The sequence below is a fragment of the Melanotaenia boesemani genome, chromosome 2 (assembly GCF_017639745.1).
Source record: "Melanotaenia boesemani isolate fMelBoe1 chromosome 2, fMelBoe1.pri, whole genome shotgun sequence".
NCBI classification, from domain to species: domain Eukaryota; kingdom Metazoa; phylum Chordata; class Actinopteri; order Atheriniformes; family Melanotaeniidae; genus Melanotaenia; species Melanotaenia boesemani.
The window spans coordinates 29,422,003-29,566,181 of NC_055683.1; the positions used below are offsets into that span (position 1 = coordinate 29,422,003).

General features: G+C 36.5%; 1 protein-coding gene and 1 long non-coding RNA gene across 2 annotated transcripts; both read left to right on the forward strand.

The window, feature by feature from the left end:
* The first annotated feature begins 14,046 nt into the window (after nucleotides 1-14,046).
* On the forward strand, nucleotides 14,047-100,224 carry hs3st4 (heparan sulfate (glucosamine) 3-O-sulfotransferase 4). Its single transcript, XM_041976324.1, has 2 exons — nucleotides 14,047-15,490; nucleotides 98,230-100,224. Exons 1-2 carry the CDS (start codon nucleotides 14,901-14,903, stop codon nucleotides 98,882-98,884), a joined length of 1,245 nt encoding a protein of 414 aa, XP_041832258.1. The 5' UTR covers nucleotides 14,047-14,900; the 3' UTR covers nucleotides 98,885-100,224.
* Nucleotides 27,700-40,467, forward strand: LOC121633969. The gene is made up of 3 exons (XR_006009156.1): nucleotides 27,700-27,710; nucleotides 35,921-35,927; nucleotides 40,351-40,467. It is a non-coding gene; the product is annotated as an uncharacterized LOC121633969 (long non-coding RNA).
* Nucleotides 100,225-144,179: the final 43,955 nt, after the last annotated feature.

Sequence of the window (144,179 nt, forward strand, 5' to 3'; positions counted from 1 at the left end):
TCCTGCCTATGATAAATCCTTTAAATTACTCCATGCATGCTCCAAGGAAGAAACATGACATTATTTCCCCTGCTTCTTCCAGCATGGAGTACAGGAAAATAATTTATGTGGAATGAACTGCAGAGCAAGCACACAACCAAAGAGTCTCTGCAAGACACAGTTATAAGACAGTATAATGAAGATCTTCTAATGAGGCATCAATTTCCAAAACATGCCTACTTTGAAATCACCATACTGAAGAAAGGCCACACAATTTCAAATGCTAACAGTGCAATTAAGAGTTCAAACTTGTGCTTGTAACTAAATAAATAAAAGCTTTGTTTCTAACACAGTTTGAACAAATGAATTAGAATAAACAGTTCAACCAGAGGCTGATCTGATTCTTCTGGAATAGATCTTTTTAATTAAACAGCCTCATGTGTGCCAGAGTTGAAGGTTTCATCACCCATCAGTCTTTATCCCCATGTAATAAAAAAAAAAAACAAAAAAAAAAAAAAACAGAGCACAGTGGTTAGAAAATGAGCCCTAATTGCAGCATAATTTGAAGCTCCAGACTATCCTTGCTGTACAACACTGGATTACATTGACGAGTATGGCTGTAAGAAGGAGGATGATGAAGAGGGAGTGTTGAGGAAGACAGCATTCATATTTGAAATGAAGCCACCAAAAATGAAACCTGAATTGAACAGTTTCTTTTTTTTAGAGTCTGCAATAAACACGAGCCCTGGAGTTTTTCTGACATCTGATGCAATGTGTGAAACTAAATCCCAGGCCAGCGGAGCAGAGCAATTGTGAAAACCTGCTCTGTGTGTCAGTTATTGGTAAATCAGGTGGAGAATCAGAGACAGCTGCCTCTGCTGTTCTCTCCGTGTATGGAAATGTGCAGCACTCCTCACAGCTGATCTGAGTCGCTGTTGTTCAGGAGACACTGTCATCCTCATTTTTAACAGGTAACGTTTGTTTTCTGGGTCAGTTGCATCCTAATTTTTCCATGGAATTGTAAAGAATAAACGTTAAGCTTCATCAACATTTATGAACTATACACTTATTGATTTTAAAAAAAAATTGAATACATGTGTCATTTGGTATGACAAAGGCTAACGGGCCTCACCAATACTGACTATATTTACTATCAAAGATCATATTTTAGCAGATTCATAATAAATGCACATGGTATATGTGTTTAATCAGATGTGCAGTTGGGACAATTTTAGGAATTTAGGCACAATTATGAAATCACATTTCCATGATGCAGTGGAATTGAAACTGGCCTTATCCTTAAACTGGAAAAATGTCTCTTTATCATAATTTGCCAGAATTTGCAGAATTCTACTACTTCAGGGATGTCCAAAGTCAGTCCTCGAAGGCTGCTGTTCTGCAGGTTATCAATGTTTCCTGCTTCAATAGATCCAACAGCCTATTAAGTTTTACACAATGACACATTAATTTGAGTCAGGTGGTTTTGGAGCAGGGACACATCAAAAACCGGGGGGGGGGGCGTCTTCAGTGTGCCTATGGTCCAGTTTCACACCCTTTCCTCTTCTTAAACCTTTCTGGTGCTCTGTCTATGACTGCCAGCTGCAAGACTAACCAAAAACCTTTTTTTTTTATTTTTGGATTTTTTTCTATGTAAAAAGGAAACAACACAATGGCTTCTTTAAAAAAAAATGTTTGCACATTTAATAATTGCAAGGGTTATTGACCAAGATGTCTGGTCCTTCCTAAAAGTCCTTACTGTGTGGAGGGGGAAAAAGTAGATTTACATATGCATGACCAGCAGAATGCAGATGTATTTCTCTGCCAGCACTATTAAGGTTCTCATCCATTCACTGCACATGGTTTGTGAACAGTATGGCATTCTAATTTTTTTTTCTATTTTTTTTTTTTTTTTTTTTCCAGAGCTATGCTACATACTCACTCGCAAGCCCTGGAGCCAGAGTCTACATGTCTCATCTACTGCAGGAGTCAAGGCCATGAGAATAATTTGTTTTTGAAATCCATCATAAAATCAACTGGAAGTTTCATCTCACACTGACTCATGTCTCAGTGGCTCATTTCATCTCTTAACTCTAAAGAATGACAGAAACTTATGGTTTTATTCCCCGCTGTCTTCAAAGATTTTAAATTGGGGTTAGTTTGCTGAGAATTCACGTGCTTTTACACTGCAGCCTGGATGAGTCAGTGGTCACAGTTTACAGATGGTACGCCTTAACAAAGAGTCAGCTGACAGGTGTATGAGTAGAACAGTCATGTTGTTGCATGGTGTGAATGTCCACCTGTTCCACTGATTTACAAGAAATATGCTTAGTTTTAATAGCTCATTTAACCTGGTTAAGCATTTGTTCATAGTTTTGATTTACTCAGCTTACAGGCCCAAGAATCTTTTATATTTTTCTTCCAAACAATGTGAATATTACATAGCGCACTCACCCATGCACCCACACATGCACCAAAAAAAAAAAAAAAAATGCAAGCACACAACAAACCCACATATGCACATACAAAGTCAGCCTTCTCTTAACACTCCTGCCAACTCTGATTCAAGGGCTTTGTCGCACATAGTGCACATCCTTGTAATTACATAGATTTCCCTCACAAACTCTTCAAATATTTCATATTGGAAGAATTCTTAATACTGGAGGAGGCAATTTTGACATAAAGCCAACTGCATAAAACTGTGGTCTCTTGTTGCTTTTTATAAAGTCTCTAGTCATTTTTACGGATCATTCAGATATTTTAGAAGTACAAGCTGCAAAATGCTACGTTTTGCAAGTATTCATGCTGTGCCAAGTTTTTGATGTGCTCTGCTGTGTATTTGTTTATGTCTTGGAGACAGAATATGTGATTTATAGTTAGACTGGTGGGGGTGGCAGCAAGGGAAGCTGTTATGTTCTTCCTTTGCTGCTTGTCGTGCACCGCTGCTGTTCTTTCCAGCTTGCTGTACGTTCACCCCGATATGCACCCTCAGGCAGTATGCCTTTCATTATTTCTTTTGAAACTTTCATCTGAAGTCTCTGAGGGATTAGCCCTCTTGATTCCTGACACAGTCAATGAAAAACAAGCCTCATATACTGGGAGGCTTACAGCCAGAGAAGCTGCACTCAGCCCTCCCCTTGTATCTCAACATGATGCTGTATAATGGTTTACAAAAGAAGAGGATTCTCCTCTTATTTTAGATGATTTTGGCACATTCAGATTTGCATTGATTGTTGTATTCAGGTTTCTGACTACAGAAATTACATAATCTGCAGTTAATACCACATGTCATCACTGTTTGTGGACATGTTGGGTCACAGAAGATGAAAAGTACAATATTCTGCTGTAAATTGTTTTGGGTTCCCTTGCTGCACATAAACAGCAAGGTTGGCTTTTCAGGCTGTCACAGATCTATTCCAATTAGATACTTGTTCTGACCTTTGTCCTGGAACACGTTTTCACTAAAACAGTTGTGTATGAAATAGAGTTTTTTAATATTCCCATTATTTCTTGTAATAATAACCACGAGGATGCTTAAAGGTAGAGAATTTACCACCTTGAAAAAGTAAATGGTTGTAGCAATACTAGAACACATTTTTTTACCACTTAAACTTTACATTGAGCTCTAACCAGAAGTATAGCTGAGTATCACAGGAAAATTACACTGCCTTCTGTACAGCATATGCAGTTTTACAGTGAACTATCATCTGCGTATAAATGATCTGTTTCTTGACCAGCTACAGATCCTGTTTTTAATAGTTATTTTTGTCTTATTTCTGTCAGTCTGTGTGGACTTTGTGGCAGGTTCTTTTTTATTTATTTATCTATTGTCCATAAAAATATCCTTTATTTAGTGGAGAAATACTGAAGTTCGTTTGTTAAATGCTGCACAACGGGGCCTCGGTGCAGTAACCTGGTCACGTGGACAGATCTTCTAAAATAACAGTCATGACCAGGAAATATTATTTTTTATGTTTGTTGGGGACAGTAAGTGACCTACATGAAACTATTCGCGAAGCTCACAGTGAGATTCAGTGCTTTATTCTTTTATATGAACAAAAATGTTCTGAACACACAAAGTTCACCATGTACTCAGCACCGATGGGGAGACAGACAGTTAACACCTTTAAAAAGTTATTGTAGATTCTAATATAGAAAGGTCAGTTTCCAATTAGACGTTCCAAGTAGAAATTTGTTGTGCACCAGGACTTAAAAGCAAAAATTCATTTATTGTTTAAACATAGAAAGAGGCTTTATTATTATTTACTTGTACCAGTGATGTGGGTCAGGGGAGGCAGGTAAGGCTCAAGCACAGTAAAAAAAAAAAATATTAATCACATAATATAATTTAAATTTTTGTCCCCTGATCAGTGTTAAAAAAAAAAAATTCTATGACTCCAGTCATTTTTAACATTTAATCAAGTAAAATTGTTGAACTCACACATTTCCAGATGAAATACAGGGCAGAAACCTGAGATGAGGCAGTTGTGTGATCACTTAAGCTGGATTTATATTCACACAGCATCTGTGTAAAGTCGATTACGGTGTCACTGCCGTAGCCACTGTGTAGGACCGTGGAGGCTTGAAGCGCACCTCTTCTAGACCTGACATGCACCCCTGCTACGCAGACGGTAAAGTGGAAATAGTCCCTTGTGATTGGTCATTTTGGGATTATGCGTTTCCGGATTTCTGGATCCTCTCGCTGAATTATTGTAGTAACCGCCATTTTCAAAAACAACACCCAATGAATCAAGTTGATGAGAGGCAAATCAAATTATTTCTTTGTTTGCTTCCACAAGCTTATGAAAGCACTGCACCATGTTGGATACCACTGTTGTTTTAAAACAGGAAATACCTTCCAGAACTGAAGTGAACCATCAAAAGTACTCCGTCCTGTTGAGTTTTCCATCCGATTCCACCCCTGCTGCCACCTTCAGATTAAGAAGAGAAATTGCAATATGAAACCAAAATGACCCCTTATGCTCAAGTGTGAGAGCACACTCACCAGTGTTAGCTATGCTGTAACCGACCTTATGCAGACCCTGCATGAGTATAAACCCAGCTTTACACACTTTGTATGTTTTATAGTGCGCTCCCCTTTATGTTTCTCAGCATGTCACCAATATAAAGCCTACAGAAAGATTTATTATACCCAATGACTTTTCACAGTCTGTGTAATGTATTAAATGTAAGTGCGTGCCATAATTATTCTTGCTGATTGGACAATAAACTGTAAAGATAAGTCATAGGTGAGGCAGACAGAACCTTGAAGGGGCAAACATGAGCTGGTGGGTGCTTGATTGCTGCCATGCTTCTGCAGAGACTCGTTGCCAAAAGCTGTTACAAAGTCAGCGAGAAGCAAGAACTTTTTTCTTGTTCTCGAGGCCATGAGAACAAAATGATGTCATTTTGCTCTCATGGACGTGGATAGCTTGCAACTTGTTCTTAACACATCATCTCAGTAGAACTTTCTTCTCATGTGGCTCTGAGAAGTATTGTGTATTTGGTTGGACATTGGAGGTGGGCACAGTTAATGCAGAAAAGAATGAAGCAGAAAGCTATGGCCTCTACATTTCCACTGATGTGAGAATGAATGGATAGTTTTAATGAACAGCTGATCGAGGTGGTGAGATGTAAACGTATACAACACATGTGGGATTTAAAGACACGAACACTGCCATGTGCACAATTTTGCACGGCCCTGACAAGGACAAAGTTTCTTTTTAAATATGAAATAACCCGGTCAGCTATTCTTTGCACATAAAAACACAGACATACCCCTTTAGTAATCCCCATACCATCGCAGACAAAGTTTCCTGTGGAGTATGAAATGACCAGACCTATACAATTTTTTTTTCTTCTTGCGGCCACTAGAATATGAACAAACTTCTTGCTTCTCGCAGGGTATGTAACAAGTTTAAATCTGTTAAGCTAAAGTTACCTGGTCATTTGCGCAACAGCAGTTTGTTTATTTTAAGCTCTGCTTTGTCTAATTGCCTAGATAGAAGATTATATATCTAAACTAAAATAAAAAAAAAATAAAATATACATACTGGTGGAATAAGACAGATTAAGAAAGGCTGTTTTCCGTAGCCATTATTTTTTAGAGACTGAAAAGACAAAAAAAAAGACAAAAAATATGGACTTTTACAACTAAGTAGCACATCATTTTGTGGAACAAGATAGGCACATGGACTTCATATACAAATAAAGGTAAGACCACTAATAGATGTCTGTTTACTTTAAAAAAAATAAAAAAATAAAAAAATAAAAAAATAAAATAATAATAATAATAATAATAATAATTATTATTATTATTATTATTATTATTATTATTATTATTATCGTTATTATTATTGTTGTTGTTGTTGTTGTACTTTAAATCACCAGAATTTCAAGAACTTTAACTGAGGATCAAAATTGAATTTCTGTTCACATCTCTAATTTGTTTAGCATAAATGTGAAAACACATGAGGGGAGCAAATTTGCTCTGTTCATCGTCTCGTGCTGCTATAAAAGAAATGTTCTTTCTAGACTGAATATGTTACTGTGTGTGTTTGTGTTGATGTGTGAGTGAGAAAGAGGAAGGTAAATGAGATATGAAACATTCCCAGTGGTCAATATGCTGCCATTTGAATAGATATTGAGTTCTTACAATTGTATGACTCCATAGGAGTCAGTGCCTCACCAGCAATGAACATCACTGCACGTCACTGACTTGTACATACAGTAGTTACACATGACCATGGGAACAGGAAATTCTTGTTGACCCAAATTCACGAGAACTGTTTTTGTCTTTAGTTATTTGACTCAAAGTAATAATTAGAAGTAACACTACAAGGTAACACTAAAATTAAACTGAGTACCTTGGAAGCAGTAATCATGTCACATGACCATTAGCAAGATCAATGATATCTAATTAAATGTTGCAATCTTGACTCTATATGCTGTAAAAACTATAAGAGTTCCCTCAGGATTCATATGCTGTGTAACGACGCACTCCCTCCTTTGAGCTTACTTTTGTCAGCAGTTTCATTACTTTGCACTTTGCTACTAAGCAGGTGGAGCTAATCTATTTTGTTTGCCCTTCAGTTATGGTTTACTGTCCAGGGGACTGGACACAAGTGTCTCCAATAATCTCTTAATTAGGCAATGATGGACTGTTCATTTAGTATGCAAAGCTGCAAATCTCCACATCCACTCAGCGCAGCCCTTTGCAGTCATACGGAGGCCAACGCTAATGATCTCAGCAAGTGGCAGCAATCCATTGGAGCGCTGCAGCAAGTGCACATTAATCTTATGGGTGATCCAGTTGATGAATGACCCTGGCCCAGAAGCCCTGGCAGATCCCACCTTAATTATGCTGAGGGAGCCACACCTGGGAGGCACCGGGGGACATTGCTAACTCAGGAACAACGACTTGGGAGAAAGTCTGTGGTCCACAGGCAGCTCGTTGCGTGCAGATCCAGCCCAGGCTTCACTGTGTTGCCTTTGGGAATAGAGAGCCTTTCCAGCAAGACCACTGAGGACATTATTGTTAGGACTGGGAAAAGTTTTGGAAAGTGCAAGTGGACACTGTTAGTTTAAAACAATCCACTGATAGATCATTAGAGAAAAGTCACTTTCATGCCACATCCAAAAGAAAGTCTTTCTCTGTGATGATGCTTCCTACTGGCTGTACTCTGACATGTTTAAAGAAAAAAGCACAGCAGGCCGAGTGTTGCATCAGTCTAACATCAACATCCTGAAGATATCACACTGGCACAATGGGAGGATGAGTGAAAGAGAAAGTGCAATCAAAAAGCATGAGTAAACAATTTCAAGGGAATGGAGGAAATCTCTAAATCCTCTAAAAACAGTTTTATTATACATTACAAAGAAAAACACAAGACACCATCTTCTAAACTTCTCTTTTGCAAAATTCTGTATCATTCAGGGAATATTCAGATAGTCTGTGTTTATAAGAGCAAAAATCTGTGACAGAGCAACTGTGCTTTATTCATTATCTAAAAAAACACAGTTGTTTTTGGTCTACACTTTTTTTCTTGTAAATATTATTGTTGTCAAGCAGCTGACCCATATGTGTACAGAACAGATGACATATGGAGACTGGAAAAGTTTAAAATTTGTTTTTGCTCCAGAACAGTATATTAGTCAATTTATCTCGTAGGGGAAAGAAAATCTTACTTTTCTCTTGATAAGATGGAGAAAAAAAATCCTTACATTGAATTTTTTTTAATTACTTTGATGGTGGAAAAAAGGGCTAAACACTTCAGCATTTAGGGGCAGTTTCTACTGTAATTATGTTGGGAATACTGGTCCATATGATGTATAGCCTTTTCATGTTCTCATCTATCTGTCTATCTATCTATCTATCTATCTATCTATCTATCTATCTATCTATCTATCTATCTATCTATCTATCTATCTATCTATCTATCTATCTATCTATCTATCTATCTATCTATCTATCTATCTATCTATCTATCTATCTATCTATCTGTCTATCTATGCTGGCTATTTGCTGTAACACAAAAGAACAACAAACTGATATAAGTACATCCATGTACAATAAAGTTAGGATGCAAAAGGTCAGCTGGAAATGGCACAAAGCCCATAGGAGTTCTCTTAAGGGCCAGCTGAATTTAATATGCATCCATCACTTTTTATCATCTAATTAGTCTACAGTGTGGCAGCCTGGTCAACACTGGAAGGAGGCAGAATTATTGATCAAGTAAAGGAGAGTATCTATCATTTCACCTCAGCATTGACCCTCCAGCCTCTTGAAAACAAGGAAGACAATGTCACTGTGGCAATGAGAGATGTGAATCATGGATGCAATACACAGCATTTTGTTTAACTTAATAAGCATGTTGTTCTGTGGACTGAACTACAGTCAAAAGCACTGCCACTATACTGTATGAAAATTAACTATTACTTTTCAAAAATACTTTTTTTAAATTAAATCAGTGTATAGCTTAAAATCAAAATATCTGTCCCATGAGTAATTCCAGATAACTACTGCATCCATATTTAATGGATAATTATGATCACAGTGAATGGATTACAGTGTCAAAAATGGCAACCTTTTGGAGGTTTATGAAACCTATGAAAAAATCCTTCAGAATTGCAATAAATAAAGGCATTGTCATTATTAAGTTGACATTGCGATTGTGTGTTATTTTAGAACCAAGACACAAAAGACATGAAGCCATGACACAAATACCTGTTGGTGTAGTAAAGTGTGTGCAGAGGTTTTCTAGAGTTTTGCTTCTGGATGAGTTTTTTAATGCAAAATGATACAGTATATTATAAACACCTGGTTATTTATATAGATTTTATTTCTTTTAAATGAAATTATAAATTAAAATGTGAATTCATAGTTTAAATTTTTGCACCTGCAACTTTTATACTTCTTTGAAATTTTGCAGTGCTGTAGTGGATCTGCTTGAATAAAAGAGGAAAATGTTTTTACAATGCAGACACTGAGATTAGGTCATAATTTCATGTTCCAGCAGATGATGACCCAAGCATGCTGCCTTATGCAAGGCACTCCTAATTATACACTGTTGTAACTACTCACTAACTACCTCTGTTTTTAAAAAAAGAAACACTCCCCAAAACTCAGTCATTCCTGTCCATGTGCCTGGAAAATAAACTGCAGTGTAGTTTAAGTATATTTGCATCTGTATGCCAAACTTGATTTGACTGCAGGGGGGGGGTGGGGTGCTTTCATTTGGCAAACTCTGTTGTTGCTGTCAACTAACAGATTCAAATCCCCATCACAGTGTACAGTAAATGGTGTACAGCTGCAGAGTGAGACACATATTTGCACACTTTGTTTCTGTTAATATATCCCAGGATATGTTTATGTTCAAGCCCCCAGGCTGCAGGTCTCTGGATGGATGGAATTCATCTCTATGCTTGGCCCATTTCTTTAGAAAATTTTTGCTTAGTTTGCATTTTCATATACATTAACCAGATTTCTGATTGTTTGGTTTGTTTTTGAAAACCTTGTGTTTTCTACGGTGATGTTACTCATACAAATATAAAACAGTATCCTATATATGGCAGAATGTAAAGGCAATTTGTTTTCATAAAGTGTGGTGTTTCAGTAGAAATTTCTACTTTTCTTAGTAGTTTGGCAGTCTTTGATCCACTGTGTTGTTCTTCATTAACATTTTCAAAAAACATCATTAAACATCTTGTCTAATTTCTTTCACCTCAGGGCCAAAATAAGAAAACTTTAGTTTTCCAATCTTCCTGCAGATAGATTCTACAAAGAGGAAATTCCTTCAAGTAATACTTAGATGCATTTTCCTCATGAATTTTGTTTTAGTCATTAAATGCAGACAACAAGAGAGTAGACTCTGCCAAACCCTTAACAGCCCTATTAAGTTTAGTGCTGCCATGTATTTAAATTATTTTTCTCACTTTATACCATTTTCTTCAAAAATGGAACAAATACACCCTAATGGTATTTACTACATTTACTTTTCCATCATTTCAGAGTCTCAACAATTTATTTTGACTCTTGCAGAAATGGTCTGATATTTCATTTCCATTGTGAATCTGATAAACCTTTTTCCCCTTTAATTTCAGTCACCAGCCCCAGTAACTCTGGGTTCTGGTTCTCTGGTATGACAGAACTAGTCTCGACTAAAATGATGCTGTGCAAGGTAACAGTCTGTATCCCTGTACAGGCCAAAACCTCCCTAAAGTACCTGTTTGTGTAAACTCCCCCAGAAAATCTCAGTCTATGGCAGAGTTCTGAATCAGGTCATTTCTTATTAGAAAATCCAAATCTCAAAGGTGATACTACAGCTCCTGAGCTGTAACTATATTTGGGAAGTGCCACAGGCCTAATCTGTTATATATATATATATATATATATATATATATATATATATATATATATATATATATATATATTAACATTACAAATTGCTGGAGGGGCTAAGCACAGCCATATAAATTCACCACAAACATACCAAGGAGATAGTATTATCTAAGCTAAGCTAATTGTCTCCCCACACCAAAGTAAGTGAGGTATATCTGAAAAACTGTATTCATGTGTTAGCTGGCCAGATGTTATTCCATTAAAACTAAACAATGCATGTATTTGGGAAATGCTGAACCAGATGTATTATGTATGGCACAGCTGCTAACATGCTAAAGTCTCCTCCTCTACAGACTGAACCAGAGACACTAAGAGAGCTAAAACATGCCTAATTCCTTTTTTTTAAAATGTACTATAGATCATTTGTATTAATATACAACCTAGATATGAAGCGAGCGTCAGTGTGAGAAGGATTTTATTAAAGACAGCTTACATGCATGGGTTTGACATGAGTCGAATTTGATCACACCTAACACAACTTAAATCATTTGACCCTCATCTAATGCAAAATGTATGTCACTTCAACAGTTTGTTTCTAACTCGACAATAAAATATTTAGTGGTTTAACTGTGTACAATTCAATACTGTTCTAAATTTTAATTGATAATTATATTTACAAGAAAGAAATACATAATTTATGCTCTATTTAACACTGCAAATATATATATAAATGAAAATAATGACATCAGAAAAAGTGAGCCCGATGTATTATTTGTATTAAGTAGGAACACACAATTCATCTTGAATGAGTTTTACATATAATGAACATTTACATGTAAGGTTCACATGGCCTGTGTGTCTGAGTTAAATAGGGACATTTAAAAGCCTTTTTCATTGTTTATTTTATTAAGGGTCTCATATTCAAAGGTAAGGAGTTTAATACTGACATTACACAAGTAATAGAATCTCTTTAAAACATGACAGTTGTCTGGTCTTGAATTTAACTTCAATAAACATGTTTGTTTTCCTGAGCGACTTCTTATACAAAATGCAAATAGACACAATATCAGTACTGAGCATCCACTGGGACAGACAATGTCTGAGCGATTTATGAATGGCTGAGATAACAGACACAACAAAGGGAAGATAAAATGTTCAATACATTGTCTCTTGTGCTTGGATCGTAATTTATCAGCGCTGAGTAACAGCAGATGTCTTAATACCACTTCACTTACACTGTTAACACTGAGACATTGTGCTTTAACTGTTTAAGGGGCAGTGCGTCTGAGCATGCTCAGAAATCTCTGACTCTTAGACAGGTAGTCTGATGGCGATGAAACTTTACAAACGGGGTAGTTGGTGCTAGAGAGCTCTCTGCTTCCCTGAGTGGTAATTTACGAATACAACAATTTCAACAAGCCCATCGAGCTCTCCTACGCTCTCTTGACTGCCAAATGCTCAGAAACTATTGTACCCCACACACTTGCCCATGCTCTTCTCCCACTCGCCCAATCACCTGCATCATTACATACAGTTCTGGTGTATTTCAAAATGACTGTGACACGAACATGAAACAAAGATCAGAACTGACATTTTTTTTTTTTTTTTTTTTCTTTTTGTCTTGGAAAATTTAGTCTTGAAGGTTTTGGATCACATTTAAACCAAAAATAAATGTTGTAGGCTAGTCTATATAGAATCTATTGATTATACTGTCTTTAATATATGCAGGTATTTCTTTTAAGTGTTATGAAAATGTTTTTTTTTTTTTAGGAAAAAACAGTTTGGGTGAATTTATGTGCAAACATCTGCTCATTAATAAATATGAAGCTTAGAGGCGTTGTGATCATTTTCAGATCATATTCACCCTCCTGCTTGATGCAAGTTAAAATTTACTTATTCACATTTTTTCATCCAATTTTGTATCCCAAACAACTCTTGAAAAAATGAATGAATGAATGAATGAATGAATGGTTGACTGTTTTAATTAGTCTCTCAATCCCCCTGTATTTCCAAACTATTTAGGTTTTTAGAGTTTTGACATTGACAGCAATGAGCTCAAAGTTATAACTCCTTAGACAACTGTGGATTTTAGTCTTCCTTGTTGATCATTATTATGAACTTTTTATTTTAATTTATTTTATGTTTTTTTATATCACATTGCTCTAAATTAAATTAAATTAAATTAAATTAAATTAAATTAAATTAAATTAAACCTTTGGGTTTCAGATACATCCTACAGCTATATATATTAAATTTAAAAAAAAAGAAAAAAACTACCTGGATATTGGAAACTCAGCATTTGTGATATAGCCTATTTTCTCTCTATACCTGAAGCTGCACAAAGACAGATTTTCTGGTTCGCAGAGAGCACATGCCGAATGCTAAAGAGCTACTTTGGTACACTGCTGTCCTTTACCAACACTATAATAAAATGACTTGATATTCCCCCTGGTTTGCATGCCCAGCCACCTACAGGCACTTAGGAATGACAAATTTGGCCAAGTAACATATTCATAGAAATATTTTGCAGAGTCTAACACACTGTGCTTTAAAAATAGCAGCGGCTCTCTGCTGTGAGAGCGCGACACAGCAAATTATTTGTGACCCACCACTTACGGTGACTCTTTTGGAGGTGTGTGAGGTATGCGATTCTTTAATTCCCATGAGACATGATAGTGGCACCCAATTAAAGATCTTCGCACTGTGGCAACAAAGCGCACAAGTTAAGATCCATTAAATATTCTTATCAGTAGAGTCTGGACCTATATATATATATATATATGTATAGAGAGAGAGAGAGAGAGAGAGAGAGAGAGTGTGTGTGTAATAAATTCAGTAACAACTGGGCAGCAACATCGTGCAGAAAGCACGTTTGGTTCTTCATCTCCTTACTTTCATTAGAAATCAGTAGAGAAGTGACATTGCAAAATCACTCTTTTAAACCTACAACAAATTCTTCATTACCCGTTTTCACTCATCTCAGAAAACACCACTTTCTCATCTTTTTTTTATTTATTTCATTTTTATTTTAAGTTAACCAATGCAATTGTCCACAAAAAACCAGCAGGGTGCAGACATGAGCTTTCTCTGAAGACAATCTCTATCAAAAAAAATCTTTCTGAGAGTGACTTTAATAGTGAACTTAACACAGCACGAATTATTTCAAACTGTATACGCTCACACATCCGAGCAGCCTGAATGGGTCGTATCTGTGCGAGCAGTCCGCGGGAAGGAGGAGAAGCTTTTCTCTGCACAAGTATCTCAGTAAGAGGAAATCTGACGTTTATAGCCCTATTTGTGCACGGACATGAGGAAATGTGGGTGTACACACTAGTTATGCTGTGTGGCTCCACAGCGCTTGAGCTCAGATGAGCTCACACAGCCGATGCGCACATTGTAGAATCCTACCAACGTGAGAAGGCGCAAGGACATCGAGCGGCAGCCTGGTAATCAGTGGGAAGTGTGGATGCTTTTGTGCAAGGGCTGTTTACTTTCTGCAACACAAAGTGAAAGAGAGAGAAGAACAAGGGGTTTTGTTCTCCATTCGCCAAACATTGGAAAGACTAAATGGATTTGTAGATTTATTGGATGAATGGAAATCCACTCTTCTTTTTATCTTACACAGGACTGGACTTCGGATTGAGCGGCTCGTGAGAAGAAGCCTACTTTAAACACTGAGGTTCGTTTTCTTTTTTCTTCACCCTCTTCATAAAATGCCAGGATTTCGTCAATCATACACTGTCCACTTCAAGTCAGGCTGCTCATTCCGAAGGACGCCAGACCTTCAGCCTCTCAAATCTGCAAGTTCTGCCCAATAAATTGTGACATTGTCTGTCAGCCTTGGAATAACAAATCGATACTCACGAAAAGGGACGCGATATTCTTCCGGAATTTTAACGATCTATTTCCCCTCTGTCCTTATAAATATGCGATTTGGTTGGATTAGGATGGTTTGGTCCAGCTTGACGTTTTTTAGCTGGAGCAGCGCTGATAGTGACTGATTATTGCTGTTGATTTTGTCCATGCAAGACTCGGGGTGGAAACATGTCTGGCCACTTATTTGAGAGGATCACTGCTGTCAGAGATGGCATTTTGGTCCAGCACTTCGGTTTTCACCTCTAAAGTGCCCCGGAAAATCTTATTCATGTTCACCCTCTCCCTTTCTGTTACCTACTTGTTCTATAGCTTGATGAGCTGCTACAACTCACTGCAGTTCCCTCTGCAAGAAAACTATGTGTATCAAGGGAGGCTGGTGACAGAGGAGACAACTTTTGTGACATTAAGGGAGAAACTTTATTCCACTTCCCAGGGTTTTACAGAATTCACTGAGAGAACAACCTCGGTTCCCACCGTGAAGGAGCATGCTGAGGCCGAACAAAGGACAGTGGAGTGGATTAAGACTCAGGCGTCTCCAACTAAATCTGCGGCAGCGTATCACACCACTGCGCTGGAGAGGGAGCACCAGGAATTCAGTACCACGGACAGCGAAGTCAGAGTGAACTGCACCTCGGATTATGGAGAAAAGAAACTTCCGCAAGCCATTATCATCGGGGTGAAGAAAGGGGGGACCCGAGCCCTGCTGGAGGCTCTCAGAGTACACCCGGACGTCAGAGCCGTTGGAAATGAGCCACATTTCTTTGATAGGAACTACGAGAAGGGGCTGGACTGGTACAGGTAAGTTTCAGTCCAACCATCTATTTTTGAGATCGCATTTAAATTGCAATCGCTATGAACAGAAATCACAAGTACTTTGTGTGTTTTTTAAGCATTTTCAAAAACACAAATTCAGCACGTAATTCACTGCTTTCGAAGAAAAAGAAATAACTTTTGTGATTCAGAATTCAGCTCTCTGTAAACATAGCTGATGTGCAGGTCATCTTAGTTGATGCAAACTTTTCATCCATATTTTGCTCTTACAGTTCTTAAACCAGAATAACAAAGCAGACAAAAAAAAAAAAAAAACACTTTTTATTCCCTATTATTTATACAAGAGAGTCTGCTAGACAACAGTAACATATGCTGAAAATAACAGTAATGAAGACTTCGTTTATGTTACATTTTCAACTTGACAAAATCTTGGTTTGGTCATTTAAAAAGTTAACTTGTACAAGATTGAAGGATTTGAGTTTTGTAATTTAGTTCTTAGTCTTACTATAAAGCGAAATAGTATACAATATTTAAACCTCTGCGTTCATGACCGTAGGTCTACACAGCAGGTCTTCCTACCATGTAAGAATCAGATTGTTCTGTTCAGACAAACAAAACAAAAGTCTCCAGCCAAGAGCTTTAACAGTTCTTTAAACAGGTTAAATGTGTCTAGTGGAAGCACTGACACAGAGAGGAGTAGCAACTGTACAGTTTAGGGGTTCGCAAGGTGTATTTTACCTCTTCGTCCAAGTAATTTAACCTTTATTCTTGAATGACGTTTTTCTCTTCTTTTGCTTTGCTTCAATCTGGTTTCAGTTTCCACATTGAAAAAAAAGTCACTAAGGCATTAGATCATAAGATGTTTGTATCCAGTGATGAAATATTTATTCATTTTTATTCTCAGATTGTTCATTTTTGACACTGACACCAGAAACTGGCTTATCACTGACTTTAGGATTTCTTAGTTCTCATTTTCCTGTGTGCTCACACACTGCCACAAACACACACACACACACACACACACACACACACACACACACACACACACACACACACACACACATGCAATGCACAGTCATGGTTGAAAAGACAGACTATTTCTTTTACATGTACCTTTTCATGTAATGTGTATTGTGCTGTATTAAACAAATGTCAAACTTCATCTGATATACAGAACACAATGCTGTAAATCAGAGTGTGTCCATGTTAACTTTGTTTTATTTTTGTTTTTTTTTAAACCGGTCTCTCTTTTCTGTTGAGCATTCAACCTGTGTTTTACTGAAGCATCCCCTTTACTTGATCAGTAATCCAAAATACTGGATTATTTTTCATGTTTTTCCTCTGCTTTGCAGCTGGTTCTCAAATTTGTGTGAATTGATTACACCACATTTCATGTTTGTGGATGTTGACATTCACTTTGACTCCAGCTTTATTAGCCAGAGAAGAACCTGCTCATTACTAATGTGTTTATAGGAGAAAGAAGAAAAAAAAAAAAAATCAATTTAAAGGCTCATTTACGGTCAGTTGGTCATGGCTCAGTTAGGTGTTGTTTTCACATAATAATGTTAGACCAGGGGAGTTTTCTAATGGAGTCAATGAGCTGATGAGAATGACGGTGACTCAAAGTCCCTTATGTTCGTTTTTAGAACCAAGTCTGTTAGGCCGGTGTTTGGGTTGTGAAACATCTGCTTTTTATCTTGCTGCATAGACATGGGAGCTCTCGGCTGTTCATTTAGCCTGTGCTAATGCAAGCTGTTTCATTATCCGTACAGTTAAAGGCTCATTAGACAAGAGGATGACATGCTTACATAAATAATAATAAATGTGCTTGTGTGTTTTAGGCCCCTGAGCTAAGTATTTTCTAAAAGAAAATTCATTATCCATCTGACATTGTCACTTTGAGAGCGTCCACCCCAGAATGGCGTTTTTCAGAGGGAGAATAAATAGACGAGCAACGCTTTACACCAGTCGAAGTGAGAGATTAAATGGTTCAAATCAGTCGAACAACTTTTCCTTACTAAAACATAAACTAGTTTTGTTAAAGTTTGTTTCTAAAGAATCTATTGCATAACAGTTTTCTCCTCTCTTGGTAATGCTCCGGCTAATGTGTATTTAATAGAAGTGAAATTATGATCACTTAGAGATGTCTGAATGAGACCAATGAGCTCATAAAATGTGATTCATAAACTTAAGCCCATCTTGAGGGATTTGATAGAAAACCAACCGGAATACAATTGAAAGACATCATGAACATGTGGTTTGATTCGGCTTGGTCAGGGACGTTTAAGTGACCTGTAATTGTGATTCAGTTGTATTTGTTTGTGTGAATTCAAGGGATGAAGTACTTCAGCTAGAAATGCAAGATCCAACAACTCAGTGTAGGTTTATTATTTAAATGATGAATAAATGAAAATGAATGGGCTTAATGCTAAATATTTCAAATGGCACTTTTATCAAGAAAATATGTTGCCAAGTGTGTTTTTGCTTTTGTCAGACTGTTGCACTGCCTGCTTTAAACAATAGTTCTACTTAAACTGTCAAACTATTGCATAAAACAGTGGATGATTAGGCTTGGTTGACAGACTTAAGTACTGGTAAGAAAGGTGCAACTATTTATTTAAATCAGTTACTTTTGTATGTGAGCTAAATGGAGTTTTTGTGTCATTAAAAGGCATGAAGTTCAGTGTACATAAATTCACCCCACAGTATATGGTCCATACATAAGATCCAAGTGTGGAAGTGGAAAGAGCTGCTACAGATGATTCAGACTGGTGACTGGTGCTGTGTTTTTATTTATTTATTTATTTATTTATTTTAGCTGTCCTGAATAATTTTTAAATGTGTTTCAAGCTTTTTCGAACATTTTCAGTGTAATGCTGTCACTGCCACTCACGGCGAGCTTTCATTACCCAATCAACTCTTCTAAAGTTGCTGTGACTTTTGAATAAAGAGGATGGTTCATACTGCAGAATTTAAATAATTTTTCTATTAAGTTTGCTTTAATATAGGAAATATTAGATGCATTATAGTCAACAATGCAATTGTGAAGTTTAGCTCTCAACTCCATGCTGTTTATACTTTAGTGGAGAGATAATGTGGCTCATAAATTGTGCTAAAGGATGTAATTGATTATCAGTCATACATGAAGATTTGCGCCTGCTGTGGGTGAAGATTTGCTGCAGGAATTTGCTCTACTTAGACCAGCTTAATGGGGACCTATTAGCGAGGTTAGCTGTTTGGTATTTCTGTCACTTTAGCAAAATGTCAAACAATGGTGTTTACATAAATGTTAATAGGGTTTTTAGGGAGGGCTTGACAGAGAAGGAAACTATGAGCTATTGACAGAAAAAAAAACTATTATCTGCTGACAAACAAGACAGAAAATAATCAGTTTAGTTTCCTATTAAAAAAATCTGAGTCAGTGGCTGTAGTAGATTTTCCACATTGTTAGAAATAACACCATACTGAGAAATGTTAGATTGTACATTTTAGATTAATTCCAGATGAAAAGCACATGCAGCCATGATCAAATGATGCACCAGAAGGCATTAGGTTTTTCATCTATCTAGGCTCAATTCAACTGATGTCTGCATTGGACACTCAGCAAAGTGCGAGCAGTTTTATTAAAATTTTCAAAGGGTGAATACCGAGAGAACACATGGTGAAGCGATCGCGTTGAAAAATATACTATGTGATTAACATTAAAAATCATCAGTGTTGTAGCCTGAGTGCAATTTGTGAACAAAATTATTCAAATCCAAGTGTATATTTATATGCTGATATTTGATTTTCAAAACTTGGTACCATCTGTATTTGTATTGTATTTTATTTTTTATGTGTTGAAATATGAAATAAGATCAGAAAATTCACTCTCAGTTAGGGATCTACATACATTGTTGGGCAAGATTTTCTTGTGACTCTGCTCTGAATCTGTCATATTTCTTCTCAGACTTGGATTCCTTGTAATAAAGAAAACATACAAGACTTTCACTGAATATAAAACCTGCAGAAATGTGTTTTTTAAGTATTTTTTTTTCCATAGATGTATTTGATTTAAATATTTGTATTTCAAAAGAAGAAGAAAATTAATGTCAAACTGGCCTCTCCTCATGTAAGTGAGCGGACCATGCTGACAGTGGTGTGTGATGATGATGTGAAGGTGCAGAGGGCTGTTCAGCTACTTTGAAGTAGTAGGCATAATATAGAGGCCACAGAAAATGAGCCAGATTTAGATTTGAATTCAGCTGTTCTTAATCATAATGAAATCAGTAATGTTAATACACTGACATCTGTGAGAACTACAAACTAAATCAGCTTAATATAAATCACACAAAAATGCATTTACTGCATTAAATACATCTTTCTTTATATTTTCATTTTAGTCCCTCCTTTTAATCTGAGTGTATGAACAATCCAGTTCACAGTTCTACATTCACATCCGTTCCCACAATAACTGCCCAAAGCTGTAAATTATCCTTCACTCATAAAGTTCTGCAGTATAAGACTTAACAGGTTATAAAAATCGATTTATGTACTGAACTTCATCAAATAGCTGGTACTATGAGGGCCTCAATACTGAGGTGTACCATCAGTCAGAGGGAAATACAACACGGTGTGATGGTAGTATAAGTCATGCATATAAAACTACAGAATAACTTGTAAAACCACCACTCTGCTCAGGATTTGACGGCACAGAAAGTTACACAGAAATCTTTTATCAGACTTTATAAAATCTGGATTTATCACCACTGATACAGAAAAAGAGATTTTTGTCATGCATAACATCTGAATATTAATATTATTATATGAATGTTTGTATGAACACATTAGCAGTTCAGCAAAAGTCTATATGTGCTCACTTTTTTTGTGTCTCAGTTTAATCCCGTGTAAAAATAAGTGAACATAAGATAAATTGTCTACTTGCTAAGCAGTGCCAATGTTTTACTGAGGTTTGTAAGCTTTAATATCTCTGTGTTATTAAAATGACACTTTAACCCCTTTCCAATAAAAGGCAAGAGAATATGCCCATAAATCTTTGGAAGACATGTTCTTACCCTTTCAGCACTGTCTGCAGTAGTGTTCATCCTCATGATAATAAGTTACAGCAAACATTGGTTTTCTTCCAGCAAATTCTCAAACTACCATACTTTGGTTGTTTTTCTTGCTCTTTATTCCAATATTTTCTTTCTGAGCAAAGATGGCCTTCATGCAAAGATGTCAAAGAAAGAGTCTTTCCAGTTCCATTTCCGAAGACTTTTTAGCTTTGTGTGAGTTGTAATCAATAGATCTTTCACTGCTACTTCTAACTCAATCAAGGTCATACAATAGGAGGCATTCATTCTTTGCCATACCTTATCAAACATATCATTTCTTTGTGCATCAGTGTGAAAAAAAAATCATATCTCTTTTTGAAATATTAAAATGCCCTCATGGAGGCGATGTCAGTGTATCATGACTAATTTAGCCAATGCAGGACTTTATAGGAACAGTGTGTGGTTCAGCACAGGGTTGAGTGTACCTGTGACCTTCGGTCACATGACAGGACTGGGTGACAGGAGGTGTTAAATAGAGATGTGGATCCATGGTCAAGCCCAGCAGCAAAAAACCTAAATCCAGTGTTTATCCCTTGTTTAGCCTGTCTTTCCTTCTCTCAGCCGCTCCATGGGGCAGCTTAGCCCCTGACTCCCGCCACTGAATGGAAGCCCGCGACTCCACTTAGTGGGGAGATGGGAAAGAGCAAGGTGGGCCAGATCCCTGAGCAGGAAGGATGCCATCCCTTCCAGCTGGGCCTATGTGCTGCTGCAGCACCTCCCTGTCCTGCATCTTCCCAACATGGTAGAATCTGCTTATGCCTGATAAGACGGCGCCAAGACTCACAAGGACGCACCTCTGAGTACTCTGATGCCAGTCCTGCAGTTGTGGAATTAAACTTTTTAATTAGCAGTGAAGCTCTGTGTTGTCAGGAGAATGGACCACATCACTCAGGTCTTTCTCAGTGCGTACCCTCTTTCCTCTTGATTTACCTACCAAACATCACAGAGATTTCAGCTACCACAGAAGCAGTCATGCTTAATTATTGCTTGAGAATCTCCTCAAATTTAGCATAGCACACAAACACTTTATGTTCTATACTGATAAACAAGGTGGCCTGTCTCCCTGCTCTAGGACATAGTATACAATAGAAAACTGAACATTATGTTTGCCACAGTGTACCCTTAAGCTATTCATGCTTGGTTATCAGTATTATGAGATCATGTACTTTTAGTAATAAATAATCAAAGATGTAGGTTGTTGCCAAGTGTGATGATGAGATTCCACTCAGTATCCATGCAATCTAACAACTAAAAAGAAGAGCCTTCAAATATTATACGATCAGTACAACTTGAGTTTGTATATAAGCATAAGACATAAATACACTGTTAAACATGCACCGCATGCTATGTGTTTATGGCATTAAATTTGGTTTCTGTTGATTTAACTAGAAATCAAAGTGGATTGATGTATTAATATAGAAACAAGTAAAATAAATAAATAAATAAATCCATCCATCCATACATACATACATACATACATACATACATACCTACCTACCTACCTACCTACCTACCTACCTACATACATACATACATACATACATACATACATACATACATACATACATACCTACATATCAATCAATCAATCAATCAAACTTCATTTATATAGCACCTTTCATACATACAAATAGCAACTCAAGGTGCTTTACAGATGGTAAAATCCCCCAGAACCCCAACCCAATAGCAGCAAGCCCCCCCCCTTCCCGTCAAACACACACACACATCACAGAGGGTAAAAGCAAGTTAAAAGGACCAAGGAAATGCTGTCGTAGACTCTGGGTTCTAGTGATGTGGGGAAACACTGAGATAAAACACTGTAAAACTAATCTAAGACAATCTAAAAACCATATAATAAAAGTAATATTGCTAAGACCCATAAAATAAAATAACCCGTGAAATAAGAGAATACAAAATGATAACACAAATACATAAATGATAAGTAAATAGAAGCTGAATACAGTCTGTGTGTTGAGAATAAAGAAATGAATAAATACAATAGTAATAATAAAAGTAATGATTAAAATGCTAAACTAAAAAGGTGGGTCTTGAGTCTGTTTTTAAAAATATCCACACTAGGTGCTCCCCTCACGTCCTCAGGCAGGCTGTTCCACATACGAGGGCCGTAGAAATAAAAGGAGGACTCGCCGTGGGTTTTTGTTTTATACATACATACATACATACATACATACATACATACATACATACATACCTACATACATGCATACATACATACCTACATACATACATACATACCTACATACATACATACATACATACATACCTACATACCTACATACATACATACCTACATACATGCATACATACATACCTACATACATACATACCTACATACATACATACATACATACATACATACATACATACCTACATACATACATACATACATACATACATACATACATACCTACATACATACATACATACATACATACATACATACATACATACATACCTACATACATACATACATACATACATACATACATACATACATACATACATACAGATGTGCTTTGGTTAATGAACTGATTGTCATCCCATACTTCTGTACTGAGACATCAACGGTAATCCAGTTAAATAGCCTAGGCGAGCTACAACCATGGATCTTTTAATGAATTCCCTCTTTCAGTTGAAGCAGATGAAGTATAAATTCAAACATTCATCTATCATCTATGTTACTAAGCAGGGAAGTCTGACTCTATAACACTTTTGAAGGGGAGTATTGTCACTTTCTGTGGTTCGTACATCATTTTAACTAATGATGTGTGTGTGCCTAAAATGAGAAAAACCTGATTCTGTGTTGTGTTTAGGAAGCATACATTTACACAATGCAGTGTCTAAAGGTTTTGTTGGTTTATGTATTTCTAGCACAACTTACACTTAAATTACAAGATTATGTCTGTATCATAGTATTAAAGATTTAGATGGAGTAGTTGAAATTGTATGATTATTTCCTCCCTCATTCATGTGTTCATAAATACCATTACCTCATTATAAAGCAAAATACATAATTTAGGTGACAAAATCACCCCTTGCTAAACACATTTGCTGTAAAGTAAGTTGCAAATTTATGCAGCATGTACAAACATCACATTTTGCATTCTTTAAACCTCAGGTGAAAGCGCTAAATTTCAACAAGTGCAGCAACAAAGCTGCAAATTTTCAGTTTAGCTAATTAGAACAACTATTTCAACTACACTACTTTCCACAATTCATATTTTCTGCAGGGAATATCCCAGTATGGAGGATCAACTCAGATTGCTGAATACAGCGCTGAACCTCCTTTCAGGAGGGTTTTCCTTTCACTACTGACTTGTTTTGGCTGAATAGAGGCTCCTTTCATTCCAGGATTACAGATAGGTTAGACCTTATTCCAGCGATCTTTGGAAGAAGTAATAATGCTCTCTCCTTTTTGCATATGGATTAAAAAAGAAAAAAATGATCCTGAGCTGTTAATGGCTAAAGCCAATTTCACCCTGTCTTTGAAATTCATGTATATTCTCCTCCCCTTTTCTCACACACATTTGTCTTTTTCTTTTAACCTGTTGGAACGACACTCCACTGTTTTTTAAGTAGCAATGGGTTATGGTTTAACATCACAACATCAAGTCTCACATTCCCTTATTTTTGTCTACAACAAGAGATAGAATTCAGAGCAGCCTCCTTCACTGCTGCTGCTGGGATAGCAGGAAGGACTCAGGCTTCTGTTTTTGTTCCACAACATGGACAGATTGTCTGAAAATGAAAGACATAGCTTCATCTGTTAAATTATTTATTTTGGACCCAAAATAAAGTATAAGCTGAAGTCATTTTATGCTCACAGGGATTCATTCCTCCGAAAAGATTATTTGCATGCAACAGAATTGGAGTGATGTGCTTCTAGTCTGGAGGAACAATGACTCTGTTCAGCAGAAGGATGGTTTACAGACGTCTTTAAATCTCTGCAAATAAGACTACCTTGGGACAAATACGCATGTCAATCATACTTGTCAGGATTCCAATTTCCCTTCCACATCTCCTGCAGCACTAGTGCTGCTTGTGCTCCTTATTGGCTGGGAGGGATGTGGTCTCATGACACAAGCTGATGCATTTGTTCAGTCAAAGGGAAAACCCTGACAGGAATGGTCATGGAGCCAAGACGCAGGGACCTCTGGGAGTATGTTTCAAATGTGTTTCCTGGAGTTGATAGGTGCTTCTGTAGAATGTTATGCTGATGGATGGTGGAATGAAAATGTTGGTGTCTCCCTCTGGTGCAGGAAGCATTATCATCTGAGTATGATCATTATGCGGTAGATGTATGCAACAATATGCGGCATAGAGCTGTTTCCCTTATGAAGAAAAAGGTTTACCCATTTTGTTAGAGTAAATTTCCATCCTGGGCTCCTAAACATTGTGTCAATTTCTGAGATTTTTTTAGGCTTCTAATTTTTTACTAGTTGTTCTTTTGTCAATAATTTGACGAAAATGAAAAGTCAAGAACATTAATAGAGGTGGTCTTTGGAGCTGAATGCATCTCATTTTCCTCATAACATCTATAGTTCAGCAAAAATCTGACAAACCTAATTCAATTATGGATGTGCAATGTGTTGAGACTCCGGAGGTGTGAGTTAATTCCTCTGTTTACACCCCTGAGTCACTGTCACAAACAAAGGCAAACACATTCGTTGGCTTCCAGCATCTCAGGCGCCTTGATTGTCCCACTGTCTTTGAAGTTCCCCATCGCTTTATGTTGTTTACTCATTCATGCTCTTTCTCCTAAATCACCATGGGGTATTCTGTATAATTTTAGCACAGTGTGAAACATTGTAAGAGCTGAGTATTAGATGTGTAACATGCACTTTACACACATATTACATACAACAGAGATACTGCAGCTCTGGGTTTATTTTGAAAAGGAAATCTTCTGAATACATTTATGATTTCACAATTCTGCAGTGAAACATTGCTGACGTCTCTGCCACCAACACTCTCACTGCGACTGGAAACTTGGAAGTCATTAACACAAGCTGTGGCATTTGCCAAACTCCCCTGAGACTTGGATTAAGCCAATGAAATGCAAAAGGATGCTTTTAGGGATTATGCTAATTGCTAATTGCTGTATCAGAAGGTGATTGTTTTTCTTGAGTAATTTGGATTATTGGCATTAGAGATTTAGAAGAAAGTTGACATGTTCTGCATCTCTAATAGGGTTGTTACCTGTTCTCAACCAAGAAGTCAGTCCTTTCTTTGTGGGGCATTTTACATGTGTGATATATATTGTCTGCGCGCTATATACATAATTGAACAAAATCATACACAATAAGATCAGCTGCGGATTCTAGATGAGATTAGAAGAAAAGCTGTGCTCATCCAACAGCATCACTGATACCCAAGGGTTACTGTGAGTCATTATGACTTTCACTCGTCTATTATGTTTACCAAGAAAGTCTTAAAAAATAAATTTACAGTTAGAATCTAAATATTGCATTTATTGTTGTTTTCAAATGAAGGTAAGAGCTCTGTGTGTGTGAGACCAATAGAGGGCCGTATTTAACCTTTTCACACAGCAGATTCACTTTCTAGAAAACAAAATCCTGAGTCTAATGAGTGTTAACAAAAAGCAGTGTTTTACTTTCGGTTAAACCAACTTTATTTTAAGTGATCAATTTAAGACTCTTTAGAAATCTGTTTAGAGACTACATTATAATCAAATTTAGACTATTTGCCAGTGTTTATCTTCTAGTAGTAAATGTTAATTACTGGTATAGTAGACACTAAAAAAATGCCAGTTGCTGCAAAGTCATTGTTGCATGAAACTAGAAGAAGTCTGACTGTGTCCCGAGTTTCTACTACGGCAGCTTGGTATGCCTGTTATCCACCCAAACCACATCCTACAGTGACACAGATGCCAGAAATGTGCCATTTTATTCATTCAAATACATCATAGCTTGTGAACATATTCCATATGGTGATTATGCCAACACAGTGTAAAGTAATTTAGTTATATAGGAAATAGAAAACATGGAAATTCCAGCTGATGAACTTACTTTTACTAACAAAGATGGTCTTTTTCTAATTGTATTTATTTATTTGAAGAGAGTGCACTGTATTTAAACCTAAAGTAATTCCCTTAATTATAGATACGGTCTTGTGTGGATCTTAGTCTAAGTTTAAGTTCTTTTATATATAAAATATATAATATATATATATATGGCTGCTTTGCACTGTTGCAAAGCAGCCATAGAGTTTAATTATGGATCAATTTGCATATAGCCTAATATATAATAGGCTAAACATGAATCAACAAGGGTGGAATAATTTGATAAAGAACACACAGACAGAAGTTAGTAACAAAAGCAATATGAAGGCAACAATATTTATATCATCATGGGTAAAATTGGTATAATTGACCTATTTACAATGAGGCTGATACAGCTATAAGTTCCAGACAGTGTGGATCATGTCTCTGCTCTTGGTGCAATCCGCATATGCTGTCTATGTCAGTGGTTTTGTTTATATTGTGGCTTCTCAGTACCTGGCGCTCCTCTCCTTGTTTGGAGTCTGCTGCAACTTTGAATTATGCTCCACCTGCTGTGGTCTAACTTGTTCCACCTGCCTTACTGTCCATTTCTCCTTCACCAACACTGTTCCAGGTTCCTCTGCCAGCTGCTGCAGAAACTTTCTTTGAGCTATCTGGGCGTCACTAAAGTGCACTTTTTGAAGATAATGTCGGCGTGTAGTCCTGCAAAGCCCATGTTGTAAAATACAGCAATGAGCCATATCCATGTACCACACTTTACATAATAGGTTACTTCAGTGCTATGTGATCCAGAACCTCCAAACTAAAAATAGAACAGTGCAACATCCTGTGCAGTAAAAAGAAAAATAAATAAACAAATAAAAATAAAAACATCAGCCTTCTAGAACTGTTTAAAGTGGACATTTTACACTTTGCCCAAGTCATATTTGTCATATTTTATAGAATGCATAGGAAAAATATGTAACAACAAGCACATTTCACACTCTTCCGAAAAATGCCCGGCATTAAATGACTAGTTGTTATAAACAACGTCTGCCTTTCACACTTGGAATGTAATATATATATATTCAAGTCTCTAAACCATTTTCTAACATTAAAGTGCAGTTTGCAGGTCAGCAAACTCAGAGACAAAAACACAGCTGTTTAGTGTGAGTTCCAGAGCAGCCAGTAGGCTAAGCTAAAGAAAACATGGGAAAACTGTTTTGATACACACACACACACACACACAACAGACTGACTTGTGCCACAAAGACCAGGAAAGACAATGAATGGGAGATATATAATCCATCAGAGAAAAACAAAAAGAAATTCTGGTGTAATAGAGAACTATGTGGATGTGCTGCTAAGTTAGCAACAATAGTTAATGATGAATGACATTCAGGATTACTCAAGAGAAGTCTACCATTATCTATCAGAATGCAACCAAATGAAATGCTCATTAAATATTGGATTATTAAAAAAGACCAAAAACAAAGCATAATACTCAAAGATCAGTTGGTAGTTTATAACTCACATCAGACTACAAAATTAGACTTACAGTGCATGGTTCCCATGTCTGTAGAGCTGGATCTCTTAGCATTCTGTCACCATTACTCTCTCTCACAGGTGTCCAAGAAAGCTGCTGCCAATGTAAACATAGAAGTGGCTTTCCAGAGTGAACTACAATCAGCTATCAATCCCACACAGTTCTGGCTTCTACATCCCAGTACTCCATCTAATCTCTTGGTATATAATCCTCTCACCTAAAATGAGCCCCACACACCACCATGTGTTTTTGTTACAACTATATCAGTCAACTCCTGTCGCTCCACCTGCACAAAAATGCAGCCAAGTAGAAAAATTTGTGTGATAGGCCACATAAGGGTTTGTGTTCTTCTTAAGGTTGTGCAGCCTGCAAAAAAGGCAATATTCATAGGAATTACTAACACACACACACACACACACACACACACACACACACACACACACACACACACACATATATATATATATATATATATATATATAAACTTTATAAAAAATCATACTAAAGCCTTCATTGCACAGAGCTCTAAAGCAGAAATAATTCTCTTTATGTATTTTCTACATGATACTCTGGTATTAAAAGCCCTTAAACAAATAATAAAAAAAACAAAAAAAAAAAACAAACTAATAAAGAAACAAAAAAAAAACAAAAAACTGTGAATCAGTTGTCCAGACATCAGTTTAAGATATCTATGAGCACAGAAAAGATTTCAGTTTGCTTCAAGGCTCCCATTGAGATCATTAACACTGGAATCTTTGACTACTTCTTGGGCCGTGTTGCAGATAGTATGCAAACTGTACTTGGTTATTCATTCCATGCTTCTCAAGCATGCCTGGGGTGAATCTCCCAATAGCCCCTTTCTAGTCCAATCGACCTCTAGTTTGTTTCATGTCTACAAGACAGGAGGAGGCAGAATCCTAACTATAGATTGATTTTTGAATGAGCATACATTTACTTTTAAACACCTGCAGAACACACTGGGGCTGTGCTGTGCAGCAAACACGATGTCTTAATTGATTTGAGTAATGAACAAGCTTTCTGTCTTTTGACTCAAGGTCATTTTGTCATCACAGACTTAAGCAGTGTCCTTTGGTCTTTATAAAGAACCAACTTACCATGAAAGTGTGTCTTGGCCGAGGTGAGTAGGTAGCTGCTGTAACTAATGGGTTTATTTAATTCCATTTATTAGCTCAGCTGCTGCATCATATGAGACATGCTGGTCACTGTAAGATTGAGGTTTCATAAAAGAAAGCGAGATTAACCTCCTTTTCAAAAGGGCAGAGCATACTCTCATGTCATGCTGAATTTTTGTGCCTAGATAGCTGGATGTATAAATCTGCAGAACTAAATGAATATAGGTTTGTGGTGAAATTGGGCTCCCAAGCTTATTTTGTACAAGCCTTCTAATCAGCGTCACGCTGTTGCTGTGCTCATGGGGCTGGGAATCTGTAATAAATGAGGGCTTTGTCAACATGTCCACTGTTGGAAGCTGGGAGGCAATGTTTGATTTCAGTGTGTCAGCTAAAAAACACTATATTTTCAAAGCAAATGTTTAGCATACACGCTATCTTACCTACCTATTATTTATTTCTATGGGTTAAGTATGACACTTTTTTTGTTGCCCTCAGCATATTAGAATAATTAATTAATCTTTAATACTATTTTATTGGCTACATGTTGGATCATATCTTCCTTTTAACATATTGGCTCCAATTTACATTTCCCAAATTTCTGATGTAAGCTATAGAATACAAATGAAGTAGTGCGTCTTCCTCTGTGTTGTCTCAGCTTAAAGGGAACAGCTTTTATTTATTTTTTTTTTAACATACTTGCTTTGTAGCATGCATGTCTCTCTTTTATTTATTTATATATATATAAAAATAATAAACATACACGTTCTGCACTTTGGGTAAACTCAACAAAGGCTTGAGGGTTTTGAAATTTAATGCACCATGATAATTACTTAAGCAATGGAGTAATGCCAGGGGAAGGATATTTCACACCTTGAGTTTAGTAATGAATGGTGTGATTGTCCTCGGTTGTAATGTGCATATGTTTCTTCTCATTATTTTATGGCCCCCATGTTCTAAAATGTACACACTGGTGTAAAAGCAGCTATTTATTTGAAATACTCTTTGTGAGATTTTAATCTGGATGAAATAAAATGTTTATATTTAGAATACCTGCAACCAGAAGGAAAGTAATTCTCATTTTTATTAAATGCATAAAAATCCCTGACTACCACACTTTCCCGCCAAAACAACTCATGCAGAATTTCTGTCTTCTGGTTAAAGCATTAAAAGAGGAGCTGCTTCATTTCATTATAGTCAATGCACCATTATGTTCATGGAAATCTGTTTTATGTGACTTGGTCAACTTTAAAACAGTCTGTGATGACAAAGAACTTTTTTCCTTCACCTCCCAGCTTGTTGATTGCAGGTTATTTTCAACACCTGCTTGTGAACAACCTACTGATTACTTTTTCCAAATGACTTGTCTGCTTTCACTAAGTTTTCTTAGGTCATTTACGTCATTTAGTTCAAGATTACTGTATGAAAAGTCCACTGTCAGATTTTTTATTCTTTTTTTTTTATCTCTCAGAGGGATGTCTGCAGAGGTATAGTGGCAAATTATTCTGATGTATAATGAGAGTGTTGAAAAGACACTTTGACATGAGAAAGGCTGTGCCTCCTGCTCTTTATAAGTGCTAACCCACAGAGCCAGATATGGCTCTTTACCCCATGAATCCATTGCCTTTTGTTTCCTGACCCCCCTTTTTTTTCTTTGGCTTTTGAAAGCTCAAATTCTAAAGAACACAACAATGTCCACCACATGCTCTGTCAAATTTTTTAAATGTCGACGAGAAATCGTGCAGTGAAAATGAACACAATCATCAAACCTCCTGTTGTTTTGCTACAATTATGAAAGAAGGAAAAATGTCAGTTCCAGGAAGTGAGTGGAGATCTTTAAGCACAAGCTGATGCATTTGTTCAATCAAATCTTTTGTCTTTGTGTGTTTGAATTTAATTGATCAGTGGCTAAGTTCATTTGGCTACATACAAGTTATGCACAATTTTAAAATAAAAGAAGTAAAAAAGGTGTCAGAAACACTCCACACCCACAGGGGCGGTGTGGTTCAGTGGGTAGAGTGGTCGTTCGATTCTCGGCCTTTCAAGTTCATGTCAAGGTGTCCCTGAGCAAGACACCAAACCCCAAATTGCTCCTGATCGGTCGTGGTTAGCGCCTTGCATGGCAGCTTCCTCCATCAGTGTGTGAATGTGTGTGTGAATGGGTGAATGTGATGTAAAATGTAAAGTGTTTTGGATTTGATTTCAGGTACAGTAAAAGTGATGTGCAAATACAGACCATTTACCATTTACACCCATCCCTTTTTTAAAATGCTCCTCTTCTCTGGGAATTTCTGGGCTATCTGGCACACTCCATTCTTTTGACCACCATACGAGTTTTTGATGACATTCAAGTCAGGAGACAGTGAGGTCCACGGTAAAACCCTCAGGTTCCCTCTCCTGAGGTTGTTCAGTGCAGGGACAAAGTTTTGATTTCAGTAGTGGAGGGACAGAAGTATTTTTTTTAAAACTAATCTTTCAGCTCACTGTGTTTTCTAGTAGTTCTTCTATGAGTTCTTCTTCTTTGAGCTCAATGTTCCTTTTTTTTAGTTTGACTGGTTGTAAAGCATGTAGCAAAACATTATCACCCAATTCTGTGGTTAGTCAACTTCCCACTAACTCAGTACCACCGATTTGACCTATGTATGGAATATCATCATTTACATAGCACCACCCAATGGTGGGCAGTTCAAACTGGCATCACAGGTGGGAAGAAACTGATAAAATATCCATTATTCAGTTAAGTAGTCAAGTATTAAATTTTATTTTAAATAAGTGTAATACAGAACCAGTGAAAATGAAAAGTGAACAGCAAGACCACAGAAGGGTCAACCTAATGAACTCAGCCAAAGTTTCCAAACACATGTTGTCTGTGATCTTTGGCAGCGATAAATTCCTGGTGAAGTTTCTTCCTGTCCAAGGCATCAACTCAACTGTATGTGACAAAATGCCACATTGTTATAGTGATTCTATGTTGTGAAGCCAGGTCTTTGACCTCCTCAGTGCACTAAAACTCCTCTGAGCTTCAGCATACATGTCGGAACAATCAACAACAGCCTCACAAGGATCTCCACTGTCTCAACAAGATCAAAACGACCTCTGACTTCAGGCAGCAATAATAATAATAATAATAATAATAATAATAATAATAATAATAATAATAATAATAATAATAATAATAATAATAATAATAATAACACATTTAATTTATCAGCAATTTCAATAAAAGAATACACTTTACAAGATTATTATGAGCTTTTTTAAATGATGAGGAGGATCTTAAAGTGGATATGCTGCTTTATGGAGCCAGTGAAGGTGTTGCAGGATGGGTGTAATGCATTTCTTTGAGTAACTTACACTTTGACTTTTAAAGAAGCCCCGTATGTCCACTTTTCTTTTTTTAGATATCCTGGCTGCGCCTAATCACCAAACACACATACGCACACAAGCAGATGCGCACATGGACACAGATTCAAACGTTAATGAAAATGAAACTTCTGATATTACAATCCTTCCAGCTGATGGGACCCACAACTTACAGCAGCGTATTAGCAAGGATTCCTGACTGCAGAGGCAAGCAAGGCAGAGTGACAGCGGGGACAGCCAATCACACAAGAAACGGCAGCCAATGGAGGAGCTTGTGGGCTGTCCAAACTAAGGAAAATTGGCTTCAGCTTGATCTGGTTCTAGTTCTGGATGTGTCTCTGTTTACATGTCCCCTGTGCCCCCCACAAAATTATGCCAATGGTCCAGTGTATGTTCAGGATCATTATTATGTGAAAGCTATCATCCCCATCAGATTTATTTTTTTCTTTTCTTTTTTTATGTTACCTACAACAATTCTCAGATATAAAATTAAATAAGTTCTTTCATTACAACAGAACTGTGCTCAAAAAAGGCCAACTTTTAGTCCAAAATGATTTATTTAGTTATTCTAAATAATACCTGTAAAATATATATAGTTGTAAAGAAATGCATTTTCCTAAAAATCATTGTCATATATAATCTTGATATTTTTCACAATGCCATTTTACTTATTTTGAAACTTTCTTAAAAAATATATCTTTGGAACTTTGTTGCTTTTCAGCCATTTGTTGCCTCCATGCCAGTTATTCTAAGACCTGTAGCAAGCTTCGACATGAGCTAAATTTTTGCATAGAATGGTAAAATAATCTTATGTATGTTCTGTTGTGAATGAAATATTGGCTCATGTGATTTGAGGGTCTTTTAGTTTTTATTTAGTTCAAATTTAAAGAATATCCCAACTTTTCTGTCGATTTCCGGTTGTACATAAATTATTGGCTGCCTTTAGTTATGTTCCACCTGGTCAAAGTTGCTTTTAACTTTTTAGTGAGTCACCTATAATGAAGTCATCATCATGTTGCACAACAGGCTAATCAGCAAATGGGATGGTAACACAAATCTTTCGTTCGGCTACAAACAACAAACCATACAAATCTTCAACACTGTTGTCAGGAAGACAAAAAAATATGCTGAAGATAAAGCAAAGCTGTTACAGCAAAGAAACAAGGACACCATGGTTTAGTGTTGATTCAGTTCAAATTTAATTTAACCAGGTGAAGTCAGTTTTTTTTTTTTTACTTGCCAACATTTGAAGGTAAGCAGACAGCAGCAGAATGTCTGTTTTCATGTTGGCTTATTTTTGTATGGGCTCAGGCTCTGGGTGTAATTTCATTTTCCTCTAAGCAAGTGTTGTGGTTTGTTTGAGAGTTGGTTCAGTGCCTCGTCTGGCCTCTTTATTACTGCATTCCCTAATGTCTTGATTTAATGCTCTCTCAGAGGTCAGATATTGTTCTGGCAGCCACAGACCACTTTCTTCCACGTAGCCCATTAATAGCAGCAGATAAATCATGGTGCAGTATTAATATCCTCGCTTACATATTGGAGGATTTTAGAACTGTTGCAGAAATCGAATAATTACATTATAATTTTGTGAATCCATCTGCTTACACCTCTGTCCCTAGTCTTAACATGTGGTCCATGACCACACTAATTAACACAATATTCCCTGTGGTATGCTTATGTTTAGGTTTCATTAGAAATCCCTGAGGACCTTAAACTGATCTGTAGCAGAGCAAATATATGTGTATTATCATTTGTTCATTAAATACTTTCTTTATGTAATTTTTAACAAAGGAACGCGGAAAAAAAGTACACATGGAGATGTATTGTTTAAACATAAAAGAGTGAACTCGATGTAGCCCAGCATGGTTTGTCAATAACATGTTTAAAATGAAGCTAAAGTAAAAATGAGTCATTCTCAGCCAGCAGTGCTGTGCTAGAGATTTTCCTTTGCAGCAGCTCGCTTTCTTCACATATCAGGTTTCGTTTATGATCCAATGATACGGATGTGGTCTGACAGAAGAATTATTATTGTTGTCAGCATGTGTTTATCTTGATTTGGTCCTGTATAATCACATTTACCCTGCAAGGACCTTTTGTTTTATTCAGTAGCAAATGTGCCATCAGAAACCCTTGTGCGTCTTCAGATTAAACTTAAAATATTCTCTCCTGTTGCCTGATTAATGAATTTCTTTTTAGCTTAGATGCAAAGCATGTTTGAATCATTGAATTAGAAGCTGTGTATCCGGGTAGGCACAACAATGATGGCTAACATTGATGCTGAAAATAAAATATGGCATTGAAAAGTAAAGCATGAATTAAAAAGAAAAACTGATATAGGACCTTGCACTTTGGAAATCACATCAATACTTGAAAGAGCACTGAAATTGAAAACAGTTGCTTCAGAATAGATACTTTATTTAATGGAGATTTATCATTCTTTAATGCTTGTATTTTGTATTTCAGTGCAACATTTTTTTTTTTTTTTTTCAGTTCAGCTCTGTTTTCTTTCAATGCCGAATATTTTCAGTACCAATGTCCGCTTTCATCCTTCTGGCCACTCATGCATCTCAGACAACAAGAAGAAAAATGCCTTAATGATGAAAGGTGTTTACCATTTCAAAAACTACTAATTTTACTTAGTTATGTTTTTGGTCATGTTTAGGTTATTTATTTATATTTGGAAAGCATGTGTTTTGCAAAAACTTTAACAAAAATATGATGATAAAACTTAAAATAGGCTCCTATAATAGCGAAGAGAAGATGAAGGCTTGCAAAATAGTGAGCTCTACATACGTTGGATATGTAAACCTCTTGGCAATATTTCTGTCAGGGATTATCTTTTAAAGAATTGACTGAGGCTGACTGTATGAATGAATAAAAGATGAAAAATAAAAGAAAAACAGGACACTGGTTCTGTGCTTACACAGTCATCTATATTGTTTATGTACCATTAATCTCTTACAGCACCCCCCCCCCACTTTTCAGATGAAAGCATAAACTGCTTGAGGCTCCTCACATGCAACAGCGGCTCATATTGTCCGAGTTGTAACAGAGGAGAGCAAACGCACATCCACATGATGTTTCAGCTTGAGAGTGAAAAAAAAAGATAATAAAAGATAATAAAACTGAATGAACAAACACAAAGAAAGAAATACAGGACACCGTGATAGAAGACATTTTTCCACACGTAATTATGATGTTGTTGAAATGTATTTTGCCAAGGCAGAATATTAATTTCAGCCTCTTCTAGAAATGAAGCTGCAGTAATCAAAGACTCTGCATTAATTACATAAATGAACAAAGGAATCTTGTTGCTGGTGATAAACACCATCAAAGTTACAGGCTGAAGTTAATGCAAATGGGATCCTTGGAGAATAACTATGAATATGTGTGTATATGCTTGTTGACAAGAGGACTTTTGTAATTTAGGAGCCACATGTGATGATGATGATGATGATCTTGCTGGGGACGGTGATGGTGACTCCATGTATTTCAACAGGAAAGCAGCCATTTTTTCCCATTTTGGGCTTTAGGATCCCTTTAGTCGTTCCATTTATTTTCCTCAACTTGGTATTAAAAATTTAGAAATGCTATGTAGCTGCAAAACATGGCAGCAGGAACTTTGTTTTAATTTGCAAGGCAGCCAATGAAACATCTTGGTGTGGGTGGGCATTCTCTTAGATGTTAGGATGTATGAATTATGCAGTGAGGGACTATTCCAATATTTATCACTGTATGTGATGTTCTTTATTATATTTGGTGATGCATGATGTCATATAGTTTGCTTTCGCAATTGCTCATAGCTGATGATCCAAAGATTTTAATAGCAGAAACAATGTGTTATTATCTATTTCTTTAGCTGTTCAATCACAACAAATGCATTGCAGCTCTGCAGTCAACTTAAGTTGATGTTAAGAATGCAACTGGGAAAATAAGAGTGAACATTCTCATATTTTCACTGCCATGCTCAACTAAATTATGCACTGGAGCATTGTTTATCCATCAAACTAGGCCCTCTTCCAGCAATCCACTCACAAAGAAATTCAGAATTAATTGGCAACACCAAAGTAGAGTCACAGTAAACAGACAACTTTCTTCCCCGTTCCATGATGCAAATAATATCCAGAGCAGGAAAAAGCAGAGCTCACTATGTTTTATGTCTCATCCCATCGGTTGTAATGCCAAAACATAGTTGCTCTGTGGAGTGTTTTACCTCTCCGCCCACACTTCCCCAGGGCTCCAGCAGGAATTTCCAAACTAAAATTAATGCAGCATAGTGAGAAGCGATTGTGGAGGCAAATGCAGGATTGTGAGTGACGGTCTGATAATTGGGATCTGCTGCAACTCACCATCCCAGCTCTGATCTGGGGGCAAAAAGGAATGGTAGTCAGGAAGGAGGACTAAACAGAGCTTACTCAGCAGAAGAACCCATTTGAAGCAGGAACACACACACCTGTGCTCTTATAACAGCTCTTTAGCACATTATTAAATGACTTGCTTAGATATATTGCATGTGTCTTGCATGTTTTTAGAGTTGCTCTCTAATTGTGCTATCAGTGCCCCTTGTGGAGAGTGCTGTTCATGCTTGAGGGGAAGTGAAAGGTGGAGCTGCTAAGTGGTGCACCTTGGTGTGAGCTGTGTTTACCACTGAACCATTCAACACAGTGACACATGCATTCACTTTGACTAATAAATCATTGAATGTCTGATGTGCATGGATGGAAATGCAGCGTCAGTTTTGATACTTGATTAGCATTTCTGTCACTTCGCCTAACGTTTAACAAAACTCCAGTTGTGTAACTCAATTCACACTGCCCATGGGCATGACTATGAAGACCCATTCCTCAAACTGACAGCCCGCTGTGGGAGCGCATCGACTAGTGTGTAATTTTACTGACGATATGAAACAAATAAAATGCACAGCAAGGGGAAAATTACACGGTTTAAAAATTGGAAGAGGGCCCTATAATTGCAGTGTTGTTTTCCTTCTTAGAAATACAAATCTATCATTGCTGCTTCTGCTTTTGTCTCTTTTTTTTTTTACAAAGAAAGAGAAATATGTATTAGCTTTAGTTTTGACCTGTCTATCAGAGAAATGGTAAGGTTTACCAATCTATAAATGAATGCTTTACATCGACAGAGCTGACTTTGAACTCTTACCCTGTCGCTGTAGTTATGTCTGGGATGATTATCAGAAGTAAAAGTTACTAAGATAAATGTGAAATAAATACAGCTCTGGTGTCAATTTGTAAAACATGTAAACAGTAGCACTATAAATGTGTTTATAGCATTAACAACAGCAATAATAATAAAAACAACTTTCCATCTGCATGACTGGCTCCAGTCCCTGACCAACCCTTGAAGATAAATATAATAAGTTAAATACTAAAAAACACATTTTTTTCAATTTAAGATACTTTATTTATTCATCATGTGCAAGTTAATACAAGTTAGTTTGCAAACAAGAGTATACATGGGCGATTCATTCAGACACACAATATTTTGCAGTCTGAAAGCTGTAAACCCACTTAAAAAAACAAAAAAAAAAAAAAAAAAACACAAATGGAGAACAAACAAAATGTTTATCTACTACTGATCATACCCTGAATGTATTTCAAAAGAACAATTTAACAAGGTTTTCTAATGTTCTACAAAAAACTAAATGCACCAGTTAATCTCTGAGTCCAAAAATTAACATTAGAACTTGATTTTTGTTCTTCTCTACCCAGTGTTTTTCCAACAAAAGTCACCAATGCCGGTGGAAGGACACAATGCTGAGATAGCTACGTCACTGAAGGAGACGGGCATATAATTTTAGTGGCTCATCCTTTACCACATAATGCAGGGCTAAGACATTTTATACATTTCCTTAAGATCATGCTGCATCTACCATGCTGCTCGAATATGTATTTATTTCAGTTTATCATATCATTCTTTAGCTAGACAGCTTTATTTCAATAGTAAATTACTGGGTATCTGCTGTCTGAGAGGCTGATACAGTCATGACATGTTAAAAATTTCAATCTCTCATGTTGCCTGTTGTTGCATGTAAATGAACAGTAGCTGCACCTTTTAACCCTGCACGAATGTTATACCGCTGCTTTATTTATATACCATATAGGTCACTGATTAAAGTGTGTTGTTTGCATACCCAGTAAGCTGGAAGTTGGGGTTTATTTATTGAGTAGAATACATTATGTGGTTTATAACTCCCCTTGGAATATTATGTAAACAGTTTGCCTCTGTATAAAAATGGGATTTAGCGTCTTTCCATAGAGAATATTAACCTACACTTGGCTTATTTCCCTCCATCTGTCAAACTCTACCGTTTGAGACTGTGAAGGAGCAAACATGTCTGTGACACTGTGTTTTAAAAGTTTTGAAACATTAACTACTTATTTTAAAGGGCACATCCTCATTAGAATGAAATCCGCTCTTTGCCGACAGAATAACGTACTTAAATACACCTTCATGAATTTATAGCATTTTTCTCATGAATTCCTGCCTTGCAACTTCCATACTGCAGCAGAAGCACAGGGAAATAATTATGCAAATAAATAAAGAAATAAAATCATTTGTCTGATAAAACCCTAACCTCATATCATTGACCCTGTCTTTTAGGGTATGTATGTATATACAGTTGCACTTTAAAGCACTTTGTATTGACTTTAAGTATCAGAACAAATCTAGATGTGACCTTGGAAATAAACTGTAATTTAATTGAAGCAAGTGCTTGGGCCACATTTTCATGCACGCTGTTAATATGGTAATAGGAGAATATGTTAATATCCACCTTCATTCTTGTCCTCATTCATCCTGCTGTAGTGATACCTGTCCATGGTAATGCTCGCTGCATCCCTCCTGATAGAGGCAGACCTGCCAGGTCACTGTTCACAGAGACAGAGGTGTCAATATATTTAACTCTTCTATGGGTGTAAGCAGTGGTGGAGTTAAACTTTTTTGCATGGGGTGGCCAGAGGTGGGTAAAACTATACCAGGTGGTCCATAAAAAAATTAAACCAAATTTTCAGTAGCAAGTGATTTGTTACCCTGCAGGACATCATTCAAAGAGATTCAGGAGTACATTCAGTTTCTGTCTCTAACATATGTTTTCTTTGTGCGTGGGTGTGTTTGTGTGTACATGTGATTAGCTAAGTTAGTTGGACTAAACAGCCAGTAAACAAGAAAAAATTTTCAAACTGATACTGTCTTAAATTCAACATTAGTTTTACTAATGCTGGGCTTTAATAAGTGGTCTGTAATGTATAAAACAGTGACAATACAATGACTGAATCCAAAAATTATGATGTAAGGTAGACGTTGCTTGTAAACATCAGTGGCAGTGAAAGGGTTTAGATTAGGTTTTTTAGTTTGACAGCTGTCCATGCAGCTCCACCACTCTAACTCTCCAACCTCAGAATAATGATTTATTAACTAATAAGTGGGATCCAGCTGCAAGAGTGCTGTCTTCTGCAAGAAGAGTTGTTTTGATGTTTTAATGTAATATCACATCTGTTAAGTTTGTAGGCAGACATTTTTCTCCAAATATTAGAAACACATTATTCCCTGTTACCAGATTTACAGTAAAATATTATCACGTGTTATTGAAACACACACACAGATAGATAGATAGATAGATAGATAGATAGATAGATAGATAGATAGATAGATAGATAGATAGATAGATAGATAGATAGATAGATAGATAGATGTGTGTGTGCTGAGTTTAACAGGCTTAACAGGCTAGTAAATGAAACTGCTTTGTTATTCTTCTGCACTGAAGTTGCATATTGTACTCAGTATGTCTCCATCATTGTTATCTTGATTTAAAATTGAACGAAAACCAGTTTAGGAATGTAAAATGATCATTATGGGAAACACAGTTTTCTTACAACACTATAACTTTTTCACTCAGCTAGCCAGTTAATCAGTTCTTGATGCTGCACAACAGATAAGCAAAACAACCTTAAACCATGGAAAGTAATGAGTCACACTGCTTGCAGCATTACCAGCTAAAACATATTGGTGTTGTTTACACCATGATGGTGGTAAATGATTCTGAATATATATGCAAAATGTGCTGACAATTCCCAGGATTCTCTCTGTCATAGGCTTACTGTCAACATAAGATTAAGCTTAAACTGGTTTGTCTGTAAAACATTTACAGGATATTGTAAATAATTCAGTATGTGGCATGGCATTGAGTAGCAAATAAATATAGAGCTTCATATGTGTGTGTCTCATATTTCACCTAAAACTGTTTAAAGTTAATTAATTTATATGGAATATACAGTTATAAATAGCTTAAGAAAAGTTAAAGTAAAACACATAAAAACTATATTAGACTCTATTAGATATGTACAGATGGTTGAAGTTTTGAATAAAAAAGATGATTAATAATAATAATAACAATAATAATAATAATAATAATAATAATAAATAGAGGTATTTCAGCCTTGCTAAATGTTGGAGTGTTTTTAAAAAATCAGCTGTATATTAGTCCAGATTATACACAATTACGAAAATTTGAAGTGGTGACATTACTTCTTCAGGTGCAATGAGATCATAAATACAGCATTCATGCACATGAACTCAAAGGCATACATTTTAACTAAACATAATTAAGACAAACAATTTGAACAGCTGCACAAAAAAATATGTAAATAAAACTAAAAAAAAGAGAACGAAAACAGTGTTGACAACTGAAACTCATGGAGCCTTTTGGCTACAAAGCCAGTGTTTCGCGAGCATAATTAACATCTAATGATGCACAAAAATAGTGGTACTGCACTTGGTTACAACTTTGCAATTACACACAGTACATATATAACAGTGTGAGGTGATGCTCCAGCAAAAAGAATCTGAATACCACAAAAATAACTTACCCTACTTATTAAAGGAAAACAATTAGATCACAAATCACAAATCCTGAAGGAGAAAGGAATAGAAAGAGAAATCAGATCTTACAGTAAAAACTGTGTAATTATGTGTGTCTACTTGTGGCTGTGTTTATTTATGTTTATAACTGAATCTAACAGCAGATTGTGAAAACCTCACCAGACTGAGACTTGTCTGGGTTTAGTGATTTTCTCTGATTTTCTTCCAGAGTTAGTCAGAGAATACTCTCCGGGGCTTGACCTTTGCTTTAAGGCTTATGGCCTACATTGTTCTGAACAAGGCAAATCTTCTTTGTTTTCTCCTCTGAGGATCTCTAAACCAGAACATAATGGAAACGAAAAGAAAAAGTACTGTTGCGTTAGTATTCAGTCTGCATCAAATATTAATGTAACATATGCATATACATATTTGGAGTTTTGGACTTGGTTATGGATCTATAGGAAAGACAACTTAAATTTGCTAGATGTAGTCACTACGGGCAACCAGTAAAATCAGTCCACCCTGAGAGGAAATCTTGACTTAGCCTTTATTTCTTCTCATCTTTACAACAAAGACACATCACACTACAATAAACAATTCAGTAGTAAGTCTGACAGTTTTATATGTAACTTGCATGTGCTGTAAAAACTTTAAAAATACACAGTCTTCCCTTGAAATTCTTGAATATTTATCACCGAAAGAGGTTAAAATGGTTAAATACAAAAAATGTAACATTTTCTTTATACATAAGACTATGTATAAAGCTTTTTAGGTGAATCCATGGTCTGTGGCAGCATTCCTGTTCTAGGGAAATGTGTTAGATTTTTAACTCAGCAATGAATTTGCCAGAGCTTGAAGAGGACAGCAAGCGTATGGTAGAGCCTGTTAGAATAAATAGGTAAATCAATAAAAATATCACAACTATATGCTACTGAATGAACCCATGATGGCACAAATATACAATTCTTTCCAGCATCAAAACAAACTCACACTCTGTCTTTCTTGCTATGTTAGATGTTTAAAAAAAAATAAATAAATAGTATTGACAGAAAATGCTAAAAGGAGCAAAAGGCCGAACAGGAGCAAATGTTGGAGCATGTCTTACTCATCTGGAAATGCTTTGTCATCTACACCCTGAGAAAAAAAAAACACCTACATGTACCTTGAGGGTTAAAAAGCTTGTCAGTGACCCTGAAAGGTACTGCTGTTGAACCTCAACTTATTTGTACCTTTGCAGTTTTTACCTTTTAGACCAGTATTGCCCCTCTGGTAACCGTCTTGTACCCTAAATTAAAGGTAAACAGTCTCTCTTGAGCTGCATGGCTGCATTTTCTCCTAAGCTACAACCAAGGTGATGATAAAGAATGAGGATAATGTAAAACAAGCTTTAAAAAAATTGTTAAGTATGTGTTAAATCATAGTAAAAGAAAATCAAAATGCACAAATTTACAGAAAAAAAAATTACTCAGCACAGCATGGCTATGCAGCCGTTCATTAAAACCTGTCTACAGTATAAGGCAATTATAAAGTATTCATCTAGGAGTAAATCTTGTTTTAACATTTATGTCCTTTTCTTTTTCCCAACACAGACTCCTGAATTTGCACCCTAGCATTTAGAAGAAACACTACAAATATGTACTATTTACTGCTTGAGAACATAAATGAACTTTTCAGGTCCTTAAATGACTACAAAGAGTTATCTTGAGTTGTGAGCATTAGTGAGTAAAGAAGTCCAGATTGTACTCTGGGGAACAGAAGTACCCCTTAACTTGTAAAGCAGATGTTGAGATGGCCTTCCTGCTGTAGGACTTGTACTGTAAATAATAATAAAGTTAACTGGCTTGCTGGTGTTGTGATGTTGCTTCTCTGGCATGTTTCTGTCAGAAAAAGGTTTATGAAAGTGTAACAATAAGCCATCTCGGCCACTTTAAATAAACATTTAGATGCAATCCAATTAATTCTGTTGTTTCTCTTTCCATTGTGATCGCTTTCACAAGTGCCAACTATTTGCAAAACCTTTCAAAGACTGCAAATTTTGAAAGATACAGTTTCATTTTTTTTCTTCTAATGCTCAGTGTGTCTAATACAGATTACATTATGTCACAAACAACATTTTATACAGCAGTTTTCTACATTTAGCTAATCAGCAGACAATATCCTGTGAAATAAAACTGCTAGTTGCATCTTAGGGAAATTTGCGTAAGACGTCATATTTCTTATTCTTGTCAGTCATCCCACCCTTTGTCCTATCACCTGTGAAAACTCATCCAAATCAACTTTTTAAAATACTGCAGTAACTGCAGTAGCAAAGCCACACTCCAAACCTTTTGTATGCTATGAAGTCAACAAATCTTACTTTGTGCCGCTCTGAGTGGCTACACTTCACCCATTAGGTTTATGAATCAATCTTTATTTGTAACCATCTTTGTGTGGCTGTTGAGAGCTACCGGCTGTACATCTGCCCCACTGTGGCAGGTTTAGTGACACAACTGCATTAACCCATCACTGAGAAAAAACGAGCTGAGTCTGCAAGTCCCTGGTCCCATTTTTACCAACTGATCTCACGCTGGACAAAGCCTCATACTTTGATGTGTTGAGTGAGCTCTGCCAGAATGTCTTAACTGCCTCTGACTTCCCTCCTGAGTCTGCTCTGCTGCTCAGATGTGTGCTTGTTTTATAAAGAACCCAAGAAGAGCTCAAAGGTTTGTCTGCTAGGCAAAATGCTAATTCTCAGGTTGTTCATAGCTTTATCCTTGCTTTGGTGTCATTTTCACACATTTACACCCAGAACAGTTGTTCAGTGAAATTAGTTTGTGTTTCCATTGTGATACATAACGATGATTTTCTTTGTAGGATTTGATAGTTCATGTCCATTTCAGTGAACTGGTTTCCTGATTTCTTTTTCTTTTTTAATTTTCTAACTTTGAAAAACACCCTAAAAATGTGACTTTTATCCAGAAACTGTTAAATGACTTCAGCAATTTTGTGTTTTACCAGCAAAATTAAGCAAAGTCAAACTGATCCAACACATAGGTCCCCTTTCTCCTCATCTTTATTTTATGTCCTTTATCGTTTTTAGAGTATAATTTAATTTATGAATAATAAGGACACCACAACTACAGAGTTGCAAAGCCAATTTGGTTACTGATAACAGCATCAAAGGTCATATATTTGGAGTAATTGTTACTCGGTCAGTGTAATTATATTGTTGAATAGCCAATTAAAATCCTTATTAGAGGTTAAAATATTCTTTTATTTACCTCCTCTCTGTGGACTTTCTTGCTCTTGTAATTTTTACACCCTTGCAGGAGTACACCACTTTGCAGACACACACATCCATGCACACACACACAGCATTACCGCTGCTGCACGTCTGCTCCTGCTGGTTGAATAAGAGATGGTACAGACTTGGAGAAAAGACAATACAAGGTGTTTGCACTCCCCCATACTTGGGATATGGTCTGGGGAAGCTGATAAAATACCAAGGGAGCTTCTACCCAACCAGTTTAATCAGGAAATATAATAAGTGGGTGCACAGTTACAAATAGTGTTCACACATGCCTATACTAAAGAATGAAATTAGCCACACATCCCACAGTCTCAAATCTTTTCTTTCTCAACAATTTCTATATGTTCTTCTCTATCAGCTGCAGAAAGCCTTTTCTATTAACACATCTTTGTGTTATTTAGAGAAATAGCCAACTGATGCCTAAAACTAAAGGAAGATTTATATGAATGTGTCTGCGGCTACACCCACATTAGTACTGGCACTGAAAATACAGTACACAGGTGGACCTGGTGGAAGTGGGTGGGGATGTGTGGATCTTAAAATATATCTCTGACAGAGCAATGGGAAAAGAGTACTGTGCAAATTGGAATGAATCACTGAGTTTGTGTCTCGGAATAAGCTTGTAGAAAAAAATGCATTTAGAACTATTAGAATTTGAACACTTCTGTGTTAATGATCTTTGCAATAAACATTTTTGTTTAATCTTACATATTCTTTATTTAACAAAAACATTTTGATTTTACACTAAATTCCATGCCAAATTAAATTTGGTATGGAGATTTTTTTTCTTTACACATCCAATCTGCAGGATCAAGTGCCCTCAAGGTGATCAATTTGAAAAAATCAAGCTAATGACCTGTTAGCTGTCCCTAATCAAACCCTAAAAGTGCATAACAATGGAAAAGCCTGCTTAAGTTAGTCATTCAATCCTTGTGGTTTCCACAGTCAAAAGGTTTGGGTGATGTTTTCCCAGTTCACATGGGTCCACTTAGCCTAATATATTCATGATCTGAATATACCAACTACATATCTGCCTGGATTAATTTTTATTTAGCAAAACAATTAGCCAGATTAGAAAACTTTAAGATTTAAGGTTATGAGGAGAAATTATGAAGAGACTTGCCCCTACCCCCACCTCTGCTATGAACTGTAGATACAAGCCCATACATGTGAAGCTTTAGCCCAGATGACTCATAGGGTACTTGGCCTATGTATAGAACCACATGCGTGTCTGCACAACCCCACTCATACATGGAGAGTCCACAACTTTTACAAGAACAGTGGATCCATTTATCTGATCTGTTTGATTGTTCAAACATGGTGAGGAGGGAAAGGAAGGTGTCCCATTTTGACTTTGGATATGTAAAACTCATTGTAAAGAATGAAGACTGACGTTAATATGATGATACATCATGAATAATTTTTACAAATGGAAATTTCTGATTTTAATGTACAAATAAGCATAAAAACAACTTTTAGAGGAGTTGTCATGGCTTCCTTATTGAATCATAATTTGGAATATATGAGGGACAGGAGCAAAATAACACAATACTTTAGTGCAATAATCTGTTTAAAGGTGTATTATGTAAAATTGTTAGTTCCAAAATGATTCAAGATAATTACTACACTTTGTGTAGAAACAACAACTGTGATGGGAGATTATATTTTCATTCTATATGAATAAGTCTTTGGTGCTAATCAACCTGAGTCTTGTTAAAGAACTAAACAAGATGAAACCTTAAATACAGTGATGAATGAACCTCCTGGAAATAATGCTTAATCTTACTTCTTATGCCTAATTGAATTAAATGAATACCAATCAGGTAACACTATTCTCATTATTATTAAGGAACATCCCCCAGCTACTTAAAATTGGGACATTTAAGCTGACTATCTTTGTTTTTAACTGTAACACACACCGTTTGCTCTTTTTGCTTCACTTCCACTTCCTCACCAGCAGCTTACTTTGTTCACTCCCCTGACCCGAAGGCCTGGTCCCGTATTCAGCAGCTCATCCCGCAGATTGTTACGCAGCTATAGTGTTTGACAATATCTTCCACATGGATTTTTAAGTCTGTATAAAAAAATACATATGTCTATAAGGAGACTTTATTATTACAAGTTGATGTAAAAGAAACAGGTCATGCTACAATCTTTTCAATGTGCACCTTTAAAATGTTCCATTAGACTTGAAAGTGTGACATTCAATGTTACACCAAGTGTGACAAATAATTTATTCAAAGCTTTTACTTTTGCCGTGTTCACTTCAATGTACTTAAAGGTACACTGTGGTGTTTGGCAGGCTTTAGCCAGAAAACAGCCACACCACAAATGTACTGCCACAGGAGCCCTAGGGGGTTTTCCAAAGATGGCACACTATGCATGGCCTGAGATGCTAAAGAAAGAGATAGAAAGCTACGGCTGATCCTCTCATTTCAGTGCACTCAGCACGTTGGGCCCATAATGCCTTGAGTGCTTGCCTGAGCTACATGACATCACTCAGCGCAGCCACTCTCCAATTCTAGTTTCTTTTCCGATATCCAGGGTAACAAGAATAGAATAACTGGAAGAAAAAAAGGTGGAATAGGGGTTTTGGCAGGAGGGGGGGTGGGGGCGAAAGAAAAAGCTTGCCTGGGGCAGAGCACGGCACAGAGCTCTCTCTGGTACACACTAATCTGGCCACCCACTAGTTGTGAACAGTGTATTCCCTGTGTGAGCTACGTACTCCAGGACAAGCCCACCCTTCCATCACTGTCACTAGCTGCACTAATGAGAGCCAGAGGGCATGAGGTCAATGACTAAGCTGATTTGCCTGCTGATAAGTGATCGCCAGGAGGTAGTGCAGTGAAGAAACTGAAAAGAAGTCTTTCCTGGATTGGCCAAGAAATCTCTTCTTCTCCTTTTCCCTTTAAAATAAAAAAATAAAAAAATCTGCAAAGACCATTGCCCACCTGTGTCTTGCTCTATATGTTAACACTCAATGATCAGAGTATTAAATGCAGCAAGTAAGGGAATGACTATTAAGATAAAATTTTTAATTATTTTGAGAACAGAGTGGTATCATTGATGCAATCAGACATTTTTTCCCAACATTAAGGAGTATTTGGTGCAAAAAGAATCAATCTTTTTTATCATTCTGTGTGCATAGCTCTTTATTTTATGACAGAATAAGTTAATTGAAAGTTAAATTGCCCCTCAATGATTTCAACATGCCATGCACACAGATAAGTAATAAGAGCCCCCAAAATTATTTTACATATGATTATGCAGCCGTTACTGCCGAGAACAGCTGTAATAGTCCAACTTTTAGCATACAATTACAGAGCAATTTGCTTTGTGTAATTTGAGATGTTATAGTAGGAGTTTGAATAAATCTTATGAAAGAAAAGAGAGGTGTTATCTTGATACGTGGCTTTGTACAACATTCAGTAAAGGTCAGAGGGATACAGAAGTGGATTTCAGCTATCTTTCTTTTTTTTTCTGACCAAGGTAACATCTAACACTGCAATGGAGTAATTACGCTATATCTTGTGGAGCTGAAAAGACTTTTTTTTTCCTTGTTGTATGCTATGGATAGGTTCCTATCATTATGTCTCCATCTATCTGGCACTCTTTTAACTCCACCTGACACAGCACCAAGCAACTGATGACTTTAATCTTCCAAAAAAAATGAGACCAATTTTAGCAGAATGATGGTGCCTGGAGTCTATGAATCCAGGTGGGTTTGACTCTGCAGCTGACTTGCAGGGCATCTTAACTTTGTAACTATGGAGACACACTTGATGCCTTTATTTTGGCCAGACGTTGAATATTGGCAGTTCTGAGGGAGACTGGCAGTAGCTGTAATCAATCAGGTCATCTGGTGTCAAGGGAAGACAACAGAGCAGCCTGTCCATCAGGGAGCATGGCAGCCATCCCCAGACCCCACTGTTATCTACCTGCACCACTAACAGTGCACATGGCATAAATGAAAAGGTTGCTTAAATTAGTTGATGCACCCTTGATGTTTATTCAATTTCCAGACTTTTAGAATCATTGAAAGTGGTTAAATAATGCGTCAAGTACACAGAGAGGAACAGTTTTTTTTTTCTTTTTTTTTGTTATTTTTTTCCAGCTACCACTTAGAGGATTTAGTAATATCCCCCAGAGATTTAACAGTTCAGTGCTGCAAAGCTTTTATAAAAAGATGAGTTCAGGCAAAGTCAAACTAACTCATACAGACATCTTTCTTACTAAGTGAAACAGTAATGGTGAATTTTTTGCTATTTATTTGGGCTGGAACTTACTATGGCGTAAATGTTCAGGCTGCTCTCATAAATGGTTCGTATGATTTCTTACGGAAAATGATGCACGGATATTTGTACATATCCTACCAAATCCTGAGTGCATCAGGGCAATGGTAAATCAATGGTGGCACTCGGTCATGTTGTCTGCAGGACATCTGGTTCTGAAGCAACAGTAAAAAGGGCACAAAAAATAGAAAATTTTATTGGTTTAATATCTTCATCATATCTTTGCCTGATTTAACTATGGTGCACTATGAAAGTGTTGCTTTCTAATAACATCATTTGTGTGTAGGTGTTTGTTTTTTGTTTTTGTTTTGTTTTTTTTTTATGTCAGATAATTTTGAATGAAACCTGACCACTGACTCTTGAATATAATAATTTTATTCTCCTATTACCAAATCACCGCTAATATTGGTAATAACAAGAAGTATAGTAGGATGGTGAATAACCAGTTAGGTGCTCGCAGTGAATGGGCTCTTGATTCAGATGTTCTTCCTTGATTGAATCAACATTATCAGTGGTTATCAGCCCATTTGTATGGGACAGCGGGCTATTATAATTTAGCAACACCGAGTATCAGCAGCACTGATACAGGAAGACTCTTGTGCTTGTCTGACTGGAATCCAGTACGCCAGCAGGCCTCAAATCCTCCACATTAAGGCACAGTTTCAGGAAAAACTATGTAAAATAAAAACAGTTATACCGTGACTATGAGCAAAACAACAATGAAAAGGTTGCTTCTCATTTCCAATGGAGCTTAAACAATTTATTAAATTATTATTGAATAGAAAAACTAATCAGTTTTGTTTTTATTTACAAAGATTCTCTAAGGTCTCCCAATACATGCATTGCACAATTCAAATTACTATTGGCCAGCTGTATTAAGAGTTTTATAGGCTTTGTCTATGTCTATTTTCATGAATAATTCAGGAATATACAAGATTTATTCTTTTTTTATTTAGTTTAGTTTAGTTTTATTTATTTAGTTTAGTTAGTTTTCAATGGCATCAAATAAATCCCGTTTTTAATGTCACAATGGTGACTTGAAATTTCACTTACCTAAAGGGATAGTTGAAAAAGCATGAGTGTGTGCAGATGAAAGGTTCAGTTGGTTAGGATGCCTACTGGATCCTTTACTAATGAGGTGTTCTGGGCACGTCACACAGGCAGGAGGGTCCGGGGAAGATCCCGGGCATGCTGGAGAGATTATCTTTCTCAGCTGGCGTGGGAAGGCCTTGGGATACCCTCAGACAAAATGGTAAATGGTCTGTACTTATATATGCTTTTATCCAAAGCACTTTACATATACGTCACATTCACCCATTCTCACACACATTCACAAACTGATGGCGGAAGCTGCCATGCACGGACAGGACGAAGTGGTCAGACTAGCTGGAAGAAGTGATTGGGGAAATGAAAAATCTGGCCTATCCTATTTTGACTGTCGGCCCCACAACCCAACCCTGGGTAAGCGGAAAAAAAATGGATGTGTGGATTGATGTTAATAGTGAAATGACACACATGCACTCACAAAATGTCGTTATCAAAGACCAAAAAATTTTGTAAGTTTACCAAGAAATTGTAATAATATCTATTTGCTTTCAAGTCATAATTGTAGACTAAAAGAAATAAAAATAAACTCATGCTATTACTCCATCTAAAACTCAAAATTTCACTTTACTTCCTCTTTCTGTTTGCTCAATAATTTCCAAATGGTTCTTGGTAAGAATAAAGACCAATGTCCCAAATGGCCCTTTAAAGTAGGATAAAGAGCCCAATTCACCAATACAATTTAAAATAAATAAAATACAATGGTTAGTCATTGGAGAGCCCACATGGTGCATCTGCATAATTACTCAGTAGATTTATACAGACATATTTTATTGCCAACACTGCAATAAAAGTTGTGTTCTTACTTTGGATCTATTTTGAGACCACTGAATTTGATTGCATTTGTAGCAGAAGGAGGATAGAGACAACATATGCCATTGCAGGTGGTGTTTGCTATAAACTTACTAGAGAGTAAGTCTATAAAACTAAATCCATCAAAATTTACTCTTGATTTTGTTGGTATTGAACAAATACAAACTCAAACATCGTATCACTGCAGCTGCTAAAAGTAATCACACAGACAATGAAAATATTTGTCCATGTATCTTTTTAGACTCTGTTGGATACATTTAGAAAGGCATATTTAAAAAAAATGTGGTTTGAAAATCTGCTTTTTGAATTAATGTACTGCCATTAATTCCTAAAACTTTAAACTGAGCAAGAAATGCACATAAAAACAGTCAATAAACAGAAAGAAAGTCTGACATTTAAAATGTGCAGTCTTTTTTATTTCTGCATCTGTGTGAACAAAAGCTTTAATTTGTGGGGATGGTGGTGAATGTTTCTTCTGAAATTTGGCACTTTGCTTTAAAAACTTTTCCCTGCTGAAGTTTCATGTTGTTACATACTGTCTCAGGGACAGTTTCAGGGATTCAGAAAAAAATATTTTATAATTTCATCAACACAAACCTATCATATTGTTTTCCTGTCAAACATTTTTACAAACTTCTAAAATGTTCCTGTTTTCAATAACCATTATTCTCCTGTGCGTATGTTGTCACCAGAATGTGAATGATACAGTTGTTGGGGGTGCAGGGGCTCACTAACACTGCCCCCATGTTGCCTCACTCCCAGGACTGAAAGTGATACAAGAAAAAAAGATACGTCTGGCTGGAAATGCACTGACATTTTGGAGTGAGTGATCCACGACAAATGTCCATTAATGGTGTGTTGCATTTCACACAAGTCTGTTGTATTCTCCCAGTCCAACACAGGTCATCCACACTATACCAGCTGAGGCAATGCTCTACCAAGCAGCACAAATCGGTTTTTCATTTTACTCTGCGTGACAGATGCTGTTAAAAATTGGATTCTGGTTCATAAAAGGCTGCTTTTTTAAATGGAAATGCAAGTAATGCTTCCACTATCATTGAACAAAAAACAAAATACACATAGCCTCACACTGCTTTAATGGTCTAACAGTGCATCCCACCTGTAGTCTTTAGTGATCAATTAGAGCCAAAAAAAGAAAGTTATTAAAGGTAATAGATATTAAATAAGATATTGTTGTTCAATTGTCCCACAAGAAAATAGTAGTAATTGCACATATTACCTCCAGAAATTAGTTTTTAGTATTAGCTGTAGAAGAAATCCCTGTATGTGTGTGAGGGACCGAGGCCAAGGATGAAGAGAGCACAGGAGGTTTTTTAAAGGAAAAGTCTTTTGACATTTAATTTTACAAAAAAAACAACAAAAATACAAATTCCTAAATAAAAATTCTGGGCCCATAAAAGAGGTCAAATAAACAGAACATCCACATAAGGAACTGAAAACTAACTGACCTAACAAACTGACACACAAGGGAAACTATATACACTGGCTGATCAGGCCATTTTGACACAAGAGGGAAATACATAACATAACCATCTTCAGCTAACTTATTAAACTTAACTAATTCACAACATAACTTAAACCATTTAGATTCATAAGTCATTAGGGAAACAGAAATCTAAATAATCATACTTCTACATAAAGAACAAATAAAGTAATACAAAACAATAGAAAATCTAAACCCCTCTCCCACTATCTTTTTGCAAGATGGATGAGTCCAATTAGGCTGTAGCCTCGTCAAAGGAGATTCACCTCAGCTGGGACTCTTTGCAGGCTTGGGCCTCCCACACAGCAACTTCCCCAGGAACTAGTAACTCAAAGAAAATGCATATTGACTGAAAATAACCCAAACTAACAAGGTGACAAGCATGAGTCAACTAAAAGTGTGCACCCAATCAGTTAACCCCCCCTGCCAAACTTGCTAAGAAAAATGTGAAATATAAAAGAAATGATAAATATTACAAATAAAATGATTTACCTGAAATGAAGAAAAAGGTTACCAGACCGGGCTCAATGTGTGTGGCTGCCTAGGCGGCCATCACAATGTGCATAATATGCTTGGACTTACTAAAACTTTAGAACATAAAGCTCTCTGGGTGAGGCCTCTGGCCACTGCACACACACACCCAGACTAGTTAAATCTGTCAACCAAGCAAAATCATCTGTGGCAAATATTTAAGCCACAATTAAACACATTCATCCAAAAAATATTTGCAAATTTGATAATGTACTCTGTAAACTTGTCTTGCTTGATGTGATGTAGAATGCACTTGCAAGATGGCTTTTAATCTGCATCACGGAAGGTCACGCTGTTTGATGGGGTTCATAAATGGGCAGAAACCTTGAGTTAATTAATGAATTACTTATTCGAGGGAAGACCAATTAGCAGCTATTCTGAGAAAAGAGTGTTTTAGTGAATTTGTTTCTAAGCTTAGCCACTTGGGTACTTATTTTTCATAAACTCACAGCCTGAACATCTTCAGGCTCCAGATAAGCCATGAAGTTATGAAAATAATTACCAATTACTATCCAAAGTCTCATATTTCCTCTCATTTTTTTTTCATTTTTCAAAATACAGGGTGTCTTTTTCTCATTGCCAGTCATTTAAATGATACAAATTCTCCTGTAATCTGCTCATTACAGGAGAATTTGTATCATTTCATGTGTTCAGATGCGATCTTGAAAGAAAACCTTGCAAAGGGGACAGTAAGTTTTTTTTTTCTTTCTCACCTGCACATCCTTTCACAAATACCAGGAATCAGCATCCGATCCTTCAGCTATGAGACGCTGTATGAATATGAGAGCCTACTTGCTAGATTACATTTAATATGTACCATTTATCCTCTGGGAAAGAAGGACTCACACATTGTATTTCTTGAAACGCTTCAGATGAATCATGATAATGAGAATAATGGCGACTTTTTGGAACAAGATGAAATAGTATTCCTTCCCACACTCTGGCCCACGTAGGAATAAAGCACGACTTCTATCTTGCACTATGGTCATTTTCATAGAAGATTGTTATCTTTTAGATTTTTAATTGAAAACATTAGTAATGTCCAGTTGTAAATTCTAATTTTTAACACGAAAAGAGTATAGATAAAATGAAGCTTCAGGCGGCAGCTCTTTGTGGATACTTTCTGTTATCTGGGGGTGTGAAAAGAATTCTCGCATTCTCTGCCTTCATGCATACAAATAGAAGCAACACAGGACATTATCCTGCCAAAGGTCCAGAAATACTAATTACCTGCTGTTTACTGGGCTTTATACACCCCACCTTCTTGGGGAAATCAATAATTAAATACAAAGGCCGAGGGAATGAATTCACCCTGATAACCATTAGCATGAAAGAGGATGGAGTTCATTAGCGATTCTGTGAGCATGACGAGTAATATCCAATATTGGACACAACTAGCTCAGTTATGCCTTTGTTTCTTGCTTCTCATCCGGTGAAGAAAGGCACACAAGATGGTTTTCTGTGACAATTAATTACAGACTTACACAACAGGCAAGATGAGCTGTTTATGATACATCTTTATGTAGTTTATACATGCTCTGTTGCACATTTCCTGGTATGAATTGCCATAATGATTGACAATTATTGTGGTCTAAAGGGACTAGATTTATTATATTATTTTTTTTTCAAGGTGTCACACTCTTACCTAAATAATAATGCAAATTAAGGGGAGATTAAAAAAGAAATAATGATTGTGAAATCAGGATAATGTAAGGAAAATGAACTGTTTCTGTATTTTATCATAATCCTAGTATCCTGAGTGGGTCTCTCTCATCTCACTATAATTCTGTGAAAAGTCCCATGATCACAATTACCAGCCTTTTCCTTGTCAAAGTGCCTTTAAATGCATTAGGCCTCATTAACGTTTCAAATTTGCACATCACAGAAATTGTTGAAGCAGATGCTTTTAACCTAACTTCACAAATAATCATGTTATTGTGGCAAAATAATCAAGGCTTCTATTGAGAGATCATTTAAATCTTTTAAATCAAATGTCATATGTCCCTGTCCGTATTATTAAGAGATTCTATGTTTGGACATCTTATTGAGCGTCACATAAGCTTATTTTTCTCTGCATGACTGGTTTCACTAAGTTGTGCAGAAAGCAGCTCATTTTAACTTACAGTGGATGTAGAAAAAGAACCACACATGCAGAGAATAAATAAATCAAGAGATGTGTTAAAAAATTAACTTCTTTAAGTGCTTTAAAACGCTGCTAAAGTGTTCAATGAGTGAACAAGGCCTGCTTTCTGGAGCATCGTTACTTGAGTGTCACTTACTCTTAGCTGAGTTAACTGTAATGGCAACGAACAGAGGTGAATGGTCAAGCCCATCAGTGAAACATGGTTTTTTTTTTTCTTTCATAGTCTTTATACTCCATAACCTTTTTCCATTCCGCATATATGTACAATATTTTTACAGCCTGAATAGCAAAGCCTAATTTGTACTCCGTACAACCCACAGCAAGCCTTTAATTAGTTTGAAAAAACACAATTTACATTTTCTGAATCTGTAGGGTTGATGGTAATGTTTTATATCTTGTGAACATAACTTACCAATTCCAAATTTACATGCGCATGCTGCTTAATATTTCTAGTACAATTTAAGGCATAACTAAAACACGGTGCAAACTCATTTCAAAACTCTAGAAAACAATGTACACCAGAATGACACAAAGGATCACAGCACTGGTTGCATCACTGGTCAGTTCACTGCTTTGGTCCAGACAGGCTGAAATGGTAGAACGGACACCTGTAATGCCTGGATGATGAATCCTGATGGCTCTAGAGATGGTGTGACATCTCATGATGTGAGTTTCCACTGGATTTGAGTACTTATTAGTGAAACATCTCTGTGGATTGCAGTGATATAGACATGCATCTATCTAACACAGTCTGTGATGTATTTTACTTACTTAGATCCATAATTTTTGACACACATCATTGCATGGTGAAGTAGAATAACTAGAGAAACAACATGTTTATAGTGTTGCCATGCTTCTTCCTTTCCTGACATTTCAAAGATGTTGTGTTCTAGTATGTAAATGAGTTTGTTGATAAAGATAACACAATTAACAATACATCTTAAGTGAATCAGCCTTATTATACATGGCAGGTTTGAGCCTGCATGCAGTTTTTATATTATGACTTACACATAACACACACAAACATGCATGTACACACATATACTAACACACAAACAAAATAGAGATGTGGTGTAACTAACCTGTACCAATAGAATGTCAGCACTGTCAATGCAAGCAGAATGCTGATAGCATTCAGCATAAAGTATTGCTAGTATGCACAATCGAAAAGATGTTTTTATAGCTACATAAAGTTCAGCCCCCCCCACCCTACACTCCCATTCACTGGCACTCCAGTGACAACTCCCAATATTTACAGAAACATTTAGCTGAACACTTGAATCCCAACATCTTCAGATCAAGTGAACTTGCTCTGACTGAAGAAAACCAAACACTTTGTCTCATCGGCCCTTTTACCTGTTCATACTATACTGAAAAGAGACAAAATGAGGCATTCATGTTTTCTTTTTATTTCTTCTACACTTTCACTTAAAAAAATATTGAATAAATTGGCCCATTCAACATTTATAACATCAACCTACCATGCAATTGGACATTGGATGCTGCTTTTTCTATATATACATTTCTCTAGAAGTTTTTCTAATTCTGATTTGGATTCTGATAATTATAGTAAATATGTTGTTTCTTTGTTTGTTAAATGCTCATTTTTCTCAGTGAACCTCTTGAAAAACAGATGTTATTGTTAAATTTATGCTACATTTGCCATATCTCCACATATACTGTACTCATTAGTAGTGAGAAGAACATTAATCCCTGCAGGGTCTCACACCTTTTTATATCAACCACAGAACTAATAATTCACAGCAGACAAATCAAGGAAGAATATATTTAGTCTTTTAATATAGATATAAAGATAAAGATAAATTCTAATCTAATTTTAAAGTGTTTCTTAGAAAAGCCGATATCTTAGTGTAAGTTAGTGTTGCTCAGCTCTAATTAGTGAGGGCAGTCTAAACAGTTGTTGATGTGCAGCCACAGATGCCAAAGAAGGCATTTAGACTCACTAAATGTCAGAGCAACAGCCCCTGTGGTATGTAGCTGAAATATTGAAAAGATATTTTACAGATCAAAGCACTGTGTGATTAAAAAAAAAAAAGCAAGTACATACAAAATAGGTTGACAACAACAAACTGTGTAATTTGCTTGAATGTAGTAAAATGTCGGAACGGTTTTAAATGTTGTTGTGCTCCAATTGAGATTTAAAAGATTCATACACGACTCTCAAAAATACTTCACTTGTAAACATTTTTTTTTAAAACATTCAGGAATAAATATATCACTCAATAACAGATGTCCATCTCTTCCCTAAAGGCTGTTTGTCTAGCTTTAGCTGTGCTCCTAAATTTCAAAGTGAAAAAGATAATTTACTGTTTTCTGGGAGAAGCCTTGATTCACACTGGTAAACGTATGTCTTTCAAGTTTTCTTCTTTGTGGTCTCTGCAGTAAATCAAATGAGTGCACTTCTCTCTTTCCTACTCTCACGGGACATATTCTGTTTCAGCTTCTGAAATCACACAGTTTAGTCAGGGTTTCAGGCTGTTGTTTACCACAACAGAAACATTGCTTGGGAGGAAATCTGTCATTAAACGCAAGTACATTTATTAAAATAAATATGCAATGTTTTTTAGATTTTACTTTCTACTTTGTCAAACACAGCCAAGTAACCAGTAAATGATGTGTGAGTTGTGCTCAGGGTTCTTTTTTTTTATGATAACCATGCATATGATGGGCATGGATATCTTTTGATTGTCTGTCTGTTGAATCCTTGATGACAGAGAAGGAGTGTCTCAAGAACAGAGGGGTGTGACAGTACTCAGAATATTTTCCTCCTACACTATCTCAAGTGAGATTTATGGTAAGCGGACAAGATCAGAGAGCAGAAAATATTAGAGAGAGATGGGAAGATCACACTGATCAGGAAGGAAAATAAGATCCTTGTTAAGTCATTCATCATCACCTTGTTATGCTACTTAAAGTCCACACTGCTCTGAGGGATATGTAACACTGATTACTGTCTCAAATAACAATGTTTGAAGCCTGCTCTCCATGTGAAACCAAAATAATTGCATGGTTGTATCTGACTGTTCTATGACAGACCCTTCTTTAAAAAGAAAAACCGACAAAGTTGGCTTAACAATGGTAAAAAACACTTTCCAAATCGGAAAGTCAAAATAGTCGTGTTTCAACTGTCATGTTTATTATTCAACAAAATCTATATATGGAGGCTAATTTACCAAAAAAAAAAAAGAAGCGTTATCTGTGGAAGCAAGAAGAAAAAGAAGTAACAGAGTGAGAGATAAGACCAGAGTCATTGGACTGACTTTCATATGCTAGCTGAGCTCAGAGAAGAGACTGAAAGCAATAAAGATGCCACATCAGTGCAGAATCTGGCAAAGTTCAGAGGTGCCCCCTTATTTTATTACCTTTTCAGTATTTCTTCTGCTCCCCCTCTGTAATGCTTTAAATGTTTTATGAAAACTACTTTGAATTGTCTTGTACATGGATTGTATTATACAAATAAGCTTGCCTTGCCAAAAAATGAAACAATTATGGTTAGGAAAATATCATGCCATGTGTTAAAACTGTCCCTGCAGTAGTTAATACATCAACAACAAAAACAAATAATAGTCTTGTATTTCTGGCTGCCATATAACATACAAAAACACTATTAAAAATGTGGTGTAATCACAAACCACACAACCTATTTTACTGTACATTACCTTGTGAAATGTGATGGATGGTAGAAAAAAATGACAGGTTTTTATGTTTGTCAGTAAGAATGCATGGTTTTCTGTTTGGTGAATATTTCACACTTGTCCATGGGGATGAGATGGATGACTCGTCAACCATGGCTGGAGCATTATTTGCACACTGCATAGGTAATCTTGGCAGTGAAACATAAAAGTATATGATATGCCACTTATCCGTTAGGATGCTTTCTATGACATTAAGCCGAAAATTGTATATATGTCTCACACCTTGTAAGTAAACTGACAATTAATCATCTTTCCTGTGTCTTTAATTTCCTGAATCAATTCGATTTGATTCACAACAGCTTATTTTGATTCAATTTCGATTAAACCCGATTCGATTCTCTATTAATCATTTACAGCTAATTATGTAACACCACCTATTTTCTTGAATATTAAAGACATTCTCAGAAAACTATTTTCATCAACACCGAGTGCACTTACTTGACAATCAAAATCAGTTATCTGCGGGTAATCTGATTACTGTAATAATCTGATCTGACACATCTACATTCATTTCTGAAATATCAGAACAATACAATGTTTCCTTAGATTAAGAGTCAGAAATGGTGTAATGGAAAAATCCACTCAGGACAGAAAAAAAGTTCAACTTTTTAAGTGTCCAGATGAAACAGTTTCATTCAGTGGAGTCATCCTCAATATTCTTAAAGTTCAGATCTCAGATAACATGTTGATGTTAATGAAACCTACAAAGAATACTGGATCCATTTAAAGTCGTAATACAACTCAGAAATTTTCTACAATGACGAAGATTGAGCTTGTTCAGTTGTGCGCGTTCCCGTGACGACCATGACACTACTGGCCGGGGAAGAAGAAATACTCCATCTGCTCCTCACTGGAGCAAGATACTTCCATCTTCCCCTGCCTGAGAAAATTTAGAAAACTTTGTCTGATTTTCAGCTGGTTGACGTGTTTTCTGACACGTGCACTCTGTCCTCATGATGGCTATTGGTGATCAGCTGATCAGCTTTCCTCTCTTGTTGTGTTTGTTTATGGTTCAGTTGAGAAGGAAAAAACTAGCGATTTATGGTTCACACCATCACATATTTACCTTAAAGTATTGTTTTTGGCAGGACCTTCTCTAACACAGTAGTTTGCTGGTGGTAGACAGGATTTGTACTTCGGCTATGCAGGAGCAGGTCTAGAAAAGTTTTGATGATGGGCCAGACAGGAGCACTGGCCAGGAAAAAGGGGGCACAAATGAGACCTGAGGTCTAGACTTTATGAAATATTGAACTGATTATTACAAATTAATGTGATTAGGTGCTGTAAAAAAGTGAAGAAAAACAATTATCTATTTTATCAATAGTTTTTTACTTTGGGTGATGCTGCTGTAGGACTTTTATCACTGTTGCACAAACACACTTCAGTGATAGAAGAAAAATTGTGTTTTATCAGTTTCTTCATCAATGTTGGCTGTGTAACATCAGTTGTCACATTTGGTCGTTTTTCACAATGGAGACGATTAGGGAGATGATAATATATGAATTCTGAGTTTTGACCTATAACATAGTAGCAATGATTTAGAACAATATATACAAGAAGTACATTACATGTTGTATTTACTGACCACTGGATATCTGACGTTTACCCAAGGGAAGGTTAGTTAACAGTAAATATTTGTAAGCATTGGCTTTATCTGTTGATACAATGCAGTGAAAACAAGCACATTTCAGGCATAGTTGATGGTGATGGTAAATGGTGATTAATCATGATTAATCACTTTGAAAGTTGTGATTAATCTACTTAAAAAGTTTAATAATTTGACAGCCCAGTTGAAGATAAGTTTTCTGTCTGGCACTTAAGAAATAAGAAAAAGAATCAGCATTTCTCTTTGTCTGTCAAAACCCATGCAAAAGGGCAGGGCATTGTGATTTTTGGATGGGAAATGGCTCCAAATAGATAGTGAGAAATGTAGTATTTTTTTTCTTTTCTTTTTTTAACTAAATGCGGTGGTATTCTGGTGGAAATAAGTTTTGAGGCATTTTATGTGTTAGTAAAATGACAATAAAATCTTTGCTGTCATGCTTTATGACTATGTTTTACAAACATGAAGCATAAATTGGGCCTTCTTTTGCCTCTGGTTCGGCAAATCTTGATCAAAGCAAGATGGCATAGGGTGAACACGGGGAACCATAATTTATGAACATATTTTTTCTGACTTTACGTACCTGGTCTTTTAATTGTTTGTTGTCTTAACTGTGAGATTCTGGACTTTCTGTGGTACCACACGTAGTTACGTTTACAGACCTGAAGTTACACATGTTACACATACACCCCTTAACTCCCGGTAGCAGAGGGTGCAGGTACAAGAGGTTAAGCTAAATAGTCAAGCTAAGAATGCAAAGTTAGAGAGTTTATAGGCAAGAAATCTGGTTAATGGACCACTAAACATACATGGAAGGAAGTTAATAAGCATATAGTGAATATTTCTCTCTCCTCACCATCTAGAAGCTGTAAGATTCTAATCCTGCTTTCTGTCTGTTCACCTGATGCTGATATTCATCAGATATTGTTCCTTCTGTGTTTAGAAGGAAGCAGCTTCACAGCTTTAAATTCATCCTGCTGACTTTTTACCTTTTAGGCCTTATGTCATCCTTCTTGGTCATAAATGTTTAATTTTATATACAAGATATTTTCTTTATAAGAAATATTTTAACTGATGCTAAATCTGTTTATTTGTTTAGTGCAGGGGTCTGCAACCTTCTATAATTCAAACAACCATTCTCCCTCTGTGCAGCTAAATGAAAGTGGTGCCGCAAATGGTACAAGACCTTTTGAAAAGACAACTTATAATTTTTGATAAATATCTACTATAGGAAAGATGTTGTCATTTTTGAGGAACCACATTTTTATTTCTATTTTTAGTTTTTAAAATAAAGAAAAACGTCAAAATTTTGCAAAAAGAGGATAGACAGACTTTTTTCTATGGGATGTTGATATTTGCGGAAAAAGGTGGAAAAACAAATTCATTGTTTCCAACCTAATGACAAGAAAAATAGTTAAAAAAATATATAAATTACAGGTACTTTGTGTCTTTATTTTGTGGAAATTCAAAGCAATTATTCCATGAAAAAAAAAAAGAAAAATTGCTACAAACCTGCATTTGATATTATATCTATATTTAAAAGAGTAGTTAGTTCTTTAGCACTTTTAGCCATGTATTAAGAGCTATTGTGGAAGGTGCAGAGAGTGACTTGCAGCTCCGGACGTTGCAGACCCCTGATTTAGTGTTTGTAAACCAAAATTTACTGGATCCTCTTCATATAGCAGTAGCCCTTCTTTTAAAGAAAAATTACTTTTTGAGCATAACACTGTGATTAATTGCAATTAATTGCAACATTTCAAGTGATTAATCGCAATAAATTTTTTAATTATTGCCCAGAACTAATATTTATATATATGAAGGGGAAAGAGCAGGAATTTGTAGAAAACTGTTGCCAACCTGTGTACTGAATGTAAATTTAACATATTTTTGTATTTACAATAAATGGCAAAGGATAAAAGTGGCTCTGACAATTCAATCTCAAATTGGAAATTATAGCATAATTATCAGCACATGAATGAATTAGTCCTGAGAATCAGTGGGGACAGCTCCGTGTTCTGGCTGCAGTGAGGCCACTAAAGCTGATTGCGGCCTCTCAAAAACAATGCTTGTAATGCCACCAGTCACACCACAGTGCATTTTTAGAAATGCCCCAGAGGAGGTTTTCTGCTCCATCCCACTAAAAGTGTGTGCCTAGTCTACTTTGGACATAAGCCACATCAGCCTCCACAGAGCAAATAAACCTGGCAAGAATTAAGACACAAGATTGGCTTCGAGCGTCCGGTCAATTTTCCAAATCTGTGCAGAATCCCAGTCATATGTCACATTATTACACGAACATACCAAATGGCAGCAGTCCAGAAGGTAATCAGAGTATTTTTACCGTGCATGACAAACATTTACCATGGATGACAAGAGGTTCACCCCACAGGTTAAAAAGACATATAACACTATGACAGCAGAAATCCTTCTGATAAGGACAGCAACAAAATATAGGTAGTGAGAAATTTAATTGCAGGAGTTTTGGGACTGAAAATTGACTAACCTATTAATTCGCTGCCAGCGAACTATGTGAATTTGTTGGACTTAATGAATCTGGATTGTACAGACATGTCAGGCAGATGAAACGCTGAGCTCCAAGTTTAGTAAGAGGCCTGTGCTGTGGCGAGGGAGACGTTATGCACCTGTTTCATGTGTCTGTGGGAGCTTTGTTGTCTGAAACATGATTCTAACCTTATTTCTGATAAACCTTTTTATAAAGACAATAGTAAAATGTTTTTATTAAATGATCAAACATCTTCATGATAGAGACATAATTTTTGCAAAGTACATTTAAACTGAACTCATTCAATGCTTATTTTCGTGCAGTCACGTCCTCACTCATGTCATTTACATTACAACATTGCCAGTTGAGAGGTTGGTGGTTTGATCCTAGTCCACTAATCAAGGTGAACTTTAACAAAGCCATGTGACCTCTAATGCATTCATTGTGAGTGTATAATAGAGAAATAGATTAGGAAATACTGTGTCTGTCTGTGTGATTTGTAGTAAAAACCTATTTTGAGTTGTCATTAAAAATTAAAAAGCACAATATAAATGCAGGCTTTTACCATTAACAACATATGAACCAGTGACCCTTACATCATAAGAAAACATCAGAAGACAGACTGTGAAAATGTTTTATTTTAATACCCCAGACATTGCAGTACATTTGATAGGAAACAGGAATCTTTAACCTCCTTAATTACTCAAAGTCTATCAGCTGAGATGTTTTACTCTTATCTACAAAAACACATGATCTTAAGTGTTTCCATGCCATTAAGCATACTGGAGATCATACAAGACCTTTGAGCAAACCTTAGCTTTTAGTGCCCTTTCACCCAAGGCATATTGCTTACAATACCAGAACAGAGTAGTTCTTTAAAAATGTCTTATGAAAGGGGTATTTTAGCTATTCTGGGTCAAATGTTGCTTGTCAGATAAAACCAGTGGAATAAATAAATAAAACCTCATACTGGTATTCAGTTTGCCCTTCCAGTCAGAAGTGAAACTACTTTAGTATACTCTGTGTTATGCAGGGAGACAATTTAGGAACAGCTCTTGTGTTTTGACAGGGCTGTTTACTTTCAGACATGATTTGAGAACCATCTAAAATTGCTTGCTTGCTCAGTTCTGTTCAGTGTTTATCCATTCAGTCTCACCGTCCCACCTGGATTAGTATTAAATCTATGTTCCAGTTTAGAGAGGGGTTACCTCTACTTGACAGTTTTTCTTATCGCTCCAAAATGACAAATGCCATCAAAGAATCTGGAAGCTATGCTAATAATGTCTGGCTTGCAGTTTCCCAGGTAATTAAAATGGGAGGGCAGCTACTTCCCTAATGTCAGGGGGATTTCGTTATCGCTTTTGCAAGGGTATGAAAAGAGTCTGTGAGCAGTAGTCTTAACCGCTAATATCTCTTTCCACACTCAGGCTTGAGTTGCAGTTTTAGACAAGGTTGCTATCCTGGGCCCATGACTCGATCATTAGAAGGTCAGAGGCACCCAACAGGAGACAGATCTCGCAGCCATCTCTCAACAGGAATCATCTCATCTCGTTTACAGCACAGTGGGTTGCTTTCACAGTGCTATGCTCAGGAATGTGACATGGCTAACGGTGACAACTTGAAATGTACAAGAAACACAGTCAGAGTCTGCATTTCAGTCTGCCCACTGGAAACAGATTTGTTTTGAGATGGAAATTTTTCATTAAGTGCCGTCACACCTCACATTTCTGACAGCGCTGTCTCGTGGTTGAGTACCGCTCCAAAACAGTTCAGCCTAATGATGTTGCTGTTAATGAGACTGTGTTTGATGATACACTGTTAAACATCCACCAAGCAGTAGTTATTTAAAATTCAGACAAAATCTGCCATATTCAAAATAAATTATAAATGAGATAAAAATACTTCCTCTTCTAGCATTCATGGTATTAAATCCTATAGAGTTTAGGATTGACATTAAATACAAGAACTTAGTGGTAGTGGTGGGAATTTAATTTATATGAGTTAATCCATGGACTTTACTTTTTTTGCAAATGCAGAAAAATATAATATCTAAATGCCTGAGAAGCATCCAAAGTAATTTTATATTCAAATTATTTCCTTTTTTTTATTGTTGTTGTATTGTTGTTTTGGGCGAATTGAACCTTTATTTCCAACCTGTTTTGAGAAATTTCCTCTCTGTGCATTGCTCTGTATCCCACAATGCATATTACAATAGAAAGAATGAGTGTAATTTGAAGGAGGAAGGTTTATTAGCTGAAAATCTGCAGCAAAAGCCGTGATTGAGAATCTGTCATTGAAAACATACAGCAGGCTTCAGCCCTCCCTCTGCTTGTCTCCATTTTGCTTTCCCAAATCAGGGGCACGTATTCACACACATGCTGCTTGCTACCAAGAATACCCTCGCACTTAGTAATGACGCGTATCATCTCAAGACTTTCCCTCTGAGCCAACTTCTGGTTGATGGCTGTGCTGGTTGTAATTTACACTGCAGGCTTCTGGAGCTCAGTTATACTGAAAGTGACTCTCTGTAAGAGGCATGCACATACAAAGCACTGTTATGCTGCAACATGCTGACTTGACCAGCAATATCATCTTAAAAATTGCCACATCAACATAAATAAGTACATGAAGAGATAAATCCCTCTAGTCCAGTGTTTTGAAGAAGCTGTGTAGCTTTTAATGTGTGCATTTAGGTTTTAGATCACAGAAATTTAATTTGCATTTAGGAAAAACACTCTTGTTTTCTATTAATTTCTCACGCTCTCGCTCAGGTCATCTGATTGGACTTGGGCACTTTGTGAGACACGGCAGATGATACACATTGGGTTTTTGTCATAAGAGGTTTTTCTAAAAGTAGTTGAAAACTGAGGAAAAATGACAACCTTTTCTCTATCCAGTTTTGTTCCCTACACTTGATGTTTTCTTCCCCTGATCCTCTCAGTGGTAGTTTTTATCTTGCTTTTAGTTTGATATGACAAACCCCCCCTCTTTGGCTCTCAGTCTCTCCACGCTTATAAAGCTTTTAAACATTGATGGCGCCTGCAGAAGGCATGGATTTCCACGTAGGAGGACATTTGGTGACCTCAGGTGATTTTGAGCACCTGGCTCTCAGAAGAGATGTGCGAGGAGCGACTGTGCACTTCCTACTTTGCTTTTAGATAGACAGACCCACTTTCTCCGACTGCTGATGAATTCTTTTTCTTCTCACCAGTCCCAGATGTTCCTTTGATCACTGTCTATTTTTAAGGTCTTTCATTGTCACCAAGAAGTGAAACTAATACAACACATATAAAGAGACCACTATTTTCCAGTATGGAAATCTAGAGGAAAAGAGTCTCTTTGTCAGTAGAATGAAGGCTTATCTCAGATGTCTGACATAAGCTTTGTTAATTTGCATTTTTATCTATATTTTCTGTGTCTGACTGTCATTGCTTCTTTGAAACATACCAGACAACACATCATGGTTTAATGAAAAGGACAGGCCAGCTTATTTAGGATTTTCAGCACATTTACGGCTCATGGTGCTGCTCCTTGGTGCTCTGAATTCTGCTGATTGTTGTTTTTGTTTATCTGGCATGAAACCAGGGGCCTCCGTGTTCTGGGTTTGGTAAAGAACGCGAAGACTGTTTGTTTTCCAAAACCTAATTCGGCTTCATATTACCAAGGATACATTTAGTCATACCCCATTTGATTTAAGGACACTTAACACTCTCAATTAGTTTGTCTTTTCCACCATTCATTTTGATAATGACTTTTTTCCTGCCTCAGTCTCACGTGCAATAATTACGGTTTACACAGTACAACCATTCAGCGAACCAGATGACTGCATGCAATCCCCACCAGAGGTCATTTTCCAACAGCTTGCTGAAGCCGCACATCACAGTTGACTGTGATATCCTGTAATTTAGATGTCAAAACCAGCTGCACACTGTTAACGCCACAGCAGCATAAGCATCAGAGAGTGGTCATTAGTTTCCAAAATTCCCTGAATTCGTTGGGTTTTAAAGGATTACCAGAGAGAGCACAGCTCATTGCTGCCCTAAAATTTTTTGATTTTATGTCTGTAATGATTGATATTTGCTGACCTTTTAAATCTGTGTCTCTGTATGAATACCTGATAATCTATCGGTTGTGCTTTATTAAAAAGAAGAACAAGCTTCCAAAATTGTAGAGCACTGCCCTGGAAATGAAACATATTGTGCAAAGAAACCTTCCAGTAATGGTAAAGGAAACTGCATCATATGCATTCTTACATTTGCTTGGAAAAAAGTAGTAAAAATGAAAAGATTAATAAAACACTGAACAATTGATTTTAGCTGAAAACAATAAATCACCATTTTATGAATTGTAAAATAATCATAAGGAATGACGATTTTAATAATAATGCTGCATTTGAGAAAACTGTAATGTTTTTCTCTTCAAGGCATTGTTGGGAAATTCTTGTCTTTTAGAATGTTACATTTCTTACATAAAATAATAGATAACATTATCCTTAGCAGTCATTCTTATAAAGGCTTCATATTTAATGATAGTCCATTAGATGCCTTCTCTGGGCTCTTGCTCATTAATAGTTCCTGAATATTTCACGGTGTTAGCATTTAAGCATCAGTTAGCAATTAGGGGGTAGGAGAGGGACAGGCACAACAAAAATGCCTCAGGTTATGAATCTTGCAGTTTGAGTTACAGCCTCAGTCCATTCAATAATTATTCTGTGTTTAGTTCTCTGCAAAAATAAGCAATCTCTCGTGTTTATGAGGGTTATTCTTTAAGGAAATCGGCATGTATTTAAAAAGTTTGAAAAGTCTGTTTTGTCTTTGGCAGACATTTTCCAAAAACATGAGGAAATTATTTTTTAACCTGTAGTTTTAAAGAACTTTCTTCAGTTTGCGCAGTTGAATGGGTAAAAAACTCTAATTGTTTCTAATTGTTTTTGATAAGAAACAACTTTTTCTAGGAGGTCCCAGTATTTGCTTTCTTTCTCTCTTTCTTTCTTTCTTTCTTTCTTTCTTTCTTGAGAAAATTTGTTATCTTTTAGTATTATATGAGTTTTAGATTCATATTTCTTTTCTTTTCTGTATAAGCCCATAGATAGACATATGAAACTCAACAGAATGCATTGTTTTTTCCACAATGTAAGTATGTAAAGTTTATCTTAAAAGAGTGTTTTCACAGTTTTTTTTTCTGCATATAAGTGTACATTGGTAATCATATTAAAGAACAACTAGATATTATTAATTAACAGTTTCAGGTACAAATAATAATTTTATTTATTCATTTATTATCCTCTCAGAACACTTCATTGGCAGTTCCTTATAATTTAAATGCCACTTTGGCCAGGCTTTAGGCTTTATTTCAGCTCAATTGTTCAAGCCTATTCATGTCTTGTTTCTCCAATAAACAGATGGCCTTAGTATAATCCTTACTTATTGTTACCATAGCAACAACACTCTGAATGGGCAAACATTTCCCTCATCCTGGACTTGATGAATATGACTCTTGAGTTGGGTTTATATATAAAGCATAAGTACACAAATTGGTCTTTTTAAAAACATTACCCATTGTGTTTATTTATATATATATATATATATATAGAGAGAGAGAGAGAGAGAGAGAGAGAGAGAGAGAGAGAGAGACGCATCAGCACTTGCCAGTAAACATACCAGTGCTTTTTATTTACACGCCTTTTATCGTGGCTGCCTTGCCTGTCATTATCAGCACCATTTTTCACTTTTTCCTGTGTTTCTGCTCTTCCAGGTGAAGAGTCCTTTAGCATTTTTGACATGCATATAATGGATAAGAGGAAAAGAAAAGCTGTACATCAGCTGTGGTCTCAAACAAAAGTAGAAAAGAAGGTCATATTGCCTTTAGTTGAAGGTAAATAAAGTTTAAGTCTTAACCTTGTAGCAGTGATGCCCTGATGCAGAGAATATTATTATTATTGTTGTGTCTTTAAGGCACATTTTCAGCATGTTTTTTTTTAAGTTTACAATAGATTTTTTTTCTTTTCTATTGAGCAGCTGTCTGTGTTCACACCGTTCACTCTCATCACAGCAACTGGGAAATTAAAATATTTGCAAGAATAAACGATTCAGTCCTTTTTACAATCAAAGATGTACTCTCAGCTGGGGGATAGATAGTGTCACGATAGTTTACATGCATAGAATTTCAAAGATTAGAATAAAGTCCCTTCTTGGCAACATGGAAAAATCACTGGTTAAGCTGCAGCATATGATACAAATCTGGCATTTTTAGAATATTTGGATAGATATGAGATTGCGTGCTCTGGCTAGCTAACACATATTAATGTGACAATCCAGCTAGCTACAGTTGTAGAGCCAAAACAGGATATAGCTACACTTTTTGTAGTAGGCTGCATTTCAAGTCATACACCTGCAACTGGAGGGCTATTGGATGAAAACAGAACAACATTCCTTAAATCAAGTAATATTAAGCTACATAAAGCTTTTATCTGAGTTAGCCAGTGCTAACAGCTAATTGTGTACTTTAGTTAACTGTGATCCTGCTGTCGGCTATCTAAAATAATGCAAATGTTCACCCTTTACAATTTGTGCAGATAAAGACAAAAAAGCAATTCTGCATGTTGATATTTTGGTGAGCTCGACAGTATTCCTTGTCTTTTCCTATCCCCTGACTGCCCATTCATCCCATGAATGAAGTCACTTAGAAATCTAAAATGGACTGGAGAAAATGGAAAACGTCCTTTAGACAAAAGCTTTTTTAGAGAAGCAGAAGTGGTGATTATGGCATATCAGAGTAAAACTTAAAAGCAATCACAGGAAAGCTGTGGACAAAACAGTCCGAACTGTGCGTTAATGTGTGTATGTGCCACTTTTCTAAGCACTCTCACTATTGTCCCAGTCCATTGTTGCAGTGCCTGTAATGCATAAGATATAGACTTTTTTTTTTTTTTTTGCTGTGATCATAGACTCTCAAAGGGCCGCATTGTTTTGCTTGACTAACCTTCATCTCTGTGTTTCAATTGCTATGTGAACAATCCATTACTTGGTCAAATACACTGTTTTAGAAGAGAAGACAAACATTCATATTTAATGATATTGTTTGTTTCTGACTCTGTTGTTCTCTCACGAGTGCCATCTTGGCTTGTGTGTTGCATGTATAGCATCAGATCATCCCAATTCAAGTGCATTTTTTATGCGTCAACCTGTGAAAAATTGTACTTTAATGCGGCTGGCTGATTAACCTGCTAAACTCCAGGCAGAGTGGGATGAGTGCCTCACAGAGCTGACATACAGTATCAATAATTCAGTTTCCAGTGCACTGAATGCTACAGACTGCAGATTAATGTTGCATTCTTTGTTTAGTTGTAGCTGATACAGTACATAAACGCTGATATTTTGGAGGGAACATCAGGTTTTATAGCAAAACAGCCTTAAGGGCCCCAGGGTGACAGTGAAGGAGCCATTGCAAAAATAATCCTGAATAAGATACATACACATATAATTCTTCTATAGCATATGCAGTTTTATGTTACTCACAGATACTACAAGCTATAGGGACATAAAGAAATCCATAATTCTGAAAAGTCAAAGAAAATATTATATTTCAACATAGTTAAAAACAACTGCCAACCAAAGCCTCAAAACCAAATGTTCATCACTTCCTGTCAGGGTCCATTTCCTGTATTGGTATTAGTCTTCTAAGTTTCTGTTTGCTTCTTATCATCAAAGCATTTTTTTTAAAGGTAACAAAGTTAAGGCCTTTGATATTAGCCATTTGTTTGTTTTGTTTCCAATAGCTGCTTTTCACCCCTTCAGTCAATCAGGTTACATCTTTTCACCAAACAAAACAGCTTCAAATGCTGTTTCTGTTAAATAATTTTAAAAATGAAAGCTTTTTAAAATGTGTCTGTCCCGGCTGAATCACTACAGAGTGTAAATACGTGCTCACGTCTATGACATTCATTATCTGAGAGCTGAGCGGAGGAACACAAGGTACATGTTACGCTGGTCTTACTACTTTATACAAATTGAACAATCCTCAGTCACTGTTGCTATCTTTGTATTAAAAACGTTAGTGGTACATTTCAAACATGAGCAAAGGTTAATCGAGTGCAGAAAATGGAACTTGGCTTGCATTTTGATCTCTAATAAAAAGGCTGATCAGAGGTCATGTTTCTGCTAAAGTCAATAAAATAGTAGCTGTATTGAAAAAGATGAAACTGTATTTTTTATTTGTAACTGAAGGTGCCACTAATGTTGATGCTGTAACTGCACAGTGTTACATAGGTCAATTTTATTGGTAATGGAAGTATATATTATGCAAAGGCCACAGATTGCTTTATTTTTAGTTCAAAAAGGCCACTTCGGACACAGCATGAAAGGCAAAACAAGTATCCATCAGTCTGGGGTTATGTCTGATCGGTTCTCCCAGTGATATGTACATGTAGCTGTAGAAAGCACAGTACAGCAAACATGACACTGGCTGCAAAGGTCAAAGACTTTGATTTGAACTAACTGATGTCATGTGCCAGATCCTCAGAGCTCCACATTGTACTGAGCAGCTCAGCTTTCACAAGAACTTTGATGCTACTGCAGACTAATTGCAATGAAACAGCTCTGACCTGATAACCTAACATCTCCTGAATTGGTCCGTGGCACATTTATCTCTAATTGGCTTCTATGAAGTTATAGGCCCTCGATTCGTGTATCTGTATGTCCGATGACATTTAACTACTTTGAGTGACATTCCCTTCATATTTTCATTTACAAGATTTCACAATGCCACCCTATCAAGACAGCTATCAAAACACTTCTGCCAGTGAGGGTAAAAGCTTCACCATCTTCTTTGTGCTTGAAAATCTCCTCTGGGGGAATGACAGCTGTTTAGACAAGATTTATTCCAGGGTTAAAGCACAACAATGCAAGTGCATGTGAGAAAGGAGCTGCAGGTTCCCCGAACAGTCATGGTCCTTGTATATAATAGAAAGGGAGAATAACAATTTTCTGAAGACACGGTTAGGAGAGAAAAGCATTTTTACTTTTACCCCTGTTCTAGCTCTCAGTAGATTTATAACACATTTATTTTAATTCTCATGCAGAACTCAGAGGGTAATTCCGGCAATCTGAGTGCTATTACCTGTAGAAATCCTGAGCTTGTTGATCAGTCTCAGTGGCTGTTGTTCTAGTGACAATGAATCTCCATGACGTGCAGTCAAGCTGCTGAAATAACTAGGTGTAGGAAGACAAGTAACGTGAAAAACTAGCTTTGGCACAGCAAACCTTTCTTATAGAACTCTGTTAACAAGAAAAGATGCAAGTCTTAAACTCAGCTGACAAAGGATGAAGGCCACAGTCAGCAGCTCTGACAGTAAAGAATGTGTCACCAGTGGAGTCGTTGTAGTCACATCTTTGGAGCCAGGACGGTGACTTTACATATCGGCGCTGAAATTTGTCATTGTAAATACGACCTGATCTGAAAATGGAAGCACAAGCATTGTAGAAATGGATGTCAAAAGAAAAGGTTTACTGAAAAGAAAAGACATTAAAATATCCAAGCTTAGTATCACCTTGATATTCTGAAACATGGCCTCTTTCAAAACCACATGTAATGTGCAAATATATACATGTTTAATGATCCAATTGTCTTACACTGAGCCTAAAGCTGACAGAAGAATACCAACCTACAGATAACAAGAGATGCAAAAGATAGATTTTACTGCAGTATAACTAGCAGCTCACTGCACAGTGTAATAAATTAATAACTTTTCTTCTCAGAAAGGCCAAAAATTGTGCAGTAGCCATCTCTGGAAACTGGAATTAAATTGTAAGGCTCTGCTTCAGGCAATCAAAGAGGACACCATTACCTTACCTATGGGTATCTGAGCTTCTTTTAAAAAAATGTTCCATATTGTTGGATCATTATATGGAGCATCCTACGCATGCCCTTCTGGTGATCAAGAGTTTCAAAGTCCTATGGGTTCAACTTACAGGACCTATTTGCTACAAGTTCCTCTGCCAAAATTAACCTTATCTGACTGATCTCTGTCAAGCTGTTAAAGTTGTCATGAAGATAACTCTCTCTCTCATAATAGTGCTGACCCAGTACTAATTTGTTCTTTGCTCATAGGTTGGTGGGCTTCTTTTCATTAGAGAACCTGGTCTTGGTGCCTTAGGCTGTAAAAGCCTAGTCTTCTGTATCCCTCTCTGTTCACTGCAACGACTTAGAATCACTTTACACCACTGATCATCCACTTTTACACTGCACATACTTTTCCACTTATAGAATGCTGTTTTTCTAAATCAAAGTATTTTGTATGTCCTTTTCTTGTTTTGTCATGGCCTACCACATGAGTCGTGACAAATTAAAATTACAACAAAATACAAGCAGTTCTTGCTGATTCAGTCTGTTTTGCTCACCTGATTGACAACTAAAAGCTCCAAGCAGCTTTGCTCCTCTCAGTCCAGAGCTCATCCAAATTGTGCTCATTCTAAGCAGACCACACTTTTAAATCCATGCTTTCATTTATGTTTTCATTTTGTATAATTACAGACTTTCATTGGTAAAGTTGGGGTTGTGTCTTCAAGCCTTATCGTGCATTGCAGATGTGCGATGTGCAACCCACAATAATCAGATGCTATGTGTCAACATTTAAATGTGCTAAATTAGTCAAACATGACAGTCGGGCTAAAAATTAGCTGTGTGAATATAGCTTTAGATGTATTGTGTTGATTGTGGATAGAATCAAACTAGCTGATGAAATGACTCACTAATTATTGAGATGCAATGTTTAAGCTTATTGATAAAATAGGATAAAATTATTAAAGCCAAATCATTTATATTTTTTTTCTTGGCACCATCAGCTGGATGTCACTGCAGAAGATTTCTTAAAACCATAACAACTAACCTATTGTATACTGTAGTACTGCAGCTGTATGTCTTTCCAAATTATCATGTGTCTAATTTAGATTACAGTTGCAGTTTACTTTGACATTACACTAACATTAACCGAAAGTTTAGTTTGGATTCAATGAAGCAAGTAAAGCAATAAAGTCAATAGCACACTGCTTAATTAGAAGATCTAAGCTTAGAGAGTTGTTTGTTGTTGTATTGACACAGTATTGGAATTTGTCTTGGTATAAGGAAGACTGCTCTTTTAGTATAAAAATCTTCCCAAGCATACATCTGATGAGCCTGTCAGCTGTAGGGCAAGGGGCTTAGCTCAGCTGTATTAGCTTCCATTGTGTTTTTTTTTGTGCTGCTGCTTCAGTTAAAATGGCCAAGAGGAACAACAATGATGTGTCTTGACAGGTATTCAGAGCCACTTCCAAACTACTTCGGTTACAGGCAGTGGTGTTGGCTTTCAGGGGTGTGCACACAGCTCTTTCCAGCTGAGATGAAGTGTCAATGTTGTACGCAGATTCAGCGCATGGGGGATGTGTATGCGGCTCACAGCCATGTGGTTCTCTGTCATGGTCGGGGCAAATGACAGCCAGACGGAACTCTCTGTCACATCAGCTTGGAGCAGGGTTGGAAGATTGTTTAGGGCCAAGAAACACGCATTAGAAAACACAGCAAGAGAGTGTCATATCATCAAAACATCACCAAACACTGTCTGCAAGGGGAAGCAATGTTTTTAAAGTAGAAGATGACACCCAGACATAATATAGTACAATGTATCGCAGGAGGATATTTGGATCTCTCCTAAAGTAGTAGAAGCAGTTATCAAAGATTAAATGTTCTCTCATAATAAGCAAAGTACCAAGCATATACAAATATTTAAGCATGAAGCTGACTAACAGGCTGCTTGTAAAAAACATTTTACTAAATTACAACCTCACATATTAAAAGGTAATGCTAAACCAAAGAAAATTGTATGTATACAATATGATTTACATTTTATATCAGGAAATTATGTAGGAATGTAAGTTGTTCATTTTAATATCTGCAGCATACATTTGGGATTTCACAACTAAGCAGTTGATTTAGGTTAGAAATTGTCTAAGTTAATTTAAGCTAGTCTACGGCCAGTCGCTCTCGGCGTACTCCATCATCTCAGAGCTCTGTTCATTTTCCTGAGATTTTGAAAGCTAATTTTATTAATTTGATAGTATTTGGCTAGGTGGTTAGTAACACACCTTTATCTATAATGTAATAAACTCAGAACCATATTAATTTCTACTTTACCTGGACTCTTTTGTTGTACAGTAAATGAGGTGTAATCCTAAAGTCCTTATGAAGTTTTCCCACAACATTGCATTTTGCCATAACTATAATAAATTATATGTATTATGAAGCATTTGGGAAGATGGGAACAGTTGAAAACATATTTTTCTATCCATTTTTAAATTTATCAGGTTGTGCGCTAGTGTGATAAAACACAAATTTGGCTCAAGTCTGATTCACCTGTTAATGCTAAGGAAAACCATGGAGCAGGATGGTTTTGGACAGCAGTTATATAATATTTCGTTACGTGATCTGTCAGATTCCGTTGAATAATAGATTATATGCCAAATTAAGACCCACCACTATCTGTGAATGTACCTGCTTTGTGCGGTATGTGAATGTCCGAAAAAGTAAGATCAACTTTGCAACTTTTGACACATTCAGCTGCTGTCAGGTCAATAGAAAGTAGTGTCTGTCTCTATGGGCTCTAATAGGCACAGAACATAGCAGTGCATATTGCAAAAAGAACAGCTTGTAATATTCAGGTAAATGTTACAATTTTGCTTGACTTCCTTTGTGTCTAATGGAATGATATTGAAGCATACTGTGCTAAAACATTATGATTAAATTTTAAAACATGCATTTTTATTTCTTATCTCACAGTGTCTTAAAATTGAATCTGTAAATGTGTAGCAAACTGCTTCTTAATATTTGTTTTTGACAGCTTTTTTAACATTCCTGTTGTGTTCCATCAGATTGTGCTGAACATCTGTTCTGAGAATAATGGGGAAATATCATGGGTACGCTACGTTGCTGTACAGTAATCAAATCACCATAATAAGTGTCTGATTTGATCACTCACATGCCAGGGACATGAAAAATGTAGTCTGGGGTAACAAAATTAACCTTTAAGGTACAAACACATCAGTTAGACATTTTAATTACCTAAAATGATTTAGAGACAAAGTCTTTGCCCTGTGATTGTCAACATTTCACCACCTGGGTATACCTTGGCTTTGTCTTCAGAGGCCCTTTATAATTTATAAAGAGTACAGCTATGTTGAAAAGGAAACAAGTCTAATTTCGTTCAAGAAAACCTTTATAAAATCAGTCAAGCTAAACATTTATTTCCTTTTAAGCACTTAAGCAACATGAATAATTACAAGTTTTATTGGAAATATCTGACTACAAGGTCACAAAATTGGTGCTTGTCAAGCTGCACATAAAATCATAATGAATACAGAACTTGCCAAATAGGTATTGCGATATCTTTATTAATTATATAAGTGTTTCTTTCAGACTTAATCATTCTGTCCCAGAAATGTCTCAAGCAGCTATAAAGAAAGCTTTGTTTTCCCTTCTGTATTGTCAAAGATCTGTTTAAAATATACTCTCTGTAAAATAAGCATACTTGATTGCAAAAGGTACATTATCATGATGGTGCCTCATCAGATTGATCATTTTAAACTAAATAAATATTGTAAAAATATGTGCACTTTAAGCTTATCTGAATTTCCTGCGACAGCCCGAGGCTGGTCACTCTAGGGCTTTTGTTTGAGCTGTGACAAATAATGAACATGTGGAGAGAGAATAAAGCATCCTTTAATAGCCCTCTGTCTCACTGAGGTAAAAGTCAATGTGGAGACCATTTATAATGAGGCAATCATCAGGTGGAGTTTGTGATAATATCGTTTCTCATGAAAAATCCTGAAATTCTCCTACTTCACAAACCTTCCCTTAAGACATGCAGCTACTTTTCCTGAGATTGTTACAACAGCACATCATATACCAGCGCAATGTGTGAATGTTAACATGAATCATGCAAATTGCCAAGGTTTTCAACACAACATTCAGCTGCAGAGGATTAAATGAGAAAATTCCTCCTGACAGGCTTTTAACTGATCTACTCAGATACATAAACCATCCTCTAAAAACATTTATAATTCTGTACCCATTTCACTTCATCTGAGATTATCCTTGTTGAAACCACTTTTAGTTTCACAATTTTTTTTAAGATCCAAGTGGTTGGAGCAGCCAACAGCTAGCATTTCTGGTTTCTACTTGAAACCACAAAGATATAATCCTCATGGGAAAGATAACTGTGGTCTGTGTTACTGATTATCCCAGCATCTGTTCGCTGAAACAACAAGACCTGACGTACATGCATGCAATTATATCTAAATTTGGTAAAAGCAGTCTAATTATTTTCTGCTTAATGACCTTATAAGGATTGGGGTGCTCATAAAAAGGAAATTTTGAGTTGAAAAAAAAGTATGTGATTGCTAAATATACAAAACCACATCAGACTGTTCTCTGAGAATTTCTTTATTTGATTTTGATGAGATTTTCTCCTGATCAACTATGACAGCATCTATTATGTTAGTTAGTAAGGTCTGCTTTACAGTTAGTTTTCCAGTTCAATCCAAAGCTGTCAACGTACAGTTTATCTCTTTTTAAACTAATTAATGTTTGTCATTCCTGACCCTTCAAATGGTAGCACTCACTAAAACTAATGCCATAATATCCCACTTGAATGATATTTCAGCCAACTGTGAACCCTTTTGTTCAAGTGGCATATTAAAAAAACAGGACACAAGGTAAGGTGTCCAAGTAGGTACATCTCTATAGGTGACCCTACAATCTATTTAAAACCCAAAAAATATAGGAAAAAAAAATTAAAAGTGCAACAGACAAGTTAAAAAGGTATATTTATTTTTTTGTTTATGAATTACTTCCTGTATGATTTGTTCTACTGTTATTCCTGTACTGCAGTTGAGTCATATTCTCAATGGTGATGTCTACTGTTAAGGATGAAGACTGCAGTCATTTAAGCACTCCTCTAGCACTAGAAAACACATTTCTGGCATCACATTTTGATCACACTGAAACCAATGCATTGAGCATAATCATCCCATCTATCCATCCATTTTCTATCCGTTCTCCGTGGGCGGGTCTTGTGGGCGGATTGTCATCCGAACCACTTTACACTTGTCTGTGACTTGGCCCGACCCCCTCAGCTGCTAAAACCAAAGACCACCAAACCAGATTCCTTCAGCATGTCAGCTGTTCCTAGAAGTTCTGTCCATGAAATGTTTTGTTTTTAACCTGTCCTGTCCAGCATCATGACAGCAGAATGATGATCTGGCTGGCGTATTGTGCTGAACAAATTTCTCCCAGTCATGCCGTTCCAGGTCTCACTTTCATTGCCCACATGAGTACTGAAGTCGCCCAGCAAACAAAGGAGTACCCAAAAGGAGTGCTTGCCAACACACCGTCCAAGGACTCCAAAAACGGTGGGTACTCTGTACTGCTTTTCAGTGCATAAGCACAAACAACAATCATGACCTGTTCTCCAACCCGAAGGCGGAGGGAGGCTACCGTCTCGTCTACTGGGGGTGAAGCCCAATATACAGGCACTTAGTTGGGGGGCAATGATTATGCCCACATATGCTAGGCAAATCTCATCGAATGCATGTCTGGAATGGAAGAGGGTCCAGTCCTTTCTGAGAACACAGATTCCAGAGCACAAACCATGGATTGAGATGAGCCAGAACTGTTCCTTCATGCAGCTGAGGAGGGGCCAGGGTCCCCACCTTTGGCTGCCGCTCACTTTACATTGCACCTAACACTTGTGGCACCTCCCGCAGTGGGTTAGTCCACAGGAGAGGGGGGAGCCCATGTTACCCTCACGGGGTGAGCCCATCTGTGCCCCATGGGCACAGGCCCAGCCATCAGGCACTTGCCTCCTTGCTCCATCCCCAGGCCTGGCACCAGAGGGCATGCATCTGGGCAAGGTAAACCTGGGAAACCTGGCTCCAATGTTTTTACCCATCATAGGAGTCTTTGAATCGTGCTTGGTCCGGTCCCTCCCATAGTGATCTGTTTGCCATGGGTGACCCAACCAGGGGCATAAAGCCCTGACAACAGAGCTCCTAGGACCTCCAGAATGCATACGCTCCACCGCATTAATGTAACAGCTCAGGCATCATCATCTATTATCTGTTATTCAGATGAAAAGAAAAAAAAGAAATTATAAAGTCTTACTTTTTTGTTTCCTGACATATGTGATAAGCAAGGCTTGTCACTCAGTGCTGTGTTGACAGGAAAAGGATTTTTCAATAGATAAAAAACAGTACTGTAGTCATGTGACGAACAGTTTTGGTGGGTTGAAGGAACCAGCTTTGTTTGTGTATTTGTCAGCATTACTTGTACTGAAGATGGTGGTTGTAAAAAAACCTAAGAAAATTAAAATGTAATAAAATTAAAAACAAAAACATCCCAGAGTGTATTTACAATCCAAAAAGAAAATTGTAAAAGTTTCAATAACACCTCCAGGTGTCTTCCTGACTATAGATTTTTTCAAATAAAACAAGAAAGAGACACCCACAAAAAAAAAATTCTGCTAATTTTTGAGAAATAAAATATCAGTTTGATTGTCTCCTTTCTGTTTGTTGCATTTATGCTTCATTCGCACAAATTTCTGACTGTTGAGGATAATAAGATCTCACTTTACTTTTCTGACATTTAAATGAGCTGAAAGAGTCACTGGAGAGGCCCTCTGGCAAGGATATTTTAAACTTTTTTTAACCATATTTTGTGTTTAAACAGATTTTTATTGAACAATATATGAAGTGAAATTCCATTACAAGGTTACAAGACATGTCAGCTAACAGGAAGCTACAAAGAGCTCCTATTCACTGCTTCTGTAAGCTCCTGAATACTATATGAGAAGCCCTCTGCTTCATCACTGCCTTTGTGAGAATAAAATGATTGTATGTACAAGAGTTGTTGGAAAATTAATTTATTGTGTAACTTTACATACCCTGGTGTCCAGTTTGATTTATGAACGCAGACTGATTTTGAAATTAGATTCTTCAAATGAACTGAGACTCCATTTCCTGAAAGGGGAGGGTTGAAATAACTGCAGCAGAGCATGAAGAGTTCAAGGATTGGTCAGAGCTGTGTTTACAGTAAAGACTAGAGTAAAGATGATAAAGAGCTCAAAGTGTTTAAAGATGAATAATGTCTCAGAACTCACTTGGGGGGGGGGGGTGAAATCTGACAATTGAGAGATAAAAAAAATGGAACAAGGTGCTTCTTTTTTTCTGTTGAGGTTAAAAAGCAATTACACCAATCCCAATATTTCAAGTGTTGGATGTGTTAAAGATTTTTTTTTTTTTTGCATGCACTTATCTTTATGTGGTTACATTTATTGGAAAAATGCTTTTCCTCTAAGTATACCGTCAGAGAACAGCTTGCATACGAGCAGGAGTAGCACCAAAAAGCTGCAGTTTGCCCTGCCAAATCATCTGATCACAAGGCTTAATTGAATAGTGATGTGAAATGCAGAAGGCAAGAGATAGCAGCGCAGGTTTCACAAGTAATTAAAACATGCTACTCAGCCCATATGGATAATTTGCTTTAACTCATTTATGCTCTGTGTTGAATCTGTACCTGCTTTAAGAGGTTTTTATTGATAAGGGATTCTCATGTCAGCAGTGCATGTGCTTTCAGAATATTAATATGCAGTGAACTGTGCAGTAAAGCAATGATTGTTCTGTTTTATAATTAAACCAATTTCAACCAGGTAGACTATTGAAATATTTCCCATCAGATAATGAAATCAGTGCAATTACCTCTGCCTATAGGAGCTATTCTGCTACAATTAGAGAACAGGAATTAGCTGGGTAGCAGAGGCTGAAAAATATACAGTTAATTTACATTTTAACACAGTAAATATTGACAAACATTATGCAAGGACAACAGCAACTTCAGTTCAACACACTACATAGCTGTGCAAATTTACATTTATCAGCTAATATGTATGTGCATCAGGATGCCATGATGCAGTGTGCCTCTCAGTGCATTATCCAGTCAGCAAGTTTTATTTGGCAGAGATATGGTTCAAATAAAGAGCCAAGTACTGGCACAGGTTTGGGGATAAATAATGACCCACATGTGGCTTATATCTGTTCAACCAAATTTAAACCATGACACCGCTGCTGCCATGACCAAGAGCAAACACGCACCAGGGCTTTCTACAGAATTCAATTTCATCCTTCAGCCAGTGGATGCTGGTTGAGGTGCATAGAGGTAACCAAAGGCATCTTTGGGTAGATGGAGTTGCAACTACAGAAAGGCTTTGTCATTTCCCAAACATTAACCATACGTTATCTGAAAGCAAATATTTTCATTAGTGCTACAGCCTCACCACCATATATCATATCACACATAGGCTGGTTATTTAAGGTAACTAATGCCCCTGACTGAATGGATATGCCTAAAAATATAGGGTGCTAAAACAACACTATTTCTGACCTCACAGCACCAGTAAAACATGTCATCTGGGCTTAAATTTGCTACATTTTTACCCTAGTTTTCTATGTTTTTAATTTTTTACATTTTTTTACTCAATGTAAGAGAAATACTAACCTTGGGAAGCTCAAAGCAGTTTGTGGAAGCGATAAAATGTGACGTCTTTGCCTACTAGAGTTAATCATGCACCCTACCAAACAGTCTGAGTAAAATATCAGAAACATGTGCTATTATTGAAAATACTTACAAAAAACATGTGAATATATGTAGTAAATTTAAGCAAGATATTAAACAGAAAACAGAAAAATCTACAACATCTATGACAGAAAAGAGGTTTTTTATTGTAAATGCTATAAAAGAAAGGGCTACAATTATTATGCATTTTTCCTTGAGCTACAGTCAAAGCATACAATCTTTTCATCACACACACACACACACACACATATGCACACACACACCTACACACACACACACACAAACACACTTACACACATGCACACACACACACACATCCAACATTTGTAAAGCAGCTCCCAACAGATGGTCTGAAATAAGTACATTAAAGTGTCATTTTTTTGATTTAAGCTAAATGTATCCAGTCTCTCTGTGTCACAATCAGAACATGAAACTTGAAAGTAAAACATGTTTTAAGATACTTACATCATAGCTCTTTCAATGAGATATAAGTCCTTCTCTCTATACTCTGAGAACAGAGTAGGAAATGTAATGACAACAATAGAGAAGACCCTTTAGAGATTAAGGTTTAATATTTGGTTTTATTCTATCTATAAACATTTGACACATTTTTCCTTAAGCTCTCCCTTTGGCAGCCTGGATTACATGAGCTAATCTGTATATCTCTATAAAACATTATCCTGCATTGGTGATGTGTGTTTATGGCAAATTCACTTGCTGTGTCGAACTACCTCTGCTGGGGAGATTAGGGGTGTGTACAGGGGTTTACTGGAAGTGCTCAAAGAAGCTGCTGAAAGGGCTGAGGGCTACACTGAGATCCATTCAAGGATTACATCCCCATATCGCCGCCCATCTTGAGTATTGAAAACCAGCGAGATGTTCAATGAATTGCAACAGCCATTTCACAGCTGAGGTGTTGTCTGTTCATTTCCTCCATGATAAAGAATATCTTTTCTTTGGGCTGCAGCTGTAACCAACTGAAATAATGCAGAAAGTGCCATAATAAACAGGTTAGAGCTTTTGCAGTAGTTTCTTATGCAGTGAAATCTTTGGATGGTTTAGCTAATATTATAGTTGCATGTCTTTGAGTTCATGAGAGCGGGAAGGAACTTGTCATGCTTTGATCTTGAAAATTATTAAATATACATGACAGAAACCAGAAAGCTCAGAAGCCATGATATGAAGCCATTCCACTAAGAGAGACATTTAGTAGAGTGGTTGTTTAGGAGCTATTTTCATGTTTTCTCTCTGACAGCACAGTGAACTAACGCAGTGCTGCAGAGTCAGGTTCTGTTCTTAGTGGACTCCCTGTCTGATCCGGCCTCTTATCCCTTCAGTCTTTACAGCTATGAAGCTCCACAAAGAGAAGCTTCCCACTGAGATTATGGTGTTAGATTAAATCTAACAGTGATTGAATAACCGACCATTATATGACTGTAGCTAATTAATTTCCCCGGTGCCATGTCAGCTTGGGTATTCTATGTATAGAGCAAACTGCATGCTGCTAATATTAGATATAGTCATGCTATACAGGCTTGTAATGTAACAGCCAACCAACTGGCTGGCCTCTGACCAAAAGTCACAAGAAAATAAAACAAACAAACAAACAAAAAAGACCCTCAAGATCAACAAGACTTCAAAGCAGCCAAACTGTGCATCTGCATCCATCAAAATTATAGAAGCACCCTAAAAATGTTGTGACCAGACATGAGGAGTAACATTCATTTACTGCTACAAGTAAATACACCAACTCATTACATAAAAAAAAAAACTTGTTTTTTGTGCTCGCCCATGTCTTCAGTTATAAATAAAACTGTCACTCAGCTGATTTGCATATGATGTAAGTATGAAATCTCGAGCTATTACGGTTGTATCAAATAAATGCATGCTTAAGGCACATTGAACTGATCATAGTTGGTAGTTACGTGATGAGAAAGTGCAATAGCCATCATGAAAATGAGCTTTGAAAAAAAAAAAAACTCAGCTTTTGCGCATGCATAATACTGAGAGATAAATATCTCTTATGTGATAGAAGCTCACATGGCAGGTGAACTGTTTCATCTTTTCACCCCTCCCAACAGTCTGTCTGAATTGAGCAATCTCTGCCAGCTAAAGCACAATTTGGATTAGCAAAAGCCCCACTGATAGGTCAGCTCAGCCCGTAATGGAGCGGCTTAGGCCGTGTCTGCGTGATTATAACATTCTTAGCAACCTTTTTTTTTTTTTCTTACATCCAGATGTTGCAGCACAAACATTTCTGTATGCCTTTAAGCCCAACACAAATTTAGATCACAGGGACATAAAATGATGCACCCTTTCAAATGTCTTTGCATGTAGTTTGACGAGGGAGCTAATTCTAGCTGCTGCTGTGTTTATAAAACGTCTGAAAGAGATTTGAGCTGTAGAATATTTCAAGCAATATTTTTTTTTCCTCTAATTAAATCATTGTAAAACTTGTTATCTTTGACAGAGTTTTGAAGCATCATCTGTTATTGGAATCAAAGTGCCATAAAGTGGACTTTAACAGCATATTAACTACTTCAGACATGGCAGGCATCTCAGCTGTGACACTTCATTTCCTTGTGTTGGCAGGAGAAACTTTAATTGATTTTTAGCTGCTCAATTAATTGCACTCCCTTTGCATTCAAATATTCCTTAATTTCAACTTCACAATCTATTTTTCTGATTTTTCAAATGTAATTTGGTGTATGTGTGTCTGTTAGAAATGATTTAATGCAGTTACTTACTCAGGATTAAAGGGTGTATTTATTGTTGATAGTAGTTTATTATGGTTCCCAGTTTAACACAATCTGTGGATCCACAACAGCATCAATAACAGTACAAAAGGCCAAGACAGGGTTAGAGGTTATGAAAGTGCATTAATGGTGCTGTCAATGATGGAAATTAGTTGAAAGGGAGATTACACAAAAATCAATAGCTTTTTCTTGCATATGACAGTCTTAGTGTTTATGCAAACTGTTGTGTGGTTTAGTCATTTTCAAAGTGCCCGGTCTCTTTTGAAGACAGCTTTTACACAGAGGTTTTTTCATAATTTATCTAACCTGAACTCATCTATCCAACACTTCCACTATTAATGGGGGCTGAAAAGAAAGCGCCTCTACATTTAAATCAGCCAATCTCCCTTACACTAACAAACTTTTGCTCAGCAGTTCATGGCCTTCAAATTTTTTTTTTCTTTTTCTTTTGCTGGTAATTTAAAATACATGCTTCTGACATTAAAATAAAGGCTTACACACACACAGGCAGCAACACCTTTCCAACAGATTGCTGCAGGGCAGCCCAGAGCTTTGTGAAAACAGGAGGCAGTGCGATAAATATTGTGCTTTTGGATCCACTGTGTAATTCCACAGGCTCAGAAAACTGGGATTATCCTTCACTTGTTTATCCACATAATCTGAGCCTGTTTCTTGCTGTTTGTGGAATAATAAACACTGACTTTTAGCCATTGTGGAGACAGTGGGGTCCTGCTCTGCTTACAAGCTAGCATCTGGATTCAGAAGTATTAAACTAATTAGGAAAATCACATTTAGAAATGGCACAAAGACAGTTAAATAAAATGTCTGATTACTACAACTCCTGAAACCGTTTTTCAGCCAACTATTTTTTTCATGAAATGTTGTTTTTTTTTTTTTTTTTTTGTTCTTTCCGCTGCTTCTTTTCTTTCAACATCATAAATCTGGAAAGACTGATGTGATCTCTAATAGTTTAAGCTCATTTGCATGGGTCAACAAATCAAGACACAAAGTACTAATTGATTAGTTGACAGTGATTTAACTGGCTGATTAGGGAACATAAACCTGATTGTTTTTGTTTTTTAAAGCCCCTGTGAATTCTAAAAATAATTCTGGAAAATAGTTTCCTTCCAGTGTCAGGTTCACCACATTTTTGCCTCACTTCTGTCACAGGAAATATCTCCATCCTTTTTCTAACTAATGGTCCCACAACCAGCATTAATATTTTACACTGAGTAGTAAGATGGACTAAATGATCTGTCACAGCAACTGAAAAGAATTTAACTCGTGCCACCATGTTTGACGCTTGGTAAAGGAGCCTTTGCAGCACATAGCATACTGTTGCACTGCGCATGCTGCAAATAGAGACAGTTAATCCCTTCTACAAATTTATTAGATGCAGTTTTGTTCATGCACTCTTATTTATTTTCTTTATTTCTTCACTTTTTTGTCAGTTGGGACAAATATCTTACAAACGTTAATACACAACATATTTTCAAGCACACATAAGACAAACAGAAAAATATTATGAATGATAAAATAGGTACTAAAAGCCTGGATAACATTAACACCTGCAGTGCAAAGAGAGAACGTCAGTGCAGCATGTTACACCATAACTTATCATACATGAGTCACAACATATTAAAAATGAAATACAGTGTTTACAAAGGGCTTTCAACAGAGTCCCATAAATATGATGCACATCTGAAATCACACACCAGCAAGCTGCCACACTCACCAGATAGAGCTGCCCCCCCCCTCACCCACCCAAACCCCCCAAGGAGAGAAAATCATTCCTGTTTGTCACATTTAGTTGCTGACCGGTCGCAGCTATAAATTGCTGAGTAAACATCGCACTGTCTGTACATTTTGCTTTTTAAGATTTATTTTAAAGCCCCCTACAAGTTGCGCCACAACTTAAATAGCTGAATCAATACACATCCCTGCACTCCTCCATGTCAGAGCTGCTGCTCATAAAGACATTATCACAAGGGTCAAACACAAGTCACCAGGTACTGGGAGCACTTCCACTGACACCACAGCAGAGGGAATACAGAAGAATTATGATTCAATTACATTTTTATTCAGTTATTAGTCCACTACTGTTCATCATAAATCACCTCAATGATTCAATTTAAAGTGTGAGAAATTAAATAGAAGAGAGCGGGAAGGGACACTGCAGTGCTGATGATCTTATAAGTGTGTTTTGTAGAAATTGTTGTCTTAGTGGGGGGTTGTCTTAGCTTCCATTTAAGTGTCTAGACACACTAAACCCTCTAACAAAATGTTTTAAATACACTTTATTTGTGCTTTAAAATAGAGGGTAAAAGACAGACACAACAACAAAATAATTTAATAGCCAACCTGCATGATGTTCAAATCAATAATCATGTCTTCTTCTGGTGATCAGACCTCCAGTCTTTAGCATTGATTGCTGAGTTGACTAAAAGCATGAATGCATGAAGGGAGATCTGGTCTGCACCTCCAAACAATCCAAGAGAAATGAAATCCACAAAGCTCCAGTTTTAGGATAATGTTTTGTAGCTCCAGTTTGCATCTTTATTATGCTGCAGCAGGAAAACAGGTTCAACAAGTACAAGAGTCTGTAGAAGTTGTTTGCAACTGATTGTTTCTCTGAGCTTGCTTTTACTCTGATCAGGCATCATGCCTGCACCTCTTTGCCAATCCCTTTGGGTCCCTTTTGGATTTTGAGCACGTGGACAATACATGAACAGTTCAAAATTATATAAACTAACTCTCACCTCAATAAGACTGCCCCTGGAATCAGACTGTTGTCTAAAATAAACTTCACTTGGAGTCAAACTAGATTCTGCAGAGTTCTAACAAGCATAAGATATAAGTATCTGTCTGGCACATTCAGATCAAAGTTAACATTAGCATTGCCTTTTTACAATTCATTTCTATAAAGATAAATGTATTTAAAATTTATCTGAATGTAAATTTCCCTTATACTGTGTAATTCATTGAGTACATGTCCTAAGTAAAAAACAGTAAAAGGTTGGAATTACATTTTTTTCCTTTGTAAAATCACATCAACACTTCACAGAATCTCAGAGGTGATGAAGTTATAAATAGCATCTTTACCAGTTCAGTGACGAAGCAAGTGATGAAGAAGTATCACACTAGATCATGCACTCAAGAGTCTTGAATTGTGATGTATTGCATATCAAATTAAATCTGATTTATGGGTCATTTTAAAAAAAATGCTCAAATCCAACAAGAACTAAGGGCTAAGACTGAAACACAAATCTAAGCCCATCAGAAAAATCTGATTGCTGTGGTGCCATTTCTCTGGCAATGTGTTTTATGTTGATCAGCTGTGTATAGTTTGATTTTAGGAAGGAAGTGAGGGTAACAACGGAGACAGAGAAGACTCCAGCAACTCGGAGAAACATGATATTTGTAAAATAACATTTGTAATTGTTCTAGAGTAAGAAACAAGAAGCTCAGTATTCATTATAAGAATTTCAGGGTAAAAAAAAATATAGTGTGATCAACTAAAAGTTTTCCACTGCAGCTATTAGGGTTACAATAAATCACTGATTAGTAAGATGCAAACTGTAACACTGGATTACTCACAGAAATGTTCTCCTTCAGGTGTCACGCTTACCCATAGCTTCATAACGAATGGGGAAAATTTAAGTGAAAGCACTGACTGTGACTAGGTAATATTCTGGGATTGTTCAGGTGTTAAACTTAAAATGTTAAAAAGTATATATAATTCATGTTAAGCTGTCACATTCAACAAATTATTCGTAGCACATAACAAGAGTCAGATACCATAGAAGGACTTATTAATGCATCATAGATCAAAAAAAGAAAAAGAGATTATTTCTCTTCTCTTACAGACATTAAAATAAAAGTAACTGTGGTTCAATTTGGTGATTTTAATGATCATTTTATTCCATTTGTTTTTTGTTATTGATTTCAGCCATATAGCATCGCTCTGGTGAAAAGCAGGCTTTCACATCTTCTGTGCCCACTTGTTTATTCACACATTATTAATGCCCCTCAGTCTTTGTCATCTTGTGAGATGATGATGTGTGCAGCATTGAAAATCCTGGAAATTCACAGTTTGATAGTTACATCTGGAAAAGGTTACTTCACAAAGAAGCATAATACAACACACCGGAAAAGAGATGGATTTAATGCGCTGACTGAATTAAGGAGAATTCATGTCAAATGTTGCCCCATATGCTGCATAAACAGGTGCTTAGTGTTTTCTGCGGTCATCTTAAAATGACTGAATCCTGAAGTGGCGGCCATTTTTCTCAGGCAAGGAAATCTATCATGTTCAAACTGTCATATTAATTGGTTCTGCTCAACTGAGCTGGATCGGCAACATTTTCACAATGTAAATTTTAGCCTCTGACTCTGACGTACTCATGTGTGACTTTCAATCAGAGATGGCTGTTTTGTGCTTCTCTTTGAGCTAATATACATTTTGATAAGGTTTGAAAACTGCTGAAAGATGCAGAGATGAATGAAAAAAACTGTTTGGTTTACCCAAGTACAGTGCTTTATAGTTTAACATTAAAACACCAAGGAGCAGATATTGAGTGCAACTGCATCTAAAAGTTAAAATAAAAAACATAAAGGCATATTTTCTATTGATCGGCCTGTTAGCATTGATATCCTGCATCACATAAAGCAATATGTAGCTTTGCCTCAGGAAGTTGTTTCCTGTTTGGAGAATATATAAGATGAGCAGCCATGTATCTGTGAGCGTTTGCTGCTGCTGCTGCTGCAGTGCTGGGACCAGCATGTCAGGACAGCTTGTTTTTGTTGTGGCAACATCAATAAGAGAATATTGAGGCCAATACTGATCAAACTGAGTGAGTGTAGCCTGAAGTGCTCCCATCAGCTCATTGAAAGCGAAATACAAAAGCAAGTAGAAAATAATAAAAGAAGACAATCATCCTTAAGAAGAATTGTAAAGTGATTTTATTCTGCAGATGAGCCATTATATAAGAATATTATTTTTGAATTGAGGTCTGGACTGTATACTTATTTCTAGATTTATGAAGAAAAAAAAAAAAACAGTGTTCTTTTAAAGCCACTGATGAAAAGATTAGACTCTAAAGTTGGATAAAATATATTCTTGGAGCCTCTGAGATAAGATGGCTTCCTTTCTCTGCTTCCACTTTAATACTGTTTAAAATAGGTACAGCTTATATATGCTATTATAGATTAACAATACAATATGAATCATTTTAAAGATTCTCACAGTATCACACTTTATTTTACTATGTTTTATGTCCAAAGGGAAACAAGAGCATAGCTACAGATGTCAGCTCTGTAGTCTGGTGATGCAGAGAAGTACCTGGCTTTTCCACTGTTGGAAGAGGGATGGTCTTTAGGGGATCTCAGAAAGAGAGTTGGGATAAGGTTTTGATCAGGACCAGCTGTCACGTCTGTCCTCAACTATTCTGCTGAAGTCCACAGGCCTGCAGAAGCACCAGTGTAATGGGCTTGTTAAGAACGGGAAGGCTGTGTTGTGTTTTAATTAGTCTCATTGACTTTATCCTTATAACCATGCAACAGACACACTTGTCACTGAAGCAAACTTTAGTCAGAAGAGATTAACAGTGAAGTTGACGAACTTTACAGCGAGATAATTAGAACCAAATCCTACTATCAGGCAAAATGTTACATGTAATTAAAGACTACTGTGAAGGTGAACTTGTGAAGACACGATGGACTAAATGCAGTCAGTGATCAAAAAAAAAAAAAAAAAAAAAAAAACATGGAGAAGAAACAAGAGAAAACATGATGAGGATATCACTTGATTAGAAAAAAAAGGATTTAGGACAAAAAAAAAAAAAATATATATATTTTTATTTTACTTGATTAACAGTGGACAAAGAACACACCTATCAAGAGTGTATCCAGAGTGATATATTTTTTGTCTTTCTGGACATTGGAAACACAACCCATCTTAATGATACGTTCAGGGCAACGGCTCTGCTGAGTAGTGGGGGCTACTCTAAACACCATGGTAAACAACACTCCATTTAAATGCCAAATTTAATTGTCTGCTGGCAATTCAGAAATCATCTGTGTAGCTAAAGCTGAAAAAGAACTTATGTGATAATGCCACTGAGGTATCTTTCTGAGGCAGGGTGATGTGGAGAAATGGCTTGCAGGCAAAAAGATCTCCAGACACCAGCTTGATTAGTAATGAAAGATTTATTACAAAAAGGCTGGCATCAAAAACAGATCTGCAGAATCTGTGAGGTCTCCGAAGATAGTTATGGAAGATCCTATTGAACGAGCGTATCAGCGGTCTGAGGGTCACAAACAAAGACATCCCTGAGTTTACATCTGGAACCACCCATGAGACTTGCATATAGAAACACATGACCTGTATCCTATGAGGTTTATAGGGTTTACAAAGTTCATGTGATACTGTCTACTACTGCTAATAATAGGATAGTAAACCATAACAATAGTGAAGCTACCTATATTTGCACCACAGTAACCCACTTGGAGATACCTTGCAAACAACAATGCTGGAAAATCTTTCTTAAATATTACATATGTCTGTTTTTTTCTGTTGTCTAAACATGTCCTTAATGCATGTACTGGAAATTTTAACATCAGCTTTGTCCAGCTGAGCTCATCCCTTTTCAAACTAAAGCGAAAAGTTCCAGAAATTTCTAATGAGAATCACACTCAACTGTAACTATGGCTGTAAAATAAATGTGTGATAATTATATATGTTCATGTAGAAAAGTACGCGTTCTTGATGGTAAAAAGCTGAATGAGATACTATATAGTAGTATTGTAGCAATGCAGCTTAACTGCACACTACAAATTAGAACCTCAAAATGATTCATTTTTCAGTACATTGTGGCAACAGACACAACAACCTCTGTGACTGGTGTGTTGGTAGTCATTTGCTTTGCGGGATAATGCAGGATAATGTAATTCTATCTGGCCCTCTTATACATCAAACGAATAATGTAGCAATAATGTGTCTGTATAGAGGCCCAATCATCTTTCTGTGTTTCAGTAATACAAGAAAGCAACTGTTGTCAATGTTTATTGCCTTCATCACAAACAAGATTATCTCATTTACTATTACCGTTGTTTGAAGTACAAAAAGATGGACAAAAGCAAAACTGTCAGTGTGACTTCAACACAATGCACACACATAAATGCACATATGCTATAGCAAAAATATAAGTACATCTCTATGAACCACTTGGATTGTCTATGGCGTGTATCCGCTAAGTAGTTTCAACATAGATGAATAAATAAAACAAAACATGTAACAGAGTTTATTTATTATGGGGGCTCTTGTAAACTATTTTAATTTTAAATAATTAATTGTAGTCATTTAATTATGACACAGAGACAGCAAAAAACTATGTATAAGCTAAAAAAGTGCATATCATTGAAGCATAACTCAGTGGTCCTAACATGGCCTAACATGATAATCGTGATAAAGCTTCGTCTGTCTCACCGTTGCTTAAATAGTAGGGCTTGGCACGTTAACGCGTTATCATGTTAACGCATTAGTTAATTAATGCTGTTTAAAGTTAAAGCAGGTTTTTTTTATTTATTTATTTTTTTTTTTTCAAAAGTTCTTGCTCACTGTTTCTGAACAAAGAGAAACTACATTCAGAGGCTTGCAGTCCATGCCTCTTCCTCCAGGTCTGGTCCTGCTGCACCAGTGCATCTGATGTAATCAGGGGAGAGCAGGTTTATAAAAAAAAAAAAAAGAGAGAGAAGTTTTCCATATGGCACTTAAGAAAGAAGAAAAATAATCAACATTTCTCTTTGTCTGTCAAAATAAAAATGGGCAGAAAATAGTGATTTTTGGACAGGAAACTGTTCCCAAAAGACAATGAGAAATGTTGGTTGTTTGGTGAATCTTGGTCACAGCGAGATGGAACTGTTTGCTGTGAGATCAGCTTCCAGTAGAGGTGTCGTTTGTCTGTGTTCATGCCGTCGGTTGGACACAGGGAGCCATAATTTGTGTTTACATATGTTTTCGGACTTTGTGTACCTGGTCTTTTAATTGTTTCTTGTCTTAACTGTGTTTGGTGGTCATAGACATGGTTTTGTTACGCCCGCCGGCTTATCAGCCAGGAGGAGTGGGAGTTTCAAGACGTGCTGGAAACAAAGTGACTGTGGAGACTACCCAGCACCCGCCTCCCCTGCTTCATGAGTGGCCACCCTACGCTTCACTCCCTAACCACCAAATCCGGAGGAGAGGCCTCATTTAAGAATGCATCATCACCATCATTCTTGGCAGCTGTGGACTGTGGGACACACGCTTGCCAGTTTGAGAGAGATTTCTGCTTGTGTGGTTCAGAGACTTTCCTGTGTGTGCATTTTGGAGATTTGGTGTAAGATTAATTGCTTTTGTGTTCTGAGTTTGAGTACCGTCCCTGCCTGAAATAAGGAGGTTTTGTGTTGTGTTATTAGGAGCTTGGTTTTGTTAGATTATTAAAAGTCCGCCTGAGAGCTTGTATTCATTTTGTTTGTTAGTATTCCGCCTGTGAGCATGTAGCCCATTTCAGGGGCATTTTTGGTTTGTTTGGTTTATTTGTTAATTGTTAGTGTTAAAGATAATTGTTAAAACCCGAAAGGGACACTTTTAGTTTATTTTGTTTTATAGTTAAACCATAGCCAGAGAAGGATTGTTTGTGTTTTGGAACCCATTTTTGTTTTGATTATTAATAAAGATCATTGTATTTTATTTATCCTTGGTCCGGCTTCGTCTGTGTTACTGTCCTATTGACCCCTGGACAAAAAAGGGATGTAACAGTTTTAATGAGCTGTTAGCTGAGATTCTGGACTTTCTGTGGATACCACACATGGTCACGTTTACAGACCACAAGTTACACGCGTAAACTTGATGTTAACCCCTTAACTCCCAGTAGCGCAGGGTGCAGGCACATTCTCACTATCTAGAAGCTGTGAGATTCTAATCCTGCTTTCTGTCTGTTCACCTGATGGCTGATATTAATCAGATATTGTTCCTTCTGTGTTTAGAAGGAAGCAGCTTCACAGCTTTAAATTCATTCTGCTGACTTTTTACCTTTTTAGTTTGTAAATCCTGTAAAATCCCTACCTTTTTGATAAATATTTAATATATATTAAATATTTTAACTGTTGCTGTTTAAAGAGAAAACTGCTGCTAAATATGTTTCAGCCCAGCTGAATAAAACTTGTTTAGAGCCACAAATGTTACAAGACTTTTTGAAAAAGACAGTTTATAATTTTTGATAAATATCTACTATAGGAAACTTCCTGTTATTTTTGAAGAATCACATTTGTATTTCTTTTATAGGTTTAACAATAAAATAACTGAAAATTTTCTAAAAACCACCATTTGTTATTTAATCTATTTTTAAAAACATTCGTTAGTTCTTTAACATTTTTAGCCATTTATTAAGAGCCATTGTGGAAGGTCCAAGCAGCCACTCACGGCTCCAGAGCCGCAGGTTGCAGACTCCTTTATTTAATGTTTGTAAACCAAAATTTACTGCATTTTCTACATACAGCAGTAGGCATTCTTTTAGAGGAAAAGGACATTTTCCACGTAAAAGTGAATTTTAATCGTTGTTATATAAAACACTTAACCATATTTCCTTTGTCATGTCTTTAAATGTCAGAATAAAGAACAAATAAATCTTTATTCTGAGTTTGTCACTTTTCAGAAAAATGTGTTAAACACACAGCCAAACATTGATTATAAAAGCAATTATGAAGTAAATATAAATAAATAAATAAATAAATAAATAGTTACGACTTTACTCCTCAATGGCTAGCACTGGTCAAATAAAAATACACTTTTTTTTACATACTTAATGACAAACTACGGAGAGTTCCTATTGCTCACAGTTTTGCCTACATAGTATATTACATAAGTATATTCAGAGTGTGGCTTAAAGGCATGATGCTTTAGTGTGATGCTTTCACTACACTGTGTTGGTGAGGTCAGGTTCAAGTTTAGAAAAACAAAAACAAATCAAATTATCTGCAGTTTCTCGCATTGCCTGGGATGGCTGCATATTCTGTTTGTATTCCTCTTGAAACTTGCACTGGACCTTTACCGTGACAAAACAATGCCTCCCACTCCACAACAGACCCCTTGCTTTAGCCTCTGGGTTTGTTGTTATGCGTGCCAAACACACATCCACTTGTTGAGAACACAGAATGATTCATTTTCATCCTTTGTTTTTTTTTTTTTTTTTTTTTTTTCTCCCCAGATCATTAAACTCATGTCTTTCTCTTTGTGTGGCTGTAATCACAAACATGTCACTTCGGGTGAAATAATTGGGTTATTCATTGAAAACTGACCCCAGTATCTCTCACTTCACATGTCCAGACTGGTGCTGATGAATAGGCGCCTACAGCCTTGATTGATATATGCAATCTTAGAGAGTAATACAATAAAAAAATGCAATTCATTATGTTCGTATTGTTTGCCTGCAACCAAAGCCAAAGCACTGATTTACTGACAAGAAAGCTTCATGATTGCTTTCCCTTTAAACTAACTGTAGCCTCTGTCATTGAACTTCTTATTTAAGTCTTTTTTTTTTCCTTCACATGGCACTTCTCTGACATTTTCATGACTAAATGGTTCTTCTCAGTAACAGAATCAATACTGGCAGACACTATAATAAGATGTTTGTACATTTTACATCTCAATATTAGCATCATATTTTTTGGCATTATTCACTGCCTACTTTAATGGTACCATCTCCAAGCTATGCTCTCCAAGGACTCAGGAGCTCGTTATGAGTGCTCTCCTTTAGAATAATTGATTGTATTTGACATGGCATGGAGGAAGTTCAGCTGATTGATACTCAACTCAGCTGCGATGTGATAAATCTAAACGAGAGACTAAGGGAGCTTTCATTCCTCTGCCAGAGTTTATTAGACACAACTAAGAGTTTTTTTTTAAGAAACTCAATTGCTCCAGAAACAGCTTGAACCTATTAGTATGTGAGCATGTAAATTGGTGTGATCCCTCACCTCATCATGCCTCAAAATAATCTCAGAGCACCTATTTAACAGAATGTAATAAAACATTGAGTTAAAGGCTTGGGCATGTTCCAGAGCACGGCATGGGGCGTTTAGACATGAGGAGTTGTGATTATCTAGGAAGATTGCTTTCTGCTTTAACAAACACAAAACTGTGAAGTGATTGTATAAACTGCACAATCTGAAGGATGAATCAAACTTTAAAGACAGCCAGGCATTCTCCAGATCTGAATTTCATATAGAGTGGGTGTGAAATGGATTCCCTGCTTAAGTTATTGTACACAACCTCAATACAACTGGGAAAATATCATTTTAAAAGTTTTTTTTTTTTCTTTATTATTTATCTGGCTTGTTTGTTTAACTGTTTTGTTACATTTTAAGGTTACACTGTTAACACTTACTGAGACATTCTCTGTAGAGACATTCACACTTTTCATTCTCTGTTATTAGTCACCCTGTATTGCTAATTTACATACTTATAATATTAAAATGCTGGCATACTGATATATTCCTGTCATTGTAGAGATAATTTAGCATTACTCTAAGACACCTTTACTGTGTCCTCCAACTTTTGGACATTTGTTAAAATGCAAGAAAGTTAATGTCATGAGTTATGTTCTCAATGTGAGGCAGTAAACAGCAGATGGTCTGGAAGGCCTCTGTAGCGCTATGGATTATATTTAACTACCCACCTGAATGACCTGTGTTAAACTGAGCAGCTGATGCAGAGAAAAAAAAAAGTTAGAGTTAACTGTTTGCTCTTGTTTACTTCTGTTCCACTACACTGCAAGGCCAGAGGGGACATTTACCATGCATGGAGAAATTAGCTTGTTTATCAGCATTTTGATTTGGTTCCCGCCTTGCCTTCCCACTGACATTTTAGACGTACATGATCCATGACTGATTCCCCAATCAAAAGCACAATAACAAAGTACTCGCTTATGCTGTTTCCATTGTTGTATAATTAAGTGTTGGGCAATTAGCACTCAGCATGATTAGGATAAGAATTTGTTATGTGTATGCTTTCAAAAAAGTAACCTTGAACACTGTACATCTGTCCTGTCAATTGGATATGCTCCAAAGATTGCCATTGAGATACTGCACCTAGCTTCCATACATTAGGATATTGGTTGCTTCAAGGTGATTTGAAGTGAAATATATATATATTTTTTCCTTATTTACGTCATGGTGTTGCACCCATAGACCTGCCACTGTACTTTGGACTTAAATGGCAGACACAGCTGAAGTCCTTGAAAGGTTAGAAAAATCTTTAGCCATTCATTACTGTAAAGGGGAAGTGTGGAAAGTGAGGGAATATAATGAAAACTAATACTCTTCCTAGTCACCAAGCTATCTGTAGATATGTTTGATATCCCATTCCAGGCCCAGAAGTAACCACAGTTCTATACTGCCAAGAGACAAACATAATCCAGAGGGAAATTACCCATCAGGAAGGCAATACTGTTACTGAGATGCAATTACCAGGCCACTTGTGAGACTTTCAGCCCAGTGTCCATGGATGCATGTGTGAGAGGGTGGTCGATATGTGCATAACAGCTTTTATGTTTAGCAGAGAAAATTGGATTCTTTGTTGGAGAACAGTTAATTTAGAATATGTCCAAGATGCAAATGATTGATGTGACTATATCGTTACAACTGTAGGCTTGCGGTGCAGGGAAGTCTAATGGAAAAAACATATTGCAGGGAGAGGGGAAAAAGCTTTAACTCCAAAATTATAGAGAAGTCCCTCCTCTACCTCAGTGTATCCCCGGATGGAATAATTGGGAATTTGGCTGGCTGTTTACACATAAATTTCAAGCAAGCATTACTTAATTGGGTGGGAAAAAAGCAATGTATGTGCTTGGATTCTGCTTCGTTTTGCATTATATTGCAGAGCTCCTGTGTTCGTATTTGTTAGTAGTTAAATAATCTGCATGTCTCACAGAGGATTTAATGTACCAATTTAGCACTGAATCACATAGCCTACAAACAAAGAAAACAGTACGGATTGGAATGAACACGAGTGCAAACATTTGATAAGGATTTGCTAGAGGCAATTGCTATGCTTTATTATTGATACAAAAATATAAACTGCAGAAACAAGTCTTGCCTCCATGCATGCGATGCACTTGCACTTTCTTATTGTACGACTTAATTCCCACACAGGCCCACCAAGTTGAACCTAACATTTGTAGCAGTGGCTTCTTGATGCCCCCAAGATGAATATCTCAAATTGGGGACACTTTTACCATACTACAAATGATCTATTTGAATCTAATAATTAATCATAGCTGCCTTCAATGAGCAGCCTGTAACCTTAAATGTTGCACAAATTGGGAAAGAAAAGAGCCCATTGCAGTGGAAGTACATGAGGATAAGAAATAAAACTGCCTGCATAGACTTTGAGCCTAGCATGCATAATAAATGTATGACAAAACAATACCCCAGGCACCCTAGTATTAATGATATGCAGTGAACTCATTATTAAAGTTCCAAAACAGCTCCTGGAGTAACACAGATGGAGTCAATTAAGCAATGAGCATACTTGCTTGCCTGCCGTTTCATCTTCCTTCTTTTATCTCTTGCATATTACTCCATGGATGTAATTAGCTGTATGTTTCTCTTCACAACATAATGTCCAGTGATAATAACAGTTATTTTCACTTGTAATTTCAAATAATGCCCTGCTTAATAAATGTACCAAATTTGCTTGCACTATGTCCTTGGGTATTTCATTTGCACAGCAGAGGTGTTGAGGATAATACTGTCCTAAGCTGCTATTTTCTGTGCTGTTTCTGTTACCAGAGACCTGATGCCTTCAACGCTGGAGGGGCAGATCACCATGGAGAAGACACCCAGCTACTTTGTGACTAACCATGCCCCAAAACGTATCCACTCCATGGCCAGGGACATCAAGCTTATTATTGTGGTGCGTAATCCTGTCACTAGAGCCATTTCAGACTACACACAGACTTTGTCCAAGAAACCTGAGATCCCCACCTTTGAAGTTTTGGCTTTCAAGAACAGGACGCTGGGTCTTATAGATGCCTCCTGGAGTGCATTACGTATAGGAATATATGCACTTCACCTGGAAAGCTGGATGCAGTATTTCCCCCTCTCCCAAATGCACTTTGTCAGCGGGGAGAGGCTCATCGTGGATCCCGCTGGAGAGATGACCAAAGTGCAGGACTTTCTAGGACTGAAGCGGATCGTCACAGACAAACACTTTTACTTTAATAAAACTAAAGGATTTCCATGTCTGAAAAAGCCAGAGGATAGCAGCACTCCCAGATGCCTCGGCAAGTCTAAAGGGAGAACTCACCCTAAAATTGACCCAGACGTCATTCGCCGGCTGCACAAGTTCTACAAACCCTTTAACATGATGTTCTACCAAATGACTGGCCAGAACTTTGAATGGGAGCTCGAGGAGGACAGTGAACTCCGTAGCTCTCAGGACTAGCATGGCCCCGCTCAGCCACACCACCAGCCTTCCTCACTAAAACTACTATTGTTCTGCTTCATCTTAAGAGAGAGTGCTTGAGAACGCCAATCAATCATGGCTGTCCTTGCAGTGTCTGTATCCATTCGCGAGAGTTTACTGACATGCTTTTCCTTAATGATGGCAAATCATTATTGTGTATATTTAACATAAAATATATTTATATTTGTGTAAACAAGATGATTTATTCCTTTTGTTTCTAAAGCATAGAGCTGACTAAAAATCATGTTGACTATGGCGATGCATGCGATGAGTTAAGTGTCCTTACCTCATGAACCCTAAGGGTAAACTCTGCCTGTTTCTTCTCCGTTTACTTTCCTGCAGTTTGTTGCCCTCACACCCACTCACCAGCATTCAGTACAAAAGATATTCTATTTCAATGGCTGAGGACATGAAGTGCTCTGTATTATTTCTTTCAATGCAGTTTAAAAGATAGAGAAAGGAGAACATATATAGTCTTTAAATCCTTTGACACATGCTCATCTTTTTTATTCATCCATAATCTGAGTGGAGACAATCCTTTTAAGTTTTCCAAAGTGTTCATTTACTCTGTGTCACTGTTCTGGTTGCTCTGTGCTCATTAACTGCACACATATTCAATAGGCGAGCTGATGTACATTGGCCATCTTTCAATAATTGGATTGTTTCACAGCACAGTTGAACATTAGCATACTGATGACCATGCACTCTGATGTGGTGCAGTATCAGTAGCTTTGGTATAATTTTGCAAATGAGCCCATCCACTCCATGTGCATCAAACAATTCTGCATTCGGACGAAGATAATTTCCTACCATCCGAATGTCTGTTAACTGTTACGGTCCTGTTTGGCTCGTGACCCTTCTCTTGTCACAGTAATATATGTCAATGAGGGTGAAGAAAAACACTGCGGGACCGAACAGAAGTTTGTCGCCAAACATCTGCTGCAACGCGGTCTTCTGTCATTAGAGATTAATGGTGTGTTAAATAAACTGCTGCCGCTGGAACAAAGTCAATGTCAGAGAGAATTTGCTGTCAAGGTAAAGCCCCATTCATGCCCAGGTAAATTACTAAGCTATTACTGTATGTGCTTTGCTTAAATGAACCATTTTTCCTTGGAAAATGCAGTGTAACTCAGCAAACACATGACCAACAAATGTTCAGTCCTTATTTACTCACAATGAAGTAACATGACCCATCATATTTTCTTTTCTATATCTTATTTTTCATAATCCACTATGTCTGTCTGTTGTCTCTGAATTTTTCATCAATTGAGACAATCAATACAGTCAATGAGTCAATAAATACAGTCTGCTACACATCACTGGTTGCTACAGCTATGATGCATTGCTCTGTTAATCCTTCCTGTTCCCTTTCCACGGATGGCCGGATTGGTTCACTCTCTGCAGACTTCTTAGTCACCCAAGAACGCCGACACCAGCAGCTACTTACACAGAGCAACTGATTCAATCAAAGTAAGCTCTATGTTGCCCTTTTTAACAGCAAGCCTGAACACTTACCTTGGAGTCACACCATCCACGTATCACAACTTCCACTTCAAGGCTTTTCTGTGCAGTCGTCCCTTGGTGTCTTTTTTTATTTTATCTTATTTTATTTATTTATTTTTTTTTTATGACAGTCTCTCCTCACTTTGACTTCTCTTTCCAGCTCTCTTTTTCTATCTGTCTGCTCACACGTGTCAGCCTCTGAGCTGATATGGTGTGGTGGGAAGACTCTGATCACAAAAGGTGTCCACAAACAAGACATGTTAATCCCACATTCATGCGAAAAAGTTTTATTCAAATTGATTTAATATAATTTATTTTCCACCTAGCCTCAGCACATATGGAATCCGTCTTCAAAACCAGAGACCCTCCCACTCAGTGTAGACATGTTCAAAGAAATCCACAAAAGGTCCCCTGCAGTTTTATTAGGACATACAGTATGAGGCCTCCATTGTTCATCTATGAATATGCACTTCTGCTATCATTTGCATTTTCAATATCACTTGCTTAAGGGGATTTTTTTCTCTAAAGTGAAAACTCGAACTCCACCACTCATGAACCAAAAAAGAGAAACACACACACACAGACACACCTTTTTTTTCGTATTTACATCTTGCTTGCTTTAGTTGCAGGCAGAGTGCCGTGATCCATCCTGTGAGGCTTATGATGCATGAAAGACATGCTAAGCTGCCCTTCATGTGTTCCTCCCGGCGGGGGCCATGCCGTGATATGTGGCTCAAGAGTGTTTCCAGTATCACCAAAGGAAGACTAATGATAAATCACCCGCTCACCCAGCTGTCCCTGCTTAAGTGTCATCTTTTCAGAAATGAAGTACAAGCTCATATTTGTCAGTCATTAAAGGAAATTTGAGCTTTGTGGTGTAAAAAGCCATGTGGGGGCCTCAATTTACACCAGTTTATGTGGTTATGAGCTTTAATCTAAATAAGCTACAGTGTTGTTTAAACTTTTTCATAACATGAGCCACAGTGATATATACAATGATAACTGCTTAATGGAAGACTGTGCCAAAAATGAACTCAGACTGAATGAAACTGGTGTAAACAGGAGAAACATGAATGAAGATATAAAGTTCCCATTAATAGCAGCTAATTAGTTTTTCACTTCATTTGAGTGAATGATTAACAGCTGTGTAAAGAGGCACAGCGGTGTCAACTTTTTGAACTTTGCACTGCTTTGCTCAAAGTTTTCTTTTTAGACTGCTCTTCGTAGACTGTGATAGGTAAAATAATAATAATAAAATCTAATTCCTGTCTTTTCTTATTGGAACAAACAGCTCTGCACTTTTTTGTAAGAATGTACATTTTTTTAGCTGGTTGAATCATCATAAAACTCTAGAAAAACCCAAATGAAATAAGCAGAAAATGAAATGCAACTGTACACTCCTCTATTATATTCATCTCTTTAATCTGAAATGAAATCACTTATCCACATAACAATTGTACTCGCATGGATATTTTTCCTTAGTAGTCTACGAGCATTTATTGAATTTAGCTGCCTTCCATGCACCTGAATCTCCATAGCCAAATTAGAGATCAGTGCCTCCCTATTTTTTTCTTCTTCTTTGTTTTCATTTCTAACTTATTTTCTTTATCTCCAGGTGAATGTGGGTAATTACCACAGACAAACCCTGCTGTAACTAAACACACTGAGATTCAAAACTCAAACATGTTTCTTGTGTTTTCGACAAGATTCCACATTTCCATCTTGAATTTATTCAAGCGGTGTCCTGCTCTGTGGAGTAAATGATTTTCCATGTCTTTCAGATTTAAAACCTATGTTGACACAAGGATCAAGGCAGCTGTAATAGTCTTTACAAAGTCTATAACAACAGGTCTTAAATAATTTCAGAAGCAATCTTCTATCTCATGATTCCAATTACTTCAGCTCAGGAGTTTCTGTCATTTCCACAGACCAGAGTCAGTACGAGAAGGAATCATTTTTATCTAGGACTTCTTCCAGAGTCAGGATCTTCCTCTTCTGCTACCTCAGGAGAGGGAAAGCCTCCTCTCATAAATCTTGACTCAGTTCTCTCCTCTGTACTGTGATGGGTGATTTTTCCATCCCCTATGCTCCACTATATTCCCAGAGACTGTCTTTCCTCACACAATGCTCTGTGTGACATTTTAACAAGAACTAAGATCTTAATCAGCTTATGTCTCCACAGACATCTAGCTATGGTTTTAGGACTCCAACATACTTTTGGAACTTCCTTTCCAGTAATAATAATGAAGATGTATAGTAAGAAAAGGATTAGAACTTGCTTTTTTCTCCCTTATTACTTACTCACTCAAGTCCAGCATTCAACAGTAAATATCCTCTGTTATTTTACACTTGTGTTGCAGATTACTAATTCAGTTTTCTTTGTGGTGTTAATTAATGAGATTCTGTGTGTTCTCTGGAGGTATTGTGAGAGGTCCGCTTTAACAGCAGTGACATCAAAAGCAAAAAATGCCACTCAGTATCAGTGCTCACAGTTATCATCTAAAAACCAATTAAACAGTAATCAGTGACAGATAAACATGTTGATAATGTAGACCAATAAATTAGGCATACATAATTAATGTCTGTTTAATGAAATTGGCAGAAAATCGCATCCGCTCCCCAAACTGTTGTATGATAATAATGTGCAGTAACTCAGTTGCAACTGAATGATATTAACCTGCTGGCTTCTCCCTATTCCCCCAACCTTTATTCATTCTCACAATAACAGCAGCAGTTCTCTCTGGCTTCTTCTAAGACACATATACACACAATTCTATCATGTGTCAGATCTGAATCAACAGTCGATGCAGGACTGTGCAGTCGACATGACCCAGAGCAGCAACTTCTAATCCAATTGGAGAGTGATGGTGGATTTTTGAGCGCTCCAGGTGACTTCGGTTACAACAGTCATTTCACATTTCTGCTTATACAACAAGCTGAGCTCGTGCTTCTCTTGTTCCTCCATTTTCTCATCATAATGTAATAAAATAATATATGCTTGCTTTGTCCTCCTTAAGTGGTTCACACTTCTACATGTTCTCAGTTTATTTTTGAGCATAACTTATCAAAGAGATCTGCAGTGCTTCTTTTCACCCTAGTGAATTTCTTTTTTATCTTCAGTTGCATATAAAAGTCAGTTTATTGTGTACTTTGATCTTTCCATATCCAAACATGCAAACAAAATGCCATATTAAACAGAGACACTGTCACTGCAGAAAGGAAAAATGAGCCGTTTTTGCTGCTAAGGGTACACAATTCTTGTTCTTCAGGGCCGTTGGACTGCCAGTGTTTGATCCTCCCTGACAGTTAACAAACCACACCTGGTCTTTATCTACTTGGCATCCAATATGGCACATTACATATCAAGAAGGATCCGTGGGATGATCAGAAACCCTGAGGACACCCGCCCTCTGGGGGAGGAATTGAGGCTGTTTTCAGGTTGTTCACACACTCGCTCACCTCATAAAGGACTCACCAGGAGACAGGAGTAAGCAGCTGCTGATGTATTCAAGACTCTACTATAATGCTTCACACGTAATTATGTGCTGGATATTCACTTTCATGTGTTGCATAAACAATCAGTAACAGGTTAGGTTCATGCCTTGTGCTGTGATGGACAGCACAACATTACGATATTTGGTTAAGAAGTTGTGTTTTAGATCGCTTCACAACATTAAAATAAAACTTTATGAGACAGCTTTACAACTGTGTGCGCCTGCAAATTTTCTTTAAAGAGTGCATTTGATTTGAACAAGCGTTGATAGCTGTATAATAATCTTCAGTATTCTAGGAATTAGTTAATATTACTTACAAAAAGCAATATAATATATCAGAACAAAACAACTGTAACTTACAGTAACAACAGTTTTTTGAACCATGGCATTACAAAAGGAAGCTCCATTTCACCATATCCCCAAAATGTTCACTTAATAATTTAAGTTTGAAATGACTCTTCTCTGCATATTTAAGTATTAATTATTCAAACTGACATTGAGATTTTGAACAGAACTACTAAGCAGACTCACAACATAGTAATATGTTAAACAAATAAACAATTTCAGTGTAGGCTCAAGAGTTTTTGTTCTGTTGGAAATGAGGCCTTAAATATATCATCTAGAGACTTTTTGTGCTATTTTCATGTTTTTGATGAACCTCTGAGCCTTTTTTAGAGATGTGGTTATTTTTCAAAGGGGTAGTGCAAGACCTGTGTGATTTGTAACAAGCAGCCTTTTAGTCTGACCAAACGAACATTTCACAAACTAAAAGTAAAGCCTGAGGAGCAGTGTTCCATAAATTCCTTTGTCCCTGATATAAACAGACTAATTTGGACTTAGACTTTATTTGTCTCTTTAAGAGAGTCTTTTAGATGGTTTGTTATTCTGTCAGCTCTGCTTACTCCAAAAATGTTATTATATTCTTAGCCAGACATGTTTGCTGGTGTATTAAGGTTTAAAATATCATATATTGGAACACTGAATAAAGGAAAAGTTACTCTTTTTGTTCAACTTGGGCTCTTTTTTCTTTTTCTGTAGTTTTAATTGAATAATCACTGAAACTCTGCTAGATCGCCGGTGCCCCTCAGTGTTGTTCTCAGGAACAGTGGTAAGTACCTCTGTGGGGTAAATTATGATAGATAGTTAACCCTTAAAGTAATCTACAGAAGTTTTCCAGAAATTTATTTCCCATTCACGAGCTTTATAATCTGGCTGAAAATTATGCTTATTCTGAAACTCTACATGGTAAATCCACAATGACTGATCTATAATAATACCGTTATTTATCCCACTTTTGTAATAAAAGATTACTACTAAATTCCTTAGAGATCTCTATTTTGACAAGAAATTGTGATGAAGCCACTTACTATCAAACTTTTCACCAATTGAATAACTTAAATTAATGGTAATGTCCAATCAGGAACAATCAAAGATCAACAAGTTATATTTCTGTCTAAAAGGAAGAAAAAATAATGCTCCTCTGTGGCTGGAAGTAGGCAAAGATGTTTTTACATATGGTGGGATGAAAAATGAGCTGTTTTAGCATTGTTAGGTGAGGACAGTAGGTAAATGTCTATTTACCTACTGCAAAATAGCAAATACACCTGGATGAAAAAGTGTAAATATGTAAATAGCTCCTGTTGTTTGCTTGTTTCAACAGCAATATGTTTTTCTTCTGAAAGCCAAGACTTGAGTGATTATATGGAGATGAGAAAAGGCTTGGTCACTGTGTGATATTTCTACAAAGTACAGTAAGTGATAAATTCTTTTTTCTTCTTCTTTTTTGGTTGATATTTATGGTGCTATATCTATTGATACCTTCATTTTACTTCATTTTAGCCTCATAATCCAACACATGAGGCTGACCTAAAAAAAAAAAAAAAGTCTGTATGTTGACTGCTGAGGCTGAGGTTCTACATGCATTTGTACACACACACACACACACACACACACACACACACACACACACACACACACACACAGGCAGACCAAATATAGTAAAACATTGCCTGACATTTTAAGGGTTAAAGGAACAAAGAAAAAAAAAAGTTAAGAATTTTAAATTAATATTGGCACCGTTATCCACAATAAAGTAAATTTCCTTGTGTACTGGTTTAGATTTCCATTTTGAAATTTCTGCAGATTTTATAAATATGATTAATTAAACAGCCCTGCAAGGAGAAGTGAACTATTATGTTAAAATCTTTATTATCATTTAAAAGAGAAAAGGGGGAAAAAAAAAAGAACTTAGACAACAAACAGAGGTCAGCATTAATATATATATACATTTGTACATTTCTTAATTATGGCAACAAAATCAAGTTCACTTTCACTTGGGCATGCTCTTCAACAAGCAGGTGTAAAGACTTTCCATACAGTCAGCCTTGCTTTTATTGAGTTCACAATGACCGTTAAAACTAGGATAACCATTGCCAATCAAATATGAAGAGAAATCCACAGTAAAGCTTTCCTTGGAAATAAATGCTGCTTTCAGATTAGAGAGGCTTGCTGCAGACAGAGTAGAGGTAATTTTACTATAGTTATACTATTTTTCTGGAAACAGTGCAGATGTAAGCGTGACAGGAAAATGGCACAAACAAGCGATTTTACCTGAGCTCAGTGAAGTGCCCCTTGAAGTAATTGTTGCTGTTTCACAGTTGCCGGATACAGTGTTGTCACTCAGTACTGGAGCGATTTTGAATGTTTTTATCTCCATTAATCATTTACATCCTATGTGGAAAAATAAGATTTTTTTTAAACACAATTTCCCTTTAGATGACAAATTTTTAAGAGGTTGTTTAAAAAATAAAAGACGTGGTTCTTCTATTTTTAAGATAAGTATCCGTTCATGTATTTTGATTTCAATGATCCCTGTGCAGGCAGCACAAAGGGAGCCAGTGTGATTCATATACAGAAGGAAAGCCTCGATGTGTATGAATATAAACACATGCAAGAACAATGAAATATGTATGAGCTCTGGTGGAAAATCCAAGCCAGAGGACAAACGTCAGTGACACAAACACAGTAAATTTTTAAGCTTTTTGTAATAAAAAGGAGCCCAAATGCAGATTTAATGATCTGTGTTCATAAGCACATTGAGGCGATGTGCGATCAGTGTTATGAATGCTCATCCCTAAACGAACTAGTCATCTGTTTACCTTGTGAACAAATACAAATGTTGCTGAAGTGAAATTGAATTTGTTCAGTGTAATCAACATAAAGATTTGATGAAGAGTGGGGGGAAAAAAGCTGACTCTCACTTGAAGGGATGAAATTATGTCAATTTTAAACTACTTAGAGCAAGGCTTTTTATTTATAGGGTGGCTATTTTTTATGGTAGAAGTTTATTGAACAATCATCCAAGCAGAAATACAGCATTACAAAAAAAAAACAGCTAAGCAGCAAAATAAAGCACTCTGTTTCCAAGAAGAAAGTGCTACATTTCTATAAAACATCAGCTAAATATTTAGTAAAAAAATATATGTATGTGTGAATAAAATGGAGTCATCTTACAGCAATTCTGTTTATATTTCTTAATGAGATATTTATTGCTGCATAAAATCGCTTTTTCCTTCTCTTTGTGCACTCCCCAAGTCACAGCATTGCCACAGTTCAGCTGCTGCTCAGTGTCAGGACTGCTACATTATTTACATAAATACAAAACAAACAGCTGCTGAAAATACAGAGGGAAGCAGAAGCTTCACACTCCCACACCAAAGTGCACCACACACTGTAGTTAGTAATATATTATATTAATAAATAACTGTTTACTGACAAATAGGAAGACCTGAAACTGAAAGGAAATTAAATCATCAACGCTCAGAAAACAAGCTGATGAAAAAATAAAATTTTTAGCCTTCTTAGTCCTCATGTTTTTAAAAGAATAATATAAGCAAAACAATGGATTTATTGAGGTCAGTTAAATATCTTTAAATGGAAAGCACAACATTTTTATATGAAGGGCACTTCATTCCAGTCCAAACACTTCTTTAATTGGCTCTGACCTCCAACACCAAGGATCTTTCAGCAAAAGCCATCTGGTCAAGGGCTTCGCCAACAGATGCATTATTTCTCAGATCAATACATCCACATCCCAGACTGTCCTGCTTTGAAACAAGACTAATTTCGTTATCAATCCATGCAGGTAATGATCTCATTAATTCACTGTTGATTCATTTTCAGCTGAGTGGATATTAACCTTTTGCCAGTAATCATTAATTCTCTGTGGGAGAGGTGTGCTATGTTGTGATCGGAGCTGCATAAACAAAACAATTAATAGGCTCCCGACAGTAGAGGTCCTTCTTGATGTCCAGCTGACTTCTTACACTCAAATGATCGATTTATTGATCCAACTACACTTCAATCACCAAAGTTGCTAATCGCTTACTTCACGCGGAGCAAGTTCTGGCCCAGAAGTGACAAGGGGAATTATTTGTGCTGCTTTATCCAGTCATGCATGCATTTCGAGGACAATTATCATGCTCTGAAAACTCATAGCAGTAGTTGGGGATTTACCTTCAACCACCTGGTTACCACATCCCAGAAAGCATCAAAGTACAACCTCATTTCCACAAAGGTTTGAACACTCTGTAAAATGTAAATAAAAGATAATGCAGTAATGTGCTAATTTATTTACATTTCATTGGCATATGAAACAATAATAACATCAAATGTTGAGAGTTGAGAAATGGTCATAAATTTGCATTCAGGCCCTTGTAAACTGGAGCATTAGTGATGCTAACTGTAATGGAACCTCTAGGTAGACTTTGAAATGGCAAGTGATGTGCAAGTTATACTAATGACAGTTAGAGTAGGTTTCTCTGACTGCATCCAGATTTCTCTCTGTCATCTTCGTTGAACTCAAATATTTATGATGAAGTGAGTCTGAATTTAAAATAATAGTTTTTACTTTTGACCCAAACCTGTGCAGATACTCTTGCAAGTGTTCAGCTGCGGTTAAGGTGCCCATTGTCATAAGGAAGAAACTGTGGGCTGATCAGTTGGAGTGTTGAGACAGTCGTAGTGTTAGCAGTAGCACTAGTGTGGTACTTGTAGGGTGCTGAGGTACTGTTTAATCACTGTGCTGAGCCTGCTTACTGGTGAGTTTAGGACCAAAAGCTGGACAGCAAATCCTGACATTGTCACCTGCAGGCTTCCTCAGAAACACCTGCTGACGTTTTTTTTTCCGCAGGTGTGGCCGTCTTTGGATCTCAGGGCATTACCAAAGACGGTGACATTAAGCAATGCCCACTATTGCTGCCATTCTTGGTTCCTAACCTGCCTCCACTGGTTGTTCAGATATGAGTAGCAGGTTTTTGGTTTGGTTGTTTTCTCATACTAAGATTACTATCCAGTTTTCTGCCATCTAACAGTTCTGAGTGAACCATTTGATGGCTCCATAACGGACTTTCATATGATTAAAAGCCCATGGGTTGATGCCTAAATCCAGCTGTCTTTGTCATGTCCTTAGAGCCAGTCTGTGGCCGCTGCTGTTGAGGAGAGGATGGTGCTTTGCAATCAGGGGGATACCATTATACTAATGTGGCCTGGGGCCTATGGAGTCACTTCGTTGTTGTTGAAGGCCTCAGTTCCTGGACAGAACTCTTCTGTTACAGTTGTTTTTCTCCTCAGAAGCTTTACTCTCAAAAACCACTGACCTCATACTAAAGGCCCATTCGAGACCTGCCTATTGTGGATATCAGATATTACAGTATAAAATGCTGTGAATTAAATTGTCTGGTTTTGCTTTCAGTGATCTTTAAATGTTTCTATGTGCTTCTACATTAAGATATACCAGTCATTCATTTTGACTGCGAATGAAGCTACAATAGAAGTCCTTCTCGAGTCAGACAGGGTGATTCACAGAAATATACACTGGTACCCAGAGTGCTCATGTCTCATATGTTACAGGGAGGCTTATGGAGGAAATGTAGAATGAACTTTTTCTCCTTTACATTTGCAGTAACACTATAGGTCGGGTGATTTGTCAATTAATCCGAATTGGGAATAATTTTTGCACAGCCTCCAACATTTCCACATGGGTGCACAATTTATAGATTGAAAATACTCTTATTCAGTGTAAGGTCTGCTCAGTTAAACCATAAACGTTACAACTTTTACCATAATAGCATAATTTCCAACTAGCATATCAATGCCCCAGAAAGCAAATACACCATTTCTACCATTGCTAAAACAAAAACTGCCATCACTCACCAACATCTTGCTTCTGAGTGCAGCAGAACAATGTCTAATCAGCAACCAGTACTATATGTAATGACTGTGCAATAGTACCTCGTATTTATTAGATCTAGCTGGGATGGGAACCAAATACCCCGAACAAAGTAAATATCAATGTGGTGGCTGTGCTCATGGCTTCAAAAATGAGCACAGCTTACTCTTCTTAAGACGAACATGCAGTTACTGAGCATAACTTGTCATATGGAGGCTGTGAAACTGACAGCAACAACATACAAACAAAACTAAATGAGATAAGAAAAAAAAGATAAGAACTGGAGGCCAACACAGCCTGTTGGATACAATGCAATGCATGGCCTTAATATCACTGTATCTTATGTAATTGTTCTCTGGGAAGTATGGGATAGTTACTGAGTTAATTTGGTGGTCATTGTACCCCTCAGAGCACCGAAGGTAAACATGCTACTACTGGCAATAGGGAATGACTCAATTAGCTTGCTTTAGGTGGTGTACCAGGATGTAAAAATGAAGAAAAAATATATATAAAAGACAGAAAAGAAGAAGAAAACAAAGAAGAAAGGGTGGTGGTGGTGAAGAATGAGAGTTCTAAGGAAAACCATGCAGATGGTCAATTAGCATATCAGTACAGGTACAGTATTGATGCTATTTTTCAATGTACATTTACCTGCAGGTAATGTACAAACCCAGAAAATGCAGAACCTTGATTTCAAGCAATGCCTGGTAAACATATATACATTTAACCACAAGAAAGCAGAGGTTGTGTAATTCCTCTTTCTGTAAGCTTTTTCAACATCTTTTTGGCTGTAACAGTGAACTGCTAACAGTGCAGTCCACAATAAGCGATACTTTGGGCACTAACTGCAGTAATTCTTGCAGCAGAAGTGCAAAATGTATATGCATTAAATTCCCCAGTCTTTTATAATAACAGATGTGACTTTTTTTCTAAAAATTAAAGGAAAAACAATAGCATTTAACAAATAATACAGAGAATGAGAGTGGTGATAGGCAGCAGTAATGTTTGGGGTAAAATAATAAAGGTGCATGTAAGAGACACAGTTGAGTGGCAAATAAAATATAAATGAAAGACATGTCGATATTGCTTCCCTTGTCTTAAATCTAACCTTGGTCAAAGATGTATCAGGGAGCTGACAGCTAACCTTTCACATCATGTCTGGTCACTCACTCTTAAATTTGTTCACAACGACAGTTTACATTTACTATCATCCTAAATAAGCCTGCTAATTGTTATTCAGTGACAAACTGTTCTCTTCTGCACCAGCACTATTTTCCAATCTGGAGATCAAATTTGAAGAAATATGCTTGACCCAACGAGTGACAGGTAGAAATCTAATGCTGGTGGAAAGTGTCTCAGTTCTGAATGCAAATAAGACCTGAATCATACCTTGAGGTACAGCGTGGAGCAGAATCTGAAATGTACCTTTTTACAGTCAAGATAGTTGCAGTTTTGATCTAAGATTGAATTTATTCCTCTACCATAAGACTGGTCACGCTTCTATACTTTAAGTGACTGATTTTGTTTGATACACTCCATTTATTCTGGCCTCCAGTCTTTGAAATTAAATTTGTCAGGAGTCAGCTAAAAGACTTAAACATTTTCACTATATTCTAACTACTTTTAATCATAGATTAATGATGGATTCCTGGATATTATGCAATTTTTCATGAAGAACGACTATTTGTTTTTCTCAGAATTCTATGGACCAAACAATGGCTCTGACTTAATCTTTTAGTGTTTGCAGCATGTCAATATGTTTGTTCGCTGGATTGAGTCTTCTGTAACCACTGCATGCTGATGCTGACAATGCATAAATGATGCTGGACTCAAAGTCATGTCAGGTTTTAGCCTCTGGCAATCTAACTCCAATGCTGAGGTGAAAAAATAGTGCAGGAAAACGTAAAGCATGCATTATTATTGCCCCCCCCCCCACAAACTTTAAATAATCTTTCTACCTTTAAAAACATAAAATGGGATTTGAACCATTTGGCAGAATATTTTGCAGAAAGTTACAGCAATGGATGCTGGATTTTGTATTTTTGTGTGTTTCTAAGGCAAGTCAAGGTTTTAGCCGTTTTGCCATAATAAACATTCTTGGGATTACACAACAGTGAGCAGGCATTCCTGGTCAGTGTCCCATGCTTATAAAAAAAACAACCATGTGTGTTAAAATATTAAACAAATCAGACCATTTCATGCCTGATGGAAATGCCAATTTGTATAACTTACCTCAGATACCAGCTAGCAAAGGATGCTTCTAGTTAAAAAAAAAAAAAAGTTGCTTACAGACATTCTGTAAACATACTGATTACAATTTTTTCTTAGGGAGTAAAAATGGCATAAAGCATGCACAGGTAAAAGCAACACAGAAAGTTTAAAGTTTTAAGGTGGAATATTTTTTAACAAAAGATATCATCTAGTCTTAAAAAGTATTGGAACAGTATCTTCATTTGAATTGTAGAAAAACAGTCTTATCATTTAATTGAATAGGAAAGCGGCAGCAGCAGAAATCACAAGCAGATAGTGAGATGTGAAACACTGTACTGAAGATACAAAATAACTAACACATCTCAAAGAAGAAGGTTGAGGTGATCCATAACAGACAGATGTATTTGTTGGTGAAATATGTTGACAACTGGTGTGTACCCTGTAGTTAAATAGTATGTTACTTCCAATTATCCATAGCTTTCAGTATGAGCATCACTGATCTGTTTCTGAGGAAGCTTGTTTTGGCTACAACACTAAAAAAAAAATCATATTCTAAGCATAGACACTCTTTGTTGTTTCCATCATATGCAAACAAGAATAATGAGATAAAACTCATTCGAAGAAAGTCCATCTATGGTGAACTGAATATAGTCTACTGCTATAAATGATTGTCCAAAAGCATGTACAAGTTTCTGACTTGACTCAAATGAAAGCCTGAGGCCATACTGACACTAAAACATTATAAAAAAATAAAAATAAAAATGAACATTTCATTTAGTAAACAATAAATAAATAAATAGATATAAAAAAATGAAAGCACTTTAACAACACACCTTACACCATTCTATATGTATTGACCTATTTTAAAATGTGGCAAAACAAGTAGAATTGTGTTATTATTATTGTGTGTTATGCTATATGAGTATGAACTAATAAACCATGATTTTACCCTTTGTTAAATGATTAATAATTATACTAAAATAATAGCTCTCCTAGTCATTTAAGACTTAATAGTTAGTAAGCATGTGGAACATAAGACTAAAGGCCAACATGCAGATTTTCACCTATTTCAACACTCGTTTGTCTGTCAGAGCTTCTAATTTTAAAGTGTTTGATTTGTCTCAGTGTGAGACCCAATGAATTCTTTACACATCTAAATCCCAAAGGATGACCCTGCATATTTTTTTGCTATCATGGTTCATACTGAGCATCAGGCAACTGATCATAACTTATCTTCATGAACAAACTATTAATATCATTTCAACCACTTAATGAGAAGAAAATTATATATATATATATATATATATATGTGTGTGTGTGTGTGTGTGTGTGTGTGTGTCACTGGACAAAAACAAGGAAGCTTGAATATATTGTTTTGTCCTGCATCTTAAATCAAATGTTTGTGAAACAAGCCCACGTGGTCTCTGTGTTGTTTATCAGACTTAGTAATACAAGTGCAAATCTTCTCAAGACTCAAAGGGGAAAAAGAAAAAAAACACTCCATGCATACTAAAATGTTTTCATTCAGTTGCTGCAAAATAATACAGTATTTCAAAGCTGAGGTCTTATCGATAAAAAAAGCAAGGTTACGCTGTGTCTGGGTAACACATCATTTAATTTCTGTGGGAGAAGCGCTCGCTCTTTCAGTGACAAAAGATCAACTCTCACTGGCTGTGGTGTGCTATGGATGACAAGGTCAAAAGGAGATGGCAGAGGAGTCTTAATTAAAAGTCACTGGTGATATGACCCAAATTCAGCTTGTCCAGTCATTTCTTTACTGACAAAGAATCATTACATTAGATGTCAGAGTGGATCAATATTCTGACAGGGTGAGGTACCCTCATTCTCTTCTTGCGCTCCAAACCTGTGCAATGACTGCAAACCTAAAGCAACAAGAAGGATGAGGTCAAAGATTTGTTCAAATCAGCACCTCCATCCCTGCAGCTAAGACAGGGGGAATCACTCTTCATTTGTTGAGGCAGCCTGTACCAGCGAGGCATCATTAAATTCCTTCTCACTGCTTATTGTGCATAATTCATATTCAGCCGTTGAAATATAAATGTTGCTGTGTTGCAGAAACTCTGCAAGACCCAGGCGCAGGATGAGGGCCAGAATCAAATCCCAAGTGGGAATTCAGGTTCAAGGAAAAATATACGGGTGAGCACTCCTTTAGACAGTTCTGGATCGCCTGCAGCAGAATCAATTTTGAATGTTATCCAGAGACACATAGAGAAAAGACAAACTATGAAAGCCACTTAATTGGATGTTATGTGAAATTCTTTCACTTTCCGATTATGCTTTGCAAAAGATTTCCGCCGTGCACAACTAAGATGTTAAATTCACAGCAGTACTTCATAAAAGATGCATTGAAAAGATAAATGTGTTGTAGTCATTTTCTCATTGATTGGACTAGCTGCTGACATGTCTTAACAGAGGTTGCCTGGACACAAAATCTGTTTCACTGCCTTTAATGAAATCCTTGATTTCTTTCATTTTAGCTGAAGAAGAAGAAGAAGAAAAAAAAACACATTCATGCATGCAGATTAATAACCTATTAGTTTTGACAAACTTTGCTATACAGTTAAATATTCTTTTGCTAAATACATAGTAGCTTCAGATGAATGAAACAGAATTTTTGTCAAAAAGGATAGCCATAAAAAGATAGCCATGAAAATTAAATATGCATTCCCTCTCTGTGATGACACTATGCATAACCCAACTAAATGGTTAATAGTTGGCTCAACCAAGAAAGGGACAATCACTACAAAGTTTAGTACAGAGGGGGAGAAGCTTGAAGACAAAAAAGAAGAAGAATGTCTCACAAGCTGCAACTGGCAAAGATTTACTCCACCAAAAAGCAGTTCTTTGTTTTATGTGAATCAATTGCAAGAACAAATCAAAAGTTTCCTAAACTTTTACTGTGACTTTTATGGCATCTGAAGCATGAAACATATTCTAAAAATACCCATTTGTGTTATTGTCATCCCACACTAGCAACTGTCCTAATTATTTTTTTTTTTTTGGATGGTTCAGGACTGCAGACAGGCCAGTATAATATCATAATGCTGTTTCTCTGTATATATACCTTTGTAAAGTGTACAAAATATTGTCTTGCATTGTCTTACTGGACATGTATATTGTACTTAAATGTTGGTGTACTTTTCTACATTTATGCTTTCTAATGTCAAGAACAATGATACCATAACAAAAGCTTGCTTTAGGATTTTTTTTAATAATAGTCTGGATGGGGCTTTTGGTCTTTGCTCTAAAGCTAATAGTGTTTATTTCTCCCAAAAGAGGTCCTGAATGTCAATTGTTCTAATGAAATTATATGTATTTGTTGAGTGCTACTCCTAGAGATGGGGACTCAAATCTGGGTCTTGGATTAAAGTTGCACTTAAGTTGCATTTCTAGTGACTTGAGACTTAACTTGGACTGACACTCAAAAGACTCGACTTGGACTCGTAATTTGAGACTCGTAGATAATTTTATATTTTGTATGTTTTTTGTCATGATTTTCTGTCGGTCCAATCTCCTCTCTGAGTTGTTTGATGTCAATTCCCCAGATGCAGAAATGGTCACACAAACACAGATACATTTGCATGTGCAATCGTTCCACCACATCCGCCTTCATTCACTTTAACCCTTTGATGCATAGTGTCCTCTACAGAGGACATATATTTAAAGGCTGTTTTAAATGTATGCATGGGTGTGGACCATACATTAGTAACTTCATTGGACGTTAGTGAGTCACCAATACTCTGCCACATATAAAGAATAACTACATTTGATAAAGTATATATGCATTCATTGTAATTACCAAGTTTGACTGAGTGATAAACAGGACAAGAAAATGATCCAGATGTTTTTATAGAAAATTTTTATTATATTAATATGACAAGATATTATTTTATAAATGTTTTCATAGATCAAATAGAAAAATCAATACATAGAGTAAAAGTTAAAATAATATTGAAAAACAAAAACATCAATGTGCATGTCTGTAGAAGTAAAATATTTTATTTAAAAAAAATGTGGTACTGTTTTGTAATAATTCATGTACCAGAGGGAAATAAAACACACCTGGAGAGGTTAGTCAATGTAATCTGAAAGCTAATGTTAGCATCTATGTTAGCAATGAGCTGAGAGGCACAATGGCCTAAATGTCAGCTTGTTAATACCTTGGTACTAAAATAATGCTAACTTCATCAGATTGGTACCACTGAATGTGTTTAGAAGAAGAAATGAAATATTTAAGGCACACATTTCAATAAACTATGACTTTGCTATGATGACATTAAACTGGGATCAAACTAGGATCAGACCCACAGTAAAAAACATGGTTCCATTGGGTGTCTTTATTAGAAAAGTGCAGCTATGTCTGATTGAATAACATATTAAATATTTATTCAACCTGCAAGAATTATATCTAAATTAATTAAAATATCGAGGTTTTTTTTTTTTTTATTCGATTTTAAATTGAATTTAAAATTAAAAATTTCTGAACTTATTTTGCAAAGCTATTTCAAGCCTTTTGAAAAAATATGAAAACTTTTCTGATGCATTAGTGCAGGGATCACAAACTGTGGACCTCTTGAGCCACTGCCCTGCAGATTTTACAAGTTTACCTGCCGTAATACACTTGAGTCAAATTATTAATGGGTCATTACGAGGCTTGTGCAGAACTTGACAACAAGATGGCATTTGAATCAGGTGTGTTGCAGCAGGGAAACATCTAAAACCTGCAGGTCACTTAGTGATTCTTCTAATCCAGCATATCAGCCCTCCTCTGCTGCTATGAACTGCAGTATGAGTTTTGAAAATGTCTCGGTGGGTCCAGAATGATTTTATTACATATTAAAAACTCTTAGATAAGTTATGCATATTTCCTAATGTGAATACATTTCCATATTCATGTACAGGTTTTCTGAATTCAGTAAAGCAAAGAGTGAATGTCACTTTGTTGTAGTTCTTAGAAAATGTTTAAAGGTTTGCTATTGTGGTTATATCAGCTGTTGATAAATTACAGTTCCTGATGAAGTGCCACCACAAAGATTGGATATCATGTGACAAGCATTGGCCTTGTACTCTGACCTTTCACACACTGAAATTTTTCCAGTTTTCTTGAAATATTTGGGAACATAATGTACAGTACATATATGCCATCCCTTCCATTTTTTACTGTATAAACATTTGATGATTTCCTTACACATTTTTTGACAAACTAGAGACCCTATGCTTCTCATAGACTCAAACATTTATTGGAAATCATATGGTAAATCATGATTAAAATCTCTTGTTCAAAATTTCTTTTAACTTTTTTCTGTACATTAGCCCTCAAATGGGTACACTCTAACCTTTTAAAGAAATGTGTTGATGGCTTAAAAAGAAAAGTATCTGTACTATATATTGACAAATGAAAGAAAAAAAAGAAACAAAGGTAAAGAGACAAAGAAAAATAGGGTTTATACTGTTTAAGATTAAATAAAAGTCTCCATAAAAGCATTTTCTCATGTGTGATTGTACTTGTAAACTACAACAGATTGATCTCAAAACCTGATTGTACTGTCAATACAGGATTAATGCAGATTAATGCTGTTAGCAACAAGCTAATGAACATAACAGATGATTTTGTAGCTAAAAACAGTAACGTTTTCCAGTTAAAGACCAAATAACAGGAAAGGGAGTGTAAATAATGAACTGCAAAAATAAAAAAAAGAAAAAAAAGAAAGAAAAAGACTAAAAATGTAAATATGTTTCCAGCTGATTTTCAGTCATGTAAATCTTTCTGCATTATAGGCTTACATAAGTAAAATACAGTCTTTTATATGACATTCATCTTGCCTACAGTAAGTGTGACATTCTCACTATATTTCCTACATTTCCCAAATCTCATTTTTCTTCCTATTCTGTGTGGAGTGTTGCCATGAGGCCTGGTGCTGGATTCTTTGTTCGCTGCTGGAGTCAATACAGATGAGACAGTGTTGAAGACACCGCTTTGCTTGCCTTTAGGTGAGCTACTCCTCTTGCGCACTGATCCCTACATAGTGATTCACTGTGCTGCCGCTTCTCTACATACAACCAAATCCCTCTAACTTGGCCAACTTTCAACTCCCTGAAACATTATCAGTCAACAAGCATTGTGTTCACCATCAAGCACAAAGAGTCATTTACCGAAACATTACATTTTCCAGCTGTTGATGCTTTCCAGTCCCAAAATGAAAAACTTCCAAGAATGAAGTGCCACCTGTGCACACAGTTATGGGCTGGAGTTTTATCTTTTCAGCATATTGTGAACAATAGCTGTTAGTAATGAGTTTTTATCACACACTGAAACTGGACAGGCCTTCATGTGTTTTTAGCATTAAATTGACTGGGCTTAGTGTGCATGTGTGAGAGAGGTCACTTAGCAGTGGCCTTGAGAGCATATTACTTTCTGGCAATAGCACAGTATTAATGACGGGTAAGGAGGTTGTTGTAGCTGATCCTATCTATGGCACTCATTCATTTTACCTTTCCTGTCACAGCGGTGTGTGGAAAACGCATGTAATGAATAATATACCAGAAGACTAACAGCAGGGTAATTACCAGATAATGAATGCACCTGCATTTTGCCTTCAATGTCAGGGGGAAAAAAAAGAAAAAAACGTACTCAGTCACAGCATAAAAAATACATAGGGGAAGATTTGTTATTTCTATGGTACAAACCAGTTTATCTTTTAATAGAGTCATCTGGCCAGCTGTCTGTCAAGACAGCTTTTTTCATTTAGTTTTATTCCAATGATTTTTTGTGATGTATTGGTAAAACATTTTCGGCATTTAGGTATTGATTAATAGATTAACAAAAGGACACCAGAGTTTGTAAAGCAAGGATTTGAAACTCTATACAGTAGGAACAGTACAGAAAAATTACACAGCCTATTGACGTTTGGTTCCTTTTAAAGGATGTGTTTCATATGCTAGCTAAAATCTGGTCATCAATCTTTATAAAGCTACATATGACCAGAGTGCATAACAACATCTATATGAAACTCACCTCTTGTGAGTCATTTTTAGTCTTTCATTAAAATTGCACTGATATGAAATAAAACAAACCAAACAGTAATGCAGCATATTTATAGCCATATATCAAGAAAACATCATTAAATAAGTATAAATAACAAATAAAATATTTTATATCACCTTTATGATTTGCAGTCAGGCCTGTTTGCAAGTGTTTGCCAATAATAAATTCAAGAACTGTGTCTAATATCACGGGACTTCTCATCTTCATCACAAGACTGATGTTATGAGCCAGTTTCCAGAGACTGGAGAAGCTATGTGGCTATATGAGTCTCAGTGTGGGTCTTCTGTCTTACTAGTTAGTTTTATTTTAGACAGGCATAAAAAAAAGAAAACACTTTAAACAGTATTGTTTTCAGTGTTATTCTACAATATAATTGAACTTGAATTCTGAAATGCTTTCTTCTGCTACACTGCATTCGTATGAATATATATGAATGACAAGATATATACGAATACATATATATATATATATATATATATATATATATATATATATATACATATAACTTTTAAAATATTTTTGTCCACACTCCTCATTAATAGACATTAATATATAATGGTAAGCCAGGGCAGGATCAGCCAGTGTCAGCGTTGCGTGTTTCGTCTGCTGCTCTGACTTCAGGCTGAGAGATCTTTTGTGCAGGGGTGGGGCCTGCAGCAGCTATATGTGCTACCACGGCAGTCTCTAAAAGTCCCCAATAACACCAGAAAAAGTCTCTATATAGGTCACTAGTTGATATCTTTTAAAAAACGTCGCTAGAGGGGTCTAAAAACTTGCTAAATATAGCGCCAAACTTCCTATAGACCATTCTCAGCTTTCATCACTGATCACGTCACTTGCACGTTGGTGACTTGCAAGTCTGGCTATGGCTACCAACTCTGGAATGGGGCCACCATCAGTCACCTCCTCTACATGGATGAAATCAAGCTGTACGCTAAAAGTTAGCAAGACATTGATTCACTTATCCACACCACCAAGATCTACAGCAGCAACATTGGAATGTAATTCGGACTGGAGAAATGTGGTAAATGATAACAAAGAGCGGGAAAGTATACCATACAGAGGGCAATGGACTCCCAAAGGGCAGAATAACAGATGTTGAGGAGAGCTACAAATATCTTGGCATACCACAAGAAAATGGCAACCATTAAGAAGCCACAAAGAAAGCTACTACAGCCAAATATCTGCAATGAATAAAGCTGAATTTATACTCATGCGGCGTCTGTGTCACCCCCATAGGCACTGCGTAGCTCCGTGGAGGCCCAACACACAACTCTTCCAGACCTGACCTGCACGCCTGCTACGCAGACGGTTACACAGAAGCACTCCCTCATGATTGGTCATTTTGGGATTACGAGTTTCTGGATTTCTGGATCTTCTCACTGAACTTGTGTAGTAACCACCATTTTTTAAAAACAACACCCAATGGATCAAATTGATGAGAGGCTGATCAAATTTTCTTCCACATGCTAATAAAAACACTGAACCGTACTGGACGTCATTGTTGTTTTAAAACAGAAAATACGCAGCAGAACTGAAGTTCAAAAGAACTCGAACTGGTTGAGTTTACTGGCTGATACCACCACCATTCTGAATTCACTAAAATAAACCTGTTACCTGTTTACAGAATCCACTGTCTGCTCCTTCCTGGTTTCTGCCTGTCTTCCTGCAAACCTTAACACACGAGAAACTGAAGAAATACCAAGGACTCAATGTTACGGCCCCAGGCTTGCTCGCCTGTTGCAGGTTATGCAAAAGCTGCTGTGCAGGAGCGACACAATGATTGGCTGCAGCTCCGCACCAAGTCTCCTCCCTCCGATGTCCGGATTGGTCGCTTGCTCTCCCCGACACCTCCAGACTGGCAACTCAGAAGGACTTCGCGCCAATAAAAACCGTGGAGAAACCACTGGATGTACTCATGACACACAGTTCGCCAGGGTGGCATTGCTCTTGTTAGAGACTGTTGAGTGAGTGTAAGACTTTAGAAATTGGATATGTTCGTGCTGAGCTTTACTAGGAGAGGCTTTTGAGTTGTTTAACGTGTTTTCTTATCTGTTTTTTGGTTTGCATTATTGATTTATTGGGGTTAACTTTAAACCTGCTAAAAGGACACCTTTTGTTTGAAATTGCTGCATTTTCTTTCCTTATAAGAACCTGTTTCTGTTATCTATAAAGATCTCGGTGTGTTTTGGATTATCTTTGTATTATATTTCTATTTTTTGTTCGGAATAAATTTGTTATTCCTTTTACAAATGCCAGACTCCGGGTTTTGTTTGTTTGTTTACCTTTACCTGGTGCCTAGTCAAGGGGAACATAATACTCAAGGAAGATAGGAGAAAGTCTGGAAGATGAATGCAACAGCAGTGCCAGTAGTCATCAGAGCACTACGGTGTCGTTTGTCAGTGTTCATGCCATCGGTTGGACACAGGGAGCCACAATTTGTGTTTACATATGGTTTTGGACTTTGTGTACCTGGTCTTTTAATTGTTGTCATAACTGTGTTTGGTGGTCATAGGAATGGTTTTACTGAGGTGTCAGCTGAGATTATGAATTTTCTGTGGATACCACACATAGTTACGTTAACCCCTAAACCCCCGGTAGTGGAGGATGTAGGTGCAAGAGGTTAAGCTAAATAGTCAAGCTAAGAATGCAAAGTTACAGAGTTTATAGGCAAAACAATCTAGATAATAAACTACTAAACGTGCATGGATGGAAGTTATTGTGTATATTGTGAATATTTCTCCTCACCATCTAGAAGCTGTGAGATTCTAATCCTGCTTTCTGACTTCTGCTGACTTTTCACCTTTTTAGTTAGTAAATCCTGAACATTTCATCCTTCTTTGTCATATGCGATTTTATATATACATGAAGAAATATTTTAACTGTTAGTGTTTAAAGAGAAAACTGCTGCTAAACCTGTTTATGTGTTTGGTGCAGGGGTCTGCAGCCTTTCCAATCAAGAGCCATTTTTCGCTCAGCCAGCCAAATAAAACTCCTTTAGAGCTGCAAATGTTACTAGGTTTTTCAAAAAGGCAACCTAATATATATATTTTAATGAAGAGCCACCATAGGATATTTGTTATTTTTGAAGAAAAACATTTTTATTTCTATTTTTAGGTTTTAAAATAAAGAAAAAAAAAACTTGTATAAAAAGAGGATGGACAGACTTTTTTCTAAGGGATGTAGATATTTGTAAAAAATGATGTAATGTAAAAATCAAAGTCCATAGTTTCTTACCTAATGACAAGAAAATAGATATAAAAAAAACCTTTTAGCCACTTATTTAGAGGAATTGTGGAAGGTCCAGAGAGGCACTTGCGGCTACAGAGCCACAGGTTGGAGACCTCTGATTTAGTGTTTGTAAAGCAATATTGGTTTACAAACTCTCTCTCTCTCTCTCTCTCTCTCATTATATATATATATATATATATATATATATATATATAAGAGAGCGAGAGAAGCTGGGATTAAAACTTTTCATTGTGATTAATTGCATGAAAAGTTGTGAAAGTTGGGAGAGGAGTCTGTCTTCATTGCAATGCTAAAATATTTTAAATATTTTTAAAATATTATATATGTTGAAGGCAACTAGTCCATTTTGAAGTAGAATTTCCAGAAAAATACCTAGATCATGTACAAAAATATCATTGTATTAAAATAATGCTCACCCACTTTGTCTAATAAACTAAAAAGCACCATCATTAGCTATTAGTACAGTTACTGCAACACACCCACTACACCAAGCCACTGCTGACAACTTGAGTGTTTTGCTTTGTACTGGAGGCATAGTGTGCTATTCATGTTGCAAGTCCCATTGATTTAATTCCTGTCAATATGAAAAAGAAAAAAACAAAAAATCCCTTCTATCCAAACAGTTCTGACTTTGCTCTTATTTCCCCAAAATACTGTAGGTAGTTCATATTTGTTAAAATCAGATTTGAGTGACAAGCCCATTTTGTCTCTCACTGTAGGAGTTAAATTAAAAACTAACCAGTAAATGGATTCACAGTTGCTTATTCTTACAATTATTTCATGCGTCTATGCCTGTCCTGCTGATGTCACAGTCATCTTTTAGCATGTCAATTGAAATTAAGAAATTAGAAATTAAACTTTGACATACATAATATCAAAGTTTAGGTTTTATAGTTTGGTGTCCTTTATATCAAAGTTTCATTTCTACAGTGTTGTCTTTTTTTAAGAGACAAAGTAGATATATATTTATTTATTTATGGGAACAACACTGAAATTAAAACTGTTTTGTTTGTTTGTTTTTTTATTGAACATCCAATCATAAAACATATCCAAGCGCAAACCCAAATCATAACAAAACCACACTGTGACAGAGACGCGCTCTGTACTGAAGGAGTGAGAAGCCATGTAACGTATGGGGTGCATGTATAGCACTTAATAGATCCTAAGACTGCATCTTTCATACATGACTAACAGGCAGACTGACCTCTTTAAACCCACCTCTTTCCATGTTATAAATGTTGTGTTTCTACATAATTCCATTTAATAAAACTCTTTAAAAAAAATTACCCTGATGAAATAATGTAACAAATTACTTTAATTCCTGAACCTGATCAAAGAAAAAAATAAAGATAGAACAAGAAGAAAGAAAAATAAACATAAAACAAGAGCTAAATGACAGTGTTTACAGTTACTACATTTTATTTCAAGTCTGATCATTGGATTCAAAGTTCAATGATTGACTCCACTTTGATATTTAAGAAACATTCTTCTTTGTCAACTTAAGTTCTAAACATAAACTGTGTCACTTAAACTCTTTCTTCAGCAAAATGCTGATTTTTAAATCAGTACCCTGCATTTCAAAGAATGAAGCCTGAGGGATACCTAGGGGGTTGAAAACTAACACGACTGACATGCGAGTTGGTGATAATGATAATAATAATAATAATAATAATAATAATAATAATAATAATAATAAAACTATCTGCAGATATCAGGCCAAAATTTGGCTGGAACAAACTGCAGTATTTAGACAAACATGTATTGGAAGCTTCTTTGAATATATTTTCTTTAAATTACTTTGCATTTATTATATGCATTAAAGAATAAGAGCATAATGTGAATTCTGAATTATTTTGACGTTATGTGGGCGTGTATACCTGTTAAAGGACAGCTTTAAGTTAATGAGAGCTTTAAGTTTGTCGGAGTCTGCTTTATTTTTTGTTGAGGATATTTCGGAAATAGTTTTGGTTGACCCATTTTTGTTATTGTAAATATGGAACCATTTGTTCTTTTAATGTGAATAAATTGGGTTTTATTATATATCCCCTTGTGTGTTACTTCCCTTTTTACCCCTAGACAAACGGGTACGTAACAGTAATTTTGTAATTCTTACAACATTTTCAGGAAATTTTTAGACCATTAATGTGTGATCTACAGTGGCATGTAAAATTTTGCTTGTTAGTAAAAATAATTTCATTGCCAAATATTTATAGGCAATAGCGGATGTGTTTGTTTTAAGATACAGATGAAGCACAATTTCAGATAAAATGGGTTTTTTTCTCAGTGACATTTCACTGTTACTGGTGTAATGTGTATTGTGTTCTGCAGTGTTATTGTTTGTTTTTATACTGTTACAGTCTATCAGTATGAATGAATGATCACCTCTACAGTGTAAATGAGAATATAATAGATGGATGGTAGGATGGAGCAAATTATCACATTGCAAGTGATGTTGTGTTCAAAATAATTGAGATTGTCATCTTTGATAGCAAGCTGATGACTCAGTGCAACACTGATAATGAATTTTGTTCCATCAATGAATCACATCAAGTGAGAAACCCTCTGCTCACTAAGTTTTGTTTCCTGTCTGAAAGCATTATCTTGACATGGCATGTGAGCATGCTTTTATACACAACAACTAAGCATGAGATTTGCAAGATTTCAACTAATTACTCTTGCTGTGGCTGTGCTGCACGGCTGTGTCTGCTGCACTGTAACCTGTAACGCTTCAAAGCTGCAGTTTCAGTAAATAACCAGATGGAAGTTATTCTCATGTTAGTAACTAAAATTTCCCCTGGTTTGAAACATCTGACAATTTGACAGGATCTTCTTTTTTCATTTCCAGCAAAATGAAACAGAGCTGAATGTTTACGAAAACAGACTGCTGTATGAGCAGCAAATAAATGACCCGGCTTTGTGTTAGTCTGAGCAGAAATTCTCTGGCATTTCCTGCATGGAACCCAGCATGAATCATTCTTTTCAGTAGGAATTTATAAGGACATTTATTCAAGACCACATCCTATTGTTGGAGCTCTGCTAACAATTTTATGTCGGGTCATACAAACAGAGCTTACAGGGGATAAAGCGTTTTTCAAAAGATCGAGGGAAAAATGTCTGGACATCATTAGTATTTTCATTAGTTTGCATGAACATTATCAGTCACATTACAATATCATACATTAATGTACTTGATGGTGACAGTATGTGTTAGTACTTTTACATGGTTAGCCATTATGGACATAACAAATTCCAAAAGCTGAAATCCTTCTGTGTTATTCTGCTTATTATTCTCCCGATGCAAGCATTAGCTTTGTCTATATGCTACACTGCTTTATTTATCCAAATGATGCTTGTTTACTGTATCAAGTCAAACATCTGCTGGATCTTTGGGTCCTTTTCGTTTTCCATGATTTCAGTATCAGCTGCAAACTACTGGGACACCGTGACTGAGGACTGACCTTGTCCACAACAATCATTCAAAGTTATTGAGCTAGGATGGCGATGACAATTGAGAAATGCTCGGTTACACCAGTGAGAATACATCATTGGCTAAAAATGTCTTGATATTGACCTCCTTGAAAAGAATTGACTCATTTTTCTGCAGAAGAAATTCAGGGAAGAGTTCACAGAGAAGGAGCCGGTGTGTGCAAGTTATTCAACGCTCCTCAAATTATGAATTTAAAAAGGCAAGCTGCTACCAAACTTCTTGTCCTGGAGCTACGGGAGCTTATTGTGAAATATGCAAATGAAAAAGTGCTTTAAAAGAGGTAAATTGTAATTTACCATTACCTTAAAAGAAACTAAATTTGTGTTATTTGGTAATGGTAAACCTTAGCTGTGAGGCAATAGTCCTAACCACCATGTGTGGTGTATCTTGCCACTCACATACCAGCTCCTCGAATAGAAAAAGTAATAATTTCTGAGCGAAGGCAACAAAAAATGTGTTGTCACCCTAAATTAATTAAGTGTACATCAAAATTTAAATATTAAGTTGGACAAACTTGAGAGTACTTTTTAGATTTGCTCACACAATTAATTTTGAGGCAACTTGTAAATATAAGTTGCCTTAACGTTTTCAGAGATTTTTTTTCAACTTAACAACTCGAGCTGTTTTAATAAAAAGACATGAAGGCCTGAATAGCTATCCTATCATAAATTTAGGATTTTATCTTCATGTAACCTCTTAATTTAGGTTCACTCAACACCAGAGCCCTTAGTTATGTTTAATCAAAAACGCTTTGCAGCTGGCTGACTTAAGTTCACTCAACATTTGAACACATTTTTTACAGTGTAGTATGATGTTGTATTTAAAACGAAAAAATACTGTGGCCAAGTGCTTTTGATAATTAGTTGTTTAAAAGAAGTTTTAAAAGTTTATAATGATTGCAGACTGCTGTCAAATGAAGTTTCAGAAAAATGGCCTCAAATATTTTCCCTATTAGTGATTGTTTTTAAGGGTAAATCATTAGTTGTTTGTTGGTCTCGTAAGCTCACTATTTTTAATGAGATGATTTCACTTTTTGAAACCTGTTATGTCAACAAGCATGGCATTTGCAAAAGGGTGGAGAGACAAGGAAGACTGCAGTCATCTCTCAAGTTCATCATAAATTTTAAACCACTAAACAAAAATAACTCTAGACTGCTTACAAATGATTCTGCATGTAAGATTTCAGTTAATTAAACATTTGAGTTTCAGGTTTTCTGTGGTAGATGTAAATTATGCTGTCTTTCCTGTCTGGTTGAATAACTGATAAGAATGTCAGATAGGTTAGATGGTTACTTTCCCAGGTGAGCTTAATTAAAGGAATACGGCTTAAGAGGTTGTTCCACAGTCACAGATTTCATGCAGTATGGGGGGAAAGAAGGATCTTTCTGCAAATGACGAGTGGAACAGTATCATACATTTAGGATTCTACTTTCAGGTAACCTCTTGCAGTGCCTTGAAAAAGGAATGAAAACATTGGGCATTTCACAAAAACTTTAGCAATCATCATACTTTCTTTTTTTCTGATTTGGAGAGCTAATGTGTTTGTTCACAAAAAGGTCTTATCAAGGAATGTCTCAATCGGACTAAAATAGGGTATTAAGAGAGCAGCTCTCCTTAGTCCAGAGACTTACAGTTCTGCATTAAGCTGAATTTTGGCCACCTTGAATCAACACTCACAAAAAAAAAACATTTGCAGTGGGCTCAGAAATACATGAGGGCTCAATTTCATAGTTTTTTTTACTAATGAATGCCATGCTAGACTGGATGGTCCAGATGGATGTAGTGCTGGATGGTAGGTGAATGGCCACCATGTCCCAACAAGGCTGCAACATTAGCAAGGTAATGTTAAAGTGATGTTTTGGGCTGGAATTTGGGGGAGTGAAATGCTAGCCCCATTTAGGGTACCTGAGGTTGTTGAAAATGACTTTTGCAAAATGTCTACAGTTTCTAACTGACCATTTCCTGCCCTGGTAGAAAAGGAAGAACCCTGTCTTCTGCAGTAAAATCATATAATAACAGTCCCTGCAACACAACTCACAATCTCACAGTGATGGGGACTCAAGTTTGGGACTCAGATTCGAGTCACACTTAAATTGCATGACTGAGACCTGCACTCAGAAGACTTGAGACTCAACTCTGGCAGGCAATCTTGTGTTTTTTCATGATCTTCTCTCTGTCCGATCTCCTTTTTTGTCTTTGCTGTCTGCTGTCATTTCCCCAGATGTAACACTGATGTAATATCACACAAACCAATCAACACATTGCTGTTGCTGCAATGCCATTGTAACTTTTGGATATTAATTATTTAATAAAAAAGGACCAATATAAGAGCAGCAAACTGGAACATCCCTGGAATAAAAATCCAGGACACTTGATCCACCACATCCACCATCTTCCACCTTAAAACACACCTGAAGAGGTTAGTCCTCTCGAGGGGACCTTAATTGGGTGAACAATCTGAACCTGCATTTCAATAGGTTTGATCAAGCATCCACTCCTCCCCCCACACAGCTGCATTCAAACTCTTTGACACCTGGACTACTCCCCACACCTCTGGCTCATCCTGCCATCAAAGCACTTCACATCTCCTTGGGCTCAGCCACCACCTCCCTGCCCATCGCTCATGGGTTTACTGGTCAGTTCATTAGAAAAGAGCAGCTCAGGTGAGAAAGGAGCTTAAGAGGATCAAGGTGAAAAAAGCTGCTGGACCAGAAGGCATCAGCTCCATGCTTCTTAAGTCCTGCGCAGATTAATTGTGTGAACTTATGGAGCATGTCTTAACCTGAGCCTCAAGCTGAAGGTGGTACCACAGCTCGGAAGACCTCCTGTGTGGTACCAGTGCCAAAGACATCACACACCAGAGAACTTAGCAGCTAAAGGCCGATAGCTCACATCTGATGAAGACAATAGAGAGACTGATCCTGGGACACCTCCGCTCCACGGTGGGACCCTTCATGGATTCACTGCAGTTCGCCTGGCATCAGAGTGGAAGACATGGCTCATCTGAGTGAACCCCGGCAGCACTGTGAGAATGTTTTTTTAATTTCTCCAATACCTTCAAAATCATCTAACCGGTGCTTTTGATGGCCCAACTGGAGAGGGCTGGGTTGAACCTTCATCTGACAGAATGGATTCTGACCCCAGTTTGTGAGAGCTGTGTGTCTGACCTGGTGACCTGCAGTGTAGATGTCCCCCAGGGAACTGTCTGAACTGAAGCTGCGTTCTGCAGAAGTTCTATCATCTGTGTGCTTCTGCTATGGCGCCTTTACTGTTACAACAATGCAGTTTCCCCACTGAGGGACTAATAAAAGTTTACTTATTCTTATTATTCTTAGTCACTGTAATATCAAAGCTAATGTTAGCATGTTAGCAACAAGCTTAGAGCTACAGCGGTGTAAACATCAGCTTGTTACTACTTTTGTACCATCAGATTGGCTCCACTGAATGTGTTCAGAAGAAGAATGAGACATTTAGTGAATAAAGTTTACATAAACTGCTGACTTTGCCATGATCACGTTAAACTGGGATAAGACCTATTGTAAACAAGATGGTTTTACTGGTCAGTTCATTCGAAAAGAGCAGCTGCTGCTGATTCAGAAACGTAAGGAATATTTATTGGCCTGCAAGTATTGGATCTAAATTAATTAAAATGTTATTTTTTAATCAGTTTTAAAAAGTTTAAAATGAATATTTCTGTACTCATCTCACAGTTATTTTCAATCCCTAAAAAAATAATAATAATAACTAGAATTTTTCTGATGCTAGTGCAGGAACCACCAACTATGGACCTGTTGAGCCACTGTTTTGAGTCAAACTATTGATAGGTCATTAAGAGGTTTGTGCAGGACTTGACAGCAAGCTGTCATGTAAATCAGGTGTGTTGCAGCAGGAACACATCTAAAACTTGCAGGGCAGTTGGTGATCCCTGCACTAAAGTGTAGCGTATTGACCCTCTTCTCTACATTCAGGAAAAAATGCTATGAACTGCAGTATTAGTATTTTAAATTTTTCTGTGAGTCCAGATGGTTTTTGGTTCACATTGAAAACTCTCAGATAAGTTATGTTAAGAGCATATTTACTAATCTTAATAAATCCCCACGTTCATCTAAAGGTTTTCTGAATTTTGTAAAGCAAAGAAATTGAAGAGAGACAAAGTGGCTGTCAGTTTAAGTTAAAGATCAGTGCCGTTACTAAATGCTAGGAGATACAGGATGAGTACAGATTTTAAATTTAATATTATAATACACTCTTATAAGCAGACCAGACAGCAAGCAATGCATGCTGGATTACTTATTACAACTAAAAGTGACTTTCAACTTGACTCATATATGAGGTCAAAGATTTGTGACTTGACTTGTACTTGCAAAAAAAATACTTGTAAACATTTCTTCCTTCCCATGCTGCAAAAATGCCACTGAATCTTTGGCTACTGTGGGTATAAAAGGAGAAAAACTCGTGGTGTGGCCACCATCATTCCCTGACTTATAACCTGTGGAGCATCTTTAAAAGGTTGATCTACGAGGGTGGGTAGCAGTATACCTCTGAAGAGCTACTTTAGGATGCAACTTTGGTATCATCAACTGAGATACAAGCAGAAACACTCCATGGACTTTAAAGTTTAAGGGATGAGAAAACTGTCAAGATCATATCAGAGGAGGTTCTTTGATGTTTGGATACATGAATTCTTTTTGTTTAGTCTGTGGTTGTAAAACCAGCTAATTTTTGAAAAGTTTCTAGTTGATGTCACACAGTTAACTATGAAGGCAACATTCTTTGATGCTAAATAAGGAAATAAATAAAAGAGGCCTTTCCTACATGCTGTCAGCAGAGACAGTAGTAGGCTATAAATACAACCGTGTAGTGAATTGTTGTAAATGCACTGCAGATTTACAACAGCATATTATTGTATTTCACCATAATTGTAAACTACAGTTAGACATTCATTACTTGCATGTAAATTAACAGTTAATACAGCAGTTAACTGGTAAGGGTAAATAACAGTAATTTATCAACATAAAACCGTGTTTTCTGTCAAGCAGTCCCCTCACAAACAGCCCCACAATCAGTTCAGAGGAAGGGAGGGATGGACAGATAACAAAGCCTCACTTGTTTGTGTACTGTCATTTGCAGCTGTGAGTGTCATAAGTTATGCTTTGTGATAAGAAATCCATAGACACTGGCTAAAATGTTATTTATGTTTTGACAGTCTGAGTTGTTCTATGTTTGATCCATGATATTTCTAGTTATTTTTTTCTTATTTTTTAGCTTCATGTAATATGAGAAAAGAATAACAAAGTGCGTTGTTGAGTTGACAATGACCCCTGTGTTAGCATCACTGACGAAATATCAAAGGACTTTAATAAAAATGATATAAGCTTTCTGTGTGGGAGACTTACCTCCTTCACCACTGGCTTAATGCAAATTTTATAAGTAATGACCATTCAAAAATTTCATTAACTGGAATAGTGTTGTTGAATTTTAATATTTGTTTATTGCTGGAGTATCAAAATTCTTTTCATTTAATAGTACTAAAGTGGAGTTCACAAACAGATCAGAGAATTAAACATAGGCTCTGTGAAAGAATTATGTTTAAAGCTGGGTCATCAAGTATAAGTGATGTTTTGTCATGTTCTCAAGTGCACACAACTATATAATTTTACATTTAGCCATAAAACTAAAACAAGAAGCCACAAATCTTACAAATAAAGGAAAGCAAATGATACAGTTGATGATTTTATTGGAACTGCTCCACATTTTAACATGGCATGAGGAAATGAATGAACTGTCTTTGACAGAGAGATAATATATGTTGACATTTTGTTTCATTTCTGTTGCACAATGACTTTTTCTCACTTAAACTACAGCAATAATTGTGGAGAAATCTTGTTCCTGAGTAACACTGATGTTGGAGTTTCTTGTTTATAACTAAGTCTTATGCCATGATGTTGAATATTACACCATTTTGATCTCTAATTTAGTACCAAAGAGACCAGATTTTAATGTTCTCAGCGGCATGTGGGTTCGCTCCACTAACTTGGTGTCAGGAGTGGGGTACATCTTGGTCTGACTCTGTGCAGCACAGCTGGGCTGTTGTTTTTCCACCTTTCTCTGCAGGATTCCTCTATTAAATAAAACTTTGGAGGAGAAAAAGAAGCAAAAAATACAAGTGCCTTTTAGGAAGAATAAGAAAGATTTTGATTCTACCTTTTCAAACCAGAATCTGCAATTTAAAAAAAAGAGCTAATTATTGTGTGTGTGAGGGGGTCTGCATGTGTTGTTGACACAAGCCCAATTATGAAAAAGGAGGACATAAAAGAAAATAAGTAATCTCTAGGTTCATTTTTCCCTTTTACATCTTCAGGGAAGTTCATAGCTTCGTGTATTTTATAGAAAGGAAATTCAATGCATATATTGTACATGAGCAGCACCAATGCATACACATCTCCCTTTACTGTGTACTAATAAGATATTCACAAAGAAGGCGCTTATGTGTTGAGCTGAGTGCTACAGTAGTTACAGCTGTACGTATGATACAGTGAGCCATCTCAGCTAGCTGACAATAGCTATGTTTCTGCTGTCTTTGATTTACATTTAGAAGATGTGAATATATAAAGTTGAATGGAAATGGAAAAAAAAATAATGAAATGGGCGAAAAGTAATTATAGGTTCATTTGAGGTGGTCTTTGCATTTTGAAAACTTGTTGCTTATTAGGGAATAGGAAATCACTTCTGTAAATCGTGTCTGACCTGGTAAAAATGATGTGACTAGACAGTGACGTGACGCAACCGATGGGCATTATTTTCCCTCATATATGATGTCTTTTCTCAGATATTCCCAGGGATGAAAACTATTCCTGAAGAAGTGCTCTGAACATTTTCCTCCTGTAAATTTTATTTTTTTTTTTTTAATTTATTAATTTATTTTTTTTCTTCCTTAAAGTTTGCCTCCAGTTTCGGTAACTAACTTCTACAGAATTACTAGTAACTTACCAATTGAAATGTGGATTCTTTTCTCTCTCTCTCTTTTTTTTTCTTTTTTTTTTCTCTTCCACAGCTAGTGGATGGAAACTAAATTTATATACTAAACTGTTGTCCAAAATCTGATTACTCAATGATGCTGTTTGTGACCTGTAACCATTTATTTATTTATTTTTTGGCCTTCATAAATGGATTTCAGCAAAGAAGTTTAAGTGAGACTTCTGAATGACTAAATGGCTGTTATTGGTAGTATTAAATGTGTATGCATGTCTAGAATACATAGTTTCATATAACAGTATATGCTCCACATCAGGGTAAGTGAACATAATACTTGTACTAAACTCTTTAAAACAGCACTTCAAAGGTGCAAGAAAATTAGAATGGAAATATTTCCCTCTCACCTTTAATGTCCTTCCTGGCAAATATAGTTTGCCCTACTAATTTCAGGAGCTTTATTCATTGTGCTCATTCTAGGTTATTTTTATGAACTATGTCAAGCATGCTCATTGTATAAGCCAATGAAGCAACATGCATATTGTACACTCAAACAGTGCTCACCTCATCTTTTCATGTTTACACTGCAGTGGTTTTTAATATGAATTCAAAATCAAGAATACTTTAGGCTCCTTGTGTTCATGCAGAGTTTTAAACCTATACTGTATGTGCTATAATATCCACTGTAAGTCCATGACTACAATTTAGATTTGTTTGTGATAAGACAGGGTTTTTAAAGAGAACAATGAACAAAACTCCACTGAATACTAATCTAAAGATCCAGCCTCAGATGTTGTTAGCTGATGCATTTGTAGACACCTGTGCAAAAGAAACACAGGCCCTTCATATTTATATTACTTAAATGAGAAACAAGAAAGCACTGTTTGTGTTGTAAAATCGCGGTTCCAGTGGACTTCATTCTCTCTCAACAGTAACTTGGACAAAAACTACAAACAAACAAACAAACAAACAAACAAACAAATAAATAAATAAAAATACACAAGGCAGACAGACATGTATGAAACGATCTTCTAACAGATCTTCTGAAGAAATTAACCAAACCACCAAAAGTCATGAGCCTGCATTATTAGTAAATAGAACTAGTGTTAAGCTCAATTCCTTTTGTACAGTCCACATATAGAATATTGTTATCGTACCATGCGGGGAGTGGTAGCCTAGTGGTTACAGAGGGGGTTTGTGTCTGGACAACACCAGTGTGCCAGCAGAGATGAACCACTGTGCACCTCCCAGCTGCTCTCTGCGCACCAAAACATGGCATCCCACTGCTCTCTAATACATGTAGAAATGAGTTAACGGCAGAGCTGAATTTAATAAAGTAAAAATTATTATTATTATTCACCTCACCATGCCACTTTCTTGATTAGAAAGGTTACAACTCTAAATAGAGAGGTGTTATAGACTCTGTACAGTGTGTTATATTGCAGTACCTCGCCTGCTGAAGCAGAATTAAGTTTACAGTGATAGCCAACATTGCCAAGAAGAATTTAACCCACCATTTCCCTTTTCCCCCCCAAACACAGGAGTTTAACCTCTGCATTTATACAATCTGTAAGCAGCGAACACACACTAAAAGCAATGAGCAATTTCAGTGAAAATAGGTGGTGGGCAGCTGCAGGTGGAGCACCCAGGGAGTATTGAAAACCAAGCTAGACTGTGCTATTTATTAGTTAACTTAATAATTCACTTTGACAGATGCATGCAGATGTGTAGGCTAAAGACTTCTCTATTAGCATAAAACTACTTGAAAGGCCTGTTCTTTGAAACAAACCTTAAGAGAGCAGATGCTGTTCATACATGGGCTTGGCAGTGAGAGATAAACAAGACACAGCTATCCAGTAAAGTGTACACATGGCAGGACATAATGCAAAAAGTATGCTGTGCAAGTTGCCATACTTTCCTTCCATTATATGGAAAACAGCAACTGTTCTCAGCATGAGCACGTGCATAAAGAAATGCTCTAGAGAATTTGTTGCTACATATTATGTAGATTTTATATATTTACTCAGTCATAATTAACAATATACTGATCTTATACTCAATTATAATCACAGTTATATTCCTTTAAATGACATTTGTGTTCTTTTTCTTATAACACTATGACACTTTTCATTATGTGGTTGTCTTTCAATAAGAACAAATGAGGTAGGTTCAAGACTTAGTCCTTTGCAATTAGTCGCTTTGACTGACTAGATGATTAGAGTATTGTCTGACAAATCAGTACTAGCCACCAGGCAAATTAAAGGCTGCTGAATCTTTGGCAGTGACAGAAAAATCTGTCAGCTGTACAATACAAGATGGCAGGAAGCCAATCATCATTTCCACATTATTTTCATCTTTTGACGTACATTTGGAAGGTGGAATATTGTATCGTATTGCAAAGTCAGTATAAATACAGTACATCAGTATAACTAAAAGTCATAAAATAAAGCCTGTCATTGTAGCTGAGAAAATAGACTTTTACACAAAAGCATTGCAGTGTCCTACATTAATAAGTAGGAGCATCATTTAGCTATTTATTTTGTTATTCTGTCAGAGTTGGTGGGAACATATTCCACCTGAATTCCACAAGAGCCATCCTCCCGTCACTTACACAGAGCTGAATGATGCTGACGTTTCCATTTAGGTACCATTCACAGATTTCATCCTCACTCTGAATGCAGAGCAACAAAGCAGGAGAAATATAGATCTTCAAATTTTCATTAAATGCCACGTAGATCCAACATCACTGTGACACGCTAGCATTGAAAAGGCATTGGTTTGTTTGACCTTTGGTAGCAAATTTTCCAATGCACACATTCCTGTGACAAGGCAAGAATATTTGTATAGCATAATTCAAGTATACGAAAATTCAAAGTGCCTTACATAAAACATTAAAAGCATGACAGATGGTGCAAACGAAGCATTAAAAAGTAGTAAAAAGCAGCAACAAATAGCAAAAAACACTTATGGGGGAAGTGTGCAAAATTGCATGGATAATATATGTTATCTTATTTACATGTAGTGCATGTGTGTAGTATAATGTTTTTAATTTCATACAGCATGACTCCTCATTGGAGTCAGCCATTCATAAATCCCAGATTTTTTAATGATTTATGCTCCATAAAGTGCTATCTATTTTAGAACTAAAACTTAAATAAAATTACAGAAATCTGGACCTTTTCACCAACTTATAAGTCAACATTAACATTTTAGGACACTCTTGTTTGTCATTAAGGTTAAAAATTCATTCAGCAACAATAAGGAGGTACATGAAAGACAATTTTCTGAACTTAAAGATTTACAAGCTACTTAGAGGGATGGAATGAAAATGTTAGTGCTTGCTTAATCTGAACATTATCAAGGGAGTAGCTGTTTTGAAGGTTTAGAACACAGATGGCAGACATGCAGTCCCCTTTGAATTATAACCTTGTCCTCAGGACAACCAGACCCTGGAGAGAAGATGAAAGGGCTTTAACATTTTTATAGAGGGGCAGAAATACAGAGGTGCATGGAGAAGCTTTGCCCTTTTAGAGCCGTGCATCTCAATGCATCGTGCATGTTTTTCACTCTATTATCCACATGTTTACAACTTTTATCTATAAAATACAATGATTGATTTTGAGAAGGGTTGTTTTGTCCTTGATACAGTAAAGGTTTTTAATTAAGATTTTAGGTTCGCTGGCAATGATGATAATACTGTGCTGTCCACAATGTTACACTTCTATTAGCTACAAGTTTTGCAAATACATCTACTGCAAAACAGTAACAATCAAAATCAATGTGCAATATGCCTCGTTTTAGCTGCTATATGTCCTATTACATCTTTTTCCTCTTTTCATTCTAATGCAAAAAGAAAAAAACAAAAAAAAAACAAAAAGGAAGAAAAATGTTATCAAACATTACATTTGTGACATTGACAGCTTGTAAATTTACTGTTGGAAAAACTTGAAATCAAGCCTATGCCATTTTCAAGGCATTGCTTACAGCTGTTTACTGAAGACCCTTTACACCGTGACTGAATGCTCACCATGCAATGTATCAGTTATTAACACACCACATTAATGTCTCACACACATGCATTTCAAGCAAAACCAGAATGTTTTCCCAAATCTAACCAAGTACCAAGGAAGAGAGTAATTGAAAAAAATAAATAAATGATAATAATGATAATAATAATAATAATATTAATAACAATAACAACAACAACAACAACAACAACAATAATAATAATAATAATAATAATAATAAAATTCAGTTAGATTGATAGTTTAGATCAGATGCAGAATATTTGCATATTAATAATCATCAGCTTAATTTTGACAGCAACAACTGATGCTTGAGAACCTACACATTAGATTGCGCGGCATGTCGAGCGATGTATATTTTGCCTTATGTTAGGCATGTTTCCATCTATGTCATTATAACATGACAGTTAAAATGAGCCTTTGCAAGCTAAAACGAGCTGTAAGTTACAACATAACCTCCGTCAAGTCACAGAGTGATGCTAAAACCGGAGAAATGTGTTCATGCTTACGTGTACCAGTTAAAAGATATATTCATCTTTTCTGGTGTTTATACATAAAGCATACTCAGTATTCTTATTTTACCAGAATTTTATAAAAATAAGTTTTGGATTTATGTTCAAAGATTCTTTAAATCCTTTTGTGTCTTCTTTTGATCTTTTGTTTTCAAATAATAATCTGATATTTTTATATTGATCATAAAAACTTCAAATGTATAACATTTTCAATCACTAATAAGTCTGACATAAACAAATGTACCAATAACATACTGTACTTCAAATAGGTAAAAAAAAAAAAACTAAAATAAATACAATAAAATAAAAAGTGTTACAGTCTCACAATAACAGCCAGGGGTCAAGAGGCCCCTCTTTCATCCTTTTTAAATCACATTGTAGGGTACGTCACTTCCGTGAGTCCAATGAGGGATAGGTTAGAGGGTTGATGAAGGGACTGTAATGAACTGCAAGGTAACGTCATGGCAATGTGATGTGTTTGGTGTTCAGGCTGAGTAAGAGTTCTTCACACATCAAAATCTGGCTGTAAAAGAGGTAGCTTTCAAATCCCTGGTCTCATTAGGTGTCACATAGCTCTGTGAGGCAAAAGGGGCTTGATGAGAACAAGCTAAATGTGGCCTTGATCAGTGAAGCAGACAGCTTTCCTCAATTAAATATTTCACTTTGACATGTATCAACAAAATGTAATCCTGGGACTGCTGGGCATCAAGCACTGTCCCCTTAATGCAAGATCAAATTGGGACATTGCAGTTTTCTTATTATCACTGCACTTCGTGCCAGCTGAATGTATTGTCTTGCTGTTTGCTGCTAGCACTATGCTAGTGAAAACTGTTTAGACTAACATTTTATTATGCAAATACATGACCGACGGCTTACAATTTTCTGTATTTCAGCACTATATGATTGCAGTGTAAAAATCTATAGAACACTTTGTAAATGATCATTTAAGACTTTTAACATGTTTAATAATCTGTATGTATCCATTCAGCATTACACAAAATTACTAAACAAAGAAACACTAACATATGTTTAAAATTTATATTGTGAAATGTCTTTACATTCAAAACCCCTCCTACCCCAAAAAACTCATTATTTGAGCAAATTGGTGGGCTCCAGCAATTTTATAGTATTTGTACAGGAGCATTGCAGCTTCTTAGCAAACTGTAAAAGGACTGTAGTTTTAATGACCTGACTGGATGCAAAGCACTTTAAAATTTTGTTGCATGGGTGCTGTACAAGGTACTTACCTGCCATTGAGGAAATCTTGGGGTTCAATGGACACTACTGCCATTAAAGGTCAACCTGCTACACCACCTGAGTCGCAGCTGCAGATTTCCCGGTGGTGTCGGAGCACCCTCTGATCTGTATTCCCTACATGCACTGTAGATGATTATGTTGTTTACCTCTTTTACTGGTTTCATAGTCACACATTAATGTCAACCTTATGAAACTGGGGAAAAAAGTGGGGAAAATGGCATTACTTTGTTACTATTTTCCTATTAGAAGATAAATATAAAGTTTCAAAATCAAAAGCATTTTTCAGGTCAAATTTGACCTGTAACAGTTAAAATGCAAACTGTTTGTACCGTACATAACAATATATAAAATGGTAAAAGATATTAAATGTTTCATAGTGATTGTATATCATACAGTTCTATAATATCTGCATTTCCATTTTGAGGTTTTTTTGGCACTTAAAAAGGCTTCAGTTATGTATTATATACATTTTTTAGAGAGAACAAGTTGTCGTCTTTCTGTTATCTCAATGAAACAAGAAAGCAGCTGTCAAGAAGAGCTTTCAAGCAGCAAGTATGGTGAAGGAATATTGTCAAAGTTTGTCAAGGTATATATATATATATATATATGGGTGGGACTTTAACATGTTTAGTACAAGTAATTAATTAAAAAAATATTTACACGTTAAAAACATTTTTTTTTAATCACAGTTTACGTTTCAAACAAAGTGGAACATTTGTCAGTGCACAAGTTCCAGTACACAGATTAAATTGAGACACACGTCAGAACTCTGCTAAATCAGTGTTTCAGACCCATTCACCTCTGCTCCATGACCAGACTGAAAATGAAACGCACAAAGCTGACACTGGCTGATCCCACCCTGGCTTACCATCACATATTAATGCCAATTCATGAAGAGTGTGGACAAAACCATTAAAAAAGTACTGTAACATAATTTACAGTAACAAAATGACACTAGATGTAAATCTGTTCATTTAGGGTCAGGGATATTTTCTATTTCATTTGTCTACAGCTTGAGTTTACAGTATTAACGTCTGTGTCTATTATTTGATTTTGTCATCCACTAGAATACATTTAAACACAAAACTGGCTTTTTTATATTGTTATGTAATTAAAATGTGATTAATCCAGATTCATGAATTACAAAACCTGTAATTAATAAGATTATTTTTTAATAGAGTCCCACCCCATATATATATATATATATATATATATATATATATATATATATATATATATATATATATATATATGTTTATCTTAAATCTTAAATCCATAAATTCAGCTTGACTTGAACATGTAGACATGTTTGAATTAGTCCTTAATTAGTCCTTTTTTTTTTTTTTACACTTTGTTGGCATTCTTTCAGTCATATAAATGGCTGTGAATGAGTTCTTCATTAAAATTGCACACTACAACCAATGCTGCCTCTGGAGGCTCTTAAGGTGGTGCAGTATATTGACTCACATTATTTGCTCTTTGTCAGCTGAGACTTCATTAAAAACCTAATTACAGATTTTAATTAGAATCTGTTCATTGTGATTTTATATCATAAATGTAATAATCAAATCCACTTATAACCCTCTGAGTTAACATGTCATTAAAGTAGCAACAATGTACTGAAACAAAATAGTTATTTTATTATAAAAAAAAAGAGAAAAAAAAATTAATATAAAAGTTCAGATTTAGTTAGTTTTTCGTGATTATTGTCTTACTGTCAATATGCAAAATTTGCTTGTCATACTACCACAATTATTTGCTTGTAACTCTCAAAAATATTAAATTTAATGTGTAGAAATCGTACATGTTGTCTTTCCTGTTTAAGGCTACTGCTGTCTGTTTGCATCCTTTTCTGTTGGCTGTTTTTAAAGCTTTTCATAGCTTAAATGTTCTGAATAGTGTGGCAGAATGCACCATTGTAATGCTTGTAAATCAGATTAATCAGCATGCTCAAGGCCACAATTTAAGAGTGGTGCCAACCAAATGTCATCTGGTTAAGTGAATGGGTTTATTGAGGGGAGTAAACTAATCCAAGAAGGTTGTAGAAGTTTACCAGAAGTCAGTCTGTGCAACACTGTGTCCACAGCTAAAACAAGTGAACTCCCATGTGAGACAGTCCGTGGCTGGCTGTAACCGCTAATTTCCCCTATCGTGCCACAACTGTGTCGGCCTCTAATGTGATGAAACCAGCCAAGTGCAGAGCAGTGTATCACACTGGCAGTGTGCCAGAGATAACACAGTGAGGCCAGAGGAGACACTAGCTCCTCCTGCAGAATCTCATAAGAAAACTCCAACACAACCTGCTTTTTAGCAAAAAGAAAGTCTGTCTGTGATATCAGCTGAGACCTTAGCACTGTTGCATATTTCAAGGCAGAATTGGACAATAAAGCAGCTGCAGCATGTAGATGCCTGGGGCGTGAGGGCGAGGGGCTGCCTGTGGTCTGTCGGCATCCAGGTAGCTTCACCCTGAGGACTACAAATGATCCAACTGGGCGTGTAAATTGTTGCTTTGTGCCAACTGGATGCCACTGATTAGGTGTTACTGATCTCTTTCAAATACATAATATCTTAAAGATAATATTTTCAGGTCCATGCATAAAAAGGTGGAAACACTTTCTTTTTCTTTTTTATATTTCAGAAATATCTTATCAGATAACACGATGACATTCAGTCTAGTAACCACTGCACATCATTTATCAAATTGAAGAATAATTTAGGATGCTTCTTATATGTAAGTCTTTTTTTTCCTTTGTTAACCTGTACTGTCCAGCATCATAGCAAGCTGAAAGGTGGCTTGGCTGCCATGATGTGTTGTGCTGAATAAATTTGCTTTGTCAAGAAGATCTTTACGCCTATAAGGCTCCTCTTGATTGGTTGATGTGTAAGTCATTTCTTACAAATCCAGGAAAGTTTTCTTTTTCTTAGTCACTGTTTGATTTTGCTTTTAAAACATCTTAGTTATTAACTTTCATGCATAACTCTGCGACACCCTGTGGGCTTTCGTAATGCTCTGCAAATAAACACAACACCCTTAATCCTGAATATTTCAATTAACTTGAATATCATTCTGCTTCTCAGTGCAATGGGACCCAAAAAGGTAAGATTTATTTGCCCATTAAATATATACTCATACAATGAAAATGAATCTATTTTCAGACATAATTAATTCAAATACAGCTACAGACCCTATTAGCATAATTATTCAATTTCATCAGCATGCTTCGTATGATAAGATATTGTTTAATGAATGTAAACAGAACATTGCTGTTGTTGTTTATAACTTGCAACACAATAATATTGATTATACCAATTAAATTTTGACAGAGAGTGAAATATATTCCAACTGACTAGAGAGCATCATGTTACTTAATGCATCCATCAATGCCTGTAGAAAAAAAACCCTGGCTGGTTCATAGATACAAATTGTACAGTACATTTGCCAATTATGGAAGAATATATGATAAATAGGGCAGCAGAACCAGCTGATGTGTGTCAGCCCATGATTATAAACATCAAGGTGCTGTGTGTGGTGAAAACAGGAGGCTGTTCCTTCTAGAAAAATTGCACTTTCATCAGCATCTGTCATTTCATCAAATGTGCAAAATAATACATTTATTCAAGCGATGAAGCATACGAATTATGTAGTCATCAGTATGGTGCAAACAAGAAAATCAAGGTGGTTGAGGTAGATGTACAGGTAAAAAAAATAAATAAAAATAATAAACAGAAATTGGGAGCAAGCAGTTGCTTCTTAAATATCAATTCTATGAAATTTAACCAATAAAAGTCAGACATTGCTTTTCAACCATGCTTCAATAGAATTATTTAAAAAAATAAACTCATGACAGACCTGTACAAAAATGATGGTACCCCTTTAAAAAACTGAAAATAATGTGACCAAAGGGACGTGTTAATCCAAGGTGTGTCCACTAATTAGCATCACGGGGGTGATGCTAAAGAGTAGACACACCTTGTAATCAGTCAGTGGGCCTATATATAAGCTACAGGTAGTCACTGTGCTGTTTGGTGACATGGTGTGTACCACACTCAGCATGGACCAGAGGAAGCAAAGGAAGGAGTTGTCTCAGGAGATTCGAAAGAAAATTATAGACGAGCATGTTAAAGGTAAATGCTATAAGACCATCTCCAAGCAGCTTGATCTTCCTGTGACTACAGTTGCACATATTATTCAGAAATTTAAGATCCATGGGACTGTAGCCAACCTCCCTGGACGTGGCCGTGGGAGGAAAACTGATGACAGATGAAAGAGACGGATAATACGAATGGTAACAAAAGTGACCAGAAAAACTTCTAAAGATTAAAGGTGAACTTCAAGCTCAAGGAACATCAGTGTCCGATTGCACCATCCGTCGTTGTTTGAGCCAAAGTGGACTTAATGGGAAACGACCAAGGAGGACACCATTGTTGAAGACAAATAATAAAAAAGCCAAACTACATGTTGACAAGCCACAAAGCTTCTGGGAGAATGCCCTATGGACAGATGAGGCAAAAATGGAACTTTTGGCCAAGGCACATCAGCTCTATGTTTACAGATGGAAAAATGAAGCATATCAAGAAAAGAACACTGTCCCTACTGTGGAACATGGAGGAGGCTCTGTTATGTTCTGGGGCTGCTTTGCTGCATCTGGCACAGGGTGTCTTAAATCTGTGCAGGTACAATGAAATCTCAAGACTGTCAAGGGATTCTAGAGAGAAATGTTCTGGCCAGTGTCAGAAAGCTTGGTCTCAGTCACAGGTCATGGGTCTTGCAACAGGACAATGAACCAAAACACAACTGAAACATGCCGTTTGGAAAAGGCACCCTTCAAACCTGAGACAACTGGAGCAGTTTGCTTATGAGGAGTGGGCCAAAATACCTGCTGAGGTGCAGAAGTCTCATTGACAGTTACAAGAATCGTTTAATTGCAGTGATTTCCTCAAAAGGTTGTGCAACAAAACATTAAGTTAAGGGCACCATCATTTTTGTGCAGGCCAGTTTCATGAGTTTATTTTTTTTTTTTAATAATTCTTTTCAAGCATGGTTGAAAAGCAAATGCATTGGTTAAATTTCATAGAATTTTTTTATTTATTATTACTTTTGTCAGATTCAAGTTTTGTCTGTGACCATTTTGAGATTTTCTTTCATTAACCGAAGGGTTATGAAATGGGTGTATAAATGACTGTAGTTTTGTAATTTAATCTAAATCTCGCTCCATTGCTCCATTTTATTACCTGAAAAAAAAGTGGGTTTTGCCACTCAACATCA

Excerpts from the sequence above, each read along its gene's own strand:
- hs3st4 (XM_041976324.1), top strand. The coding sequence starts at position 14,901 with ATGGCATTTTGGTCCAGCACTTCGGTTTTCACCTCTAAAGTGCCCCGG. Across the intron at positions 15,491-98,229 it reads AAGGGGCTGGACTGGTACAG|AGACCTGATGCCTTCAACGC; the intron begins GTAAGTTTCAGT and ends TTCTGTTACCAG.